Genomic DNA, 144,179 nt, shown 5'->3' with positions numbered 1-144,179 from the left:
CTTACATCTGTAGCCTGAGAGCTGAATTAGTGATGGTGTGATGGTTCAAAATACATTGGGTTTTCTTTGATGAGTAAGTTAGTCTTCACTGCTATACTGAAGAGCTGTGCATAGAAACAGAGAATTGTTCTTAGGAATTGCCTCCAAGCCCTTTTGTAGAATAGGTGCTAAAATTGCTCCAGAAGTTTATAGTGCAGCACCAGGGGAGCACTCCAACAAAAACAGGAGGTGATATTTATGTATTTATTTGATTAACATTATGTATTATTTTAATTATTTTGTTTGCTTTATTTCATGATCTATTGTCTTTCCTTTTTCATTCCTCCCTTTGGAGACATGTTTCTTGTACCCATTAGGAGGCACAACAGCTTAGAAATCTATTTTCCTCTCGGTTTAATCCCACTCTAATCCTTTTGAGCTATAAAGCTAGTAAAATGCCTCTGTTTCCCCCTTTCTACTGTATATATTTACAGCTTCCATTCTAAATAACATTAGTGCTTCAGGATTTGCAATCACCATAAGTCCTGCAAGAGGGGAGGAAAAGAAAGCAAGAGAAAGAGAATGAATCAGTCACCACGAGAGAGAGAGAGAGAAGAGAGAATCAAAGTTTCCAAACCCATGGGGAACAAGCCCATTGAACCTGGCACTCAAATGTCAACTCCATAGAAGAGCAATCAACGCTTTCATCCCTTTGACCATTTGGCTCCGTCACCTTCGCCGCTTGACTTGGTCGCACCTGCCGGTCTCAGGAACGTGGCATGTTGTGTCAGAAATTGCATTGGAAATGTTATTAAATTTGCCCTCCTGCTCATGTTCGGCCTCAGAATGGACTCGGAAAGCTCAGGCTTGCCATCAAAGCAAATTGCTTTCGCAGATTGGTAATTGGCATTAGGATGTTTCCTAACTCTCCCGATATTGTTACAGAATATAATCAGAGGGCAGCCGCAGCTTGTCGGGGACTGATTTATTACATACCAGCATCAGAGGAGAGGCAACTGCAGCTTGCCTTCATGACTTGCTTTCCCTTAGGTTATTAGGCTCCTAGGGCTTTTACCTGAAAATACAATGAAAACCATCATCAGCATCATCATGCAATGTAGTCTTTCAGAGAATTATTCCATCCAAGGCTTGTAGTATGGCAGTCTCTATCCAAGATCTCATGCAGGGAAGGCCATATGTTTTCACGTTCCCATCTCATGCTGTAGCTTCTCACCTAAAAAGTGATTCCAACCCAAAGGTCCCTATAGTAAGACTAGTTACTAGGCCTGGGTAACAACACAAAAATTTGTTTCTAAAATCGATTTGTAATTGGGTTTTTTGTTTTTGTTTCGATATTTAAAATAATTACAAAATTTTCCAAAAAAAAAAGTTCGGTATTTACGAAATTTCGTAAATATTTACAAAACATTTTGTAAAGATGGCGCCCTTTTTTTTTCAATATTTTTGAAATATTTTTTAAATTTAATTATTAATTTAGTAGAATAGGGAGGATAAATTAAAATTATTATTAAGGACGGAAGGCAGGCACTCACTCTGGCGGGCCCTCTCGCTCGCCGCTCGCTTGCCCCTCTCGCTCACCACTCGCTCGCCCCTCTCGCTTGCCGCTCGCTCGCCCCTCTCCCTTCCAAGGAAAAGTAAAAGCTCGCCCTCTCAGCAAGCATCGGCAGGCGGCCATCTTACGTATTTCCGAAATGGACGGAAATACAAAAATTTTTGGCGCCTGCCATTTCGATATTTAAAAACACTTCCAGGTTAAAAAAAAGTTTTGTAATTGTTTCGTAATTCAAAAATTAACAATTTTTTTAATGAATTACGAATTAACGAAACAAATTGCCCAGCCCTACTAGTTACCATACCACTTCTAGTTAACACTTATGTAATAGACTTTTAAAAATCTGCCATTTTGGAAATATTTTTTAACTTCATTAGAATTCTCAAGTACTGAGAGCTAGCACTAGGGTTAGCATTAGGGTAACCAAGTTTAAGGTTAGGATTAGGTTAGGTTAGTGTTCATGAGAGGGTGTGCTGGTACAGCTGTATCAGGAGCTCCCACTTTATTTGCTTTGTATTAAATGTTTGCTTGCAGTTCAAGGTTTCAGGGATTCTGCAGTAAGGTGGCTTCCTTTGATTGCAGTCATAGGACAAGTCACCTGTCTATCATCGTTACGTTTTGGTTCCGTCCCTTACTCAGGGCAATTGGGAAGGGAAGGGAGCCATTTTTAGTTAGTCTCAGCAAGGAAAGCTAATGTACAGGATGTGTGCAAGCTTCCCCTGTACAAAAGCTTCAACCCTTAAGACTTTCTGGGGGAAAACAGTCTTAAGAGCACCAAAGGATCTCCAAAGATTTCCAGGGAAGCCTCCCTAAAGTTTTGAGGACTTTCCGGGGGAAAACAGTCTTAAGAGTCTCCAAAGATTTCCAGGAAAACAGCCCTAAAGACCAAAGTTCTTTAGGTCTGTTTCCAGGAAAACAGCCCTAAAGAACTCCAGCTGGAGAATCTACTAGCCTTACTGGTAGGTCCACTCGGCGTTCGAGACACAATTCAACCCGGTAGTGGAGCCCACATCAGTAAGAAGTAGATTACAGTCAGCCTGGGAGAAGTTAAAAAGGGGATTTTCCTTTAAAGCAAATAATAAGTTTTTGAAGACAGTTGCCTGTCCTTCATGGACAAGATTAGGAAACTACCGGTTGCTTGAAAGCCTGGAATCATTTGTTTAACTTTCTGAAGTCAAGAGAAGTTTTATTTGATTGTTCATTAATAAAGGACGTTGTTATACTTCACAAGCCATCTAAAGACTATTTGTGGTGGAAAACCTCTGAGAACTTCTCTTTGGCCCCCCTGGCTTCCTGCTGGGCAAAGGTCGCACATCCTGTTTAAAGACAATTATTTACAGACCCAGCGTGTGACAGAACAGAGGGATTATAATATATGTCTTGAGTTTCTTGAACCCTCCAAGAATTCAAGTGCATATAAGTTCATGCACATGCGAGCACACACACTTGAACAAGGGACAAAAGCCTCAAAGGCAAAAATAGGAATGGGTTCAATGGGACATTATATGGTCTCAGATGTGTTTTGTCTGCCATTTAAAAGTGGATGACAGGTGTCTGAAACTTGGGGTCATGCTTTACAGCATTTCAGATGACATTGTCCAGAAAATGACTACATAGTAGGCTTAATTGCGTGCAGATTCTGCAACAAATGTTGACTCTAGGGGACTCCAATATCATGGTGCATGATCATTAAAAAATTTGAGCAGCTGTAAATGGGATTTATAACCTTTAGCATGTTAAGGATTATAACCCCTTCAGGGACTTTCGAGCTTCAAATAGGAAGCTCATGATGACCAGAGCTCCAAATCACTACATATCAGAAATAATAAACTTTTGTTCCTCTAAATGTATTGAGCTACAGCTCCCTTCTATTCTGATATGTATGAGCCATGTTCAAGGACAGGAAGAACCTTATTCCAGAACAAATGGATGTTATCAAGTTTCTCATTTCTGGCACAGAAGTTTTCTTTAGGAAAAGAAAGAATTGGAGACCTGCTTAACATCCTACTAGAGAACTGTACAAGCACAGCTCCAACATACGCCTGTATGTGTCTTTCTTTGTTGTTGAGGAGGTTGGTCTTTCCTTCTTCCATTCCCAATGACCTTCCTTCTTTCCATCAGCCATTCAGTGTTGGAATGGCTTGAAATACCACAATGCCTGTTGGAAAAACTTGAAAACTGTGTCAATGCACATTGACAGAAATCAGGCTCCATCAATAAACTTTGGTGGACATTCAAGAGTCCAGCCAGTCTTTCTTGACCCATTGTGCTTATTTAATCTGGTACCTAGTTATTCAAAAATACTTGATAGTTTAGGAGAAACTAGCTATCCCCTGCCATGCGTTGCTGTGGCTCAGTCTCTTGATCTGGAAAATAAAGTAATGAGAAATTGTTGGTTTCTAATATATGTAATTTCTTTATGCTTCTGGGTAAACAGTATTTCTTGTTGTTTCTTTGTCAGTGTTGAAGTGGAGAGTGTCTGGTTTGCCCACCCTGGAACATGCAACATATCATTGTCCTCCTTTAAGGGTCCCTTTCAAATCTATGATACTATATCTCTGTGTGTGAATCATATCTATCTATCATCTATCTATCTATCTATCTATTAGGCTTGGGCGGTTTCGTTCGTTAATTTCGTAATTCGTTATTAATTCGTATTTAAATTAGCTTACGATCCAATATTGAGCCATGCAGGACTACTGTGAGGAGTAATTAAAAATCGAAACAATTTTTCCAATTTATTTCGTATTGTTTCGTAATTGTTTCGCGATTGGTTCAAAATTGTTTCGAAATTGTTTCGTAATTATTTCCGTATGTCTGGTGCAAGTTTTAGAGTTGTTGTTTGTTTTAACAGTGATAAAAATAAATTATCACACCAACAGTCAGCAACAGAGGGAGAGGGAAGCTTCAGAAGTTCCCCCTGTCCCATTTGGAGGGTTTTTTAGCATATTGCGCAATCGTGTCCGCCATTAACGAATCTATTCGTAATTTTACGAAATTTCGTATATTTCAAACTTTTTTAAAGGAAAATTTCGGAATTCTTTAAAAAAACGAAATGCAAGGGCCCCCCTAAAAACGAAACGAGTTTAGAACCAATTTTTTCCATGGTTACCCAAGCCTACTATCTATCTATCTATCTATCTATCTATCTATCTATCTATCTGTATCTCTATGGCTGGAGGACTTTGATTACGTTTTCTTGTCTTGATGAAGGGAGTTGTATTGGATGGCCTTAAGTATTTTCTGATGGTCATGGGGGTTCTGTGTGGGAAGTTTGCCCCGATTCTGTCGTTCGTGAGGTTCAGAATGCTCTTTGAGTGTAGGTGAACTGTGAATCCCAGTGACTACAACTCCCAAATGTCAAGGTCTATTTTCCCCAAACTCCATTTGTGTTGTATTGAGTTCTTGTGCCAAGTTTGGTCCAGATCCATCATTGTTTGAGTCCACAGTGCTCTCTGGATGTAAGTGAACTACAACTCCCAAACTTAAGGTCAATGCCCACCAAACCCTTCCAATATTTTCTGTTAGTCATATACCTCACTACCTCTGAGGATGCTTGCCATAGATGCAGGCAAAATGTCAGGAGAGAATGCCTCTAGACCATGGCCATATAGCCTGAAAAAACCTACAACAACCCAGGGGAAACAGTTTTCTTATTTCAAACACAAGACATTCAGCAACTTCTCCTCCTCATGGCTAGAGAAGGCAGTATTGCAGCCATGTTTTTAGGTCCTCTGAATATGAATGCAGAACATTCTAGATCAGTGGTTCTCAACCTGTGGGTCCCCAGATGTTTTGGTCTTCAACTCCCAGAAATCCTAACACTTGGTAAACCAGCTGGGATTTCTGGGAGTTGTAAGACAAAACATCTGGGGACCCATAGGTTGAGAACCACTGATCTAGACAGATGCTGGGCAACTTTTCATACTTTCAAAAAAAAATCGAATAGGACACATCAAATATTAATATTCTTCTTCTTTTTCTTCTTCTTCAGCTTTTACACAACTTTAGTCATGAAACATGTCAATTTGTGACACCATAGGCACCGGGATTGTGGCACAGCTGGCTGAGTGTCAGCTGCATTAAGATCACTCTGACCAAAAGGTCATGAGTTTGAAGCCAGCCCGGGTTGGAGTGGGTTTCCAACCATTGTGTAGCCTGTTGTCAACCTTTGCAACCCGAAAGACAGTTGCATCTGTCAAGTAGGAAAATTAGGTACCACCTTAAAGTGTGGGGAGGCTAAATTAACTGATTTATGAGGACACAAAGAAGACTCCAGCAAAGCATTCCGGCGGGGAAACATGCGGGGAATGCGGAAGTGCTTCATCAGCATCACAGATGGACGAAAAAAAGCGACAGCTCCCCTGGCGGCCAGAAAAAGTTAAATAGCCTCTGTCTATGTCTGTATCTGTTTGTATGTCAAAATTGGCATTGAATATTTGCCATATATGCGTACACTGTAATCCGCCCTGAGTCCCCTGCGGGGTGAGAATGGCGGAATAGAAAAGCTGTAAATAAATAAATAAATAAATAAATATTCATCTTTAAGGATTTAAGGCAAAAAGTCTTGGTTCTTTTGACACACATAATATAAACCATCCAATGTTTTGATCATGTTTGAAGAGAGTATTATTTGTCCATGCATTGAGATAGCAATAAATGTTCTCACCAGTTACAATGATGCCTACAAATAGTTCACAAAACATCTTCATTCTGTGTATATCTTCCCTCAATGGGTTTGTCATGCATTCAAATCTGATCAAGAATGTGATGTTTAAAAATGTTCACCAAAGGATCCCTGATTGGCTGGCATCATGCTGCAAAAGATAAAGAGGCTCTGTTAAGAAAGAAGAGGGTCAGTTCGCAGGAGAAAAGGGTAAATGGACACACCAAAAAGAACATAGTCCCCTCAACAAAAGGCTATATTTTCTGAAAATTGCAATGAGCAAGTATTCAATGCCTAGTCATTACTTTGCCCACAATCCCTTGTTAAAAAAAACAACCTGGTAGCTTCTTTCTTTTCACTTTAATGGCAACTTGTATATTATCCTCGCATACATTTTAAAAAAATATAAATCCTTTTCCTGCCTCAAGTCTTTATTTCTTTTTTTCTTTCTTCTTTTTCGCACCCTTTTTATTTGCCGTTAGGGAGACTCAGATAGGCTCAGTTTTCTTAATCCTCTTTATAAATTTAAAAAACCCAATTAAGTCTGCATAAAGTCACATTTTTTCCTGATGAAAATGCATCAGGCTTCCTGAAAGAGAATAATACTTTGAGCTTCCAGGGCAACTTTTCTTCTTTCTCCAAGGTTCTCAAATAGCTGTAAAAACAATTAATTGATTGCATTGCATGGGCAATGCACAGGCATACAAGATATATAGGAAAGTGTGGTATACATAGTACCAATGCTGCTGCTCCCTGCATACAAAAATAGAACCAACTGGCAGAGTCTGGGCTTGCATGCAGAAGGCCCAGAGTTTTACTTTTGACATTTTCCATTTCAAAATAAAACAGGTTGCAGGCAATAGAAAGACCTCTGCCCTCTCTCCCACAGAGATATAGTGACTTAGAGTAGATAATACAGGTCTATGTGGGGAAATACTTTGAGCTGCTTGTGGTGTTGCTTTGCATCATATGACTGTTGCATTCATGTGGACTGTCTACAGACGTCACATGCAACTCCTGGAATGATTCCATCAGCGCTGCAAATATCTTGGGAAGACAAGCGGACAAATGTCAGCATGCTGGAAGAAGCAAAGACCACCAGCATTGAAGCGATGGTCCTCCACCATCAACTCTGCTGGACAGGCCATGTTGTCCGGATGCCTGACCACCGTCTCCCAAAGCAGTTGCTCTACTCCAAACTCAAGAATGGAAAATGGAATGTTGGCAGGCAAGAAAAGAGATTGAAAGATGGGCTCAAAGCCAACCTTAAAAACTCTGGCATAGACACTGAGAACTGAGAAGCCCTGGCCCTTGAGCCCTCCAGCTGGAGGTCAGCTGTGACCAGAAGTGCTATAGAATTTGAAGAGGCATGAATAGAGGGCAAAAGACAGAAATGTGCCAAGGGGAAGGCGAGTCAAGCCAACTCCGACCAAGACCGTCTTCCATCTGGAAACCAATGTCCTCAGTGCGAGAGAAGATGCAGATCAAGTATAGGGCTCTACAGTCACTACAGACCCACCAGTACATTGATCTTGGAAGACTATCCTTCTCAGTCAATGATGGATCACCTAAGTAAGTACATCCTGTAGCTTCCAAAACTAAACACAGTGATAGCAGAGCTCCACAAACCCCCAGAGACAATGACAGGAAAAGATGACAAACAATGACAAACAAAAGATTCGGTTGAGATTGCACTTTGGAATGGGAATTGGTTTAAGATGAGCTTTTTGGTCATGATCTTGCATTGCTTTTGGTCCAAAATTAATCCTCAGTTCAGAATATTCAAGGATTCATCTACATTTTAGAATGAATGCAATTTGACACTATTTTATGACTCAATGCTGGAAGCCATGGGAATTGTAGTGTGGTGGCTTGTGTTCATCCTGGAGAGTGGTGATCAATGCAGTGTCACTGGATTTTGTCTAGTGCTATCTTTATCTTTATCACTTATGCCGTCAGGACTGAAGACTGACAGATCACAGGGCCGAATCTGGAGAGAGTGTAGATGAGCTCCCTCTGTCAGCTCCAGCTCCCCATGTGTGGACATGAGAGAAGCCTTCCACAAAGATGGTATTTATTTTATTTATCGTGTCAGTATCAACCAGACAATTGCATTACACTTTTAACAGATTTTTAACAAACAGACAGAACAGAGTTTGCAAGCTTGGTAGTTGATTAAATGTCCTTTGACCAGTATCTGGCCACTTGGAGTGCCTCTGGTGTTGCTGCAAGGAGGTCCTCCATTGTGCATGTGGCAGGGATCAGATTGCATTGCAGCAGATGGTCTGTGGTTTGCTCTTCTCCAAGTTTTCTGTGTGCCCAGGGGGGTGCCTCTCATTTGGTATCAGCCATTGGTTGAGGTTCTGGGTTTGAGCCTGCCACTTTTGGACTCTCACTTGCTGAGGTGTTCCAGCAAGTGTCTCTGTACATCTTAGAAAACTATTTCTTGATTTAAGTCATTGACGTGCCGGCTGATACCCAAACAAGGGATGCGCTGGAGATGTCTCTGCCTTGGTCCTTTCACTATTGGCTGCTACTTCCCAGCCGATGTTGGGTGGTCCAATACCGGCTAAGCCATCTCTCAGGGATTAGCCATAGGAGACAGGCCTCTCTATTTGTGATCATAAAGATTATGGGTGTGAGAGACAAAGGAAGGATATGAGTTTGTAAGTGGGGACAAAATAAAATGCTGCAATCTGGAAACTGGGAGGGGGTCAATAAATCATTATATATATATATATATATATATATATATATATATCCATTTCAAGAGCGACTTGAGAAGCTGCAAGTTGCTTCTGTTGTGAGAGAATTGGCCATCTGCAAGGATGTTGCCCAGGGGACACCCAGATGTTTTGATGTTTTACCATCCTTGTGGGAGGCTTCTCTCATGTCCCCACATGAGGAGCCAGAGCTGACAGAGGGAACTCATCCGTGCTCTCCCCAGATTCAAATCTGTGACCTGTCGGTCTTCAGTGCTGCCGGCACAAGGGTTTAACCCACTGCACCACCATTATTCCATTTAACAGGCTAAATAACAAGTTCAGTAGTATTGTCAGATCTCTGATGATACCTATATAATGAAAGACATTGAGACTGCATATCTTCCTGCTTAGGATCTCAAAATTATGACTCTCAGGGCAAGTGTTGAATGGAAAATGAACATCAGAGTACTGCCAGTAAAATGAGAATAATGATTCAAGACACAGTAAGGTAAGTACTCTAATAAATGGTCACAACTTTGCTGAGAAACTGTCAACAAAACATTTACTTGCACATTTTGTGGAAAGAAAAGAAGAAAGGCACAAAAATGAGATGGTGCTCCTGCTTCTATGACCTTGGATCTCTCTTCAAACAACAGCTACAAAAAAGTGATATGTTTATTGGCATATCCTTACTACAGATGGCTCATTTTTCCCATCCAAGGTAGGAAAGAACCCAGAAATTGAGGTTATTTTCTCCATATACTCATACTGAGAAATGAAGAAATGAAGACATTGGGTTTTAATGGGATCTCCTCCTATTTCCGCTTCTGCTTCTTCTCCTTCTGTTTATATTACATTTTAATCTTAATGGACACAAACTTTTTGTAGACGTTCCCTTTCATAGAATCATAGAGTTGGAAGAGACCCAATGGTCGTTTAGCCAAATTCCGTGCCATACAGGAATCTACAATCAAAACACTCCTGACAGATGGTCATTCAGCCTCTGCTTAAATGTGTAGATGAAGTAAGACAAATAGTTAAAGTAGAGAGAGATGTAAACTTAGGAGTTAAACAGTAGCAGCAGAAAACATAGCTGAAAGCCAGCTTTTGTCTATTTTTAAGACATTGGTAAAGGTAAAGGTTTCGCCTTGATATTAAGTATAGTTGTGTCCGACTCTTGGGCGGCGGGGGAAGGGGGGTGCTCATCTCTATTTCTAAGCTGAGGAGTCAGCATTGTCCGTAGACACCTCCAAGGTCATGTGGCCAGCATGACTGCATGGAGTGCTGTTACCTTCCCACTGAAGCAGTAGCTATTGATCTGCTCTTATTTGCATGTTTACAAACTGCTGGCTTGGCAGAAGCTGGGGATAACAGTAGGAGCTCATCCCACTCCCTGGATTTGAACCACCAGTCTTTCAGTCAGCAAGTTCAGCAGCTCAGCAGTTCAACCCACTGTGGCACCAGGGCTCCATTTTGTAAGACATAGTGTTTGTTATATGCGTAAGGAGCTTAGGTGTATACTGTAAGTGTGTTTCTCTGGGGTTTTTTTTTTTTTGTAGTTTATTGTTTTAATATGTTCCATTTAATTTTAATCTGTCTAGAACAGTGTTTCGCAACCTGGGGGTTGGGACCCCTCTGGGGGTCACAAGGGGGTGTCAGAGGGGTCGCCAAAGACCATCAGAAAACATAGTATTTTCTGTTGGTCATGGGGGTTCTGTGTGGGACGTTTGGTCCAATTCTATTGTTGGTGGGGTTCAGAATGCTATTTAATTGTGGGTGAACTATAAATCTCAACAACTACAACTCCCAAATGGAAAGGTCTATTTTCTCCAAACTCTACCAATGTTCACATTTGTGCATATTGAGTATTTATGCTTTGATCTAGATCCATCATTGCTTGAGTTCACGGTGCTCTCTGGATGTAGGTGAACTACAACTCCAAAAACTCAAGGTCAGTGTTCACCAGACCCTCCCAGTATTTTCTCTTGGTCATGGTAATTCTGTGTGCCAAGTTTGATTCAATTCCCTCATTGGTGGAGATCAGAAGGCTCTTTGATTTTAGGTGAACTATAAATCCCAACAACTCCAACATTCCCAAATGACAAAATCAATCCATCCAACCCCACCAGTATTCAAATTTGGGTGTATCGGGTATTTGTGCTAAATTTGGTCCAGTGAATGAAAATACATCCTGCATATCAGATATTTAGATTATGATTCATAACAGGAGCAAAATTAAAATTATGACGTAGCAACAAAAATAACGTTATGGTTAGGGGTCACCACAACATAAGGAACTGTACTAAAGGGTCGCAGCATTAGGAAGGTTGAGAACCACTGATATCTAGAATATTATTCAATAAAAAGTGTTGATGTAGAGATTGTGTCTGGTTTGTCTACTCTGGAACAGGAGACATATCATAGCCCTTCTTTAGGGGTCCCTTTCAAATCTATGATATTATATCTCTCTCTGTGTGTGTGAATCATATCTATATCTATCTATATTTATGACTGGGTGGCTCTTTGTCAGGAGGGCTCTGATTATATTTTCTTGCCCTGGTGAAGAGAGTTGGACTGGATGGCCTTAAGAATTTTCTCTTGGTCATGGGGGTTCTATGTGGGAAGTTTGCCCCAATTCTGTCATTTGTGAGATTCAGAATGCTCTTTGATTGTAGGTGAACTATAAATCCCAGTAACTACAAATCTCAAATGTCAAGGTCTATTTTCCCCAAACCCCATCTGTGTTCATATTTGGACATATGGAATATTTGTGCCAAGTTTGGTCCAGATTCATCATTGGGTTGTTGTAGGTTTTTTTGGGCTGTATGGCCATGGTCTAGAGGCATTCTAGACCATGGTCATACAGCCCAAAAAAACCTACAACAACCCAGTGATTCTAGCCATGAAAGCCTTCGACAATACATAGATCCATCATTGTTTGAGTCCACAGTGCTCTCTGGATGTAGGTGAACTACAACTCCCAAACTCAAGGACAATACCCACCAAACCCTCCAAACCCTTCTAGTGTTTTCTGTTGGTCATGGGAGTCCTGTGTGCCACGTTTGGTTCAATGCCATAATTGGTGGAGTTCAGAATGCTCTTTGATTGTAGGTGAACTATAAATCCCAGTAACTACAACTCCCAAATGACAAAATCAAAACTTTTTGAGTGAAGGACATACATTGGGTTGTTAGGTGTATGCCGTCCAAATTTGGTGTCAAATGGCCCACTGGTATTCGAGTTCTGTTAATCCCACAAACGAACATTACATTTTTATTTATATAGATGGTTAAAAGATCAACATGCCAAAAAAGAAAAAAAAATCCTTCAACAATAGTCACCAGCAATGCCACAAATGTTTGTTTCAGGATTCTCGTATGCACGTGTATATGGGTGTGTATGCGCTCACACACATGCGCTCATGCGCAGGAAAGCTCTGATTGTTTATGGATCACTGGCCGCCCCACTTTGCCAGTAATTGAAAAGCATGTGGCACATTGCTATTAAAATCCTTCCCCTTCATGAATGTTTAAGCAAATTAATTTGAACAAGAAATGATATGCATATTAAAAACATACACACACGCACAAACTAACCTCCAATTACGAATTAGCTAAGAAGGAATTAAGTCAACTAGAATGGAAGGTTGTTTTGTCCTCTTCTGTTTGTTGTCCTTTCCCTTGTCCTTTTCTTTCTTCTTCCCATTCCCTTCACTTACTTTCAAATGAGATTTCAATACTCTGGATGGTGTTAGAGAATACATGAGTAATAATCAGGATAAAGCTTCTTTGGAGCCTATTGTTTTCCCCAATACAAACCATTATATATAAGGATATAAGATACTTATGCTTGTTTGTTTGGGTTTTGCTTTGTTGTGTGCACTTGACAGCTAGCATCTCCCACTTCCCCTTGAGCCCCGATTTTGCCAAAATAATAGGCTAGAAAATAAATAAATACAATTAAAGCCAGACTATCATACCCACTGATGCTATTTAAATGCTCTCTTTCTAGCTGGAATGTGTCCAGAGGAGGGCGACTAAAATGATGAAGGGTCTGGAGAACAAGCCCTATGAGGAGCGGCTTGAGGAACTGGGCATGTATAGCCTGAAGAAGAGAAGGCTGAGAGGAGATATGATAGTCATGTATAAATATGTGAGAGGACGCCACAAGGAGGAGGGAGCAAACTTGTTTTCTGCTTCCCTGGAGACTAGGACACGGAACAATGGCTTCAAACTACAAGAATTACCTTTCCCCGATCCAAGAGAAGCTGGAGAGGTGAAAGGGCTTTGCCTCTTCCTCCCAGAGAAGTAAACAGCCCAAAGTAGTTCCTACCAGAACTACTTTGGGGGCGGAGCCTGGAGGGAAATAGCCTCCCTCGGGCTCAGTCTTTTCCTGATGGCGACCCACCTCACCCGCCCATTAACAGTATAATTATTGGTTGCTTTAGAGAGCCGGGTAGGAATTTTTTCCCCTTCTATGTTCTAGAAGGTTTTTTCGCCTACCCTATACTGTTGCTAGGAGGCAGATTGGGTTCTGGTGGTTTTTAAATAGGTTTTGCGGAAAAACAGCTAGGAAGAAATACATTTGGTGTTCACCCGAAGCAGCCCCCCCTTTTGGGGAAAGCCATTAACATAAACATCACTGGTTGTTACCTTGACCGAGGTGACTACTGGATAAATGGCTTTCAAATGGGGAGGGTCTTACCTCAATATCCTTGAGGAAGATTCCTCCAACATTGGCTAAAAGGTTACCCTGGTTTATGTCACACGGGAACTGGGTGCTTCACCCTATTTTGGCGAGGGGTAGGCCAGGAAGGTACACCACCTCGGCTTTATTCACTACACGTTCATGCTAGTCTGATTAAGTGATTCTTAATTAGGTTGCCCAGTTTTAAATCCATAACTGTTGTCTGGTGTCTTCTTTTGGGGGATTAGCAGGCAAAGGAGATTCCATCTGAACATGAGGAAGAACTTCCTGACTGTGAGAGCCGTTCAGCAGTGGAACTCTCTGCATCGGAGTATGGTGGAGGCTTTTAAAAAGAGGTTGGACAGCCATCTGTCGGGGTGATTTGAATGCGGCTTTTAAACAGAGGCTGGACGGCCATCTGTCAGGGGTGATTTGAATGCAATATTCCTACTTCTTGGCAGGGGGTTGGACTGGATGGCCCATGAGGTCTCTTCCAACTCTTTGATTCTATGATTCTATGATATTTTGAGAGAGACTCCTCCTAATATAGTTTCTCCCTCATCTTTAGAAGAAGAAAAAAATAAGGGAAAGAGACACACCTCAACGGCAAAACATTGTTATGTAAAAAGCTTGGCCAGTTTCCTCATCACATTGCCTCTCTTGTGTTGATTTTATTTATTTTTCATTTGTTGTTTTCCCTTTACAGCTCAAGATAGCTGGAGCAAATAAATACAGATTTTCATCTATCAACAGGACATGCACCATTTGGATGAACAGGAAACGGGGAAAAAACAATAACTTAAACAGAAGTTGAATCAAAGAGAAGCAGACGTACTCACATGTAGACACAAACACACACACACACACAGAGCTCTTTCATTCCGAAGCAGAAATAATTATAGTGATGGTCAATGGGGAGATTTTGACAATTTTTACAATGGCAAGGCAAGCGAGTTCATATCAACAAGATTTGATATTCAGGGCCAAGCACATAAGCACAGGTCCTGAAGCGTTGCCTATAATCTTTATTTCATTTTCAGATGTTATGCTATAATAAAATGTAAAAAGGGAATATATAAAAAGTTGCTGAGGTGGGGAAGGAGCGGGGGGGGGGGGGGGGAGACATGGTTTGAAGTTGTGCGGCTTCACTTTGACAGGCCATGTTCCTAAGGATATGCAGGGAATAGCAAATGCCATTTGAAATAAGTACAATCAAGATATGGCAGGAGATTGAAAACCCAAGTCAATTTTCCCTAGTGCCATTTGATTAGCTTTCTTATATAGAGCTGACGCTTAAACAATGCCAGGGATTTGGGAGTGCAACTGCAGAGTTGCTTTGGTGCAAGGTTGAGAAATGGGTTACTCATATCAATTCCATTCCACCGGAACTTTTTTTTTTTTTTTGTTTACACCATCATTGCTGAACATTGTTTCACCAGTTTTGCAACAATCCATAAAAGAAGCAGTCTCAGAAGAAATTTGATTGGAAGCTAGGAAACACAAAAGGGAGAAAATGTCATTTTGTATGGTAGTTGGGCTTTTTAAACCCCCCAGCTTCCATTTTGCTCCTTTCTTTTTTATTTTTCCGTTCTTACTTTTGTTCTTTCATTCTTTCTTTTGGCATTTCCAATATTTTGCTTTCTCCACAAAGATCAGTGATGCAGATTTTAATAAGGAATGGAGATGATGCTGGTTGTAATCATCTGTTTGTTTGTTTATATCCCAAAGAAAGATTTCTTTGCGGCCTTTATTGCCGTCCTTAGAAAGGACACAAACCGTGTTCGATTTGGCTGGCTCGGATCCGAACGCCACACGTCTCTAGTTCCCTCTTCCTTCGCTTCATCGCTGCCAACTCCTCGTTGAACCAAGGAGCTGGTTTAGCTCGGCTACTTGAGAGGGGACGTTCTGGAGCAATCGTATCTATTGACCAAGTCATCTCCCCATTCCAGAGAGTGACCAGGGCATCAACAGGATCACCTACCGAAGTGGCGGGAAACTCCCCAAGAGCCATCAGGAATCCATCTCGATCCATAAGCCTCTTGGGGCGGACCAAATTAATGGGTCCCCCACCCCTGCGGAGGTTAGGAGGTGCAGTGAGTCTAAATCTGAACAGGTAGTGGTCGGTCCATGGCAACGGAGAGATGGTCAACTCCTCAACACCACCACAATGCTCCCATCCCTGGCAGAAAACCAAACCCAACGTGTGTCCAGCATTGTGAGTGGGGCCAGATACCCGTTGGGACAGCCCCATGGTTGCCATGGAAGACATGAAGTCCTGAGCCGCTCCTACTAGGATAGCCTCGCCGTGTACATTGAAGTCCTCCAGCACAAGAAGCCGTTGGGACTCCAATGCCAAGCTTGAGACCACCTCTGCTAGCTCATCCTAAACTTTTGACTGATGATTTTAAATGTTTGGCATCATCTGTGTCAAACAACTGAGTCAAACATAGAAATCCTTTTTTAAAGAAAAGAACTGGAAACTACTAAAGAGAACTTATAGACTTGTGATTTTTTTTTTAATGTCAGGAGCGACTTAAGAAACTGGAAGTCACTTCTGGTGTGAGAGATTTGGCCATCTGCAAGGACATTGCCCAGGGGACACCTGGATATCTGATATTCTACCATCCTTGCGGGAGGCTTCTCTCATGCCCCTGCATGGGGAGCTGGACCGGACAGAGGGAGCTCATCCATGCTCTCCCCAGATTCAAACCTCTGACCTGTTGGTCTTGAGTCCTGCTGGCACAAGGGTTTAACCCATTGTGCCTCCAAGGGCTCCTCTGTGAATTGTGTCTGTGTTTGAGATTTAGTAGTGCAATGTTGAGTTTTTGCTCAAAATTGCAGATTCAGGTGGGCTCCAAGGGTAAAGAACATCCAGGCTATCAAATGCGAATCAAGGTGGTCATTTGAAACATTCACACCCAGCTCCAGCAGACAAGAGTCCTTTGTTCAACCCTGGTCATTCCACAGATATATAAACCCATTTTCCTCGTTCCAACATACCTCACTACCTCTGAGGGTGCTTGCCATGGATGCAGGTGAAACGTCAGGAGAGAATGCCTCTAGAATCATAGAATCATAGAATCAAAGAGCTGGAAGAGACCTCATGGGCTATCCAGTCCAACCCCCTGCCAAGAAGCAGGAATATTGCATTCAAATCACCCCTGACAGATGGCCATCCAGAACATGGCCATATAACCAAAAAAGAACCCTACAACAACCCAGTGATTCCGGCCATGAAAGCCTTCGACAATACAAAGAACATCAACTCTCCATTATTTTCTTTCTTTCTTTTCTTTTCTTTTTTGGAGGGGGGAAATGATTGTTAATGACTTTTAAGCCACAGCAGTGGCCTTGGGATGTGCATGAAATCTACTGGCCATAATCTACTCTCCCTCAATAATGCGCAGACTCAAAGAAAGGCATTTCTTTTCAGGAGTGTCCCATAGATGCCAATGCCATGCCTTTAAGGGGAGAACACATTTGAACATAATTGGATTGATCATGTAGAAAAGCTGTAGGAGAAAGGTTGAACAAAACAAGATCAGGGTTTTTAAATATTCTTTGGCTGCATGTTCATCACCTGCTAATCCACATCTTTTTTGAAAAATTGAAAAAAAAGAGTTTTACAAATTATAAAGTACAGTAAATACACATTGTACGCAGGTGAATGCATGTGTTGATCCCTGTTTTATGCAAATGGATTGCCATTATTTATTGAACCTCCTGCCTGCCAAGTTCACTTCAAAGCAACTGTGGCATCCAGGCCTTTGATCTTCACGCCAATGGGCGCTGGGCCACCATTTGTTGGAATGAGGAAAGACTCCTTCCTCGAAGGATGGGCAACCAACTGCTACTGCCAGCCGCACAGGGGCTTACTGGCATCAATCATTGATGAGGTTGGCCAGGACAATGGATCAGTAAAAGGTCATTAATTCCAACCATTTTGCTTTACAGCTTTGCCATCTCTATGGTTAAATGAACCTGAAATAGAATGGGAGTTTCCCGAAGAGAATCTTTGCATTAGCTTCAGATTATCATAAAAAAGAGAGAGAGATGAACCCAATCTCTGTTTCATGACATGTAGGTGAGGAATATCACATACTATCATAAAAATATGTGGTTGTTGTAGGTTTTTTCAGGCTATATGGCCATGGTCTAGAGGCATTCTCTCCTGACATTTCGCCTGCATCTATGGCAAGCATCCTCAGAGGTAGTGAGGTCTGTTGGAACTAGGGAAAAGGGTGAGACAAAGGACTCTTGTCTGCTGGAGCTAGGTGTTTATGTTTCAACTGACCACCTTGATTAGCATATAATGGCCTGACAGTGCCTAGAGCAAACTTTTGTTGAGAGGTGATTAGATGTCCTTGTTTGTTTCCTCTCTGTTGTTGTGCTGTTGTAATTTTAGAGTTTTTTAATACTGGTAGCCAGTATTAAACCTGGACACAGCATTTTATTTGAGAACACAGAAATGCTGGACCACTCTCACAACCACCATGTCAGACTACACAGAGAAGCCATTGAAATCCACAAGCATGTGGACAATTTCAACAGAAAGGAGGAAACCATGAAAATGAACAAAATCTGGCTACCAGTATTAAAAGAACTCTAAGATTACAACAGCTTCTTTTGTTTTTGCATGGAAGATAAAGAGAATAACTTCATTTTCCCTTCAATGGGAAATAGTGGAAGAATAATTGTGAATTTTAATGACTTTTTTCACACTTTAGGATTTTATGCAAAAAAAAAAAAAGGCACAAAATTTTGTGTTTTCTGAGAAAAAACATTTTCTTGCTCCTGAGAAGAAAATTGACTTTTGCTCAGAGACTTTGTTTTCCCAAAGAAGTTGTGAAACACAGAATGTTACACATCAATAAGCACAGGAATGGTATATCAGAAGCCTCTCCACACATCATTGAATAAATAAGCCTATCTCATCTTTCAATAGAATTGTTGTCATCTGTTCTGTTATTGAGCACCACAACATGGTATTTACATTAAACTACTACTTTACTATCAGTAGAACAATAACAAACAGAGGAGGAGGAAAAGGAGGAAGAAGAAGAAATTGGAGGAGCAGGAGGGACATGGCAGTGAGTTGGACTGAATGGCTAATATGGTGTCAGCAATTAACATTAGGGTATTTAATGATGTATTCTAGGAGTTGGAAGTTTGTAGTGTTTAGTATAGAAGTAATCTCTAAGTTTTTTTTGCGAGTGCTTTTCTACATTTGTCTGAAGGACACAGGATGGAGCAAAGAATGGAAGGCTTCATAATGCCATAAAAATAGTCTGGCCTTTCATTCTTCCTTCTGCTTTCTTCTCTTGGAGGTCATAAAAAGAAATCTGAATTCACCTGAAATAGTTAATCAGTCCTATCTTGCTATTAGGTCATGTCAAGGGACAGTACCAATTTGACCAACCTACTGGAAATCTAAAAATGTGTAGGCTAATTTCATGTCACAAACTAGAGGGAATCACACAACTCTTTTTGTTGCCAGTTTGTTTTGGGGCACAATTCAAAGTGCTGGTTATGATCTCTAAAGCCCTGTAGGGTTCAGGTCCAGGCTACTTAGCAAACCACATCTCACTGTATGTGTTGGTCCCAGCTCTGAGGTCCTCAGGAGAAGCCCTTCTATTACTCCCACAGCCATCACATGAACAGTTGGTGAGGACATGAAAGAGGGCCTTATCAGTGGCTACCCTGGGTTGTAGAACTGCCTTCCCAAGGAGAGCAGAATGCCTCCCTCCCTATTGGCCTTTCAACAACAGTCCTAAAAGTTTTGTATTCAGACCGGCTTTTAAAACCCAAATGGGATAGGTGGTATTGCATTGTTTTGCAGTACATGCCTGTGAAACCTGGACTGTCTACAGATGTCACACTCAATTCCTGGAACGATTCCATCAGCGTTGTCTCTGAAAAATCCTGCAAATCTCTTGGGAAGACAGGCAGACAAATGTCAATGTACTTGAAGAATCAAAGATCACCAGCATTGAAGTGATGCTCCTATGCCATCAAGTTTGCTGGACTTGCCATGTTGTCCAAATGCTCAATAACCCTCTCCCCCCCTCGATGGACTGTCACCTTGTCGTGGTGAGGGGGCTTGCGTGTTCCAATGAACCTGTAGGCACAGCAACTGGAGTCGTGCACTCCCAGGAGTGGCCGCGGGGGAGGTTCCAGACCAAGCACAGTCCGAAGACCCAAAGACCTCAATGGCGGAGCAGGCGGAGGATAACATGGCACATGTTACAACGGCTGCGAAGGCGGAAGAAGGCTGCAACAGACTGAGAAGCCACGGTCATTGTGTTAAACTACATCACCAGTGGAACCTCACTCTGTGAAGTCTTTGTGTTGATCAGTTGTGCACTGACCTCCACACATTAAAAAAACCCACGCACAGGCGTCTTCCAAAGAAAATAAAAACAAACCAACCAAAGTCCCATGGCGATCAGCGAGTGGCGACGGGGGCAGGACTGTGAAATCTGGAAGCCCCTAGTCACAGACTGGCACATGGGCGGTGGGTACGGACTCAGTCGTTCTACCTCAAGGACCGAGGCAGTTGAGTAGTTCGGCAGCTGTATCCGCGACTGAGCAGCCCTTTTGAGGACCCACTCTGCTCACCCCACATGGGGAGGGGGCTAGAAAAGGTGCCCTAAACATAGCCTGCCTCACTTATCCCTGACTGGACTGCCGCGTCCAGTGGGGTCACCACCCTGCGGCCAAAAAAGGAAAATGAACTTCGGTACGTGGAACGTACGAACTCTGATGGACAACAGTGGCAGTGAACGCCCCGAACGCAGAACTGCCATCATTGCAAGGGAGCTGGGACGCTTCAACATCGACATAGCAGCCCTTCAGGAGACCCGGAGAGCAGGAGAGGGACAGCTGAAGGAAGAAAAAGGAGGCTACACCTTCTTCTGGAAGGGACTGCCCGAAAAAGACCAAAGAATGCACGGAGTTGGCTTTGCCATCAGGAATGATCTGGTGAAACATCTGTCCGAATCACCCACTGGCATCAACGAACGACTCTCAACCCTCCGAATCGATCTTGCCAAAAACCAACGGGCAACCATCATAAGTGCCTATGCACCAACACTAGATGCTGACGAGGACATCAAGGAGAAATTCTACTGTCAGCTGGATACCGTCCTATCGGGGATACCTAAGGAGGACAAAATCATTCTCCTGGGGGACTTCAATGCAAGAGTCGGGCGAGACTTCGACCTGTGGCCAGGGACCATCGGAAAAGACGGGGTTGGAAACAGCAACTCAAATGGCATCCTGCTTCTCACCAAATGTGCGGAGCACAACCTTGTCATCACCAACACACTCTTCCGCCAGAAAAACAAGTTCAAGACATCATGGAAGCACCCCCGGTCAAAGCATTGGCACCTCTTAGACTATGTAATCACACGCGCCAGAGACCGCCGTGACGTGCTCCTCACAAGAGCCATGACAGGTGCTGACGACTGCTGGACTGACCACAGGCTAATTCGATCTGCGATGGCTCTCAAGATTGCCCCCAAGCGCAGACTCCAAGGAAGGAAGACAAGGCGCAAAATGAACACCCAAGCCCTTCAGGAGCCCTCCAGACGAGCCCATCTCCAAACAGCACTCAAGGACCATCTACCCACAGTACACCCCGAAAATGTCGAGGAACATTGGAACAAACTGAAGACCTCCATCATCCAAGCCTGCGAAGAAACTATTGGATACCAAGCCAAGAAACATCAAGACTGGTTTGATGAAAATGACATCGAGATCCAACAGCTAATTGACAAGAAAAGGAAAGCCTTCCAAGCATGGCAGAGAGACATCAACTGTGCTGCTAAGAAAAAGATCTATGCCAGTGCAAAAGCTGAGGTCCAAAGAAGGACAAGAGAACTCAAGAACATCTGGTGGACAAAGAAGGCTGAAGAAATCCAACACCTGGCAGATACCCATGATGCTCAGGGATTCTTCAAAGCCACAAAGGTCATCTATGGACCAAGAAACCATGGGATACAGCCTCTACGCTCATCAGATGGAACCAAACTCCTGAAGGACCAAAACTCAATTGCACTACGTTGGAAAGAACACTACCAAAGCCTCCTGAACCGCAGCTCCAATGTGGCCGAAGAGGTCCTCTCACAAATCCCGCAACAACAAACCAGGGATGAGCTTGCAGCACTGCCTAGTCTGGAAGAAGTCAGCAATGCCATCAGCCAACAGAAGAATAACAAAGCCAGTGGACCAGATGGGATCCCTGCTGAAATCTTTAAAGAGGGAGGACCTGCGCTGACACACCAACTCCACCAGCTCATAGAAAAAGTGTGGGTGACCGAGAAAATCCCAGCAGATTTCAAGGACGCTACCATCATCACCCTCTTCAAAAAAGGGGAAAGAACAGACTGCGGAAACTATCGAGGTATCTCCCTTCTAACCTCCGCTGGGAAAATCCTCGCAAGAATCCTTGCAAACCGCCTTCTGCCCCTCTCAGAAGACACCCTCCCAGAATCCCAGAATGGCTTCTGCCCCTCCAGAGGAACAGTGGACATGATCTTCACTGCACGACAGCTCCAAGAAAAATGCAGGGAACAAAACCAACCTCTGTACATGGCATTCATTGACCTTGCAAAGGCATTTGACACAGTGAATCGCAGCGCTCTCTGGACCATCCTCCACAAAATCGGGTGCCCTAACAAATTTGTGAACATCCTGCGGCTCCTCCACGATGACATGAAGGCAACAGTCTTGGACAGCAATGGCTCCCAAAGTGACCCATTTAAGGTGGAATCAGGTGTCAAACAGGGATGTGTTATTGCCCCAACTCTATTCTCCATCTTCATCGCTATGATACTTCACCTTGTTGATGGGAAGCTTCCCACCGGAGTGGAAATAATCTATCGGACAGATGGCAAGCTATTCAACCTCAGCAGACTGAAAGCCAAAACTAAGGTTACAACAACAGCTGTTATAGAACTCCAGTATGCTGATGACAATGTTGTCTGTGCGCATTCAGAAGAAGATCTACAAGCCACTCTAAACACCTTCGCAGAAGCATATGAGAAGCTCGGCCTGTCACTGAACATTGAGAAAACCAAGGTGCTGTTCCAGCAGTCGCCAGCCAATCCCTCTCCAATGCCAGTAATACAGCTTAATGGTGTCACATTAGAAAATGTGGACCATTTCCGCTACCTTGGCAGCCACCTCTCCACCAAAGTCAACATCGACGCCGAAATACAACACCGCCTGAGCTCTGCAAGCGCAGCATTTTCCAGAATGAAGCGGAGAGTGTTTGAGGACCGGGACATCCGTAGGGATACCAAGGTGCTTGTTTATAAAGCTATTGTCCTCCCAACCCTGCTCTATGCCTGTGAGACGTGGACTGTCTACAGACGTCACATGCAGCTCCTGGAACGTTTCCATCAGCGCTGCCTCCGGAAAATCCTGCAAATCTCCTGGGAAGTCAAGCGGACAAACGTCAGTGTGCTGGAAGAAGCAAAGACCACCAGCATTGAAGCGATGGTCCTCCAACATCAACTCCGCTGGGCCGGCCACGTTGTCCGGATGCCCGACCACCGTCTCCCAAAGCAGTTGCTCTACTCCGAACTTAAGAACGGAAAACGGAACGTTGGTGGACAGGAAAAGAGATTTAAAGATGGGCTCAAAGCCAACCTCAAAAGCTCTGGCATAGACACTGAGAACTGGGAAGCCCTGGCCCTTGAGCGCTCCAGCTGGAGGACAGCTGTGACCAGCAGTGCTGCAGAATTTGAGGAGGCACGAATGGAGGGTGAAAGAGAGAAACGTGCCAGGAGGAAGGCGCGTCAAGCCAACCCCAACCGGGACCGCCTTCCACCTGGAAACCAATGCCCTCACTGCGGAAGAAGATGCAGAGCAAGAATAGGGCTCCACAGCCACATACGGACCCACAAGGAAACCCATGATGGAAGACCATCTTACTCGTCCAACGAGGGATCGCCTAAGTAAGTAAGTAACCCTCTCCCAAAACAGTTCCTACACTCCCAACTCAAGAATAGGAAACATAATGTTAGTGGACAGGAAAAGTGATATAAAGATGGGCTTAAAACCAACCTTAAAGACTGTGGCATAGACACCTGGCTCTTGAGCGCTCTAACTGGAGGTCAGCTGTGACCAACAGTGCTGCAGAATTCAAAGAGGTACGAATGGAGGGCAAAAGGGAGAAATGTGCCAAGAGGAAGGTGCATCAAGCTAATCTTGATCGGGACTGCCTTCAACCTGGAAACCTACGGGAGAACATGCGGATCAAGAATAGGTCTCCACAGCTACCTACAGACACTACGCTTGCAGGGCCATTATCTTCGATCTATGAGGGATCACCTAATTAAATTGTACTGTTTTTAACAGCTTAAGAAAATAATTTTAGAATTGTATTTAATTGAATTGTTTCAATAAGAGAATTGGTTTAATTCTATTCTAATATTTTCCTTTTATACATTTTATTGCTTTGCTTTTCACATTGTTTGTAGCTTTAGATCCCAGTCATGTGCAAAAGGAAATAATTATAATGATGATGACGACGATGATGATGATGAGAATGCTGAGAGGAGATATGATAGCCATGTATAAATATGTGAGAGGAAGCCACAGGGAGGAAGGGGCAAGCTTGTTTACTGCTTCCATGGAGGAACAATGGCTTCAAACTACAAGAAAGGAGATTCCATCTGAACATGAGGAAGAACCTCCTGACTGTGAGAGCCATTCAGCAGTGGAACTCTCTGCCCTGGAGTGTGGTGGAGGCTCCTTCTTTGGAAGCTTTTAAGCAGAGGCTGGATGGCCATCTGTCAGGGGTGATTTGAATGCAATATTCCTGCTTCTTGGCAGAATGGGGTTCGACTGGATGGCCCACGAGGTCTCTTCCAACTCTTTGATTCTATGATTCTGTGATTCTATGATGATAAGTCTCTTCCAGCAAAACCGACAAGAGAAAAAGAGAAAGGGCATCAAAGTATTGTCGAAGGCTTTCATGGCCGGAATCACTAGGTTCTTGTGGGTTTTTTCGGGCTATAGGGCCATGTTCTAGAGGCATTTCTCCTGACTTTTCGCCTGCATCTATGGCAAGCATCCTCAGAGGTAACAGACCTCACTAGCTCTGAGGATGCTTGCCATAGATGCAGGCGAAACGTCAGGAGAAATGCCTCTAGAACATGGCCCTATAGCCTGAAAAAACCCACAAGAACAAAGTGCATCAAAGTTGGCACATCTTACCTGCCTCCAGACCATGAGACAAAACTGGAGGAAGCAGACGTCACTCTTTAGGTCCCGCATCCACCAAGAAGAGGCAGAGCGTTGTTTACTGAATCAACAGTACCCTGAGCAAAGTCCGCGTGAGGGAACCAAATGCACATTACCGCTGAGGCTAAAGAGCATAAAACCACTGATCCTGCAGTTACAGGGTCATAAAATCCTGCTTTCTATGTGAAAAGCATTTAATAGTGGACATTTTTAATGTCTCCTCTCGGGGAGATGCCAAACGGCGAGGGACCCGGAATAATTACTCAGGATAAAATATTGGGACTAAATGCTTGTCAAGGAAACAGATGGTTCCCTCTCTCCCCACCCCCAAACTGTTTTTTTTCCACCCCCATCTCCCCAACTCCCAGCCCCAAATGTGCACAGTGTGTTCTGACAGTTTGACAGTTGACAAAGAAGAGACATTTGCCATTAACTCTAAATAGAAACACGGAACAGAAAATGAGAATTGGGCCCAGGGACGAACATAAGCAAGGGTTCCAGTCAGCTGATCACAGTCATGCTAGATAAAACAAGGTTATTTTGGCTGCCCCTGTGAATACTGTTTTTGGAAGGAGTGGTTGCTGTCATAAATAGAAACTACCAAACTTCTTTTAAACAGACTGTTTATGCAGCAGCTTATGGAGAGAAAATGTTGGGAAAGAGTTCCATACTATTTCCAGAAAGACTATAGGAATGAGGTTTTTGGCTTACTTCTTTTGAATGAAAGGCTCCAAGTTCTGAATGAATGAATGAATCACTTTTAGAGCCAAACTAAGCGTGCTTCTATACTGCAAAAATAATGCAGTATATCACCATTTTAAGTATCAGGTCTCAATGCTATGGGATTAAATGGAGCTGTAGTTTTGCAAGATCATTTGCCTTGTCTACCCAACTCCTGGTGCCTCCACAAACTACTTGTGCCATGGCAATTAGAGTGGTATCAAACAGCAGTAATTCTACAGTGTAGATTCACCTTTACAGCTATATAGGGGACTAAAATTCAATTGCCAGCAGTAATAATTGGAAACCACAGGGAAACCTCTATCCTTGAGGCAATCCAATGCTATGGGTTGCTCATTCAAGTCAACCATTTATGGGGACAAAAACCTGGAACACTGTCTCCCAAGTCACAGGAGATCCGGTTAGCCCCAAGAGAAGGCTCTTTCGCAACCCCCTGATTCACAAGACATGAAAAGGCAATTTCACAACTCCACCATTCACCAAAAGGGTGCAAAGGTGTACACCAAATACTTATATGCTTCCACCAATTCCTGTAACAGATAATATTTTTATAGATACCACTCATATCCAATCACCAATGTCTCCCAGATACATTATGGGGTAATGTGAAGGGGAATACATTGCTACCCAGCAGTGAAGCAACATGGAAAGCTCACACTGCACTGAGTGTGAGAGAGTGGGATGCAAGCAGAAGCAAAGAGTACTGTGAGCAGGGAGACTGGCCTTATGTATCCCACACTCTGCTCCTTGCACTTAAAGAACAAGATATTTAGAATCATAGAGGCCATCATAGAATTGGAAGGAACCACAAACACCATACCATCCAATCCCCTGCCGAACAATAACACACAACATGCTCCGTTTCCTATAACATAATTTGTCATATGGGTTGGGGAAGAAATTCCAGCCTGGTGAAAATCAGACATTATTTTACACACATCCAGAAGTGTGTCTTGTCTGCAACATGCATGGGTTTCAGTAATTAAACTGCGTCAATTCTATAATGTATATGCACTTCTAGTCCAACACACAGACACCACATCCGTTTAGGTAAAGATAAAGGTTTTCCCCTGACATTAAGTCTAGTAATGTCTGACTCTGCGGGGTGGTGTTCATCTCCATTTGTAAGCAAAAGAGCCAGTGTTGTCCATAGATGCCACCAAGATCATGTGGCTGGCATGGCTGTATGGAGTGCTAAAGCAGTACCTATTGATCTACTCACATTTGCATGTTTTCAAACTGCTAAGTTGGCAGAAACTAAGGCGAACAGCAGGAGCTTATCCTGCTCCCCGGATTCGAACAACCAAACTTTCAGTCAGCAAGTTCAGCAGCTCAGTGGTTTAACCCACTTTGCAGTTACCCAAATAATACTTGTCTCTTTTTATTTCCTACCCACATTTGACCTAACCCCAAAGGAAACTGGCTTTCAGATTGGGTATCTGTTCCTTCTGGTAAAATCTTTTCCCTGATAGTTACTAAGTGGTAAAAGTTGCCTTTCCCAGACATCTTTAGGAGCTTTAAAGCTTGAGAAATTGATGTGTCTTGTAAAACAAGGCAGGCTTGATGATGGTGGTGCTTGCCATGGAGCACCCTGAGAAATTATTTTGGCTGGATACTGATAACAAAATGATGAGGGCATCTATAAATCTCCATTCAAGAAACAGTAAGGCAATACTCTTCTTGGAGCCACAATGCCATAGGTAGGATGTTTTATCTATTCCTCAAGTCACCTGCAGCAATGTCTCCACTGTAGGTGGTACTGTGGGAAGCATTTCTCTACAGCGGGGTATCCAGAGAAGGAAACAAGTGACTGAAAACTGCTGTGATTTCTTCAAAGTAGCTCCTGGATATATATATATATATATATATATATATATATATATATATATATATATCCCAAAGACAGAGATCTTTAATGGCCTAGATGAGTTCCCAGAATACAGTTTGAATCCCCATTTTGGGGAGAAAGGAATAATTTAGACAAGGCAAAGAAAAATGGTAAGACATCCGCTCTGAATTACTTAGTTACATAAAGTGGGAAGGATATATAAAGTCTTTTAGAGGTTGCAACAAAACTCCTAGAACTTCATACAGAAAATTGAATCCATAGACTCGTTTTATACTACAGAATTAATGCCATTGACTACATTGGCTCAATGCTATGGAATTTTGGGAGTTGTAGCTGAGTGGGGCACCTGCATTTGGGGGCAAAGAGAGCTAAAGTTGGGTAAAACTACAATTCTCATGATTCCATAACATTGATAAATAGCAATTAACACAGTGTCAAGCAGCATAAATTCTACAATGTAGATGCATTTGTAGAAATGGGCATAACAGTGTAAATGAGAAGTGATTTGATTTGGATGAGTGTTTGGCATATATGTATACAAGAAAAGTCAACAAGTACTGAAATTCTTATACAACGGGTAGTGGAATTTGGAAGAATATCCTGGATTCCATCTTTAAATATGGTATTATATTTATGTTAGGAATATCTGAGGACTGATCATTTGCTGTGAAGATGTTTGAAAATTCTATCCCTTTATGTTGCCATGCATTACTGAATTCAAATTTCAAATTTAGACCCTCAATCCCTCCATTTGTTGGTGTTCTGATCTCAATATGTAACAGCATATGTTGTTCATATTTTCCCATCCAAAATAGGTGGGCTTATTTTTTTTTCCAAATCTTGTTTACACATTTTTTCCAAAGTGCATTATTTTTGTGCAAAATATTATTTTGCTTGAATATAACTTTTTTGTGCAAATATATATTGGAATAAGGTCATTAATTTGGTGTGACAAGTGGTAGATTCCATCATAGTGGGATGGTGAATTAATTCTACATACTAATCTGCACTTTAAAGACTTTTGTTAGGCTACTGAATCCCATTTGTTCCATTTCTAAAATAAAAATGGATACAGATTTCCAAAGATTGAGAAAAATCAAATTAGAGTGAAGTTCTGACTACAAATGTATGAGAACGTAAAGGTGACTACACCAGTATTGTCACAGTATATAGGTATAGTCTTTTTGTTTTTGTTTTTTTTACCCATTCCTGCCCTAAATATTTTTGTAAAGCTTTTTAGAGGTCTTAAAAAAATCTAATGGCAAAAATATGCTTATTGGAGTTGGAAATAATATTCAGAATGTTCAAATATGTTTTTAAAAAGTGTTTGTTAAGTTTTAAGAACTCTAGCTGACAATCATCCGGGACTAATCAAAATCTTCACAATTTTAGACTTATTCTGTTCAAAATTAACATGTCATACTTTTCTGCACAAAACAGCACTTTTGTAGATACCAGTATTTCTACAAAAAGAAATTATTTTCTGCACAGAAAATCCTAAGAAATTATTCTTTACAATGGTTTCTTTGGCACAGAAAATGTTTCCTCTGCAGAAAATGCTGTTTTTTGTGCACAAATATGTACAAATTTTGCATAGAATGTAACTCAAATTGTGGATAGTTTTCAAAAACTGCACCTCTGTTTTTCTAAAGAGTTTCTTGCAGCAGGAAGACAATCGTTAAGAAATACTTCTTTTAGTTTTCTTTGAGAAGAAAATTACTAAAGAGTTACATCCCTGCCACACACCAATTTAAAATTCAAGAATTTGTTCCATCTCTCTTGACCACTCAAAGCTACACGCCACCAGGTTGTATAATATATACTATTTTCAATCCCTCTATAACTCACTTAATATTCTCAGGGACTCAGAAAATCTCTCATGTATGGCTATCTTATAACTTTAAGCCACTCGTATTCATATTAGAAGGGCCAGGAGTTGAAGGATGTTGATAGTTTTCCACTCCCAATGCAGAGTGAGCAGAAATACTGACCTCACTAGTCTCAGAGGTTCCTTGGCCAATCTCAGCAAAATGAAGCGCAAGGCCACAGTTGCATTTGATATTGCCTTTGTTCTGCAGTAGTAATTATTCACATTGACGGGACATCCAGGATTAAAGGAGAGTAGGGAAAAGAAAGACAGATGTAAAATGTGCCTCATGCAGCATGCTAGTCTCTTTTCACTGATCTCACTGAACCAAATATATTTGCTTGTCTGATATCAAGATGTTCTTCTGAATGGTGGCATATTCTGGAGTAAACTTTTCCTGGAGAAGGTAGGTATAACCTCCCAGGAACAGAAATATGAGAGATGTCCTATGACATTTTGTTCCATTTAGAGCTTCAATAAGCCGTCTTTTTTGTAGGTATATTGTCAAAACAATACAAAAAACACCTCTCTTCCCACTGGCATGACAAGCTCAAGCTCATAGTAAATGAGTTTGAAAAACATTAGTTTAGGAGATGTTGGACAAAACAGACCAACACTGTGAATGCTGGACAAAACAGACTAATATTGCTATCTATATTGATTGATGGATGAAGCGATAAATAGCCTGTGAGTGTGTGAGTGTGTGTATGTGTGTGTCTGTGTACCGGGACCACCTTCCAACTGGAAACCAATATCCTTACTGTGGGAGAACACGTGGATCAAGAATAGGGCTCCACTGCTATCTATGGACTCACTGCCAAGACAACTGTTGAGACTCAGCGTCTGTCTCATGCACCTACTACCAGTAGTAGAAGGAAACGTGGCTTAGAGAATGATGAAGCTCAGCGGCAGCTGAAAAGGATCAGGGACTTGTTTCTAGAGAGTACCGATGAGGAGGATTTTGCAGGTTTTACTCGCGAGGAGATGGAGCTGGACGATTACAGAGGTGTAAAAAGAGCAGCCAGCAGCTCAAATAGCGATGTAGGATCTGTTGCTAAGCGCCCGAGAGATGTAGCAGATTGTGGGGACTTTGACAGCGAAGAGGAAGATCTGGATTGGACTAAAGTGCAGGAAGTCATGGATGTCCTTAATGCCCCCTCCTCAAGTGGTGAATTCCAGGGTTTTCAGGATGATTGGGCTGTAGATGATTCTTTGCAGGATGGAGCACGGAGTGCTGACTGGCAACAATGGCGCAGCCTGGATTCACCTGAGGAATTGGACCCAGCTGACAGTAACTCCAGCGATTCGGATGAGATTTAAGCAGCAGCTTGGGGACAGACGAATCGCAGAGTTCAAAGTGTCGCATGCCGTGTGCCTTGTGTTAACTCCTGCCCTGAGTTCTTGTTGCAGCTTCGTGTTACCTGACCCTGTGAACAACCCTGCTGGTTCCTGACTCGTGAGTTTTCTGTGCCTTGACCCTCGGACTGTCTGACTACGCCTCTGCCTGTTCCTGTTAACTTCATTGGACCGCTCCTCATGAGGATTGCCGTATGCTGTTTCGTTGGCTTTTGGAATGGACTATGTTTCCTTGCTGAATTCAAGCTGTTTGTTTTGGTTTAAAGACTGACTTTCCTTTTCGTCAGTCAAGGCTGACTGAGACTGGTTTGTTTACTTTTCTGCTGACTGCAAGCCTCCTTAGTTTACATCTCTGAAGATAAGAGTCTCCTTTGTTTTGCTAATAGACATTAAACACCTTCCTTTAACTCCAACGGTGCCGTTTGTGTTTCTGCCTTGCCTGGGTCTTGACAACAACACACTTGGAGGACCATCATCATTAGGCTACTAGGGATTGCCTAAGATAGATAGATCTGGGATATTCTTCATAAGTGCAACCATGAAGTCTGCAGGTTAAAATCAATGGTTGGAAAGAAAATGTTATATCTGAGATAGTCAACGTGTGGCCTTGTTGACATACAAATCTGACACTAGCTGAGCATTTTCTTCAAGAGATACCTTGTTGCGTTGAGACACGCTTTTTCATCATGGATGAAAACCTTTGCAAGAGCTCTTTGCCCCTCTCCCTCTGAGTTAGACAAGGAGAAGAGTGCATTGTGAGTCTCAACAGACCTTTTCTTCCTTGTAAATTTTCCCCTTGCTTGTTGGAATCAGTGATGTGATCTAGAAAGAGGTTAACAAATGAACTAAGCAACAACCAATTGTGCGTTTAACCGAGGCAACTCAGTTCCCTGAGCCTATTGTTTCCCTCTCCTCCTTAAGTCTCCAATGCAAATGTAGCAATAACTTTTCCTTAACTCACTTTTTGCTGTTTGTTTGATCTAAATATTTCCCCTCGGGTTTTGAGGCCTCCAGATATGTAAAGCTGCCATCCAACTGCATGCAGTGGTGGTTTTTTAAAGATGCAAATTGAGTTTTCTGTGAAAATTAATGAATCCGAGGTGGCGATATGGTGCACAGCAAGCTGCCCCCAAACTAGAAAATAGAACTGCAATAAAAATGCCAAGGAATGATAAGGTAGTGATTACGTGTGTGAGATTTTATGTTTTCCTTGGCAAGATCGGGGGCGGAGGAAAGAGACAAGCCAACCAACACGAGATGCTTACTGTAAATGCGAGGGTTGGTTTACTAGCACAATATTTCCTTTCCTGACTTTTCTTCCTTGTTGCGTTTGTGTTTTCTCGCTTGACTGCTGAACTGAAACATGTCTGCAAAATGATGGATTAATTAGTAGAAATCTAAAGCAATTATTTCCCCTTTTTCTTCTTCTTTTACCTCCTCCTCCCTTTTCTCAGAAAGAGGGTGGGAGATGGAAGGAGCTTCATCTCGGCAAGATCTTTTCCAAAGTCTTCATTATTACCCCATGGTGGGTTTTGAAAGTAATTTACATAATAGCTAACAAAAATGTACTCAGCGAAACTCCGGGCCCACTAAACACGGGAGATAATTATGCCAGGAGAATGATATCCCTCTGCCAACTCCATTTTCGAGATACATTTATTTGCCCTATACCCGGCTCCCAACAACTAAACAGGAATTAACATATTGTGTAGGTATGCATATTACAATCGACACAGTGGGGGGAAGGAGGGAACTACTCCATCCTATTCTCGGCATATATGTACCACCTGAATGGTATTTTTCATTATCTCCTGCCCTGGGAACATTGTATTATTCCTTTGGGAAAACTCAGGAGAGGATATAATTATCAGCAAAGTAATGGGGAACCTCCCGTTAATGGCCAGCTATTCAAATATCTCCATATAATCGTCGATCCCAATCTCTCCCCATTGCATACTCTTCTGGAAAAACTCATCACTTTTTTTCCACTTACTCTAGCATAATGAATTCATTTTGCATTTTCTTTTGTGAGAAATTAAGAGGGAGAGCAAGGTAATGTGTTGACATTTGAAATGCAGCAGAGAAAAGTTTAGAGAGGCAATTTGACTTAATCGCCCACCAGCAAGGAGGAGCTGCTTATTAAATTAGCTCTCGGCATACGGGACACATGCTACTTCTTTTTGCAATGAACTTTCTTTTTTAATTGGAGCCACAGTCCTCTACCCACGTACCTCGGAGTAAGTGCTGATAAACTCAATTGCCTTTGTTCTGGAAGAACTTCAGCAATAGCAAGAGAAGAGTGGATAAGGCTCCAAGGGGGTGACATGACTGACTTGTTAATATGAAGGACCTCTCCAGTGTACACTTAAGAAAGAAGTGACCAACATGTTTGAACATGAAGAAGGAATTGTATCTCTTGGGCCAATGAAAAATTTTCCATGCATGTATGGCCTCAAAATCCTCCATCATTTCTGACATTTTCCTCTCAAGTGGACTCTGTACCACTGCTGCAGACATAGCGCTATCATTTCTTTAAAACCCTGTTTGGTATCTTTGGTTTTGTGGATCTCTCCTTAGCATGCAATGTCAGACTAATATTTCCAGTGACTCCCTTCTATGCTTTGGAGTCTTCTCAAGGCTGGTTTGTCTTATCTTTGTACCTTGGACCTCTTGGACTATATTTCTGTTCACAATCATGTGTAAACCCTGGGATTGATCTGGATTTCTGTTGCTAATTCCACTTTACCATAATGATGCTGACTTGGGCATTTGCCAGTTTTAAGCCAAACAGTAAGTAATGGAGGCCAAAGTTCTATTTGCCTCCAGCTCTCTTCCCCATGGGCTAGAATTTCCCCATAGCAAGTCCAGATATCTGAGCTTTCTGTCCCTTTTACATTGCCACTAGGAAATGGATTTCTCATAGCATCCAGTGCCCATTTAGCATGGGTAGTATGGGATTCTGGAGTGATTGCTGAGGGATATTTTCATTCACTTCCAGTGGTAAGGTTTGGTTTTGAGATCAAATAGTCAGAAATGAGACTGACTTTTAAAAAATATGTATTGGGGGTTTGGGGTTTGGTGGGACTACCAAAGTCAGATCCAGGAGCTACATGTGGCCCACAAGCTGCACACATGTACGACTTGCTGTATGCCTGCTGAGCATACCAGCTGTTCTTGAAAAATTAGACTAAAACCCAGAGTAAAGTCACAGCCTGACTGTCAAAAAAGTCATGGGCCACTATTTGAACTGTCCCTGGTGCTTAAAAACAATTCGGTATGAAAAATTATATATAAACACCAAACAATATTGTCTAAAAACATTATTTTTAATATTGCTAATTCATGGAATCCATCGTCAAACAAATATGAAAAACAAATATGAAAAATGACTTTCAAAAGCAAAATATAAAGTGATATCATTTTTAAAATCACAATACATCAATTTACCTTCTACCAACCACCTTATCACATTGAGAAATTCCCCCATCATAAAACACTTCAGCCTCTTTTCAAGCATGGAGAGGCACTGAGCTCATCACATGAGTTAAACTACTGCTGGTCATCATGCTTTAGTGGGAGATCATACACTAAGCAAGAGTTTGGACCATGACCCATGAGACCCTTTCAATGCTATGATTCTTTGGCAAAGAAATGCACTAAGCAACAATAAAGAAACAAAACTTTAAATTCTTTCCAAAAAGTCTCAAATTGAACTTGAAGTAAAACAAAATAAAGGGTGGATAACAGGATAGGTTGTAGGGATCCCTGTGAAATTCTACCTCTAGTGGCTGTATCACTCCTGACATGACCCAAGTGATCAATTTCTGTTTTCTTTTTGGGGTGAAAACACAGTGTATTTTTTATATGGGGAGAGTGATTTGGGGGATTATAAGAGCAAAGCAACAGAAATCTCAAATTTGTTATAGGTTTGTTCATTCTGGAATGCTTAAGGTGAAAACCCCAACAGATTATTTCAGTATGGGGAAGGCCAGAGGGGATTGAGGGCAGTCTAATTTGCATTAAAAAAAAATAAAGGAGGTTCTTGGGGTTGTGGGCTTAGCTTTATCATCCTGTTATAGGTCAATATGGATTCTAGATTCCTTTTGTCATTCTCCCCAAACACCAAGGCAAAGCAGAGGTTAGAACGGTGAAGAGGTAATGGAGAAAGGCCTTATTTAATCCTGTGTGTAACTCCAATAAAATATCTTTTTTGTGATTTTTAGCTCCAGCCCACTATCTTTAGAGATAGAATGAATAGGATTTAATTCACTTGGATGCATAGAAGCTGTGTATATCTTGGTTCATCAATGTGCTTAAGAGAACCTGTTTGTTCCCTCTTCCCTCCAAGTTTGGAATGCAATGCAACACAAATTGACTGCAATTTTCACTTCTTCTTTTGGAATCTGACAAAAATCCTACTTACCTTTCCAGGTGTCTGGTTTTTTTCTCCCAGAGACAAATCTCTACTATTCAACTGGTATAAAATAGACCTTAGCTTTTAAAGGCCTTTTTTAAAGCATGTTTCATGTTTTGGCATAGCTAGGCACCTCATTATTATATGCCAGTTCTCTAAATGGAAATTGGAGTGGAAAGTAGTTAGAAAGGGAGGGGGATATCTGGGAAGAAAGCTGATATTTTAGTAGTTTGAAAGCATTTTGCTGCAATCTGTAGCCATTCTTGTTCTTTTTATCACTGATGGTAAGAAAGCAAAATGCAAAGACTCCATTTGTATGTGTGCAAGCCTGTTTGCTCACCTGCATATTAGAAGAAGGAGAAAGGAGATATGGCCATGCTAGTTCAGATGTGCAAGTTACATGGTAGTGGGCTGAAGATACAGCTTGCAACAGTTACTTCTTTATATGGTTGTACACAGGCTTAAATGAGGAACTTTCTCCATCACCTTCTCACCCTACTAACTTCTGGGTTGTCCAGAGGTTTGGGGGGAATGATAATGGTTAAATCTCTTCCAGCATAGCAATTAGGGGTGTGCAATTTGGTTAAACTCCATGCCATTTTCAGTGTCCAGATTTCAGTGCCCCCCCTCCCCCCGATTTTTCAGGAGCCACCTAAATTTGGGCAGGCAAAATTAAGTTTTTTGATTCGCCAACCAAAATATCCGTTTCTGCCCCAGGAAGATCCAGCTCTTTGGTGGCAATGGGGAAGCTTCCAAGGCTCCCCTTTCATGTGTGTGATGTTTTATGTTATGTTTATTTAACGTTTAATTTTCTGGGTTTTTTTGTTACTTTTATAATTTTATATTGAGTTTGTTTTATCTACTGTTTGATTTGTTATTTATTTGTTCTTGGCATTGAATGTTTGCCACTTTGTTACTTTGCTGGAAACCACCCTGAGTCCCCTCAGGGAGACAGGGTGGGTTATAAATAAAGTAATATTATTATTATTATTTTACTGACATAAAAACACAGTATGTCACAGCAAACAAGACCTATATGCTGGATTTCATATCACAAAATCACAAGTCAAACACTTCCCAAGCATCTAGGACTGTGTGATGTATTTTCGAATGATTCACACATATCCAAGGAAGGTGGCCTTTTGCAGTTGGCAGATCATGATTTTGTCAATGTTTATTGTTTCCAAATGCTGGCTGAGATCTTTTCGCATGGCACCCAGTGTGCCAATGACCACTGGGACCACCTGTACTGGTTTATGCCAGAGCCTTTGCAGTTCGATTTTGAGGTCCTGATAACGGCTGAGTTCTTCCCCCCCCCCCCAATGGGGGCCACCTTGTTGTGGTGGGGAGCTTAATTGCTCAAAGGATGTTGAGAGCTATGCTGGCAGTAGTGTAACTACCAGCAGGTCCAAACATGCCAGAGAAGTTTCAGCTGAGGAGTGGAAGCAAGAGCACCTAACCCATTAGTACTATGGAGAAGCAAACCAAAAAAAGTCTATACTGGCTCTGTCGACGCCCAGGATAAAAAGGACTGCGGTGGACGCTGCTGATTCTGGACATCCATTGACAAGTGGGCTACAGAATCAAAATACAAATGAACAATCACAGAAGTGGCAGAAATATACAATGCCAGAAAACCACACTATTATCATCATCATCATCATCATCATCATCATCATCATCATCACTATTGTCAGGGAGACAGGGTGGATTATAAATAAAGTATTGTTATTATTGTTATTATTACTATTGTCAGTGAGACAGGGTGGGTTATAAATAAAGTATTACTATTACTATTACTATTACTATTACTATTGTCTCCTGGGAGCTCCACTTTGGTCCATCCAGCCTCTCAATCATTTTAGAAGGCTTCTTTGTGAAGCACTCACTACAGGCCCGTAGCCAGGATTTCGTTTCGGGGGGGGCTAAAAAATTTTCAGGGGGGGGGTTCGGGGGGGGGCTGAGTTTCGGGGGGGGCTGAGTCTGAGTGAAAGAGGGTCTAGCCTAGCAAACCTTTTGTATCATTACCCCAATACCCCCATGCATATGGGATATATTGAGAATGGTGATCAAATCATGATATTAATAACATAACAGTTTAAATAATGCACCAGTAAGGCCTTTTCGCGAACCACCATGAGAATTTCGGGGGGGGGGGGGCTGAAGCCCCCCGAGCCCCCCCCCCCTGGCTACATGCCTGACTCACTATGTTCAATTTCCATGTTTTTTTCTCCATCTTGTTGACGCACTGAACATTGGGTTGTTGTAGGTTTTTTCGGGCTATATGGCCATGGTCTAGAGGCATTCTTTCCTGACGTTTCACCTGCATCTATGGCAAGCATCCTCAAAGGTAGTGAGGTCTGTTGAAACTAGGAAAAGGGTTTATATATCTGTGGAATGACCAGGGTGGGACAAAGTACTCTTGTTTGCTGGAGTTAGGTGTGAATGTTTCAACTGACCACCTTGATTAGCATATAATGGCCTGACATTGCCTAGAGCAAAGAGGTGATTAGATGTCCTTGTTTGTTTCCTCTCTGTTGTTGTACTGTTGTAATTTTAGAGTTTTTTAATACTGGTAGCCAGATTTTGTTCATTTTCATGGTTTCCTCCTTTCTGTTGAAATTGTCCACATGCTTGTAGATTTCAATGGCTTCTCTGTGTAGTCTGACATGGTGGTTGTGAGAGTGGTCCAGCACTTCTGTGTTCTCAAATCATATGCTGTGTCCAGGCTGGTTCATCAGGTGCTCTGCTATGGCTGATTTCTCTGGTTGGAGTAGTCTGCAGGGCATTTCATGTTCCTTGATTCGTGTTTGGGCAATGCTGCATTTGGTGGTCCCTCTGGAGACTTGTCCACAGATATATAAACCCCTTTTCCTAGTTCCAACAGACCTCACTACCTCTGAGAATGCTTGCCATAGATGCAGGCGAAACGTCAGGAGAGAATGCCTCTAGACCATGGCCATATAGACCGAAAAAACCTACAACAACCCAGTGTTTCCAGCCATGAAAGCCTTCGACAATGCACTGAACACTGTTGATAGGTTTTCTTCTTCCTCTCTTTCCTCCTCTTCCACCTCCTCCTCCCACAAACTTTCCCTGAGCTTCTCCTTTCTGTGATGGGCCTCATGCATAAATGTTCCATCAGTTCTTTCTCCCTTCTCTGTTCTTAAGAAGAACTCATAACATCTAAACGATTCCATACTGAGTTTTATTAGTCAGACTTGCCATTGAAATGTTGCTGCGAGCAAAATTCAAAGTGGATTTGGTGGTTTATTCCTGGGTGAAATTTCAGAGGAGGCCAAAAGAATTTCAGTTAAAATGAGAGAAATGTCTTCAATCTCGCTCTCTCCCCCATTCTCCCTCTCTACAGCTTATCTGCTGTTATGATTGTGGCAATGGTGATGATGATGATGATGATGATGATGACAGATGAAGGTGATTTTATAATTTGCAAATCTCCTCAAATTTATTCAGCACTATGAACGTATGAAAAGCAAGACAATTCATGCCTGCAGGTTTACTGTTTTGAAGTCATGAGACAAAAGAAAAGAAAAGAAATGGGAAGAGAAAAGGAAAACAAGCAAACTCTAATCTAAGGATATAAATCTTTCCTTATTTCATTTCTATGTTCATTCATGTTTCAACAGTTCTCCCCTCATTGCTGGAGAAAATGAGAAAATTAGTTTCTCATGTTTTGGACCTTTTTCAAATGTCACCTTTGCATAGATTTTTGCCCAGTGAAACATGACTTTCCAAATAGGAGACAAAGTTTCAGTACAGATAACTCATTTCTACACACACACACACACACACACACGTTTAATTACATTCCATAATATTCACAATTTCTATGTAGGGTTTGTGAAATCTGCACTCAAATGAAGTCAATTGAAATTTGTTTTAGAGAACAGTTCTACTGTTGGGTTGTTGTAGGTTTTTTTTTTTCGGGCTATAGGGCCATGTTCTAGAGGCATTCTCTCCTGACGTTTCGCCTGTATCTATGGCAAGCATCCTCAGAGATAGTGAAGTATGTTGGAACTAGGAAAATGGGTTTATATATCTGTGAAATGACCAGGGTGGGACAAAGAACTCTTGTCTGCTGGAGCTAGGTGTGAATGTTTCAACTGACCACCTTGATTAGCATTTGATGGCCTGGCAGATAACAGTTCTACTGGGTTGTTGTAGGTTTTTTCAGGCTATATGAAATCCACAAGCATGTGGACAATTTCAACAGAAAGTAGGAAACCCTGAAAATGAACAAAATCTGGCTACCAGTATTAAAAAAACTCTAAAATTAGAACAGCACAACAACAGAGAGGAAACAAACAAGGACATCTAATCACCTCTCAACAAAAGATTGTTCCAGGCACTGCCAGGCAATCACATGCTAATCAAGGTAGTCAGTGGAAACATCCACACCTACCTCCAACAGTCCTTTGTCCCACCCTGGTCATTCCACAGATATATAAACCCACTTTCCTAGTTCCAACAGATCCCACTATCTCTGAGGATACCTGCCATAGATGCAGGTGAAACATCAGGAGAAAATGCCTCTAGAACATGACCATATAGCCCAAAAAAACCTACAACAACCCAGTGATTCCAGCCATGAAAGCCTTCGACAATACATTGAACAGTTCCAGTGTTATCCAAGACTGCTAAAAAGACCAATGAATGGGTCAGAGAGCTAATCACACCTAAATTCCCCCAGACACAAAGATGACTAAAGTGAGGCTGTCACACTTTGACTGCTCAGGGGTGGCACACTTAGCTCCACTCTGCTGAACAGTCAACCTTTACTTCCCTTCCCTTCTTTGTGTCACAGAGGTCAGGTCACATGAATTGGGGGGATGGGGGGATGAGGCAGGAGGTGAAGAGGAACTATCCCTTCCTCTTCCCGTACCTTCACCAATTCCCCCATTGCCCCATTTGATGTCACTCAAAACAACAGCTGACCAGCAGAACCCATGCCATGGCCAAAGACCAACATGGAGAATGTGTTAACATTTAGCGGAAGTTTTGCACAGGCTTGGTAGAAATCATGGACTCTGGAGACTTCTGGTTACAAAGCAGGTTCAATTTACTTAGAGCAGTTCAAAACACATCAATTCCAGTAAGCGACAAGACATGAAGTACACAATAGGCAGAACAAAGGAAGTAGAAAAGTAAAGAATCCTGCAGCTGCTTGGCTGCTTGGCAGATATCAGATACTCCCTAATTTCTCTCACAACTCAGCTCAGAGAGTATCTCAGGGCTACTATCTCACAGCCTCAAACGTAAACATACATCACAGCAATACAATCTTCTGGCATCCATATTACAACTACATGAAATTACATTTAAAACACATTACACGCTTTAACACATTCTGACAGAATGGGAGGGGACAGTAAGCCCAAGAAACATGGGATGTCAATTGAAATAGTTGTGACTGGTTCCATCTTCTGAAATAGCTCAATTGTTTACACAGGTCAAAATTTGATGGGGGGGGGGTAGTCTGAATTCTGGGCCAGAATTTGGATCATGTGATAACTTTGGTTAACACAGGGGAAGTCCATGTTACAGTGACCATGCCCCACATTACTAGGATTAGCTCTGTGTGATGATTAGCTGCTATGGACCTTCTGCATTAAGTGATCAGTGTAGATGTGCTTAAGGAAGCCACAGCCCTTAGTTTTCAAGATCTGAACAAAGAAGCTGGCAATCAAGGCTCTCTTGGAAGACTCTCTTTCATACAGCATCACCATAAGATGAAGTTAGCTCGAGGGCAAGTAAGAATAATAACTAAATAATTTTGGACTGAGAAGATGCACCTCAATTTTCACAACTGCCAATGCACTAATTTTTCATCAAGCATGAAAAACGTTTGTGCATGCTTTTTATATCTCAGTTCACTGGAATTCTTTATACATATTTACAATGCAGGTGCAAATTTCACTGAACTCACTATAGCTTTTTGAGCAAGAAGATGGAGACAAGACCCAGTGCAGAAACACAGAAACAACCTAATATTATAGCTTTATCTCAGCTGACATGATGGAGTAAATCTTCTTGATGTGATTGGATAATGGATTTTTCTCCCATCGTGTTCCACCAACATCACATTTACTTCCACTTGCCAGTAAAACACTAGATAAATAGCAACATTGGTATACTAAAACTTATGTCAAGGTTGCTTTCTCAGTGTTTTAGCTGAACACATAAATGTAGCAGTTAATTGTGGTGAGCAACATTAGAATTATTATTTTGTGAACTACAATTCCCAGAACCATAGGTCAATATGGTCAGTGGTCTGAAAAAGTAGTTTGTTTCGAGCTCTGCCTAGTTCACTCGATGGAATCACGCTATTTCTATTTTTGGGCTTTTAAAAAGTCACATATAGGGGTGTATTAAAGGTTTAAACAAACTATGAATGCATAGTTTGGCCCATCTCTCTTGACAGATTAGAGAGATGGGCCAAAACTAACAAAATGAAGTTCAACGGGGGGGAAAGCAAGATACTTCACTTAGGAAGAAAAAACAAAATGCAAAGATACAGAATGGGGGACAATGCCTAACTTGAAAGCAGTATGTGTGAAAAAGATCTTGGAGTCCTGGCGGACAACAAGTTAAACATGAGCCAACAATGAGATGTGGTGGCAAAAAAAGCCAATGGGATTTTGGCCTGCATCAATAGGAGCATAGTGTCTAGATCTAGGGAAGTCATGCTACCCCTCTATTCTGCTTTGGTTAGACCACACCTGGAATATTGTGTCCAATTCTGGGCACCGCAATTGAAGAGAGATATTGACAAGCTGGAATGTGTCCAGAGGAGGGCGACTAAAATGATCAAGGGTTTGGAGAACAAGCCCTATGAGAAGCGGCTTAAGGAGCTGGGCATGTTTAGCCTGAAGAAGAGAAGGTTGCGAGGAGATATGATAGCCATGTATAAATATGTGAGAGGAAGCCACAGGGAGGAAGGAGAAAGCTTGTTTACTGCTTCCATGGAGATTAGGACAAGGAACAATGGCTTCAACCTACAAGAAAGGAGATTCCATCTGAACATGAGGAAGAACTTCCTGACTGTGAGAGCCGTTCAGCAGTGGAACTCTCTGCCCCGGAGTGTGGTGGAGGCTCCTTCTTTGGAAGCTTTTAAACAGAGGCTGGATGGTCATCTGTCAGGGGTGCTTTGAATGCAATATTCCTGGTTCTTGGCAGGGGGTTGGAATGGATGGCCCATGAGGTCTCTTCCAACTCTTTGATTCTATGATTCTATGATTCTAATGCCTGGTATAACATGTAAATACTTTGTGAAAAATGGAATAATGCCTTTCCACTTCCAAAGCCAAAATAAATGAATGAATGCCTAAAAGGCAGAAGAAAAATGGCAAAGTAGAATTCCAAAGCTTCCCTTGTTAACTTTTAAAGGTTGGTTTTAGCAAATGGCTTTCAGAGACTTTCTGGTGATGAATAGTTAGATTAAAATGCATCTAATTCAATCAATCACTGATGGCACAGATATTAATATCATCAAAACCCAGCAAGGTGCTCTCCTTAAGTACTACAAATCATCAAAGAAAGAGCATGGAACTTGTTGATGGGGAAGAAAACACAACAAAACTATCACAAAAAGAGAAATATCTATTCAGCAGCAAAGGAAATGTGTGAATACAAGGGTTGCTTATGGAACCATATTCACTAATTCTTCTCACATGAAATAACCAAGTAGTCATATGGAAAGACAAACATTTTGGAACAGTTGTAGGCACACTAATACATTTATGAACTATTAATTCTTCCTGAATCTTCCCTTTCTGTGATACGAGATCCAAGACCTTTTTTACCACCTTAATAGTTGCCTCAGCATCATACTATAGTATCTACCATTCAGATCAAAGCTAAAAGCAACAAAGAGAGAATGGAAATGACTAAGGAAATCCACAAATATCAGCAGAAAGGAACAAAAAGGAAACAGAAAGCCAAACACAATTATGAACAATAAGCTCCTGCTTCTGGAGACTAAAACTCAAAAAGGTCAAGGTCATCTCCTAGTGCCTTTGGAAAATAGACACACAGGAGATACTGACCTAAAGGCTTAGAGTCACAAAGACACTGGCAAGATCCAGAAATAGATCATCATCCTCATCCTCATCCTTTCAATGTTCTTTCCCACCATGTGACAAAATTCTTTTTGGAGAGTGCTATCCTTGTGATCTTTTTGGATAGCAGTCAAGGAGACTGTTTAGAAATAAAAGCAGCAGGTTAGGAATTTGGGACAAACATCTGTGGCTGCTGATGGTGGTATAAAAGCCATTCTGTGCTTCAAGGTTTCAAAGCTCTTGGTTAAAAGAAATGGAAGAATGAGTTATTACAGGTCCAAGCAGTGAATGCCTTGGAGGAGAGTTAGAATTTCTGATGGACTTTCAAATGTCCCGTGTACAAGTTTCGGGAATGAAGCTACATTTAAAAATATGGATATGCACATATGGCCCAGATGTCTTTAAGATAGACAGGAGAGGCCCTTTTCTTGATCCCACCACCATCTCAAGCAGAATTGGTGGGGACGAGAGACAGGGCTTTTTCTGTGGTGGCTCCCTGGCTCTGGAATACCCTCCCAAAAGATATTAGTTTAGCCCCCACCCTTGAATCTTATTATTTATTTATTTATTTATTTATTTACTTATATACCGCTGTTCTCAGCCCGAAGGCGAGTCACAGCGGTTCACAACAAATAAGAACAGCAAAAATTCAATGCTACAGTGTAAAAACAATTAACAACCTAACATATTACATAATTAATAAACAATTACTACAATAACCATTCACTATTCACCATCATCTCATCAAAAACATGATCCAGATTCGTCATCCATTATTCCGTTCCAATGTTCATTAACCAATCATTGCACTAATTATTCGAACGCCTGCTCAAATAGCCAGGTCTTCACTTTCCTGCGGAATACCATTAGAGATAGTGCTAGTCTAATGTCCGTAGGAAGGGCGTTCCACAGCCGAGGAGAATCTTCCTGATCCAGCCTAAAAACATGGATTTTTAAACAGGCTTTTGACCTCAAGTAGGTTGAAATGGGCCCATTTGAGGACACTGGCACTTTAGTTGTGAATTGATGGTAGCTAGTTTTATCTACAAATGTTCTGCATTTTTAAAATTGCACTGTTTTATTTTATAAGTGTTGATAGTGGCCATTTTTATAATTTCTATGTGATATTGTTTTATACTCATGTACCCTTTATGTTATATGCTGCACCTTGGAGCGCCTTGTAAGCCACCCTCTGATGGTGGGATGTAAATACAATTTATTGTTGTTGTTGTTGTTGTTTTGGAATATTCTCATCAATCCAATCTTATCAGTTATTCAACACTCAATAAACAACTTTCCCAAACTTGTGTATTTCCAAATATTTTCAAACTTTTTTGTCTATTCCTAATATTGGGACTATTCCGGGAGACACTGTTGGGGTTCAGCCTCCGTGTGAACCAGAACCTGAACCTGATTCTTTAATTGTATTTCCTGATGCAACTGAACAGGCCTCTGAACATGTATCTTTCCCTGATGGTGTTGAAACTGCTGTTGATTATGAGGACAGTGGCAGGGAAAGTGAAACTGAACTTCCTGATGAGAATGTTTTGGAATCAAGCAGTGCTAGCTCTCCAGAGGAACTCACACCTGGGGTTGCTAATGAGCACCGAAGAGAACAGATTTGGAAAAACAGGAGTGAATCACAGTTTCTACAAAGGTCAAATAGATTACGGGAAAGGGAGGCTTCAACGTCTGGAGGCGTTTCAAGAAATAGTTTCTTTAGTTTAAGGGGCCTCTCCCCAGCTGTCTAGCTAGATCAAGCATTGTTTTAGACTGAGGCAGTACCTTGGCAGAATTCCTGTGTTCCATGGCCTGCATTCCCAGAGGCTTCTAATTTTCAAGTACGGTTAGTGATTTGCTAACAGGTTCCTGGTTTTTATCTTGTGGCTTTTGGAATTTTGCTCAAGTTCAGAGAATTTCCTGACTGCTGTGTTTCTACTGTGGCATTTTGACTTTGCATTTACCTTTCTTTTATAACCATTTTTCATCAATAAAGAGGATTGTTTTTTCCCACAGTCCAGTGTGGTGGATTTAATCTTATGGTCTCGTTTCCTGATCTGGGATGCAACAGACACATAGCACAGTTCAAAAGCAGTTCATCCACTGAATAAGCTACTCTCATCATATCACAAAGTATGAACCAGGGTCCAAATACTCTCTAATATTGATCTCATCTGAGTCATGTGTAAGAACCCCATAATAGCATGTGTAAGAACCCCATAATTTCAACAATACAACCCCATAATACTTCCAAATGCTTACATGTGGCCCCTTTGTGTAAGCCTCATCCACATCCAAAGAAAACCCAAATTCCCCCATTTTTCCCTTCTCAAAATGATGACAAAAATGACTTTACATCACTTTCTCTCACCATTTTAAGAGAAAAATGTAAACATTTGAAAGTATTGGAGGTTCTGACATGCCTATAGTAGTGGTGCATTTTGCTTGTTTCCATTTGTAGGAGGGAACTTTCTTCATTGTTTTGGATAGGAAGTTGCCCTAAAAACAGAACTTTTGTTTTAAAAAATACAAAATGGTGGATTGCAAAGCTTTGGACTGACTAAGTTTCGGGAGGGGGAGGGGATGAGTCCAAGGGCCTCCAATGGCCGCATTGACCCCAATATGGAATCCCCACCATGTTTTGCACTTTCTATGCCACAATGAGGGGCAGAATGCCTTGCACCAATCAAAAATCTTATACTTCCAGTGTTCTGAAAAGTCTCAATGTGAAGCTGGGAAAATTCCTGTGCAGACATGCTCTGAGAAGCAACGCCACCCCTTGCAAAGAAAAGCAATTAGCTAATGATACTTTCCCCTCCTAACAAGAGCATACCCCATGCAAAAGCAGGATTAGATCATGCTCTTCAGCTTGCAAAGTCTTCTGTCAACCCTGCTGGGCTCTTGGAGTCTCTCTGTGTTGCTGGAAGAGCGATCACAGAACTTCATGCACTTATCAACTGAATGAACAGCGAGCAAAAGAAAAAAAAAGGTGCCCGTCTGAAGGAATCACTCAAATGAGGACTGCCTGATGTTTCAGCTCATCAGCATTCATCTTTAATTTGACCTGGGAAGAAACGCCCACTGGGAGGAAAAATTACAACAGCGGGGTTACACAGAAGGAAGGGGTGTGGAAGAAGAACACAAGTCACTATGTCAAATGTTGAGATATTCTCATTTCTGTAAGAATATTTGGCCTGTATGCTAGCAGAGTACGGTAAGCTAATACTGAGGCTTGTGGTGGCTGGAGAAAAAAAGTACTGTAAGTGCTTATAGTAGGGTTTTTTTTTTAAAGTAAGGCACATTACTTTAAAAATCAAATTAAAGATCAACTTGGGGTGCATCTACACTGTAGAGGTGATGCAGTTTGGCATCATTATAAGTGCCATGACATGTTTTTATGGAATCCTAGGACTTATAGTTTAGTGATGCATCAGAAATTTGGCATGGTAGAAAGGGTGATAAATGGTGAAGTGTAAGGTCCCTCTCTTTTGGACTAAATGACTTGGAGTGCATCTACATTGCAGAATTAATAGATTGTGTCCAGTTCTGGGTACCACAATTCAAGAGAGATATTGACAAGCTGGAATGTGTCCAGAGGAGGGTGACTAAAATGATCAAGGGTCTGGAGAACAAGCCCTATGAGGAGCAGCTTAAGGAGCTGGGCATGTTTAGCCTGAAGAAGAGAAGGCTGAGAGGAGATATGATAGCCACGTATAAATATGTGAGAGGAAGCCATGGGGAGGAGGGAGCAAGCTTGTTTTCTGCTTCCCTGGAGACTAGGACGTGGAACAATGGCTTCAAACTACAAGGAGATTCCACCTGAACATGAGGAAGAACTTCCTGACTGTGAGAGCCGTTCAGCAGTGGAACTCTCTGCCCCGAAGTGTGGTGGAGGCTTTCTTTGGAAGCTTTTAAACAGAGGCTGGATAGCAATCTGTCAGGGATGATTTAAATGCAATATTCCTGCTTCTTGGCAGAATGGGGTTGGACTGGATGGCCCATGAGGTCTCTTCCAACTCCTTGATTCTATGATTCAAAAGTTTTCCTTTTCCATGGGGACCCTATGTTGCTAACCCTTAAAAACATACCATAGTAATAAGAGAAAGGAAACAAATACTAGTAACTAGCTATTTATAGCTTATGGTTTAGTGTTGTGAAAAATGGGATCCTGTTGGAAATTGTTTACTGAGGATAGAGAAGAATCTTAAGACCTGACAAGTGATCAGAAGGCATCAAGCATATGAGATGAGCAAAAGCAATTAAATGCAACCACGGTATGACATCAACAATAGATATTTTCTCTCTTGAAATGCCATCCACTCCCATTAAGCTTCCTCCCCCCATCTCTATTCTGTAGGACTAAGTACAAAATATAATGACACCGTTAATATTTCTTCCTCCGAGCCGTCCAGTCTGATTTCCTTCTTGCTCCTTTATGGTATTGTTGATTTCTTCTTCTCCTGAACTTGGCTGCCAAAAAATTCAATTGCACACGCAGAACAAGGAACAAAGTGAAAATGAATTATGCATCAGGAAGCCAACTTGCATTGGAGTTAAACAAAAAGAAGTCAGCATTTCCCAATTACAAGATAATTTAGGGAAGAATGTATTTAAAGAGATGGCAATGGAGTGAAATGAAGAAGGGAGGAGGGAAGTCAAGGAAGAAAATTATGGCTTACAGCAGGAGTTTGTAACCTCAGCTCTCATAAAGAGTTTCTAGTTTTATCACAATATTCTCTGAATTCAAGGTAGATTTTGATGGCATTTAAAGACCTAAGTAGCCTGGCATCTTGATAGCTGAATGAGTGTTTCTCCCTATAGCCTGGACTCTTCATAGGCAAAGGGACACCTCGCCCTATGGCAGTGTTTCTCAACCTGGGGGTCGGGACCCCTGTGGGGGTCGCGAGGGGATGTCAGAGGGGTCGCCGAAGACAATCAGAAAATACAGTATTTTCTGTTGATCATGGGGGTTATGTGTAGGAAGTTTGGCTCAATTCTATCATTGGTGGGGTTCAGAATGTTCTTTGATTGTAGATGAACTATAAATCCCAGCAACTACAACTCCCAAATGTCAAAGTCTATTTTCCCCAAATTCCACCAGTGTTCACATTTGGGCATATTGAGTATTGGTGCCAAGTTTGATCCTGATCCGTCACTGTTTGAGTCCACAGTGCTCTCTGGATGTAGGTGAACTACAACTCCCAAACTTAAAGTCAATGCACACCAAATCCTTTCAGTATTTTCTGTTGGTCATGGAAGTGCTGTGTGCCAAGTATGGTTCAATTCCATCATTGGTGGAGTTCAGAATGTTCTTTGATTGTAGGTGAACTATAAAACTACAACTCCCAAATGACAAAATCACACACACACACCCCAAACCCCACCAGTATTCCAATTTGGGCTTATCAGGTATTTGTGCAAAATTTGGTCCAGTGAATGAAAATACATCCTGGATATTTGATATTTACATTATGATTAATAATAGTAGCAAAATGAGAGTTATGAAGTAACAACGAATTTTTTTTTATGGCCGGGGGTCACCACAACATTAGGAACTGTATTAAGGCGTCGCAGCATTAGGAAGGTTGAGAACCACTGCCCTATGAGCATGTCTATACAGGAATTTTCTAGGGTCGGTCCAAAGTAGAAAAGCTCTGGACTGGCCCTAGAGGGGGTCATACACACTGTCTGAAACCTGTGGCAATGGTAGGAGTCTAGACATCAGCTCCTCTGGATTGTCACAGCACTGCTGATCTCCCCACCTCCTTCTGGCCACACCAACACCTATGTTAATGTCAGCACATGGAGATTTGTAGATGTCAGCAAGTTGGGAGTTGCAGATCATTCATAAAATATGGCAGTTTGGTACGACATTGCATGTGTCTGGTCTCTCTGTTCTGAGCAAATTAATCCTCATCCTCACCATCTGATCTTCAAGTTGTCCCAGTGGTATTTTGGGTACCAAAGAAAGGAATAAGTTTTGAAGCTAACATACTGTACTCCAGTTATGGAATATTTTTCCCCACACCATAGAGCAATGGCTTCTTGAAGAGGGAGGCCAGGTGGAAAATCTGTCCTAGCATCAAGTGTCAGGATGAGGTGAGAGGAGGTGGGACTAAGCCAGTATTTAAAAAGTAGCCTCACCCTCCATTATTCCTCTTGGAATTTGTTCATCCACCTATTTACACAGTGTAATAATTTGGTCACTTCAGGACCAGTTAGGGATCCCCCCTTCTTTTTACATAGTGAGGGGGATTTTACCTACCTTACACTGTTATGGAGAATTTGACAATTGGCTAAGGGTGGTTTTTTAGATAGGCTTTCCTAGCAGGCGCTAAAAGAGATGCAGTCTAGTGATAGAATCATAGAATCAAAGAGTTAGAAGAGACCTCATGGGCCATCCAGTCCAACCCCCTGCCAAGAAGCAGGAATATTGCATTCAAATCACCCCTGACAGACGGCCATCCAGCCCCTGTTTAAAAGCTTCCAAAGAAGGAGCCTCCACCACACTCTGGGGCAGAGAGTTCCACCGCTGAACGGCTCTCACAGTCAGGAAGTTCTTCCTCATGTTCAGATGGAATCTCCTCTCTTGTAGCTTGAAGCCATTGTTCCGCGTCCTAGTCTTCCGGGAAGCAGAAAACAAGCTTGCTCCCTCCTCCCTGTGTCTTCCTCTCACATATTTATACATGGCTATCATATCTCCTCTCAGCCTTCTCTTCTTCAGGCTAAACATGCCCAGCTCCTTAAGCCGCTCCTCATAGGGCTTGTTCTCCAAACTTGTGATATAACTACCAGCATTTTTTTGTTTGTAGGATGGGAATTCAACCTTCTCCTGTGTGTCATGTGATCTTGGTGTTGGGGAAAAATATCCTGTCCTTGGGGCTGGTCTCCTGGTCTTTTGCTGTCACCAAGAGACCATGTTGCTTGGGAGCTTGCATCCTCTATCTAGCCTTCCAGTTTATTAGCTGGACCTGGGAGCAGCCATGAGTTTCAGGGATTCCTCTTAGGGGCAATTGTGTTTTCTCCCAGGGGAAGCTAGAGATCTGGTCTGGGGAGATTGGTTGCTCCAGCTGCTCCTGCACCAAAGTGCTCCTCCCATTTAGATTTGCTTAGCAACAAGACACAATTAAACGGAGCCCCAGGTCTCGGCGGTGGTCAGGGGAGCTTTTGCACAATTAAAACTTGTGCACCAGCTGCTCCTGTACCGTGGGAAGTCTGACTTGGCCACGGTGGGCCACGCTTTGGTTACATCCCATTTAGACTACTGCAACGCTCTCTACGTGGGGTTGCCTCTGAAGACTTCCCGGAAGCTGCAGCTAGTCCAATGCTCGGCAGCCAGACTACTAACGGGTGCTGGGTACAGGGAGCACACCACTCCGCTGCTACACTAGCTCTACTGGCTGCCAATTAGCTTCCGAGCACAATTCAAAGTGCTGGTGTTAACCTATAAAACCCTAAACGACTCCGGCCCTGCTTACCTCTTCGAACGTATTCTCCCCTATGAACCATCAAGATTATTAAGATCATCTGGAGGGGCCCTGCTCTCGGTCCCACCGGTCTCGCAAGCACGGCTGGTGGGGACGAGGGACAGGGCCTTCTTGGTGGTGGCCCCTCGACTCTGGAACTCTCTCCCACTGGAGATCAGAACCGTCCCTTCTATCCTGACATTCAGGAAACAGGTAAAGTCGTGGTTATGGAGACAGGCATTCAATGAGTGAACCAACACCCTGAGATATGGGGTAGAGGATGATGAACAATGATTTTAGTGTGACGACTGACCATTGTAGTTATTGAATGTAATTGCTGTTTTAATGTTTTGTTGTAATATGAATTATGATGTTTTATTGACTGTATGTGATATTATGGTTGGAAACCAGTCTGAGTCCCTCAAGAGAGGTGAGAAGGTCGGTATATAAAACTTTTAAATAAATAAATAATAAATAAATAAACAGATAACCATTAATAAAGTTGCCTTTAATTCATTCCATCACTGTTGTTTTGTTTCTTTATTTATCAATTTAGCCATCAAATTAATTTTCTACCCTTGAATTCTCAGGGTTTTTCCCCCCCATAAAGTATAACATCTGAGTTATGCATTAAAACTAGGCCTGGGTAACAACGGAAAAAATTGTTTCTAAAATCGATTTGTATTTGGGGTTTTTTTTTTGTTTCGATATTTAAAATAATTACAAAATTTTCCTTTTAAAAAGTTCGATATTTACGAAATTTCATAAATGGTAAAAAATTAACGAATCGATTTCCGAAACAATAACGAATCGATTCATTAATGGTGGACGCAACCACGAAATATGCTAAAAACCTCCAAAACCTTCTGAAGCTTCCCTCTCCCTCTGTTGTTGATTGTTGGTGTGATATTATAATTTTTTTCACTAATTAAACCATATAACTGGCCCAGACATGCGGAAATAATAATGAAACGACCTCAAAACAATAACGAAACGAATACAATATCGAAATACGAAGCATTTACAAAACGTTTTTGAAAATTCGTTTTTTTAATAATTGCTCCAGAATGGTTCGTTATCGTTTTGTAATTGAAAAAATTAACGAATTATTAACGAATTACAAATTAACGAAACGAAACCGCCCAGCCCTAATTAAAACATCAGTGGATCGAATCTCCTCATCAAATTCTACGATATATCTTTCAATGGATCTCTTTTTCTGTTGCTACCCCATCTGTGAAAACGAATCTCCCCTCATTGTCAAATTCTACAATATGTCTTTCATTGGATCTCTTTTTCTGTTGCCATCCCATCTGTGAAAATATACCAGCCCCTATGGTGTTGTAGCTATTATATACTGTAATGTTAATTTCATACGCTGGTGTGAAGGACTTTGAACCTTTAAAATGTGATATAAAGGCTTATTTTATTAATATTCTTTACTGGAAACAAGTTCTGCTGACAAGAATGGGGGATCAAGGGTGTAAGTTTTGTTTTGACAGATAATGAAATGATAGGCATTTGGAGAGATAAACCTGCTACTTGCACATAGCCCCTTATTTTCCAGATTTTCCCTCAAACAATTCATTGTACACTTTCTTTAAATCGAATCTCTCTTTGATGTTGACATACCTGTCTTCTGCTGATAAGGACAGGGCTATGCAAACTGATGTTATCCTAATTGGGGGCAAAGGCATCTTTGTATGTGTTTTGAAGTCAACATTGTACCACTTACTTTGGCAAGGATGGTCTACAGTATTAGTAAAGAAATTAAAATGTCTTTTTTTTTTTTTTAGAAATGTTCTCCTTCCAAGAATAATTACTTGCCCAGAGCCTACCATCCACTTATGCAGGTTTTTCTCCAGCTGGAAGAAAGGCCATCTGAAACAAAGAGTAATGGCGTGTACTTTAATTTGGCCTAACAGACAATAATTAAGTTCAAAATTTGGAACTTGGAAAAATGTTTTTCCAACTAACTACAACTGCCAGAATCCTCTAGCCAGCATTACAAAAACTGTATTCCAAATTAAGTTCCTGTTGAAGATAAACATGACAGCCAGAATTGTACATCGGCTACTTAGTTAAGCCTACTTTACTAACTATCTGTAACTGTTACAAATGCATGGTAACTATTTAGTCATGATTACAAAACTATTGCCATGATTGTAACTCCAACTCTCCAATATACTTCACTGAACATCAGCTGAATGGTGAGAATGAGCCTGGAACCCCAGGTGTCAGCGGTGACCAGGGGAGCATTTGCACAGTTAAAACTTGTGCGCCAGCTGCGCCTGTACCTTGGGAAGCCTGACTTGGCCATGGTAGTCCACGTTCTTCTCACATCCCGCCTAGACTACTGCAACGCTCGCTACGTGGGGCTGCCCTTGAAGATGGCCCGGAAGCTTCAATTAGTCCAACGTGCGGCAGCCATGATTCTAACAGGAGCAGAGCGCAGGGAGCACACAACCCCCCTGTTGCGCCAGCTCCATTGGCTGCCGATTTGCTACCAGGCTCAATTCAAGGTGTTGGCATTGGCCTATAAAGCCCTAAACGGTTCTGGCCCAAGATACCTTTCCGACCGCATCTCGGCCTATGAACCCACCAGGACTTTGAGATCTTCCGGGGAGGCCCTGTTCTCGATCCCGCCAGCTTCTCAAGCACGGTTGCCGGGGACGAGAGATAGGGCCTTCTCGGTGGTGGCTCCTCGGCTGTGGAACTCCCTTCCTACAGACATTAGGCTGGCGCCATCTCTCATAGCATTCCGAAGAAAGTTGAAGACCTGGATGTTTGTGCAGGTGTTTGAGTAAGTTAGTGCAATCTGGTAATGGAACATAGGAATGGAACAATGGACAACGAACCTGGAGTACGCTTGGATGATGAGAAGATTGGGTACGGTTGTTTTTTGTAATAATTGTGCATTGTAATTGCTTATTGATAATTTATGGATAATGTGTTGTTATATGTTGTATGGAACCACTGCTGTTTCTACTGTTTTTACTGCTTGTGAACCGCTGTGAGTCGCCTTCGGGCTTGAGATACAGCGGTATATAAGCAAAGCAAATAAATAAATAAATGAGGTCAATGTTGCTGGTGATGGAAGCACAGGTTTGGAGGGATCAGACCAGGAGAAGTTACTTAATTAAGTATTTGATGTGAATACCAGCCAGCATCTATTTATTAGACATATCATCCACTTATGTGCCTTCAAGAAACTCAGGACAGTATATTATGTTGATTCTGAGGGTCACTATCTAGATGTACATCTAAACACATGTGTTGTGGTAAACTGGAATATCCCAGAGACTCTGAATATATTTCTGTTCATTGGCTTCCACTATATCTTGCTTTTCTTGAAATTTTTTAGTGGACTCTTTTGGTCAGCGGATTCTTACCTGGAATTCAATGTCCAGTTCTGGGCACTATTATAAACTGTAGTGTATATAAATATATTGACAAGCTGGGAAATATCCAGAGGAGGGAGATCAGAGGTCTGGAAGACAAACCCTACAAGGAGTGGCTTAAGGAGCTGGGTGTGGAGAAGAGAAGGTTATGGAGAGCAACAATAGCCATGTTTAAATATTTGAAAGGATGTCATATTAAAGAAGCTAGACTAGTTTTCTAGTGCTCTAGAAACAAGGACACAGAATAATATATTTAAATTGCAGGAAAAGACATTCCATCTGAATATTAGGAAGAACTTCCTCATAGCAAGACTTATGTGGCAGTGAAATACTGTGCCCCATAGTATGCTGAAATTTGCTTCTCTTGAGGTTTTTAAGCAGATTGCTGGATGGACATTGTTTGGGGTAGTTTGACTGTGTGTTCCTGCATGACAGGGAGTTGGACTTCATGGGTTTTGTGGTATGTTCCAGCCCTAAAATTCTATGATTATTTGCTATGAGTGGCAGCTAATGATTCTCAGACTAGCACAGGTCATGAACTACCATCTTGAGTAATCACAAGCCAGCTATAACCATAAGAGACTGGCTGAAATTATTTATTCCATATTCATGTTCCTGACTTTACCATATTTTCTTTGAAGTAAGTCTTATTGATTTTGATGGAATTAACTTTAAAGTAAGCATGCTTGGGACTAGAGCACTGAATAAATTCTCAACTCATGGTTCAGTGATATTTTGCATGCAAATGCTCCAATTCTTTCAAATAACAACAACCACAGGGTCCCTCTCAGGAATGATGTACTGTTGGTACCGGTGATGTATGCCGGTGTAATGTTATGCCAACAGAAGTACTTTTTCAAGTGTTGTAGAAGAAGGCAGTTTTCATGTTGAGTGCACAAGATCAACTGGTGACTTCCAGAAGCATCTCATCCTGAGCAATGATTGGAGCAACCATACTGAAGAAGTGGAAAGTCAATCACATGTGAATTTTACACAGCACAGTGAGAGCTTTTTTTTCAGATAGCCATATGTACTTTTCATACAAGATGAGGAATGAAAGGGATATTCAAAAATATTCAGAAAATTGTCAAGAACATATTTGTTGGGTGTTGAAAAAGCTTGACAAGTAGGATCTTGTACTGACAAGCATCTCCACATGTTGGATCTTCTTGGAAAATTTGCATGCAGTTGAGCACCATGGAAAATGACATTATCTGTTAGGGCTGGGCGGTTTCATTTCGTAATTTCATAATTCGTTAAAAATTCGTTATTTTTTTTTATAACGAAGCGATAACAAACCATTCAGGAGCAACTAAAAAATGAAACAAATTTTTAAATTTGTTTCGTAATTGTTTCGAATTCGTTTTGTATTTGTTTCGTTATCGTTTTGAAATCGTTTCGTTATTATTTCCGCATGTCTGGGGCAAGTTTTAAAGTTGTTGTTTGTTTAATCAGTGAAAAAAATTATAAATATCACACCAACAGTCAACAACAGAGGGAGAGGGAAGCTTCAGAATTTCCCCCTGTCCCATTTGGAGGTTTTTTAGCGTATTGCGCGGTCGCGTCCGCCATTAACGAATCGATTCGTAATTGTTTCGTAATTGTTTCGTATTGTTTTAAAATTTATGAAATTTCGTAAATATTGAACTTTTTAAAAGAAAAATTTCAGAATTCTTTTAAAAATCGAAACGCAAAAACCCCCAAAAAACGAATTGATTTTAGAAACAAATTTTTCCGTGGTTGCCCAGCCCTATTATCTGTACATTTGTCCTCCCCATTATGAAATAAAGAGACTAGACAAATTTTGGTAAAAAGGGCAAGTTTTTAACCTAATTTAATTATTTAACTGCTGCAAACTGCAGAAAAGAAGAGATTAAATTCATCTGATGGGTATAGTTAAGACTAGGCGTCAATAATGGGACTACCTCTATAGACCACCCTTGGGCCAGCACCAAACCCCAAGTTTAATCCAAATTATCATGGTTACTTCTCTGATCATTGAATGGAAGGTGTGCTGGGGGGGCATTCCCTCCCAAACTACAGAATTTTTCAAAAATAGTTGCCTAAAGGCAAGTACAAAATATAATACAATATGGCTCCTCAATGGCAACCCCAAAGATAAGTGTAAGACTTACACATTATGCTCTTTCTCTCCCCCCAAGGACAAGTGCTAAGGAAGGCACAGTATGGTCTAAGGAACCTACGAAATGACTGCCTTGCAACAAAAATTAAGAAGTATAGGGGAAATGGCACTCTATGGGGTATAGAAAATGACTACCAAGTGCTAAGGAGAATACAGCTCGGACACCAAAGCAAAATGGTAACACAGGCACAAGTGGTCTAAACAGAAATCAGTCTTTAACATGCTAGCTGTCCCATAAATAGTCAGCAAACTTACTGCCAGCAGAATGTTTACCAATTGTATATCAGATTTTATTGACAACAAATGATGTAGTGGTTTGAGCATGGCCTACAATCCTGAAGGAAACTTTTTTTTCCTGTGCAGCAATAGTATTATACAATATAAATATAAATAATATATGCTATTTTCTTCATAGGACAACAGATATGTAATGAAAAATATAACCCAGTGCATACACAATGTGCATGCATCTACAATAAACACTTATTGCACAATAACACCATATATGAAAGTTTTCTGCCACAATTGTGAATTGAATGGAGTAGAAATGAAATGAATATTAAACATATCCATAAATGGTTTTAAAAACCACATTGTTTGAGTACTGATAAATGCCAAAGTGAGGAATCCTGTACAAATGAGGGTCTTTGCTGTTTGGGACTCATTCTGTGCCAAATTCATACTTGTGAGGAAAAATGCATTTTTTTTATCCAGAATTAATATTTCTGTGTAGAAATGCTGTTTTCTGAGCAGAAAATATTGTTTCCCTCATAGAAAATAGGTTTTTTTCCTGCAAATACCACTCATGTGAATTTTGCACAGACTGTAATCCGAATTTCAAATTGTCTTTGAAAATTGTGGCTTTCAAAGATTTTCACGCAGAAGAGGGAAAATTGATGGAACTGCTCTTTGCTATCTTTAAGTAGAAACTCAGCGAAGAATTATACCCCTCAAATGTATCAACTTCATTCAATGAAGAAAGGGATGCATAAAATATGAACAATATTTCCAGCTATATTTCAGAGATATAGACCAAAGACTAATTAATCTTATATCATCTCATCTTCACAGAAGGGAATGTGATGTGGCGGAAAAAAAAGCCAATGGGATTTTGGCCTGCATCAATAGGAGCATAGTGTTCAGATCTAGGGGAGTAATGCTCCCCATGCTCTATTCTGCCTTGGTTAGACCACACCTGGAATTTTGTGTCCAATCCTGGGCACCACAATTCAAGAGAGATATTGACAAGCTGGAATGTGTCCAGAGGAGGGTGACTACAATGATCAAGGGTCTGGAGAACAAGCCCTATGAGAAGTGGCTTAAGGAGCTGGGCATGTTTAGCCTGAAGAAGAGAAGGCTGAGAGGAGATATGATAGACATGTATAAATATGTTAGAGGAAGCCACAGGGAGGAGGAGGGAGCAAGCTTGTTTTCTGATTCCCTGGAGATTAGGACACAATGGAACAATGGCTTCAAACTACAAGAAAGGAGATTCCATCTGAACATGAGGAAGAACTTCCTGACTGTGAGAGCTGTTCAGCAGTGGAACTCTCTGCCCCGGAGTGTGGTGGAGGCTCCTTCTTTGGAAGCTTTTTAACAGAAGCTGGATGGCCATCTGTCAGGGGTGATTTGAATGCAATATTCCTGCTTCTTGGCTGGGGGTTGGACTGAATGGCCCATGAGGTCTCTTCCAACTCTTTGATTCTATGATTCCATGACTTTATGATTCTTATAAAATTAGCCTTGTTCATAGAACATTCCCCACATTTTATAAATACAGCTATTGTGGATTTTTCCGGCTGTACAGTCTCTATGTTTTGGAACCTACCAACATAGACATTGTATAGGATTTTGAATTTATGCAGTCCTGAGTAATCAGACAGCCACAACTGTGCGCGTGAGATGTAGGCTGCAGACTTCATTTGGCATTCAGCCATTTTGCATTCCTTGTAAACTTCGATGAGTTCTGAGAATCCTGAAAAAAAAACTCTTCAGATTTAATGGCCTTTCTCACTTTCTTTCCCCAGGTGACTCTACCCTCTAGGAAGAATTATGCATACCTGTCAAAAGCTGCCAGATTTCCATCTCACTTTCCCTCCTTGCGAGGGCTCTCCTTCATCTTCTCCCTTCACTTTCCCAACCACTTGTCACTCTTTAGCAGTTTATTTTCCATAAATATACAAAGAGCACCTGCCCATTCTCTCCCATACATGGCCCCAGACACCCGAGCATCCGTAGCTTTCATATGCAAATCCATTCGGTCAACATCACAATAGGAACATGTTTCAGCAAGAGCTGCGCTTCCTAATCAATCCTGCTTTCGGCTGTTCAACTTGTATTTGGCCAAGGTGCAAATTTATAGTTGCATGCCCTCCTACATTGCCTGTGTGCTGCAGAGTTCTGGAATAAAGGCCTCACCTGGTATTGGTTTCCTTTGATTGGAGGATCATTGTAGGCTTAAAGGATTTTGCAATATTTGAATTTATTTACCAAACACACAGTTGAGCTAGGCTGAAGGCTGGGAGTTTATGCACTCCAATGGCAAATCCACTGCTCTAAAATAGATCATTTAGATGTCACATTAATGAAAAACACTCTCCATTGCTAGTCACACAAAACTGCAGCTTCACACAGCATATCTGTCTGTCTGTCTTTCCTTCCTTTCACAAACACTGAGCTCACTTGTCTCTTTTTGGGCTGGAATTATTCTTCAACTGGTACTAACAAAAGATAGAAATATATTCTTTTTCAGACTATTAAGGAAGCTTCAGCCATCACTCAAGTCATGCTACTCCTCTTATGTGCAACCTTCAACCGGCTGCAGTAATCAATGGCTGTTGGCCAAGTTCTTCCATTGTCCGGAGGGGTGCCACAGGGTTCTGTCCTGGACCCAGTGCAATTCAATATCTTTATCAATACCCTGGACAATTGAATAGAGCACATTTTTTTATCAAATTTGGAGATGAAAACAAATTGAAAGGGATTGTCAATACACCAGAGGAGAAGATCAGGATTTAAAATGACATTAACAGTTTAGAGAGCTAAGTAAAGCTTAACAAAATGGATTTCAACAGGGAAAATGTAAGGTAAAAATGAATTACAAAGATACAGGATGGGGGATACTTGGCTTGGCAACATGTGAAAGAGATATAGGAGTTTTAAGAGATCGTGTGCTGTCAGCACTCAGCAGTAGCTCAAAGACCAATGTAATTGTAGGCTGCATCTATAAGGGCATGATCCAAGTAATAGTCCCAATCTAGTCTGCTTTGGCTCTCTCATTTGGAGCAAAAATGACAAGTGCCTTGGAAAAAGTCATGTAGGTATCTTTACTATCTGGCACAATAGATGATCCCATACTCCAACAAACAAACAAACACACAAACTTAGTAATTGTTCTCTACATAGAACTATCCTAAACTGCCACCTAGAATAATCTAGTGATAAAGCTGTCTCTGACCCAGATGCCCTTGAGCTTAGCATGTTATAACAACATGAATATGGTTGACTGATGTTCTGAACTGTAATTTTGTCCCCGCTTTTGTGCTTTGAGATTGAATTGGATTGCATTCAGCTTGCTGGTCCCTTTTCGACAAGAACAAATGCTAGGGGGGTTGTAGTAGATGCAACAATATAGCAAAACAGAGCTGTTGTCTTTGCTTACCCTCTTTTCTCACTGGCTTTTCCCACCCCTCAATTCTCAACACAGGCACATGTCATTCCTTGCTGTGGTGCCCCCATCCCATTTCCCTCCATCCTCACCTCCTTTGGTGTTCTTCATTGGCAGAACATCACTCGCCTCAGCTGGTACCACATACAGTTTCCCAACTATCCAAAGCTCTTCAGTTGATCTGCTAACATCCCCATTTTGAGTGCAAATTGTTTGTTCAGAAAACAGACTTAACATGCCCCAGAGCATTGTCTGAAAGCCTAAATAGATCAAATTTTATAGAACAGTTAAAATAATATTTTAAAAGAGAGAGAAGAAGCTTTGAAATTCTCAGCTTGTCCAGCTGTCAAATGTAGGCCTTGGAACACAGCAATGAAGAGCACCACTTTGTTCCAAGGCTTGGAACACAGCCCAATTCTGATTAAAAATGTTCACACAAGATATTTGTAATGAAGACCAATGTTTTACACGTCAGGATTTCCACTCTTCTCTCCACACCCATGAGAAAGTCACTATCATGGTGTGCAGTGCATTTCTAGTTTTAATTGTCAGGTGCCTTAAAGGCCCCTTGAAGGGATTAAGTCTATGGATTATTTTATAAATTTATTATAAAAGTCTTCCTGGTTGTCTCAAAGTTCTTCCAGTATTAAATCCAGGAAAACACTCCTCTTCCCTAATATTCTGCTTTCAGTCTAACTTGAAAATGAAAGAAATCTGATTCCCAGAGTTTGTTTGAGAAAATCCATGAGTTGTGATCAAAACGATTGAAGAATGTTTAAATCCCAGGAGATATTGCTCCATTAAGTGACACTCAATTAATTTCCACTGATTTCCCCTTGGGGCTTTAGACTGGTCTACTTGAGCTGTCTCACTTCAGGCGGTATTCACGGAAATGAATTATGTGCTATAGAACTTTTTTTTCACCTAGAAAAGAAGTACGCCGGGCCAAGCTACAAGTTACCCTCCTCAATTGACGTTTTTACTACACTGAGGAGGCATTGTCTTCTGCCTTCACACATGATAGGGATGTTTGTTGCTTGCCTTCTGGTAATGTCTGAACATATCTCCTGCTATGAACCATTGCAAAGTCTAAGATCGATGGGAGAGGCCCTGCTCTCAGTCTCACCATCCTTGCAAACACGACTGGTGGAGACAAGAGATAGGGCCTTGCAACAATATCGGTTTCAATAGCAAAGAACAATTCAAAACAATAATAATTCCACAATTATTTTAGTCTTGCTTCCCAATTCCAACTGGGTTCTAATTGTGACTCTACTGTAACTCTCGACATGGTCTACATAAATGTTCAAAGGGAATTAGTACGCATGTCAAATAATAGTGGACATAACAAGCACAACAGCACAACAACAAGTGATCCCGGGTACACTATTCTTGTTTCGGGGATCCTTCTTCAGGTTGTGAGTAGTCTATATCAGTCTTCTGGCGTATATTTCCTTCATATACTCCGTGGTCGCAAAGTCTCAGTGTACCCGGGATTACTTGTTGTTGTGCTGTTGTGCTTGTTATGTCCACTATTATTTGACATGTGTACTATTCCCTTTGAACATTTATGTAGACCATGTCGAGAGTTACAGTAGAGTCACAATTAGAACCCAGTTGGAATTGGGAAGCAAGACTAAAATAATTGTGGAATTATTATTGTTTTGAATTGTTCTTTGCTATTGAAACCGATATTGTTGCATTGTTACATAGATATCTGTGCATTATAGAAGAGATAGGGCCTTCTCAGTGGTTACCCCTTACCTGAGGAACTCTCTACCCAGTGACATTAGATTGCCCCCCTTCCTCTTCTCCTTTAGAATGAAACTCAAAACCTGGTTATGGGACCAAGCATTTGAACAGTAGAGGCAGCAATTTAGAATGAGATCCAATTTGTGTGAATGATAATGGACTGATCTGGACTGTGATTTCAAACCTGCATGATTCAAACAATGTTTTAGTAATTTTAAAGCATTAACAAATTGTTTTAATTGCATTTTATGCCTCAGACCATGAGAAGATCCAAATGTCCATACTTCAGGAAATAACGTCCAACTGCTTATTGGAAGGAAGGATATTAGAGACAAAGATGGATTACTTTGGCCACATAATGAGAAGACAAGAAAGCTTAGAGAAGACAATAGAATCATAGAATCAAAGTGTTGGAAGAGATCTCATGGGCCATCCAGTCCAACCCCCTGCCAAGAAGCAGGAATATTGCATTCAAATCACCCCTGACAAATGGCCATCCAGCCTCTGTTTAAAAGCTTCCAAAGAAGGAGCCTCCACCACACTCCGGGGCAGAGAGTTCCACTGCTGAACAGCTCTCACAGTCAGGAAGTTCTTCCTAATGTTCAGATGGAATCTCCTCTCTTGTAGTTTGAAGCCATTGTTCTGTGTTCTAGTCTCCAAGGAAGCGGAAAACAAGCTTGCTCCCTCCTCCCTGTGGCTTCCTCTCACGTATTTATACATGGCTATCATATCACCTCTCAGGCTTCTCTTCTTCAGGCTAAACATGCCTAGCTCCTTAAGCCGCTCCTCATAGGGCTTGTTCTCCAGACCCTTGATCATTTTAGTCGCCCTCTTCTGGACACATTCCAGCTTGTCAATATCTCTCTTGAATTGTAGTACCCAGAATTGGACACAATATTCCAGGTGTGGTCTAACCAAAGCGGAATAGAGGGGTTGCATTACTTCCCTAGGTCTAGACACTATGCTCCTATTGATGCAGGCCAACATCCTATTGGCTTTTTTTGCCACCACATCAATTATGCTTGGGAAAGTGGAAGGAAAAAGGAAGAGGGGCTGACCAAGGGCAAGATGGATGGATGGCATCTTTGAAGTGACTGGCTTGACCCTGAAGAAGCTGGGGGTGGTGACGGCTGACAGGGAGCTCTGGCATGGGCTGGTCCATGAGGTCACGAAGAGTCAGAAGCAACTGAACGAATGAACAACAACAAAAATCATTTATTACTGTTGTTGGCATTGAATGAAGGGCTGTTGTGAAGCCGCCCTGAGTCCCCCTCCGGGGGTGAGAAAGACGGGATACAAATATGTGAAATAAATAAATAAGTAAATTGTGACCTATTGGCTACTACAAACAACGCTATCACAAGATTGTTTTTGCAAGATTCGTCCAGAATACACTTATCATTCCTTTTACCAGAGGCTGAGAGAGAGAGACTGACTTGCCCAGGATCGCCCAGTGGTTCTTATGGATCAGTGTAGAACCACCTTCAGTCCTCCAAAGTCATAGTACAATGTTCAATCCGCATCATCATAATTACTGAAATAAGAGATGGCCACCCAATGGCCAGTCCAGTACGGCATCCTAGTTCTCATTTATCTAAAGCAGAGATAGGAACTAACTAGCTCAAATCAATTAAGTTTCCTTTTATTTCTAACAAAAGGAGCAATTTAATTAAATCTATTTTTAATTAAAGTCACTGACTTAAGTTGGATTTTTAGTGTTAACTTAATTCCACATTTAAGTTATTAATTAGGTAATGCGATTGGTCTAAAGAGCCAAGAAATTCTAAATTTCCCAAGTGCTTCTTTATCCAAGGCCTGTTTCTCATTTATTTATTTACTTGCAAAACTACTTGACTTCTTCTTCTTCTTCTTTTTTGGATGCTTCCAAAATGGGATTTCATAAAATTTCATTAACAAGATCTGGACCACTGACTGAGATGGTCTTCCTGTGTTCTGCACTAGGCGCTATTCCGATACTCCTCATCAGCCCCAGGAAACAGTACACTAAGGATGCACCTACACTATAAAATAAGGCAGTTTAAGAATTGGGTTGTTGTAGGTTTTTTCAGGCTGTATGGCCATGGTCTAGAGGCATTCTCTCCTGACGTTTCGCCTGCATCTATGGCAAGCATCCTCAGAGATAGTGAGGTCTGTTGGAACTAGACAAAAGGGTTTATATATCTGTGGAATGACCAGGGTGAGACAAAGGACTCTTTTCTGCTGGAGCTAGGTGTGACCACCTTGATTAGTATACAATGGGCTGACTGTACCTGGAGCAAACTTTTGTTGAGAGAATGCCTCTAAACCATGGCCATACAGCCCGGAAAAAACCTACAACAACCCAGTGATTCCGGCCATGAAAGCCTTCGACAATACAGTTTAAGAATTCTTTAGAATGGGTCAGAATAACTTTATTGTCATTGTACATTAGACAATGAAATTAAATGTTTTCTCCAGCACACACCACAAAAACAACACGCCCACCCCACCACATTCCAACCACCACCTCACAGCCCTCAATGCCACATCAATGCAAAACCATGAAGTTCAATATAGTTACAGCTCTAGGATAAAAGCTATCTTTGTTTGTTTGTCCTTGTCTTTATCACCTTGTACCATCTAGGTAAAGGTAAAGGTTTTCCCCTGACATTAAATCCAGTCGTGTTCGACTCTGGGGGCTGGTGCTCATCTCCATTTCTAAACCGAAGAGCCGGTGTTGTCCGTAGACGCCTCCAAGGTCATGTGGCCAGCATGACTGCATAGAGCGCCGTTACCTTCCCACCAAAGCGGTACCTATTGATCTACTCACATTCACATGTTTTCAAATTGCTACATTGACAGGAGCTGAGGGTGACAGTGGGGGTTCACCCCGCTCCCCAGATTTGAACCTACGACCTTTCAGTCAACAAGTTTAGCAGCTCAGCGGTTTAACCCACTGTGCCACCGATGGTAATAATTCAATAAAATAATATGCTGGGTGAGATGGATTCTTAAGAATTCTCTGAGCTTTCTTAAGGCTGTGGGGCTTATAAAGTTCTTCCAAAGAGGGGGGAAAGAGGGCAACCAATGATTTTCTAGGCAGTAGAATTGACCCTTTGGATCACCTTCCTATCTGCCATTGTGCATATATGTATGAAAGTGGTTGAAACTTTTGGCCCAATGTGAAATACTCATATTCAGCTCAATATTGTACAAAAAAGTATTGTGTGTAATGGCATCATGTCTACATATTTGGGTTGCACATGGATGCACTTATGCATATGGTTGTGCATTCAGTTGCACATTGACATTCAACACCATGACAATACAATATGGCTTAAAAACTATTGTTAGTCCTAACTGGAGTAGGCCAGCTGAATCAATGGGATATAACTATGTGTTTACTCACCACTGAAAAATTGGTTTAATGGGTTTACCTGAGTTTGGACTAAGCAACAGGATGCCGGCCAAAATATATAATTCCAGATGGGGATATTTGCATAGTAAACAAAGCTTAGAGTTGGTTTTACACAGTAATGCACGAAGTATTTGATGTGTGTTGGAGAATGGACAAACCGAAACACATTAGCCACAGCCTGGTAAGGAAACATCTCTCCTAGCCCTCCTTCTGCTATTGTCAACATGGATGCCTGAAAGCACGCAATGAACCTTAAAGCCATATTTCTGCCAAAGCCCTAAAGCTGCTTCCAAACAAATGCAGATGTGGAATGGAAACAAAACAGCTGCTGAAAGTGCCATGTCAATATCCTAAAGGAACCCATTCCTTATCAGAAAGAAACTTAATTTCCGCTATAAAGAATTTGATTATCTATTGTTATACCAAATGTGATTAATGTTTTGTGGTGATTAATCAACTGCAAAATATATAATTATGCCATCTGTATTTTTCCATCTTCTTCTCACTTAAGAATTCCTCAGGGTAGTAGGAGGTAGGGAAATGGGAACACAGAACACTTACAGAGCTTTGAAAAACACACATGTGGAAAGGCCTGGGGAATCGGAGAATGCAGGAGGAGCCAGGATTGACTTTGACGCAGACACATTTATGATAGACACATTATGTCCACACCAGTTGATTCTGACATGCTTGGATCCCTATGAGCACTACAATGTTAAGGTATCCAAATACATGAAATGCTCAATCTAGTTTAACAATAATTCAATTCTACTGGAAATTGGTAGGTTGTTTTTCTCTTTCTCTCTTAAACAAGATTGTTTACAAAGCAGGCATGTAAGAAAAGAACATGGAAACTTCACAACAAGCCACAATTTCCAAAACTCTTATTATAATAATAATAAACCTTTATTTATACCCTGCTACCATCTCCTGGAGGACTCGGTGTGGCTTACAAGAGGCCGAGCCCAAATACATCAATAAAAGCAACACAGCAATACAGACAATAAATAAACTCATAAACAAAGCAATAAACAATAACAGTAACACCACAATGCATTAAAAACCTATGACAGTACTTGAGTTGCTTGGCACCAAGTCCCAAGATGCAACACGTGTAGGGGCCAGTGCTATGGGCTATTTAAGGTCAGTTACTCTCCCTTATGATCCTCTTTAGATCTAGATAAATCAATAGATAGCAAGATGTGTCCTGATAGGAAACAATATAAAATGACATTAGGTTCTTGTGGGGTTTTTCGGGCTATAGAGCCATGTTCTAGAGGCATTTCTCCTGACATTTCGCCTGCATCTATGGCAAGCATCCTCAGAGGTAGTGAGGGCCTCACTACCTCTGAGGATGCTTGCCATAGATGCAGGCGAAACGTCAGGAGAAAAGCCTCTAGAACATGGCTCTATAGCTCGAAAAACCCCACAAGAACCTAGTGATTCCAGCCATGAAAGCCTTCGACAATACATAAAATGACATTTTTTTAAAAAAAAAAATATATCTGCAATTCTGGTCATCTACTGGCCCCATACAATTGTCTTTCCTTTTCACTCTTTCCCTCTGTTTCTTAAGCCAATGATGTATTACATTTTGGAGTAGTACAAAATCAGATGAACAAATGCATTCTGATCAGCACATTACTTTACGAAATGTGATTCTGATCATTTCTCTTCAAAATGAGGAGTGAATGAAGGTCTTCCATATCCCTAATATGCACAAAGATATCCTTTTCAAATCACTTCTTGTGGACTAATTCAGTCTGCAGGCACCTGAATAATAATCAGTTTCCACAAAAGATTCCAGCAATTCTTACTGGAATTATTTTATCCGTCTTCCCAATTCTTGCTGATGGGATTTCTCAACTCTCTGGAATAGTACCCAAGAAAATGTGCAGTACAAATTTACAGATCTCAAACATGTCACTAACCATTATTTGGTGGCAGGTAAAAAGAAACTCAGGTCTGCCTGCTACTCTATGCAGAAGCCAGGCTCACTAGTAATGGCTTATCTGTACTCAAAAACAAAGAAGGCTGTGATGAAACGATGGAGGAATTAGAGGTTGGAAGTAGGAGAGAATGAGCCAGGGTGTGAGAGAGAAAGGAAGTGAAAGGATGCCTCTGCCGAATCACTGACTGGACATTTTGTGGTTTCTGAGGGTGGCAAAACAAGCAGAGAAAGGCCGTCTTTTCTCCAGTCATCTTCACAGAGACACATATTCAGATGTACACATCTTTATTTGCATGGAATGAAGTCTGGGGTACTATCCAGCATCCACCAGGGAAAGCCTACCCAAATAAACAGATTGATGATCGGCTGATTTTTCATGCAGGCTACATCTACACTAGGCTTGTACATTTTGGGAGAATCACTATCTGTTTCTGCTTGCTGGATACTGGAAGTCCCCCATATCTGTTTTCTCTGAAAACAGGCATGTTGCCAAATTGGTGTTTTTGTTCTGCATCTGAAAAAAGCAGCTCTTTTGGGCCCTTTGGCAGCAATGGGGAACTTATGAGGATCCCCTTTCCCCTGGGAGCCTTTCCTTTCTTCCCTTCAGGAGAGCCTGGGTGTCAGCAACGGGGGTTAAGAAAGTACCTATCCAACCTATTATTGGGGCAGGGGGACTTCCCACATATCCTTTATTAAGACCTGGATTTTAAAAAGAATCAGAGTTAAAATACCTCTCTTTCTGGATCCTTACCTTCTGTTTGTAGGGTTTAATGTTTCTTAAAGCGGTTTCTACTCTAGAGGAGAGGCATGCACGCATGCTTTTTCTCCCACACCATGTAGCTTTCCAAGGCATTTTAATAAGGCCCAGAAAAAAAAGACTGATGACCTGGAGCTCAGTGGAGGTATCCTCCCTAGACTACCTTAAAAATCCCCCCCTGTTTTCTCTACTATCTGCAATCTTCTTCCTACATAGTGCCTCCTTAAAGCTGTTTCTACTTTCTACTCTAGAGGACAGGTAGGCTTCTCTCTTTGTTTGCTGGGATTACTATTAGTAATAATAATAATAATAATAATAATAATAATAATAATAATAATAATAATATTTTCCAAAGAAGAGGAAGGGAAAGAGAAAAAGAAGCTAAAAGAGAGACTCTCCATCTCCAAGGCCTCAAACGCATGTGTGTGCCCCACCCACCATCCCTCAGGTCCCCAACTCCTAAACAGTCCTACTAGACAAAAAGAATCAGGAAAATAAAGGAAAATCAAAAAAATCAACTGTGATGCCAAACAGGGGAGGAGGATCCATGATTGACTTCCATGTGGTTACTTTTCACATAGGAATCTGTGACGGCTGAACGCTTGCCGTTTTGGGTGCCCAGATAAAATAGATAAGCCAAATGTCCAAAGAGCCTGGCTAAAAACTGATCCATGCACATATCTAATCTACACTATAGAATTAATGCACAATTTTAACTTCTATTGCTCAATGATATGGAATCATGGAAGGTGTACTTTGATGAGACAACACTCTTTGGTGAAGAAGTTTAAGGAACTTATGAGACCACAACTCCCATGTTTCCATAGAACTGTGGCATGGTAGTTAAAGTGGTGACAAACTGCATTAATTCTACAGTGTAGCTGTGCCTGTATAGGGTATCAAAGAAATCAGCCAATTCATGATTGGGTTGCCTAGGTGGACACTGGATACTCCAAGCTTTACTCCAATCAAACCCAGAAACCCAGTACAAATCCACGAGACAGGTATCACAGTTTGACTTATCCATGTCCAACAAAAAATGTATTATTTAAGTATTTTCAAGGTCTTCCAGTTTGATTATAATATTCTTGGGTTTGATATCCTTCATTTCAATAGGGTGCACTGTTATTCATAGTTTAGCATATCCCCACAAAATCCAGGAATATATCTCCCATAGATATGGGAGCTCGTACTGTAAACAAGTTGTTTCCCCAGCATCCCTTCTGGCATGTGACATATGATAAAATGGTAGTATTTGTCAACTGTTTAGGCTGTTATTAGGTGTTGTTTATGATGGTGATTAACACTTTGGCTTGAAATAATCAGTCTGAAACCCTCTTTGGATAACAAGGTAACCTGTGTGTGGCACCATGTTGCAGACCCTGTCATCACAAGATAACTGACTACTACGAGTCCTTTGCTTTGGAGTTTCTGACAAGAATCCTTTAGCGTGAGAGAAATATCTATGGAAGACATGAAAAGCATTTCTCCATCTCTGTCTGTTGCTTTGATCACATCCCTTTCATATATTTCTTTTCTTTTTTTTCTTGCCTCCCTCGTTTCCTTTTTTCTTCTTCTTTCAACCTAAGGCATCAGAGGTGAATACTGATGAGACAAATCTTGGCCAAGACATTAGTAGGAAAACAACACTGGGAGATGGAGGATGGCTTTCTCACTAAAGGGACAAGGTAGGGAAGTGATCAGGATAGAGCAGAGGGAAGTATCTGTCATTATGTTAAGTCCTGTCTGCCAGCAAGCAAAAAGACAATGGATATTTGGTACGATGAACTGGATTAAGTCATAATGAGGCCCTATGCTACCTCAGTCAAAATGTTCCCAATTTAGAAGCCATTTATAATCTCAACCCCTGGGCAGGGATGAGACAAGGGGCATAGCTATTTGGGGGGGGGGGGGTTAAAATGAGGGCATTCTGTCCTTCCAAATGAATTTTTCCTTCAGTACCCAAATTTGTTGTTCATTGTTGTTCATTCATTCAGTCGTCTCCGACTCTTCGTGACCTCATGGACCAGCCCACACCAGAGCTCCCTGTCGGCCGTCACCACTCCCAGCTCCTTCAAGGTCAGTCCGGTCACTTCAAGGATGCCATCCATCCATCTTGCCCTTGGTCAGCCCTTCTTCCTTTTGCCTTCCCCTTTCCCCAGCATAATTGTCTTCTCTAGGCTTTCCTGTCTCCTCATGATGTGGCCAAAGGACTTCAACTTTGTCTCTAGTATCCTTCCCTCCAATGAGCAGTCGGGCTTTATTTCCTGGAGGATGGACTGGTTGGATCTTCTCGCAGTCCAAGGCACTCTCAGAACTTTCCTCCAACACCACAGTTCAAAGGCATCTCTCTTCCTTCGCTCAGCCTTCCCTAAGGTCCAGCTCTCACATCCGTAGGTCACTACAGGGAATACCATGGCTTTGACTAGGCGGATCTTTGTTGCCAGTCTGATGTCTCTACTCTTTACTATTTTATCGAGACTGGACATTGCTCTCCTCCCAAGAAGTAAGCGTCTTCTGATTTCCTGGCCATAGTCTGCATCTGTGGTAATCTTTGCACCTAGTCTGTCATGGCCTCCACATTTTCTCCCTCTATTTTCCAGTTGTCAATCATTCTTGTTGCCATAATCCCAAATACACTGTACTAATGTAAAACTTTAGTTGAGCATAGAACAATTGGATGAAATCCTATATCATAACTCACAGTTTGTACTTTTATCAATTCATAGCTATATTGTAAAAACACAATGAAGGCCATCCTGAGTCCCCCTTGTGGGGAGAAGGACAGGATAGAAACGTATGAAATAAATGAAAGTCACTAAATTAATTGTGAAAATGTGACTCCAAACGCTGAGAGTTCTGATGTTCATGGAGGACTTCTGGTGCTCATTGGGCACTCTGATGATGCTCCACCACTTTCCTAGCCAGTTTCTGAATGGGCATTTGGGAACTTTCCATTGGTGCTCATTGCACATCAAGCAATGGCATATCAGTCACCAGCTACCACGGCACAATGGATGTCAATATGTTGTAGAATCACAGCAGCACCTAGTGAGTATGGACACTGGGGAACTGCTCAGTTCAGGTTCAAGCAGCTGCTAGGCCATTTATTTATTTATTATTTATTTACAGCTTTTATATTCCACCCTTCTCACCCCGCAGGGGACTCAGGGCGGATTACAGTGTACACATATATGGCAAACATTCACTGCTAATTTTGACATACAACATATACAGACGTACACAGAGGCTATTTAACTTTTTCTGGCCGCCAGGGGAGCTGTCGCTTTCATCGTCCATCTGCAACTCTGATGAAGTACTTCCGCATTCCCCGCATGCTTTTTGCTGGAGTCTTTTTAATGGCCTCATAAATTAGTTAATTTAGCCTCCCCACACTTTAAGGTGGTACCTAATTTTCCTACTTGACAGATGCAACTGTCTTTCAGGTTGCAATAGTCGACAACAGGCTACACAATTGGTTGGAAACCCACTCCAACCCAGGCTGGCTTTGAACTCATGACCTTTTCGTCAGAGTGATCTTAATGCAGCTAACACTCAGCCAGCTGCGCCACAATCCCGGTGCTCATCACATGCAATTTATCCCTGTTTCCACACACTTCTAAAACAGTTCATACACAAAATAACATGTGTGTAGAAATGGGGGGAAGCAAAGCCAGGAAGAAATTGTCTTCTGACATCCTGGTGCACCTGGAAATGAGAGAAAGTGCTTTAAAACATGTGGGATGGGATCTGTAATATTTGTCTGTGTTGGATCATTTCAGTGAGTGAGATGGAGGAAGGTGTGTTCTTAAGAACAGTGTCTTGGGGCTCCACTAAACAGAAGGTTGAGACAGGAGGAGGCAATCCTTTGTGATGTAAGTTAATTATTCATCTTCTTTAAAGAAAGAATCCCACACAAAGAGGACAATTCTACATGCAAGAAGCTGATTTCCCACACTTTCTTCCATTTTCTCTAGCTCTAGCTGATGAACTTCAAAGTTAGTAATCCAAAGTAGAATGTTAGCCAAAGATAATAGGCTGACAAATTTCCTCTGACAGCAAGAATCTTATCACATGAGACTGTTAAAATACAACTATGGCATTATAAAAGTCCCTGTAGATTGAGCTTACCACATGACATCATACTGTTGTGTAGTCACACTGTGCTTAAATCATTTTTGGATTGCCTCTTAACTGATGGGAAAACCCCATCAGTTAACCCAATATAGCAGTTGTTTTGGATCTCTTCCTTTTATGCTAAGTTCCTTTTACTAGAGTCTCAGTATTGCAAAGCAGAGGAAAGTCTGGTAGGAATGGCAAAAATGTGTGAGACGAAATAGGATTCTTTTTGGAAAAAGAAATCACAATTCCTGTGCACTGTATAGGACATAGAAGGGTAGCAACAGAGGCAATGCAGAAGACCAATTGTGGGAATTGACATCAACAAAGTGCCAGCATTGTGCAATCAACCAAGGTGTGAAAGTGATTGTTCCAATAACAGTATGTTTTAGTTTGCATAAAGTATAGGCTGCTGTTTCAATATGAATGCTTTTCAGTGTTCCACTCTGCAATATGAAAAAAAAAAATATGGGTCTATAGAAAATGTCACCTGGAGTCAGAATTTTTATCAGAGGGGCAGGACCCTCATTTTATCCCATCATAACTACATTCCAGATGGATTTGGGGCCAGGAAGGCTGCGGAAAATGCTGTGTCCCATATTCGCGAAAATTTCCAGTGTTCTCTTCTCACTTCAAAGAACATCCATAGGTAATTTATCCTTTATTTAAGGGGAGGGAATTGAAGGAATCTGGGTACATGTGATTACAAATGATCTTGACAGATTGGAAAGATGGGCCAAATCTAACAAAATGAAGTTCTACAGGGACAAATGCAAGATACTCCACTTTGGCAGGAAAAATGAAATGCAAAGACACAGAATGGGGGACAATGCCTGGCTTGAGAGCAGTACGTGTGAAAAAGATCTTGGAGTCTTCGTGGACAACAAGTTAAACATGAGCCAACAATGTGATGTGGCGGCAAAAAAAGCCAATGGGATTTTGGCTGGTATCAATTGGAGCACAGTGTCTAGATCTAGGGAAGTCATGCTACCCCTCTATTCTGCTTTGGTTAGACCACACCTGGAATATTGTCTCCAATTCTGGGCACCACAATTCAAGAGAGATATTGACAAGCTGGAATGTGTCCAGAGGAGGGCGACTAAAATGATTGAGGTTCTGGAGAACAAGCCCTATGAGGAGTGGCTTCAGGAGCTGGACATGTTTAGCCTGAAGAAGAGAAGGCTGAGAGGAGATATGATAGCCATGTATAAATATGTGAGAGGAAGCCACAGGGAGGAGGGAGCAAGCTTGTTTTCTGCTTCCCTGGAGACTAGGACACGAAACAATGGCTTCAAACTACAAGAACGGAGATTCCATCTGAACATGAGGAAGAACTTCCTGACTGTGAGAGCCGTTCAGCACTGGAACTCTCTGCCCCGGAGTGTGGTGGAGGCTCCTTCTTTGGAAGCTTTTAAACAGAGGCTGGATGGCCATCTGTCAGGGGTGAATTGAATGCAATATTCCTGCTTCTTGGCAGGGTGTTGGACTGGATGGCCCATGAGGTCTCTTCCAACTCTTTGATTCTATGATTCAAAATCAATGTTTTCTACCCCAGCTGTAAGTTTGGCTGGTATGTGTATGAATCCAGGCCAGATAGTGAAAAAAGAATTCTGAACTAGCTGAACGCTTGACCTAGACAGATCGCTTGGTTAAAGATGTCCTCACCCTTTTTTCATTGGAAAGGCTAGCCTCTAGTTTGCCTCTAATTTGAGGGTCGTCTCCACACGTTTGAAAGTTGCAACTTATCTTCTCATGCTGTGTGAAAAATGTCCTCCTCTGAACTCAGTGGGAGAAGTTCCATTCCACTTGGAGAGAATTGGAATTTCACACATGGTGGGACACAACTGTGAACTCTGTAGACTTTTCTTTTTAATTAATTAGTTTAGAATTTACAGCAAGAGGAGGGAATGTGACATTCCTAGTGAGAGTTCTCAGTTCTGAAATCCTCGCAGGCTCTCTGTGTGATGCTGATTCATAGAAACCCATTTCACCCAAACTCTTGTGGCTCTGGGTCATTCTTCTTTTATATAGAACCTGAGAGGAAACCCAGCCCACCAAACAACAAGATTTTAATTGAATTCTGCAGATGTTAAGCCAACAATTAGATATTCTTTTCACTGTGGCATCAACTAACAATGGGCTTTCAGGGTCATCATCATTGCTTCTATGACATAATCAAGTGAATGTCATCTCCGCAATGCAGAAGGAATGTCCCTGGTAGGATTTAGGATTTTGCAAAACTCCTGCGGAGAGAAAATATTTTCGGAATTCTCTTTTACTTTTCTTCAGATTTCTCAGTCATTACATCTGCTTGGATCTATTTAGCTCATTTTGACAAAACAGAAAAACAACCTTATTGTTCGGAAACTGCAAGAGGTCCAATATGTAATGTGATCAGACTGTTGACCAGGGTTGGTTACTGGAAGCATCTAACTCCATATTTAAAACATGTTATCTGGCTAGTGGCCACTAGTGCATTTCTTAACATTTAAAGTGTTGGGTTGTTGTAGGTTTTTTCGAGCTATGTGTCCATGATCTAGAGGCATTTCTCCTGACGTTTCGCCTGCATCTATGGCAAGCATCCTCAGAGGTAGTGAGGTCTGTTGGAACTAGGAAAAAGGGTTTATATTAGGTCTGGGCGGTTTCGTTCGTTAATTTTGTAATTCGTTAAATATTCGTTATATTTAACAATTACAAAATGAATACAAAACATATTTTCAAACCCGGAAGGGTTTTTCAATAACGAAACGGCATCCTCCATCCTTTTTACGAGCTTCCGCCCAGATCGGAAATGGGATGGAGGATGCTGGGTGCCCTGGGAGCCAATCCGGCGCTCCCAAGCACCCAAGCAGTGCATCGTGGCTGATTGTGATTGAGCGAGCAGCCCTTTAAAAGCGGCTCCGCGCGGCCGCATTGCTCATTGTTGCGAAGGCGAGGGAGAAGACGGGAGGTCGGGGAGGGCGGCTTGGATTGCCTTGGCTTGGCTAGCTAAGCTTGGATTGGATTCATTCCTTGGCTGGCTAAGCATTGATTCATTTGCTTTCATTTTTGCATTCCTTAATTCTGTTGTTGGGAGAGCGAGGGCGGTTTTTGTTAATTTGTTAACTTTCCATTTTAAATATTTTTGAAAAATACCTTCCTTTTATTCTTAAAAAAAATATTCTAAAAAAAGAAAAGACCCTTCTGTGGCTGTGTGTTATCGTTTGTCCCTGTCTTGTGGCAGTTTGCTTCACAGCAGGGCGAGCATTTTGTTCATTTTCCATTTTTAAATATTTTTGAAAAATACCTTCCTTTTATTCTTAAAAAAAATCAAAAAATATTCTAAAAAAAGAAAAAAACCCTTCTGTGGCTGTGTGTTATCGTTTGTCATTTGTGTAGTTCCAACCAGTGCACTCCTTTTGCCAACACAAAGTGCTATATAATACAGTGCTCGCTCATTATTTGTGTAGTTCCAACCAGTGCACTCCTTTTGCCAACAGAAAGTGCTATAATACAGTGCTCGCTCGTTATTCGTTATTGGGGTTTTACGAATAACGAAATTTCGTAAATACTTTGCGCATGCGCTGACATGGGCGCCATCTTAACGAATCGATTCGTTATTAGTCCAGCCGCCAACAACGAAATTTCGTAAATACTTTGCGCATGCGCTAACGCGGGCGCCATCTTAACGAATCGATTCGTAAATATTTACGAAATTTCGTAAATACCGAACTGTTTTTAAGGGAAAGTTTTGTAATTATTTTAAATATCAAAACAAAAAACCCGCCCAAATACAAATCGATTTTAGAAACAAATTTTTGCGTTGTTACCCAGGCCTAGTTTATATATCTGTGGAATGCCCAGGGTGAGACAAAGGACATTTGTCTGCTGGAAACATTCACCTAGCTCCAGCAGACAAGAGTCCTTTGTCTCATCCTGGTCGTTCCACAGATGAAACATTCACACCTAGCTCCAACAGACAAGAGTCCTTTCTCCCACCCTGGTCATTCCACAGATATATAAACCCATTTTATATATCTGTGGAATGATAAAAATTGTATATCGTTTGATTGACTTTAAATTGTATATCGTTTGATTGACTTTTTACCCTTGCTGTAAACCGCGTTGAGTCACCTGTTGGGCTGAGAAACTGTGGTATACAAGTAAAGTAAATAAATATAAATAAATAAATAACTTTTCCTAGTTCTAACAGACCTCACTACCTCTGAGGATGCTTGCCATAGACGCAGGCGAAACGTCAGGAGAAATGCCTCTAGACCATGGCCATATAGCCCGAAAAAACGTACAACAACCCAGTGATTCTGGCCATGAAAGCCTTTGACAATACATTTAAAGTTTTTATGACTCATAAAGGTGTTAGCTACTTGTTGTAGGTCTTTAATTCATAGTGTGAGGTGCCTTAGATCTCATATTGGGAACAAGTGGGATATCAATCAATCAATCTTTTTTTTTTTCAGTTTAAGCCCAATATTCCATTCTAATTCTCTAGGCAAGTCATTGTTTTCTTTGTACAGCTATATGATCCAAATGCAGTTGATGTCAATCAATGTTTTAATATGATATGAATGAACTAATTGGGCCTAAAGGCTGAATAGATAAGACTTCCTTTCTCTTGATTCATATAAACCAGTGGTTCTCAACCTGGGGTCCCAGGTGTTTTTGGCCTTCAACTTCCAGAAATCCTAACAACTGGTAAACTGGCTGGGATTTCTGGGAGTTGTAGGCCCAAAACATCTGGGGACCCCTGGTTGAGAACCACCGATATAAGCAGTTTTGGAATCCAACAATCTGAAAATCGTTCTACCTATGTTTGTTTACCTTAAAAACAGATCAAGCCATAGTGGATCTGGCGGAAAGTAAGGACTATCTGTGAGATGAATTCATTTGCAAATAAGTGTCTCAAAAGCAGGTTTAGACAACCTTGTCATTATCGAATGGCCTTTCTTCTCAATCATTTAGAATGCAAAGTTGATAATTACGGCACAATACAATTTATGTGTTCAGGTCTATTTAAATGCCTTGTCTGCTCCAAACTCTCCTGTAAGATGCTGAAAGGGGAATTCTGTGGCATAGCATTCCTTTTTAATAAGCCATTTAACACAGCTAATGGATCATTTTATGACAAGTTTACAGGGCATTTTTTTCCTTTTCTTAAGGTGAAGGTGCTTATCCTCTGAATAGATAACTAATGATTTTGCTTCTTAATCTTCACGTTTTTAGTGGCGTCGTATTAAAAGGGAAGCCATAAAATTCATGAAATTTGTCACAAAAAAAGAGAACAGTTGTAATTTTGTGAGGTCATGAGACTTGTGTGGAGTAGTGAGAGAATATAGAGATGAAAGAAACGCTGCCAAAACTTGATAGATATTTATGAAGCTATAGGATCAAAAGAAGGTGTAGATACTGGAGTGTTTTTTTTTTTCTCACTTGAATTATACTTTTCAAAAAAACTCAGGCACTACATTTATAAAACTGTAGTTGTTATTTTACCAACAGTGATATGGTAGGAATATATAGATAGGATTTTTTTTAGCAGAGAAAGCTAATAGCTTTGACTTTACACTTTGTTGTTCTTTCTGCATCAGTGAAAAGTTAGTTCGTCTTTGCTTGTCTTCCTTTCTATAGTCTACAGTCCTCACCCATTATTTCATGTTTAAAGAGCACATTTATAGAGATGTTATGAAATCCTTAATTTCTATAAGTAACATTACATTTTATGTTTTTCTTGTTTACATTTTAAATTTGTGTATTTAACAGAAAAAAACAACAAAAAAGAACAGCTATATTCATTGTTCAAGAATTACGCTATTTCCCCATTCTGTTTTGATGACTTCCTATACTTTGAGTTGAAGACAATCATATATAATTATATCCTTCCTTCTTAGTGAAATATTTCTACATGCTGCCTTCTAGAATAATAATTATAACTAAAATGTTCCATGTAAAAAAAAACCTCTGACAAATACATATGAAATTGTGAAGCCTTCTGTGAATAAATCTTTTCCTTCTTTCTTTTTTATAAAATTTAGAAATAGTTCACAGTCTTTGATAAAGTTACTTTGTGTGTTTGCTTTGTTCATAATGACCAATTTATCAATTTCTACAATTTTGAAAATTTTGCTATCTATTGTTCTACTTTTGGAAGATCCGATGTTTTCCAATATTGTGCATAAAACACGTAATGCCATGACAAAAAAAAAAAGATGGCAAGGATCTAACAGAAGCTGAAGAGATCAAAAGAAGGTGGCGAGACTATACAGAAGATCAGTATAGGAAGGATAATAATATCAAGGATAGTTTTGACAGTGTGGTGAGTGAATTAGAACCAGACATCCTGAGGAGTGAGGTTGAATGGGCCTTAAGAAGCATTGCTAACAACAAGGCAGCAGGAGACGACGGGATCCCAGGTGAACTGTTTAAAATCTTGAAAGATGATGCTGTCCAGGTGATGTATGCCATATGCCAGCAAATAAGGAGAACACAAGAATGGCCATCAGACTGGAAAAAATCAACTTGTATCCCCATAACAAATAAAAGGGAAATGCGAAAGAATGCTCAAACTTTCGTACGGTGGCCTTTATTTCTCATGCTAGTAAGGTAATGCTCAAGATCCTGCAAGGAAGGCTCCAGCAATACATGGAGCAAGAGTTGCTAGATGTTCAAGCTGGGTTTAGAAAAGGCAGAGGAACAAGAGACCAAATTGCCAATATCTTCTGGATAATGGAGAAAGGCAGGGAGTTTCAGAAAAACATCTATTTCTGCTTCATTGACTATTCTAAAGCCTTTGACTGTGTGGATCATAATAAATTGTGGCAAGTTCTTGGTGCTATAGGGCTACCAAATCACCTTGTCTGTCTCCTGAGGGACACAGAAAGATGCAGGAGGCATCTTGTCACCTATAGGTTTCATGTTAACTTTGGTCTTAGTACTGAAGAAAGCCCATTATGTTCCTTAGCACACTACTAATCTACAAAAAAAAAAAAAAAACCACAATACAATAAAATACAATACTTAATTGAACCTAAACATATCTTCCAACAGCTTCATGGCCATAGAGCTTTTCTTTCTTATACTTTTATTTTGATACTAAAATCAAGTATCTTCTTTAAAACAAATGTTCCAGTTGTGCTATTTAGTATTCCTGGCATTCTGAGAACAGCGGAAAGCGAATGGTGATGCAACCATTGGTTTCTCGGGGATTCAAAATTGCCTTTTTTAAGAGGCTATGAGCTGCAAAGACCATTTGAGGTCACTGCTTCCAACTCAAGTAGGTAAACATTTAAGGGCTAAATACATTCCTGCGATCGGAGCTGCAAGCAAAGAAACAGACCGTGAAAACTCAGGAGAGTCGTCCTGATGTTTTTCACTCTATAACTTTTACAACTCGGTTCGGAGTCCAGTTAAGTCAAAGTACATCAGTTTAAGTCTGTTGCATTCAACGGAAAGCAAGGAGCCAATGTTGGCATGCTGCCGAAGTCTTCCTGCTTAACAGTGTGAGAGAGCCGTTTGTTAGCAGAGTCTTCTGCACCGGTACATTTCTCTCTTCCTCTCTCATACACATTATGGCAAATGTTAGACTATCCAGAAACAACTGTGTTTCTTTTTCTAAGAATGCCTAAGATTTTTAGAGGAGCAATGGGAGACACTAGAAAATTCTATCTTTTGCCCAATAAATGTGAAGAACTTGGCTTTGCCTTCTGCCTCATATCTGTTATGTTATTCTTTAAATGTGACTGCTGGCTTTATCTACAGGGATAGATACAGGGTAAAGACCTGAACATGTTGGCTCTTTGTTGCCGAAGTTACAAAGGCTGCTTGTTTTCCTTCTGATGTTATGGGTGACCTTTCAAGCTCTCCATGGCCACTAAAATGTTTGCAAACAGGAAGACAGAAGGCATTTGGTGAATGGCAATGGAGTGTTTGCTCTAACAGAATGTCAGAAGAGGTTTTGAATATACTAGCAAATCTCCTCCTCCTCCTCCTCCTCCGCCTCCTCCTTCTCCTCATAATAATAATACTAATACTAATACTACTAATAATAATAGTAATGATAATAATAAGAAGAATAAATAATAATTTTATTTTTATACCTTGCCTCCATCTCCCGAAAGGGACTAAGGGTGGCTTACATGGGATTTATCTGGTTGAAGTAGTCTGTAGTGCCTTTGATGTTCCTTGATTCGTGTTTGGGCAATGATGCTGCATTTGGTGGTCCCTATGTAGACTTGTCCACAGCTGCATGGTACACGGTAGACTCCTGCAGAGGTGAGAGGATCCCTCTTGTCCTTTGCTGAACGTAGCATTTGTTGGATTTTCTTGGTGGGTCTGTAGATAGTTTGCAGACTACTTCAACCAGAGAAGTCAGCCATAGCAGAGCACCTGATGAACCAACCTGGACACAGCATTTTATTTGAGGACACAGAAATGCTGGACCACACCATCAACCACCATGTCAGACTACACAGAGAAGCCATTGAAATCCACAAGCATGTGGACAATTTCAACAGAAAGGAAGAAACCATGAAAATGAACAAAATCTGGCTACCAGTATTAAAAAAACTCTAAAATTACAACAACACAACAACAGAGAGGAAACAAACAAGGACATCTAATCACCTCTCAACAAAAGGTTGAGAACCACTGCTGTAGACTGTTGTAGAACAATTGTGATGGAAATAATATTTGTTTTTTTTAATTAAGCGTTTCTTTAGTGGCAGAAATATTTATTCTGCACAGGAAACAGCATTTGCAAGATAGATATATAGAGATAGCTATATAGAACCAATTTTATACAAATAAGTGTAGAACTGCGACCCCTTAAAACAGTTCCTCATGTTGTGGAAACCCCCAACCATAAAATTATTTTTGTTGCTTCTTCATAACTATAATGTTGCTACTGTTATGAATTGTAATGTAAATAGCTGTTATTCAGGATGTATTTTCATTCACTGGACCAAATTTGGCACAAATAGCCAATACACCAAAATTTGAATACTAGTGGAGTTGGGGGGAATTTGTCACTTGGGAGTTGTAGTTGCTGGAATTTATAGTTAACTTACAATCAAAGAGCATTCTGAACTCCACCAGTGATGGAATTGAACCAAACTTGGCACACAGAACTTCCATGACCAGCAGAAAATACTAGAAGAGTTAGGTGGGTTTTGCCTTGAGTTTTGGAGTTGTAGTTCACCTACATCCAAAGAATACTGTAAACTCAAACAATTATGGATCTTGATGTCAAACCTGGCACGAATACTTAACATGCCCAATCATGAACACTATTGGGAGTTTGGGGAAAATAGACCTTGACATTTGGGGGTTGTAGTTGCTGGGATTTATACTTCACCTATAATACAAAAAAAAGCAATTCTGAACCCCACCAACAATAGAATTGGGGCAAATTTCCCACACAAAACCTGCATGATGAATAGAAAATACTGAGTTTTCTGATGGTCTTTGGTGACCCCTCTGACACCCCATGGCAATCCTCCCAGGGGTCCCGACCCCCAGGTTGAGAAACACTGGTCTACAGATTATGCATGAGACCCTAGAAGCAACATATTCTTAGACTTTCTTTAGGCCTCATCTATACTGCCATATAATGCAGTTTCATAATGCAACTAAACTGCATTATATCAGTCTACACTGACCATATAATACAGTTTCAAATTGCTATAAATGGCAGTATAGATGGTTCTCAGTCAATCACATGTTAAAAATGAGTCAGCAATGCGACACATAATAAGGCAAATGCTACTCTAGCTTGCATAAACTCAAATATGAACTGAGTCTTTGCTTTGTGTTTATGTAGCGTAAATGTATCCTCATGTAATTGGGTAGGAATTGTGCTACATTGCCCTTTTGCTGTATATCAACATTGCATAACCAACTGGGTATCTGTAAATGTGTTCACTGTTTCCACAATCCCAGTAAATCAAGTGGTACATTGAAGGCACCGATGAGTACTTAAATGCTATCCAAGAAAGAGCAACTGCATGTGAAATGGTTGCATTTGCTGAATCCTGCTTATGCAGCTGTGAACTGAATACTGATCTCACAGCATAGCCAAAATGTGCATGTAAGTGTCTAAGAAAACTGACATGTGCATAAAGCATCAGTAGAAAGCCAAAAATAGTGTTCAGATTGCAGGAAATAATGCTATGGTCAGCTGCACTTGTGTCCAGTTCTATGGTCATTGAGGGCTATAAATGATACCAACCAGTCTCTTGTTTACTGGAAGGCAGCAAGGAAATCAGAGGACGAAGGGGAAAGGGGACCCAGTCAAAAACGAAAACGTTGATGGAGCTGAGTAGGTTTAGCCTGAAGATGATTAAAGGCAATATAATAGCCATGTTCCACCATTTGAACAGTTGTCACACAAATGATAGAAGGAATTTGTTTTCTGCTGCTCCAGAGGCTAGGAAAGTAGCCAATGGGTTCAAGTGACAAGAAAAAGGATTTAGACTAAGCATTAGAAACAACTTCCTGATGGCACAAGTAAAAGAGTGGAACAGAATGCCCCAGAAACCAGTGAAATGATCTTCATCTGATTTTTAAAGTAGAGATTGGATGACCATCCATTCAGGATGCTTTAGCAACGAGTTTACTCAACAGTCCCAAAAGAGATGGCCAAACTGGGGAGGGAGGCATTTTTGTTTAGGATTTTTATGGAATGTGGGATATATGTTTAATATTTCAAATAGGGTTCATAAGTCATAATACTTTTGGCAAAATTTGTATTTACAACTTGACTTAAAAACCCAGACAAAACCCACCCAGACAGAATGAAAAGCTTGAGGCTCAGGCGTCGGCGGTGTCCGGGAGGGCTTTTGCACAACTGAGACTCGTGCACCATCTGCGACCATAACTCGCAAAGACTGATATGGCCGGGGTGGTCCATGCCTTGGTCACCTCTAGATTGGACTACTGTAATGCACTCTACGTGGGGCTGCCCTTGAAAACGGCTCGGAAATTCCAACTAGTCCAACGGTCAGCGGCCAGGATGTTAACTGGTGCTTCTTACAGGGACAGGTCAACCCTTCTGTTCAAGGAGCTCCACTGGCTGCCATTTATTTTCCGAGCCCAATTTAAGGTGCAGGTGCTTACCTACAAAGCCCTAAACAGTTTGGGACCATCCTACCTGCGTGACCACATCTCCGTTTATGAACCCATGTGCTCACTTTGTTCATCTGGAGAGGCCCTGCTCATGATTCCGCCAGCGTCGCAGGCGCGTTTGGTGGGGACGTGAGACAGGGCCTTTTCTGTGGTGGCCCCCCGACTCTGGAACACCCTCCCCAAAGATCTTAGACAGGCCCCTACATTGGCAGTCTTTAGAAAGAATTTGAAGACCTGGCTGTTACGATGTGCCTTTCCAGAATAGGAAATCTCCAATACCAAGTCCCAGAAGCACTTTATTAGAATTAAGATTGTTGCACACTGCACATGCCCTATAATCCTTACATATCACCTGTCCCACCAGCACTTTTAATTCTGTACCCATTACTCTGGCCCGTCCCAGTTTTATTGTGTCTTGGTGTATTGTTTATTGCTTGTTGTTAATATTGCTTTAATTGTTTTTAATTTGCTTAGGTTATGTATTGTTATGTTGTGCTTTGAGGCCTTGGCCTTTGTAAGCCGCATCGAGTCCTTCGGAAGATGCTAGCGGGGTACAAATAAAGATAATAATAATAATAATAATAATAATAATAATAATAATATCGAATCAGTTGCTGGATCCTTAGTCAACACTTAGGAAAATCCAGTTAATGTAATAACTCTACTCCAGTTGAAACTAAAAGCAAGGTTCATGTCTTTAGTTTTATATTATTTTTAGTATATTTTGTTAACTGACATGACAATATTTGGTCAAAAGTGCAGGTTACTCCCTCCCCCCCCCCCCCCCCCCCCCCCTATATATTCAATCAATCAATCCAATGAATCACAAGTTATTCAGCCTCGGGGCTAGTGTGCTTTTCCTATTTTATTTCTGAAGATGAAATTAAATTTTCAAAAAAAAAATCTCACGTGTTCATTTATACCCCATGACTCCCATTAACGTCAAAGGGAGACTTGAGATTAAAAAATCCCCAGGTGCTGCCTTCAGAACGCAGGGGTTAAAATGATGTATCATTACTCCATTAGAGATGTCATCCTTCTCTCCAGCAACCAGGTCCCCTTTCTCCTCTCCTTCCATCAAGAGGCACCCCCTCCTTCCCCTCTTGCTTTTCTCACTATTCCAGCAGAAGGTAAACAAACAGAAATGTGGAGCACATTTCTGGAGAAGAGGTGATGATTTAACAGCTGATCGTTACTATAAACCCTGCACATAATCCAAATATTTGAATTGCCTGGATATTAAATCTATTTTCTGGTGACTTTGGGGGGGGGGGGGGGGGTCCTGGAGTCCTTCTGATAATTCCAGAGAGAATAAGAAGAGGATTTTGATGGATTATAATCTGCTACCCTATTTGAGATGTAGGCAGCATCTACACTGTTGATTAACTGCAGTTTGGCACCACTATAACAGACATGTTTGAGATGAATTGGTTTTATATGACCTGTGCAAACAAGGGTTGAATCAATAGGAATTGCCTAAATTAGACCTATTTTGTTAACAGAAACCACTGGTGGAAATACTAGGCAAAGATGGGGCAGAGTGAGTTTTTTCCCTATCTACACTGCCATATAATGCAGTTTCACAATGCAGTTTGACTTCATTGAACTGCATTATCTGCATCTTTGTTGTTGTTCATTCGTTCAGTCATCTCCGACTCTTTGTGACCTCATGGACCAGCCCACGCCAGAGCTCCCTGTCGGCCGTCATCACCCCCAGCTCCTTCAAGGTCAGTCCAGTCACTTCAAGGATGCCATCCATCCATCTTGCCCTTGGTCGGCCCCTCTTCCAGCTTCCCGCTGGATCCAAGCCATACATCCTCTCTTAAAGGCACTTCATTTCAGGTCCAGCGGTGACAGAACAGTAGTATTAAACTGCATTAAGTCTACAGTTTAGATGCACCCCTTGTTTTCCTAGAAAAGGAACTCAAAAGCCTCAGAGACACCACCGAGAATGCTCATTTTCATACTTCCATTAAATGGATATGTGAAGTTGATGAAATTGTTCCATCTCTGATTCTATGATTCTATAACTGGTCAGATATGCCTCCTCTTCTTGTGTTTAACCAAAAGATTTCCAATCTTACGGTGCATCTTCATTGCTGAATCATTTTAATTGTCATGGCTCTAGGTCATGAAATACTGGGAGTTCTAGTTTCACACAGTCCTTATCCTTCTCTGCCAAATAGTGCTGGTGCCTCACCAAACTTTAACTCTCAGTATTTCTTAGCATTGAGTGATGGCAGTGAAAGTGATGTCAAACTGAATTCATTTCACAATGCAGATGAAACCTCAATGCTGGGAGGGGCCAAAAGGCACAAAGTAGGAATGCACCACTACAGAACTAAGACCATTTAGGGCACTTCCAGACAACACCAAAATCCATGTTTTAGAACTGAGTGAAAATATCTTGGGACCTGATAGCAGGTCCACACAGACCTGTTAGTACTGGAAGATGGTCCCTCGCCTTCCTCACAGCCTTCCTCTCTAGCAAATCAAGATTGAGGGTGGACTTCTTTTTTAAAAAAAATAATCCCTCCATTATGTGCTGGACTGTATATGCCCCCAATACTTAAATCAACATCTGTTTAAGATTATAAAGTGTGACATAAAGAGTTTGAGAGAGTTCTAATTGCTGTCAATTTGTGCTTCCTTTGAATCACCTGTGTGTTCATTTGAGGGCCTGATCAACTGATCAGCTGTTTCAGGCTTTTAAAAAGCGCATGTGTGCCGGAGTAGTCTCCACAGGAGAGAGGGAAGGAAAGCACGTGTTTTGTATGACTGCAGGGATATACAATGTAATGATTCTTACCTCGTAGGCCAAAGTAGGAGCCTGAGATGTCAGTAAGCAGGCCTCCATTTTGGGAGTGTAAGCATAGGAAACAGACATCTTGGGAGTGTAAGAGAAGAAGAGGGGAGGAGCTGGAGCTCTCTCTGGATTGGTTAGGACAGATGGGAGGAGTTTAGCCCTGAGAGGGAAAAGTGTCAACTTGACAGAAAGGGGATGGGTTTTGGGTTAGGGTTAGGGTTAGGGTTAGAGGTAGATTTTTGGTGAGCTGAGATTTTTCTGTCAGAGAGCATTTGTGACAGGCAATTCTGCATTATTTGGCCAGGAGGGTCAAAGTAGATGCCTGGGTGCTTGTGTGGGTTTTTACACAAGTGTGTTTTCTCTCTGGTTAGGGTATATTAGCTTACAGAGGACTCTGCTTAGAGTGTAACTAATTGCTCTAGGGACAACCTGGTTAGGTTAGTCTGTGGAACTCACTGCTACTGGGTTTATTGTAGAGTGAGGAGTTTTACTCATATCTAAGCCAAGTAACCTGTTTGAAGTAACCATTAAGATTATTGTACCTCAGTAACCAATTCAGCTTGTGTGCCTCATTGAAGAAGATAGTTGTTTGTTCTTATCAATAAATCTGTTATCTATTTCAACTTTTAAAGAAGCCCCAGTAGTGATTCATTCTCAGCTGTTTTAACATCTTTACTTTACAGTCATCTCAGGGAGCTAAATGAGAGCTGGTGGGCAGGAAGAAGATTACCTCAGGGAACCATTCTTTAATATTCCCAAATTGAGTGGTGGCAGCAACTCTACCAGAGTAAACACATTATCTCAACAAACATATAAACGCTCCATGCCACAATTATATTCCATCATAGTGGTATCCAATTGGGGGATTAGTAATCAAGATCCATTATACTGATTCTTTTATAGTCTTGCCAGCAGGAGGGATATATTAGAAAATATAATCCCCAGGATCCTGACTTTTGTTAAATTGGTGGCAGCGGCATGATTTGTATTCTGGAATTATAATCATACACCCTGATTTTGTTATATACAGCCATGTAAAAGTGCCCTTTTTACAGACTGAATCGGGATATAAATGCACCTTTTTAACACATGCTTTCTAGCTCTTAATCTGTCTCTCCCACACTTTGGCTACATGTCATTTAGTCATACCTCCTTTTAACTCAGTTACTTCTGGGTTTTAATGCATGTGTAGAAGGCCCTTAATTGCATTTTTTTATTTTAACTTAATACTGGGTTTCAGTGATGTGGTTTAACGTGAGTTTTTGGGGTTTTTTAGCAGGGAAGAAGATATTTATTATAATTCTTGTATTTAGACAACTTTGAACTGGATACAAGTGCTGCACCATGTCTTAATGAGTACAACTGCACATTGAAGGAACTTGTCTCTATGTATAAAACACCAACCAGGTGGCATTTAACTTCTCTTAGATGAAGTGATGCAATGTTTGAGCTTGATATGCACCATTTTTAAAGGTATCATAGAATCATGGCAAGGCCCATCCCACCCAAGCTTCTGTCATACAGAAACACACAAATAGTTGCTCCTATTGTTGTTATTTATTTAATTGGCCACAATTCTACATGATCCACTGAAGAGAAATCATTGGAACGGGTGGAAATAGCAGTTCTCTTTTCTGTGCCCTCATGGATAGGAGCTCAAATGCACATGTTTTACTATTGTTGCACTATATTAGAACTGCTGGCCTTTCACATCCCCTACGTATTCCCTACACTATTGAATATGTAGGGATCAATGATATGAATCTTTCTCACATGTGTAACACTAAGATTAAGCCTACTGTGACAGTTAAATCTGGTGTAAATGGGTCCCAAAGCAGCCCTAGATCTGGCACATTTGTGCAGAATCTGGGTTCATTATTCACACATTTGTAGCTTCTTTCGTGTATTCCTGATCTTGTTGAAAGTGTAGTTATTAGTCCAATATGTCATTACTAATGTGTTTTGACTTCCAGACCTCATTGTGTGTATAGTTAAAATTTCAGAAGTTTGGTGGATTTGGATCCATGTTGCTATTAATATTCCCGGCACGGGGTGAATAAAAACGGAGCATTCTTCTTTGGAACGATTCACTTTGCAGTGTTCATTATATGCCCTAGTCTTGTTTTTTCCCTTTGTCATCAAAGTGGGGACTAGAGAAGGGGAGGAGATGTTGGGGTGGGGAAATGTAGGGAGTGCGTTTTCATTACAGCTAGTTTATCTCCAAAGACAGGAGGCTACCAAGAATGGAATAGAGAGTGTGCTTCATCTCGTCGGTGGGCCGATAAAAGCCTTGTCATTCGCAGTTTTCCTTACAGGATTTTTCTTATTTGGAAGCATTTCATCTAAATCATCGCTCTTTGGGCAGTCCTGTGTGAATCATAATCTTCTCTGATACCGCTATCAGTGGAAATGGCGTTGTCAACATTTATGTCAATGCTGAGGTTGTAATTTCTTGACAGTAATGTTCCTTGCTTGATAAAACACTCTCTGTTCAACTTGACAGAGGCTCCCATTCAGTTTCTTCTTGTACTCAAAGTCCCAGGCGGGGAGTGATTTCATATCTGCCAAGTCTGGAAAGCCCAACAGAAGCATGTTGGGGGGTGCAACACGTACTCCTCCCCTGAACTATGTGACCCATGATGACAGTAAATCCACAAAAATGTGAATAGTTTTGAGACTATTATTTATGTTACTTTTGTGGGTCAGGCAAAAACTCTACACTATGGATGTGGAATTTAGTATCTACAAGTACATTAATTACCATTAATTATTTCTGACTTGAAATAGTGGACTGACCTTGAAGGAGCTGGGGGTGGTGACGGCTGACAGGGAGCTCTGGCGTGGGCTGGTCCATGAGGTCACAAAGAGTCGGAGACGACTGAACGAATGAACAACAACAGCAGTGGAGTAGATTGATCATTGAGCTATGGGTGCACCTCTACTGTAGAATTAATGCAGTTCAACCCCACTTTAGCAGCCATTGCTCAATGCTAAGGAATCGTAGTTTTAAAAGGTCTTTTGGTATCTCTGCCAAAGAATCTGGATGCCTCAAGAAATGCAACTCCCAGGATTGCATAACACTGAGCCATTGTAGTTAAAGTGGTGTCAATTCTACAGTGTAAATACACTTGTGACTCTGGAGGGCAGAGTTTAAATAGTTGCTCAGCCATGGAAATTCCTTGCTAATGTTGGGCATGTCACTTAGATGAAGGCAGGGCCAAACTCTGCCAGGATGACCTTTTGGGAGCTTTGTCTTATAGTCATGATAAGTTGAAGGATTTGAAGGCACACAACAACAATAGTAATAGAACAATTGATCACATTTTTTTCCCTAGGGAGGGGGTCTTTGCCATCCACCCCATCCCACCATGGGTACCAACATCCATGGACTATCAAGTCCTATTATATAAAAAGATGTAGTAATATGATCTCCCTTACATAGCATGGTTTACTTTTGGGATATATATATATATATATATATATATATATATATATATGCACTAGCCGTCCCCTGCCACGCGTTGCTGTGGATCAGTCTGGTGACCTGGAAATAAAGTAATGGTTTCTTATTCCAGTAATTTCTTTATGCTTGTGGGTAAACAGTATTTCTTGTTGTCTCTTTGTCAGTGTTGATGTGGAGAGTGTCTGGTTTGCCTACTCTGGAATATGCAATGTATCATTGTCCTTCTTTAGGGGTCCCTTTCAAATCTATGATATTATATCTCTCTGTGTGTGTGAATCATATCTATCTACCTATGAACCACCAAGGCTATTAACATCTTCCGGGGGGGGGGGTGCTGCTCTCGGTCCCACCACCCTCACAATCACGGTTGGTGGGGACGAGAGACAGGGCCTTCTCGGTGGTGGCTCCCCGGCTTTGGAACTCCCTCCCACTAGAGGTTAGATCTGCCTCCTCCCTCCTGACGTTCAGGAAATCACTAAAAACCTGGCTCTGGAATGCGGCATTCGAGGACTGAACCTAGAACCTTCCCTGTGATGAATTATGATGAACTGTGACTACGAACATGACTATGACTGACTGGATTGACGATTTGGCGTAGGAAACTGTAATGATGTAATGATGATGTTTTTATTGTACTGTGTTGTACTATTTTAATATGTAATGATTTGTATTTGCTGTTCTTTCATATGATTGTATTTGATATGTGCTGTAAACCGACCTGAGTCCCTCGTTGAGGTTGAGAAGGCCGGTATAGAAAACCTATATTTATTTATTTTATTTATGTATATCTATGGCTGGATGGCTCTTTGTCAGGAGGGCTTTGATTAGATTTTCTTGCCCTGGTGAAGAGAGTTGGACTGGATGGCCTTAAGTATTTTCTGTTGGTCATCGGGTTCAGTTTGGAAAATTTGCCACAATTTTGTCGTTTGTGGGGTTCAGAATGCTCTTTGATTGTAGGTGAACTATAAATCCCAGTAACTACAAATTCCAAATGTCAAGGTCTATTTCCCACCAAACTTCACCTGTGTAAACATTTGGGCATATATATGGAATATTTGTGCCAAGTTTGGACCAGATCCATCATTGTTTGAGTCCACAGTGGTCTCTGGATGTAGATGAACTACAACTCCCAAATTCAAGGTCAATGCCCACCAAACCCTTCTAGTCTTTTCTGTTGGTCATGGGAGTCCTGTGTGCCATGTTTGGTTCAATGCCATAATTGGTGGAGTTCAGAATGCTCTTTGATTGTAGGTGAACTATAAATCCCAGCAACTACAACTCCCAAATGACAAAATCATAATTTTTTGAGTGAAGGACATACATTGGGTTGTTAGGTGTATGTCAGGAGAGAATGCCTCTAGACCATGGCCATATAGCTCGAAAAAACCTACAACAACCCAGTGATTCCAGTCATGAAAGCCTTCGACAATATAGCAATTTAGTCACTTTACCATCTGAGAAGAATTTAGGCTTCATTTGCTTTAGAGCTTATTTTTTTCCCTTTTTAGCAGTCCACAGTCTCTAGAGTTGATTTTCTTCATATACTTTATTGAGCATTCAAATGACCATCCATTCTAGTCCTCAGTGTCCCTTTATATCATATGGGCTTCGGCATGAGATAAAAAGGAAGTCATTTATGTCTAGAAATTCTTCAGTAAATATAGTATCATTTACAACTGCCCTTTTAGCATTCCTCTTCTAAGCTCACATTTAAATTTTTGTCAAAACCTCCAAAAACATCAAGGCTCTCACACCTCTGCCTTTGTCCTTTGCAAGCATCTCATAAGTATTTATTTTTATTTATTTACAGTATTTCTATATTGCTTTTCTCACCCCTGGGGGGACTCAAAACGGTTTGCACATAACTGGCAAAACTTCAATGCCATACATTGGACACTGATGCAATGCCAAACCATAACAACCACAATAATAAAACCACAATTAAACATAAATCATAATTAGACAGCACATAAGCAATCATTAAAACAATTAATAATAATAACAGTCTCGCCAATCGTATTGTCATTCTAGTCCATGTCCTTTAAATTCTACAAACATCTACTGTCCGAAGGCCTGATCCCAAAGCCATGATTTTTAATTTCTTTCTAAAAACCAGGAGGGAGGGAGCAGATCTTACCTCATTTAGGAGTGTGTTCCATAGGCGAGGGGCCACCGCTGAGAAGGCCCTGTCTCTTGTCCCTGCCAGACGCATTTGTGCAATTGACAGGAGCGAGAGCAGGGCCTCCCCAGATGATCTTAGATTACGAGATGGGATGTAGGGATGGATACGTTTGGACAAGTAGGCTGGGCCAGAACCGTATAGAGCTTTATAGATCAAAACCAGCACTTTGAATTGGACTCGGAGATGGACTGGCAGCCAGTGGAGCTGGCACAACAGGGGGGTGGTATGCTCCCTGTATGTCGCCCCAGTTAGTAATCTGGCTGCCACCCGTTGGACTAGCTGAAGTTTCTGAACCGTCTTCAAGGGCAGCCCCACGTAGAGCGCATTGCAGTAATCTATTCGGGATATAACCAGAGTGTGGACGACCGTGGCCAGATCAGACTTCCCAAGGTACGGGCGCAGCTGGTATGGGAAAATAATTCTTAAAGAACTATTTAATAGGCATCATCTACACTTGCATGTTAAGCATGGTATAAATCTGCCTAGAGTGATCGCAGATCCAGCATAAGAAGACATGGTAATAACACTTCAGATGACATGATCAACTCTAATGGCCATCACTGAGCCTATTGCATCAATCCTTGCTCTGCTGTCAATGCCTTCTCTCCAGGACACTTGCTCCTTTATCTACTTGCCACTCCCTCTCATTCTGCACCATTTGAGCTATAGAGTTCACTCTTCTTAAAAAGGATTTGTCTTGCCGCCTTACTTTTTGTCTGATTCTGGCCTTTCTGCTCTTTCTTTGTATTTTTGTCTTCAAGGTTCCAACAGAGAAATGCCTTTCATGCCAAAAGTAGATGGGGCAAATAGTCAGATTAGGATCCACTTGTTTCTTTTCATATGAATGTGGAAGAAAGGCAAAGGGATATGTGCACAATCTAGAGGGAATATGGTACATTCAAGTCTTCCCTTTTACCATTATACATAAACTGAAGGTAATTTTAAACACAGTATTTGAAATCATTTTGTGCACAAAACAAAATGTGTGTACACGGGACCATCAAAAAGCAAAGATGTCACTATCTTAGCTACTTAAGTGAGCAATTTTGGATTTTGGAGTTTTTCAGTATTATTATTATTATTATTATTATTATTATTATTATTATTAGGGACCCCCGGTGGCGCAGTGGGTTAAAGCACTGAGCTGCTGAGCTTGTTGACCAAAAGGTCGCAGGTTTGATTCCAGGGAGCGGCGTGAGCTTCCGCTGTCAGCCCTAGCTTCTGCCAACCTAGCAGTTTGAAAACATGCAAATGTGAGTAGATCAATAGGTACCGCTCTAGCGGGAAGGTAACAGCACTCCATGAAGTCATGCTGGCCACATGACCTTGGAGGTGTCTATGGACAACTCCAAGGTCATGTGGCCAGCATGACGCTGGCTCTTCGGCTTAGAAATGGAGATGAGCACCGCACCCCAGAGTCAGACATGACTGGACTTAATGTCAGGGGACTACCTTTACCTTTACCTTACCATCTCCCCAAGGGACTCAGTGAGGCTTACATGAGGCTGAGCCCACAATACAACAATAAGCAATAACAACAATAATACAAAGCAATAAATAAACTTATAAGCAAAAATAAGCAATAAACATTAACAATAACACGGCGCGTTTCAAAACCTATGGCTGAATTATTATTATTATTATTAGAAACACAACAAGATTAATACACAGCAAACAAGATCACTCTGCTGGCTGTTGTATTGGATTATATGTCGGACATTTCCCAAGTTTCTAGGACTATGTGATGTATTGGCAAATAATTTGTGCAGATCCCAGTAAGGTGGCCTTTTGCAGCTGACAGATGGTAATTTTGTCAGTACCAATTGTGTTTAAATGCAGGCCAAGGTCTTTAGGCACTGCACCCAATGCCACTCCCCGATCACCACTGGGACCACCTTGACTGGCTTGTGCCAGAGTCTTTGCAGTTTGATCTTTAAATCCTCGTATCATGTCAGCTTTTCCAGTTGTTTCTCTTCAATCCTGCTGTCACCTGGGATTGCAACATCGGCAATCCATACTTGGTTTTTTAACACAGTTGTGAGGTCAGGAGTCTTGTGCTCCAAAACTCTGTCAGTCTGGATTTGGAAGTTCCAGAGTAGTTTGATGTATTCATGTTCTGTAACTTTTTCAGGTTTGTGATCCCACCAGTTCTTTGTTGCAGGCAGATGGTATTTTTTGGCACAAGTTCCAATGAATCATCTGAGCAACAGTGTTGTGCCTCTACTTGTGGTCTGTCTGTGCGATCTTCTTGCAGCAGCTGAGGATGTGATCTATTGTTTCATCTACTTCCTTGCAGAGTCTACACTTGGGATCTGTCATCGACTTTTCAATTTTGGCTTTGAAGGCATTTGTTGTTGTTGTTGTTATTATTATTATTATTATTTCAGATTTTGGAATTCTAGATAAGGTATTCATAAATTCAAATACAAAGAAAGAACTGCAGTAGCTTCTGTCATTTCCGATTCGGCTGATAGTTCAAGTTTAAGGGCACCATGATTCAAAATTGCTTCAATCACAATTCTGCAAAGCATGAACCCAGTTTGGACATCCATGCCTGCATAAAGTAGGATCAGGTATTCAGTTGTTTGAAGAATACAAGGATCTCCTCCCACTTGGAACTTAAATCAGCCTTGTTGGACTAGAGAGCAGGGTGCCAGGAATAGAGAGAAAGAGAGAAAGAGTCCTCCATCTATAATATCAAAAATGCACTTTTATTGTGTAAAAGGTCCCTAGGAAGGAATATTGTCTGGACACGTACTGTACATCAGCTGTCTCCTGGTCTGAGACAGGTAGAGATGTCATGCCCTGGGGGGAATCACTCTGCAGGAGTCATTGTATTAATTGAGGAAATTAAATACCTTAAAAGATTTTTTTTCTTTTCCCCTCCATTCTTTTCCATGTTTGGCACTTAAACTGCAGGAGGGTGCAGAGAAGGAGGAAGAAATCCCTTCCTTTTGACTTTTTCAGGTTATAATTAACCATGATGGGACTAAAAGGATCCTGAAGCAATGGAAAGGGCGCAGAACATTGACAAGGTCAATTATCTGCTGATAAGTCCTTAACTGGCAAGTATTAATAATATGACTAATATTAATTGAATGTGAGTACATCGAGTTTTATTCCTTCTTTTAAAGTTCTTTAAGGCTATGTCAAATACCGGACTGGAAGGCAGAAGAGTGATTTATGGGAGGAAGAGAACAGGTAATAATAATTGGATCGCTCTCTTTAGAGGCCACCTACAGACGTTTCATGAGATATCAGATAAAATAATGTTAATTCTCCATTGGAAAATGACTCTTCTGGAAGAGGAGGGCCATTAGACTAGGTGAAATATAGTGATGCTCCTTACACCCATAGCCAAAGACCTGCTTATCTAAAGTCTGGGGTTAAAACTGAATGATGGTGAAAAAGATCTTGGAGTCCTCATGGACAACAAGTTAAACATGAGCCAACAATGTGATGTGGCGGCAAAAAAAGCCAATGGGATTTTGGCCTGCATTAATAGGAGCATAGTGTCTAGATCTAGGGAAGTCATTCTGCTTTAGTTAGACCACATCTGGAATATTGTGTCCAATTCTGGGCACCACAATTCAAGAGAGATATTGGCAAGCTGGAATGTGTCCAGAGGAGAGCGACTAAAATGATAAAAGGTCTGGAGAACAAGCCCTATGAGGAGTGGCTTAAGGAGCTGGGCATGTTTAGCCTGAAGAAGAGAAGGCTGAGAGGGGATATGATAGCCAGCCATGTATAAATATGTGAGAAGAAGCCACAGGGAGGAGGGAGCACACTTGTTTTCTGCTTCCCTGGAGACTAGGACGCGGAACAATGGCTTCAAACTACAAGAAAGGAGATTCCATCTGAACATGAGGAAGAACTTCCTGACTGTGAGAGCCGTTAAGCAGTGGAACTCTCTGCTCCGGAGTGTGGTAGAGGCTCCTTCTTTGGAAGCTTTTAAACAGAGGCTGGATGGCCATCTGTCAGGGGTGATTTGAATGCAATATTCCTGCTTCTTGGCAGAAGGGGGTTGGACTGGATGGCCCATGAGGTCTCTTCCAACTCTTTGATTCTATGATTCTATGATTCTATGGGTAACAATCCTAGCTGTCGTAAGATTTTCCAGAGGAATCTTAGTTAAAATCTTCACTGGTCTACATGAACAAGAAAATGTGGAGTCACCTCAAATCCCCAAAACATACACAGATTGGGTGAGTATTCTGGATTTTATGTTCTTCATCTGACTTTGTTCCACTATAGTCAAAGTAGGAGGGATTCTGGAGTATCCCAGCTCTACACAGTTGGATTGGGTCCCATTCAGCCTGATCCCCTATCCAAATGGACACTATTGCCATCACTCTTTCCCTCAATTTGTTTGTGCAAAGGAAGAGGATTGGTTGTCCCCATATCACCATCACCATTCCTCATTGACCATGGAGTTTTGTGTGAATTCCAGCCACCATGGTCATATCTGTGATATTAGAATTGGTTGTGCTTGTGATCAGCAACAAGAAGGTTGTCAATCTATTCCCCCTTGCTGGTCATCCCATTATGATAGCAGAAACATGACAGGCATTGGCCAGGTGGTCGAGTGCAGCTCCATGGATGGCAAGGACCTGTGGCAGTAACATGGAAGATAAAATGATAGTCCAGTGGGGCCAATGTAGTCTTGACATGATTGGACTGTCTGGATGCCAATGTGGCACCACAACAATTTCAGGTGTGTGCATGTGTCCACAATGAATGCTCTGGACTGGCCCCTATTTAAACAATCAATGTAGACTTCCCTTCAGTTAGGGACAAAGTTTCATAAAATGTTAGCATGCCCTATATAGGTTTTCTCAGGTTTTCTCATGCTTTATTGTTTTGATTATGGAGTCATCATGACCTATTCCTCATTCCTATTTCTTCCTATTTTCCATTATGTGTTCCAGTCTTATAGAATCATAGAATCAAAGAGTTGGAAGAGACCTCATGGGCCATCCAGTCCAACCCCATTCTGCCAATATTGGCAGAATATTCCAAGCAGGAATATTGCATTCAAATCACCCCTGACAGATGGCCATCCAGCCTCTGTTTAAAAGCTTCCAAAGAAGGAGCCTCCACCACACTCCGGGGCAGAGAGTTCCACTGCTGAACGGCTCTCACAGTCAGGAAGTTCTTCCTCATATTCAGATGGAATCTCCTCTCTTGTAGTTTGAAGCCATTGTTCCGCATCCTAGTCTCCAAGGAAGCAGAAAAAAAGCTTGCTCCCTCCTCCCTGTAGCTTATCTTGGTGGCCCTTTCAGAAGAAACTCACTGTCTATTTTTCCCTTTCTTAAATCTACTAATTTTATTTGATTGTCATCTAGAGGACATTTTGTCATGGTCAGTTTTTTTTTTGCATGTTTTAAGATGTATAATTCTATTTCATTATGACTAATGAATATAGAAAGGTGATGGAAGAGAAAGAAGTACACCAAAAATTAGCAGGAGGTTATATAAGTCATGTCACTATATTAGAAGTTGGATATAAGTCTACATGGTAAGCAAAAAAACCAAAAAAAAAAATGAATACAATTTTGTTCTTTCAGAATAGAACTATTGAATTCAGATCAAATAAATTAATAGTACTACTCTTCTTTTCATTATTCAGACCTTACCTGCACTACTGTGTGTAGCTCTTGATACTACAATTTAAGGAAGATATCAACAAACTTGGTGAGAAATGGGTAAAGGCTGTTCATAATAGGATATGTCATTTTCCACATCATTTATGAAGCTGCTTTCTATAGAGCAGTGATTCCCAAGAAGTATTTCTCCAGATGTTCTGGACTTCCAGAAGCCTCAGCTGCTTTGACCAATGAGAAAACATTCTGAAAGTCCACAATACATGGAAGACGAGAGTTTGGGAAACACAATGTAGAATCAAAACAATGTTCCCTGAAGTCTGGCAACAGCACTAGACTTTCTACAACTGTGGCCTCACTGTCTGAGTCCTCCCAAGAAGATAAGAGGACTCTACCAAGTTTAGCCTACTTTGAACATCTGAGAAAATATGGTAAAAGTAGAATGGAAAGAAAGAATGGGAAAAAGAAAATCCCATAATATGTGGGCAGGTTCAATAAAGAAAGTAACAGGGCTGTTGGTGTTAACTTGATGGCGAATAACTGCAACAAACAGTTCTTGCTGTGTAATTATAGCAGTCTGCTCTCAGTTTATTTGCCATGGTTTTATCATTGGAACTCTGGGTTCTGTAATTTGTTCAGGTAGTTAGAATTTTACAGTCTAGTCTACTTCATTTCAAGATTGGGCGATGTTTGTTTATTTATTTACCATATTTATATACCGACTTTCTCAGCCCGAATGCGACTCAGGGCGGTTTACAAATGGCACAATTCAATGCCTCCAACAACACAAAATCCAATTAAAACATTTAGCATGAATATAAAAACCACACGAATCAATAAAAACCAATAAAAACATGAATCCTCAGCATCTCATTACTAAAATCATTGTCCAATCAAAAAGTGGGTGCTAGAAACAATATCACACGAAAGCTGACTGGCACAACCTGGGGATCACAACCAGACACAGTGAAGACATCTGTCCTTGCGCTATGCTACTCTGCTGCTGAGTATGCATGCCCGGTGTGGAACACATCTCACCAGACTAAAACAGTGGATGTGGCTCTTAATGAGACATGCCGCATTATTACGGGTGTCTGCGCCCTACACCACTGGAGAAATTACACTGTCTAGCCGGTATCGCACCACCTGACATCCACCGGGAAGTAGCACCCAATAGTGAAAGGACCAAGGCAGAGACATCTCCAGCTCATCCCCTGTTTGGGTATCAGCTAGCACGTCAACAACTTAAATCAAGAAATAGTTTTCTAAGATCTACAGAGACACTTGCTGGAACACCTCAGCAAGCAAGAGTCCAAAAGTGGCAGGCTCAAACCCAGAACCTCAATCAATGGCTGATACCAAATGAGAGACTCCCCCCTGGGCACACAGAAAACTGGGTCACTTGGACGGCGCTGAACAGACTGTGCTCTGGCACGATGAGATGCAGAGCCAACCTCAAGAAATGGGGCTACAAAGTGGAATCTATGACATGCGAGGGTGGAGAAGAGCAAACCACTGACCACCTGCTGCAATGCAACTTGAGCCCTGATACATGCATACTGGAGGACCTCCTTGCGGCAACACCAGTGGCACTCCAAGTGGCCAGATACTGGTCAAAGGACATTTAATCAACTATTGTCCCATCGCATTGTCCAGTCATTCCGTAGATCTAAATTTATCTGTTTCACTGCATTTGTGAATGCTTGCTCAAAAAAGCCAGATTTTAACTTTTTTGTGAAACATCAGGAGGTAGGAGGCCAATCTGATATCCCTAGGAAGGGCGTTCCATGGCTGAGGGGCCACCACTGAGAAGGCCCTGTCCCTCGTTCCCACCAGCCAAATCTGTGACGAAGACGGGATCGAGAGCAGGGCTTCCCCAGACGATCTAAGAGTCCTAGATGGTTTATAAGAAGTTGTTGTGGATAATATGTCTTTATCCCACATTTTTCCAAATTCAGGATTTAAAGTATCTTAAAGTTGGATCTAATTATATTGATAGATTAATTAGCTGACTTTTTTTTTCATGTTAGGAACGACTTGAGAAACTGCAAGTCACTTCTGGTATGAGAGAATTGGCCATCTGAAAGGACTTTGCCCAGGGGATGATGATGATGATAAACTTTATTTGTACCCCGCTACCATCTCTCCAAGAGACTCGGTGCGGCTTACATGAGGCCAAGCCCACAGCACATCAATAAACAAATAGTCAATACAAAACAGTTAAAATAAACTCAAAAACAGAAAATACACAGTGAGCAATAAACAATAACAGTAACAATAACATACAGCATTTTAAACCTATGGCCAGGCCAAATGTAATAATTAAAATTTAAAATTTAAAATGCCGGGCATGAACAAGGTAGGGTAAACTAAGATAGGGTTTTCAGAGAAAGATGAGGGCACACAGACAATCCTAAATCAATATTAAAGTGTGTTTGAGGACATATTGCTAAGAGATGTGGGACGCCCAGATGTGTTATGTGGGAGGCTTCTCTCATGTCCCTGCATGAGAAGCTGGAGCTGACAGATAGGAGCTCACTCCACTTCCGGATATAAACAGCTGACCTTTTGGTCAGCAGTCTTGCTGGCACAAATGTTTAACCCATTGTGCCACTGAGGGCTCCTTTAAAAAACACTTTTCATGAATGTGTGACTTTTGGCATGATAAGATTAGGCTTTCTCAATCAGCTATACTATTTTTTCATGTTCTTGAAATATATTTGGTGTCAGTAAGTTTTCGCACCTCCATTGATTAACCAAAAATTGCAGTTAAGCAGGATTTGTAGATTATTTTCAGTCGAAGCATGGCAGTCAAAGTGTTAAAACCAAAAACCCCAAATCTTTATTTACAAAAGTCAACAACATTTGCACATCTTTTATGCATTTAAGTGAGAAAACAAGAAGTGGAAAAAAGATGCTGTCAGGTTGCATTTTGGAGAGATGTGCTTGATGAAACATTTCAACATGTTCAATTGTGACCCCTAGGTTCTTCTTTTCTTCCCCCCTCCTTATTTGTTTTTGAAACGCCATCGAGGAAAAAAAATGTGTTGGAGAATTGTAAAGGTTTCATCTCCCTTGATGTATTTTTATTGAACGGCATCAAAGTTTAATATACTGTCCCCGGTTGCTTGTCACTCACTGTGTGATTTTCTTTCATGGTTCCAGACACGTTAGGTTAGGATGTTAGGAGTGAGGTAGGAAATACAGTGGAAACATCATCATTTGGATGCATTGTTTAACGGAGAGCTTCTAGTATTGGAGGGTGAATATATATATATATATATTACAGCTCCCTTGGGGAATGAGAAAGATGGCATTTAAGATGGGGGGAGGTGGATATCCATAAACGAAAATTACCATTTCTGCTAGGTTTTATCAGAAAAACAGAACACTTTCTGATTATATTTCCTAAGCACTTGCCTCTCCTGTTTTTTTGAACTTTCTCATCAGTATTTCAGAATAATTTCATGCTTTCCTTTCCAACCCCCACCCCGCCTGTAAACCATCAAACGTGTAAATTTGCAGATGGCACGGTCCTTCGCAAAACATCATTTTCATTGCTAGTAACTTCTGTGCCTCTGGAGGAGGCTGGCTTATGGCACTCTTCTGCCACTAATGAATCTCCCATCTCCTTCGCAGTAAACACTCTTTTAAACACGTTAATATTTGAGCTACACGGCACATACTGTGCCGTACTAAACTTGCACCCCCTCCAGAGCATCTTTTTTTTTTTTTAATGGCACTCAAAAGTTTCTATGCCTGTTACTGCAAATTTGGTTCGAGCACACTCCTAGACTTTGTGCACTCTTATCGTGAAGTTTCCTTGCAATGCATAGCATACTCAAAACCTCTAGTTAGGGGTTATATGTTTTTCAAGGTGATGGTGCATTTCATCTTGCACTGAAGATGCAGGTGTTTTGTAAGTGGGAAAGACTCCTCAGGTTTCCTAGGATGACAACTATTTATTGCCAATGTAAGAAGGGAACAGAGCTATATATGCAGATGCACCCATTGGCCACAATGATTTTGCATTTCCTTGAAACATGCCAGAGCCTGGCAGCAAATAGCTCAGGGACCTTTTCTGCTCCACAGGTCATATTTTGCTTTCATTGTGTATTCCTTCATAATAGAATGGGGCTGTACCAAATGACCCTTAAGTTCTCTTCCAAAACTCTGTGTCTATTTTCACAATAAACATAACAATACATTCTATTCCATGTCAAAATGAAAACAGTGCAATTTGGCTATTGGTATCAAACTGATTTCTGAACAGAAACCCAGTAGTACCACCATCACATATGTGTTCATTAGGGACATGGGACACAGCCTTCTATGGGTACAACCAGGGGTGGCTCAACCCATTACGCAAAGTAAGAATTTGCAGTATAGTTGATTTTGCCCAGGGGTGCTCTTGAGGCGCTCTTGGGGGAAAATAGACCTTGACATATGCAAGTTGTAGTTACTGGGATGTATAGTTCACCTACAATCAAAGAGCATTCTGAACTCCACCAATGATGAAATTGAACCAAATATGGCACACAGAACTCCCACGATGAACAGAAAATATATATCAATGATTGGGGGGGGGGGGGGGGGGCAAAATACTACTTGCTTACCATTGAAAATTACCTAGGGCCGCCTCTGGGTGCAACTGCACTATAGAATGTATGGAGTTCAATGATAGGGAACCATTATGATTGAAGTTTGAAAGGGCCTTTCTATTCTAAAGTCTAGATACAGTCTGGATTGTGACTCTCAGTCAGGACAAATTTCCTCCCTTGGTAGGTTTAAGTGGCTCCCTCATTGTGTTCCTTCAACTAGTATGCAAATATATTCTTGTTCCCTCTACTCCTTCTTTTCTTCTTTTGGCAGGACTTTGGCTCACATACCAGAAAGGTCTTACTGTAGACACAGACTGCAGCCAGGAAATCAGAAGATGTTTACTTCTTGGGAGGAAAGCAATGACCAATCTCGATAAAATGATGAAGAGTAGAAACATCACACTGGCAACAAAGATCTGCATAGTTAAAGCAATGATATTCCCCATAGCAACTAGGCTTGGGCGGTTTCATTCATTAATTTCGTAATTCGTTATTAATTTGTATTTAAATTAGCTTACGATCCAATATTGAGCCATGCAGGAATAGTGTGAGGAGTAAATTAGATTTGAAACATTTTTTTTCAATTTATTTCATAATTATTTCGTAATTATTTCATAATTATTTCGTAATTATTTTTGCATGTCTGGTGCAAGTTTTATAGTTGTTGTTTGTTTTATCACACCAACAGTCAACAACAGAGGGAGAGGGAAGCTTCAGAAGTTCCCCCTGTCCCATTTGGAGGTTTTTTTAGCATATTGCGCAATTGCATCCTCCATTAACGAATCGATTCGTAATTTTACAAAATTACGTATATTTCAAAAATTTTAAAAGGAGAATTTCGGAATTATTAAAAAAAACGAAACGCAAGGGCCCCCTAAAAACAAAACGAGTTTAGAACCAAATTTTTCCGTGGTTACCCAAGCCTAATAGCAACCTATGGATGTGAGAGCTGAACCATAAGGAAGGCTGAGTGAAGGAAGTTAGATGCTTTTGAACTGTGTTGGTGGAAGAAAATTCTGAGAGTGCCTTGGACCACAAGAAGATCCAACCAGTCCATCCTCCAGGAAATAATGCTTGACTGCTCATTGGAAGGAAGGATATTAGAGGCAAAGATGAATTCCTTTGGCCACATAATGAGAAGACAGGAAAGCTTGGAGAAGATAATGATGCTTGGGAAAAAAGAAGGGAAAAGGAAGAGGGGCTGACTAAGGGCAAGATGGATGGAAGGTATTCTTGAAGTGACTGGCTTGACTTTGAAGGAGCTGGGGGTGGTCATGGCTGACAGGGAGCTCTGGCGTGGGCTGGTCCAAGACGTCACAAAGAGTCGAAAGCAACTGAACAAATAAACAACAATAACACCAGAAGGGTCTCTTCATCTGGTATGCTGTACTTTACTCATTTTGTTTGGTCTATTTTAAGTTTGCTTTCGAATGTTTGAACATTACATTTTGAACTGAATTATTTATTTTGTTGTGTCCTTTTAAACTTAATTTGTTGTAACACCCTTCTTCCACCCATGTTGTATGTCAGGAGAAAAGTGAATATAAATTAAAGTTAATAAATACATCTCTAGTTATTGAATGAGCTAGCTCTGGTTTAATTGAGCAATTGATGTTGCTTCCTCCATATCCATCGTCTTTCCACCCATATTTCATATGGAGACTTCTTTCGTTTCCTTCTAAGAGTCTGGGAAAAAAGCAAGAATGGTTTCTTACATCTTCACCTTAGTGAGCCAGGGTTAGGGATTCTCTTATCTTTCTTGTCTCAATATATTCTCTTTAATAAATGCTAGCTTTCTTATATTCATAAGCAAAGGAATCTCAGCATGATCACACTCCGGGGAAAGATTGATCCACCAACCATTCTGATATTTCAAGGGACTGCCTCGTTCCACTCTGCATACAAAATGAACATATAAAACAGGGTTATGCAAATGGATTTCTACTAAGAGGGGGAGAAATTATGTGCATTTGATACAACTGCATCAGCCAATCCTAAGCCTGGGATATACATTCAGGGTTGAAGTTACAATACAAATGTGTAGATTTACTCCTCCCCCCTCCCAAATTATCTCCCTATACATTATTTTGGCAGATTTCCCAAAATATGATGATGATTCAAAATGATCTTGACAGATTAGAGAGATGGGCCAAAACTAACAAAATGAAGTTCAACAGTGACAAATGCAAGATACTCCACTTAGGCAGAAAAAAACAAAATGCAAAGATACAGTATGGGGGAGAATGCCTGGCTCGAGAGCAGTACGTGTGAAAAAGATCTTGTGGACAACAAGTTAAACATGAGCCAACAATGTGATGTGGCAGCAAAAAAACCAATGGGATTTTGGCCTGCATCAATAGGAGCATAGTGTCTAGATCAAGGGAAGTAATGCTACCCGCTATTCCGTCTTTACTCTAATACTGATTCGATTTCTTCTTTTATATTAGCTGGGACGTTCTGTGTTCTGTTTAACCTTTGTACAGGCACTGAAACACACTTCTGTATAACAAAGTAACACAGTTTATTTATAACTTCTGGCTCCAACGCTTGAGGTTACATTTATGTTTTGTTGCAATCTTGAGGCTTACAGACAGTATAATATACTTGGTTTACTTTTCTGAAATAGACTTTCAATGTTTCACATTCACAAACATGTTACTTGTTTTACGCACTCTTGACTGGAATTATTTTCTGACTAAAGCACCACTGGCTTTCTTTATGTTCCTAAAACTTGAGCTCTGTTTAACTAACTGCTTCTATATATCGGAAGCCTTTAACACATCTTCATAACTGCTTATTTCTAACAGGAGTTCTTAACTCTTTTCTCTCACAGAAGTTCCTAACTGTCTCTCACAAACAGGAATCCCTAACTCATCTCACAAACAGCAATTCCTAACTCACTCTTTTGACTCTGTAAGTGCCTATTTTTAAACTTTGGCTCCACCCTTTTGGAATGTTTAGCCCTCTTTTCCCAACTGTCATTTTGGCCTAGCAACCACTTCAAATCCTGGGCCTACGCTAATCTGCATATGACCAATAGCCTTCCATATGCAAATGAATCCTATATCTGCTGTTGCTACCCTGTCTGTGCCTATTCTTCCCTATCTGCCATATGTAAACATAGAGCTATACACCAAAAATTTAACATAGAGTAGCAATTTCGCTACATCTGTATTAACCAATGGAATTTTGCACAACTTACTAAAATGATCAAATGACTGGAAAACATAAAATCCTCAGAGAGGCAGTCTTAAGGGTTTGTTTAGCCTGCAGAAGAAAAGGCGAGGAGGCATGAGAACCATGTATGAATTTAAAAGGGTGTCATAAGGAAGACGGAGCTGGCTTGATTTTTGCTACCTTGGAGACTAGGACACAATGGAGCAGTGCATTCAAATTACAGGTAAGAGATTCCACCTGAACATTAGGAAGAACTTCCTTCTCATAAGAAGAATTGATCAACAGTGGAACTCTCTGCCTCATAATGTAGGGGAGGCTCCTTCTTTGAAGGTTTCTAAGCAGAGACTGAATAATAATAATAATAATAATAATAATAATAATAATAATAATTTTACTGACACAAAAACACAATATGTCACAGCAAACAAGATCTATATGCTGAATTTTGTAACACAAAATCATAAGTCAAACACTTCCCAAGCATCTACGATTGTGTGATGTATTTTCGAATGATGCACACAGATCCAAGTAAGGTGGTCTTTTGCAGTTGACAGATCATGATTTTGTCAATGTTTATTGTTTCCAAATGCACACTGAGATCTTTTGGCACAGCACCCAGTGTGCCGATCACCACTGGGACCACCTGTACTGGTTTGTGTCAGAGCCTTTGCAGTTTGATTTTGAGGTCCTGATAATAGCTGAGTTTTTCCTGTTGTTTTTCCTCAATTTGGCTGTCACCTGGTTTGGCGACATCAATAGTCCAAACTTTTTTTATTTCCCACAATCATGACGTGTGGTTTATTGCGTTCCAAAACTTTATCAGTCTGGATCCGAAAGACCCACAGTATTTTTGCATGTTCATTTTCCACGACCTTTGCAGGTTATGATCCCACCAGTTCTTTACTAGTTCCAATGAATCATTTGGGCCACAGAGTTGTGCCTCTGTTTGTAGTCTGTGTGTGTGATTTTCTTGAAGGAGCTGAGGATATGATCCATGGTTTCATCAGTTTCCTTGCACAGTCTGCATTTTGGGTCATCAGCTGATTTTTCAATCCAGGCCTTAATTGCATTTGTTCTGATGTCTTGCTCCTGGGCTGCAAGAATCAGGCCTTCAGTCTCCTTCTTCATTCCATTCGTGAGCCATTACCAGGTCTTCTCTTTATCAACTTTTCCTTCAGTTTTGTCAAGGAACTGTCCATGCAATGCTTTGTTGTGCCAGTTTTCAGCTCTGCTTCGCAGTGCAGTTTTCTTGTACTGATTCTTTGTCTGCTGTGCTTTGAGAAGTTTCCAATTATTGACTTCAACCAAAGCAGGTTCTTTGCTTTCCTTTATATATTCTGCCAGTGTGTGTTTTTCTTCTTCAATATTTTTTTTTTATTGAGTTTCTTAAGTTTGTGACATCGAAAGAGGGGGAACAATACATGGATAGGAAAGCTTGGAAATTTCGGGCATTAGAATCCCTAGGGTCTTTAAGGGGGTAAAACAAGAGGAGGGGAGGGAAATGGGGAAGAGAGGGGGGAAGAGGTGTGTTGGATAGATGTTGGGTAGAGGAAATGGGGGGAAGAAAAATACTGGACACTTCCGTTTGGTCCACAGATGGATTGCAAATTGTTAAGTATTTAAATGGTCGTTCATTCCTTTTTTTATATTTTTTTGTTGTTTTTTTGATCTATATATATATATATATATTTTTAATTGGCTTGATTATTGCTTGTCCTTTATTTCTGGATGTTCTTTAGGTATTCTTTACAGTGGTCCCAATTGATCCGTCTCTCTTTGTTCTGGTTTTCCATCAGGCTCGATAATCTTTCCAGATCCATAAATTCAATAATCTTTTTAGTCCATTCCTCCTCCGATGGAATTTCTTTTGTTTTCCACTTTTGGGCTATTAATATCCTTGCCGCGGACGCGAGGTAAAAGAAGATTTTTTCCTCATTTTTCTTCCAAGCTAAATCTGTCATATTTAGTAGGTAGTATTCTGGCTTCTTTTCCAATTTTGTTTTGGATATCTTTTGTACATGTTTGTGAATAATGGACCAAAATTGTTGTATTCCTTTACATTCCCAGAACATATGGTAATAAGTTCCTGTTTCTTTCCTGCACTTCCAGCATAGATTGCTGTGGTTTTTATTGATTCTCGCTAGTAGGGCTGGCGTTAGGTGCCACCTGTAGAACATCTTGTGGCAGTTTTCTATGATGGGTATGGCTTTTGTAAATTTAGTTTTCTTTTTCCAAGTTTGTTCCCATTCTCTGAGCCATATAGTCCTGCCTATGTCTCTTGCCCATTTATTCATGCTTTCTTTTATCAAGTCCTTTTCATTGTTCCATTCTAATAGGCTTTTGTATAATGTCGCGATCACTTTTTTTTCTTTTTTCATTATCTTGTCCCAGATTGTCTCCGTCTCTGAGAATCCTTTTTTGCAGTCTTCTTTGAAACAATCTCTTGCCTGCAGATAATGGAACCAGCCCAGTTCTTCTTCTGTGTCTCTAAGTTCATTCATTGATTTGAGGCGCCATTGGGTATTTTCTTTAGTTAGAAGATGGTTATAGTTGAGCCATTTTTTCCTGGGTAGTTCTTTCTTATGGAAGGCTTCCGAAGGCGATACCCATCTGGGCGTTTTGGTGTAAAAGTAACCTTTGTACTTTTTCCACACTTTTAAGAGGACTGATCTTATATAATGATTGTTAAATGATTTTTCTATTTGGTCTTTTTCATACCAGAGGTATGCATGCCATCCTCTTCTTATATTCCACCCTTCTATAATTAGCATCCTTCTGGGTTCAAGATTCGCCCACGCCACAGTCCAAGACAGTGCGCATGCCTCGAAGTAGAGTTGTAGGTCCGGCAATGCCAGGCCTCCTCTGTCTTTCGCGTCCGTTAGGTCTTTGAATTTGACCCTGGGTTTTTTCCCATCCCAAACAAACCTCAAGATGTCCTTATTCCATTTTCTAAAACATGTGCTGTTCTTAATTATTGGTATTGTTTGGAATAAAAAGATCATCTTGGGTAATATGCTCATTTTAATAGCAGAGATTCTTCCGAGCCAGGATAGGTTAAGGTGTTTCCAGTCTTTGAGTTTCTTCTGAATTAATTCCCACGTTCGTTCGTAATTATCTTTAAACAGATTTGCGTTTGAGCCCGAGATGGTAATACCCAAATATTTTACCTTTTTGACTATTTCCAGTCCTGTCTCCTCGGTAATCCTGGTTTTCTTCTCTGTGTTGACATTTTTGGTAAGTATTTTCGACTTGCTTCTATTTATCTTTAGACCAGCTAGCTTCCCAAACTTTTCAATCTTTGTTAGCCATTTTGTGGTTAACTCCGCCGGGTTTTCTACAATGCAAACGACATCGTCTGCGAAGGCCTGGACTTTGTATTCTTCCGAGGCGATCTTTGTTCCTTTTAGAGAGTCGTCCATCCTTAGATCTTCTAGGAGTATCTCCAATATCATTATAAACAATAATGGAGACAGAGGGCATCCCTGTCTGACTCCTTTTTGTATATTAATTTCCTCGGTAAGCTGGTCGTTTACAATTATTTTCGCCGATTGTTTAGAATATATAGATTGTATTACATTTATTATCTGATAACCTGCATCTATTTCTTTTAGCGTGGATATTAAGAAGTCCCAGCTCGCATTGTCGAAGGCCTTCTCGGCATCTACGAAGAGAAGGCCGACTTCCTTTTGTCTATTTTGTTCGTAATATTCAATTACGTTTAGAATGCATCTTATGTTGTCCTTCATTTGCCTTTTCGGTAAAAACCCTCTTTGGTCCTCCTTAATCCTTGTCTTAAGCACTTCTTTAAATCTATTAGCGATGACTGCTGCGAAGATCTTATAGTCGCAGTTCAGTAACGAAATAGGGCGGTAGTTTTGTACATTCGCTGGGTCGGTATTTTCTTTGTGAAGTAACGTTATATATGCTTCTTTCCATGATTTCGGCATATCTCTCCCTTCTCTTATGTTGTTCATGATTTCGTTTAGGTAGATTACCAATTCTTCTTTGTGGAGTTTGTAATATTGGGCTGGGAAACCATCAGGCCCTGGTGCTTTATTGCCTGGTGTATCATTTATAGCTTTATTTATTTCCTCCACTCTGATCGGGGCATTTAGAGATTCTCTCTCGTCGTCGTTAACTCGTGGAATTTTTTGATCTGATATATATGCAATTATGTCTTCTTTCTTGGTCAGATCTTTCTTGTAGAGTTTTTTGTAAAATTCACTAAATTGCCCAACGATGTCTCTTTCCATGGTATAGTTTTTTCCTTCTTGTATTATCTGTGTTATTATTCTTCGCTGCTTCTTCTTGGCCAGTTTTCTTGCGAGGAATTTCCCTGGTTTGTTCGCTTCTGTGAAGTAGTGTGCTTTTAGATATTTCAGGTTTCGGGCCATTAACTCTATCTGCGCTGCGTTTACTTCTTTTCTTAATAAATCTACTTCCAGGAGGATTTTTTTGTTTTTTGGCTGCTTCTTTAGTTGGTTTTCTTTTTCTTGGAGTTTAGTTTCCAGTTTAGTCCTTTCTTCTCTTCTTTTCTTGTTTTTAATAGCTCCTTGTTGGATGTAGTGACCACGCATGACTGCCTTGCTGGCATCCCATACTATCTCCAACTTGGTACCTTTATCTTTGTTCTCTTCAAAAAAAGTTTTTATTGTTTTTTTACTGAGCTCTATATCTTCTTTTTGTCTAATCAAAGCTTCGTTCAGTTTCCACCTCCTATTACGTGTGCCAATTTTTATTTCTATTTTTAACGGACAGTGGTCTGTAATGGTCCTTGTGAGTATTTTAACTTTTCTTACTTTGGTTGATAGCAAATTGGTAGCCCAGCACATGTCAATGCGTGTCCACGTGTGGTGTCTTGCTGAGTAGTAGGTAAAGTCTTTGGACTCTGGATTTTTAAGGCGCCAAATGTCATGTAGTCCCAGGTCTTTTTTCAATTGTAGGAAGTTTTGTGGGAGTATCCCGCACTTTACTTTTTTCCAAGATTTATCTATCCTGCCATCCAGCACCCCATTAAAATCACCTAGTATCACCAAGTTGTCGCACCTATGTTCAGCTATTTTCCCTCTCAATTGTTTGACGAAAGCGCTTTTTGCTCCATTGGGGGCGTAGATGTTACATAACAGTATATTCAGATCGTTGACTTTAATTTTAACTCCTATCATTCGCCCCTCGTTATCTTTAAATGCTAAATCGGGATTCAAGTTCTCCTTTATATATAGTGCTACTCCTCTCTTTTTTTCATTAGAAGAGGAGTAGTATAATTTCCCTAAGTATTTATTCTCTAAGTAAGAGCTGTGTTTTTGTGCTATGTGCGTCTCTTGGATCGCAATAATATCACACTTGAGACTTTTAAGTTGGTTGAAAGTGGATTTTCTTTTATTGGGCGTGTTCAATCCGTTTACATTATTAGACACTATCTTCAGCTCCATCTTTAAGATTTAAGTCTATCAAGTCTTCGTGGTTTGGTTTCTATGGTATTGCTTGGTGTATTCCTTTTGCAGTTGACAGATCATGATTTTGTCAATGTTTATTGTTTCCAAATGCACACTGAGATCTTTTGGCACAGCACCCAGTGTGCCGATCACCACTGGGACCACCTGTACTGGTTTGTGTCAGAGCCTTTGCAGTTTGATTTTGAGGTCCTGATAATAGCTGAGTTTTTCCTGTTGTTTTTCCTCAATTTGGCTGTCACCTGGTTTGGCGACATCAATAGTCCAAACTTTTTTTATTTCCCACAATCATGACGTGTGGTTTATTGCGTTCCAAAACTTTATCAGTCTGGATCCGAAAGACCCACAGTATTTTTGCATGTTCATTTTCCACGACCTTTGCAGGTTATGATCCCACCAGTTCTTTACTAGTTCCAATGAATCATTTGGGCCACAGAGTTGTGCCTCTGTTTGTAGTCTGTGTGTGTGATTTTCTTGAAGGAGCTGAGGATATGATCCATGGTTTCATCAGTTTCCTTGCACAGTCTGCATTTTGGGTCATCAGCTGATTTTTCAATCCAGGCCTTAATTGCATTTGTTCTGATGTCTTGCTCCTGGGCTGCAAGAATCAGGCCTTCAGTCTCCTTCTTCATTCCATTCGTGAGCCATTACCAGGTCTTCTCTTTATCAACTTTTCCTTCAGTTTTGTCAAGGAACTGTCCATGCAATGCTTTGTTGTGCCAGTTTTCAGCTCTGCTTCGCAGTGCAGTTTTCTTGTACTGATTCTTTGTCTGCTGTGCTTTGAGAAGTTTCCAATTATTGACTTCAACCAAAGCAGGTTCTTTGCTTTCCTTTATATATTCTGCCAGTGTGTGTTTTTCTTCTTCAACTGCTTCTTTTTAGGGGAATTTTTCTATGGTTGTTGTTGTTTTTGTTGTTGTTTACCTCTGATTTATGTTATCATGGAATTTTTGAGAGGAAGATTTATTCAGAGGAGGTTTGTCTTTGGTTCTCTCTATGTAAAGAAACAAAAAAAAAATAGTTTCTCAATGCCATGTCTATTCTATATATCTCTTTCACTCCCTCACCTTTTTCTCTAAGCTAAGAAGCCTAGAACCACTGGGGATGTACTAGGTTCTTCTAGTGATTCTATGGTATATTTACCTTGGGAGTTGCCATGGAGTTGGAAAACCTATCAAATTCCTAGAGATGATATTTCTCTAGAAATATTAAATCCTCAAATGCAACTGTATGGTATGTTGGAATTGTAAGTGAAATGGTCTAATGTCATTCAGTCCACTCTGTGATTTCTCATTACTGGGAATATATCTTCCAGGGTTGCAGGGGTCTTACTGTAATGTCACCTGAAGCCCATGAAGGACAAGAACCTCAAATGCTCTGGGCGACTGACATCTTAGACCACGTAGAGAGCAAGTGCTATCCATTTTAAAAACTTGCTGCACTTGCTGCTGAAATATTCCAATAAAAAACAAACCTGTTTTTTTCACCCCTGCTTATATTTCCAGAAAGACTTGGCAATTCCCATGGGAACAATGTGAACATCTGGATCCCAGTGTCTGCATCTGATTTCTTTTCTCCTTAGAGACCGATCTGAATTGCATGTAAAGATGTCCCCAGAGGGGAGAAATGTGTTACCTTTTAGCACAATATCTGCAACTCTCCCCCTTCAATTTAAACAGAATGCAGCGTTGCTGTAACTTTGCTGTCTAAATTACATGAGTGGGGAGCTGGCATCTCTCTCATTTGGTTCCTTCTAATTACAATTGCCCTGTCACTGAGATGCCAAGCTGACTAGGAGCAAATCAGGTACCATCTCCCCAGGGCCTTCTTTGTAACAGGAAGCCTGTCTCCAATGGCTTCAACATGACAATTTCCTCTCTCTTACTTCAAAGCGGAGTGTGTTTCCCCCTGGACAAATTTGGATTTGATTATTTTCATCAGCTTCTTGGTCTCAAGCTGCTTGATTAGCATCTCACTCACCTAAGAAATTAGAATGCTGGGTGGAAATAGACAGCCACTGATAACCATGCAGTTGCTGAGAAAATATGAATGGTGTAGCATGTGTAAGAAAACTATCCTTCTGTTGTCTTTGGATGGAGGATATACTTTTTTTAAGCTCCAAACTTTCAGACACACTGGAGGCCTCATTGCACTAGAGAATGAATAGGCTTTAAATCCAGTTGTTGCTTCCTGCAAACATCTGGGGTTTGTAGTTTAGGGATGAGTGTGCTGGTACAGCTGTACCAGGAGCTCTAACTTCCCTTTCTTTCTTTGAGTGTTTGCATGTATTCCAACATTCCATGCACTTTGCAATAAGGTGGCTTCCCTTGGTTTGCAACTACCCGCCTATCATCGTTGGTATTTTTTAGTTCCACCCCTTTCCCCAGTGTTCAGGAAGGAAAGGGAGCCATTTTAGCTCAGTCTTACAGTTGAAAGCTTAGCTACAGGACGTGAATCAGCTCCACCTGTAGGAAAGCTTTGTTTCACCAGAAGTTCCGGGGGAAAACAATTCAAAGGACTCCAGCTGGAGAATCTACAAAGCCTTGACTGGTAGGTCTACTCAGGACCCAAGAAGCAGTTTGGAACCGGGAGTAGAGCCCACATCAGCAAAGTTTAGAAAGTAGATCGCCCAAGTGGGGGTTAAAAAGGGTTTTCCTCTTAAGGGACTCTCTACACCAGCGAAGTTGGTGGGGGGAGCAATTTGCCTCTCCCCCCGAATGAAGAGAATGGATGGTTGCAGCCAGCCTCCTTCCTCATTCTGCCATGAGATTTCAATCCACCACGCCCGCCCACTGACAGTATAATTATTGGGTTGCCATCTGGAACCGAGTAGGAATTTTTTGCCCCCTATATTCTGGGTTGTTTTTTTCTCGCCTACCCTATACTGTTATTAGAGGCTAGCTGGGATGTTGTGTTTTAATTAGGCTAGCATAAATAGCATAGGAAAACACAGATATTGATATATACACAAGGCACCCCTTAAGGGTTGGGGTCATTACACAACAAACACTCACCTAGAGGTCATCAAATGGGTGAGGGGACATCACATGGCACAGAAACAGGAGAGTCTGAGATCAATAATTTGATACAGGCTTCTCCAGACCTTTACCTTTGAGGTTGCCCAGTTTGGGTTCCAGGGGACACAGATATTACACACTGAATAGCCGAGGACGCTGCCTCGGTTTGGACACCAAGTTCCTAGACACATAGTTTAGTTCAGTTAAAGTTAAATAGGTAACACTTAATAAAGTTGCCCAAATTTGAATCCAAACTATTGTTGTCCAGTCTCGTTATTTCGGGGGTTAAGGGGCAAAGAAAAGAAACAGTTAAAGAAACAGTTCACGAAGCCAGTTGCCTGTCTCTTGTGGACAAGATTAAGAAAGCCACCAGTTGATTCAAAGCCTTTAAGTATTAGTTTGACCGGTTGAAGATCTGAGAAGTATTTGATTGTTTTGTTGAAGACCTAATCAATAATAAAGGACTTTGTTAAACTTTTCAAGCTTCTAAAGACATTTGTATAGGAAAATCCTTACAGCCTCTCAGCTGAGGCACCCGGCTTCCTGCTGGGCACAAACAGCACGTCCTGTTAAAAAGCCATTTGCTGTAGGCCCAGCGCATGACAGCATAATGAGTCTTTAACAGCCTCGCTAAACTACAAACCTCAGAATTCTGCATGAGGCAGAAACCATATTTAAAGTGGATTCATGCTCTGGTGTGATGAAGTTATAGGAATCATGAGGATTGCATTATGGAGACATCCAGAGATGCAGGACATGACAGGAAGCTCCAGAGATTCATCTCCTCTTGTTGGATAGGACTGAAATATCAGCCCTTCTCTATCCTCCCAGGTGGGACACAGAGCTGGAATGAGGCCTGAAACTAAGCAGGAAGACAAGTAGATAACAAAAATAATTTCCTTTAAAGAATCAGCATTGCTTTCAGTTCAACTTACAGCACATGTTGAGAAGTTGTTGTTGTTTATTTGTTCAGTCACTTCCGACTCTTCATGACCTCATGGACCACCCACGCTAGAGCTCCCTGTTGGCCATGACCACCCCCAGTTCCTTCAGAGTCAAGCCAATTACTTCAAGGATACCATTCATCCATCTTGCCCTTGGTTGGCCCTTCTTGCTTTTTCCTTTCCCCAGCATCATTGTCTTCTCTAACCTTTCCTGTCTTCTCATTCTGTGGCCAAAGTACTTCATCTTTGCCTCTAATATCCTTCTCTCCAGTGAGCAGTTGGGCTTTATTTCCTGAAGTATGGATGGGTTGGATCTTTTCGCAGTCCAAGGCACTCTCAGTACTTTCCTCCAACACCACAATTCAAAAGCATCGATCTTCCTTCGCTCAGCCTTCCTTATGGTCCAGCTCTCAAATCCGTAGGTTACTACGGGGAATACCATTGCTTTAACTATGCGGATCTTGGTTGCCAGTGTGATGTGAAATCTGGCATCCCATCATGGAGGCCAGCAAAGACATCTCACTCCACTGCTGCCGCACTAAGTGGAGGATATTTAATATTAATCCGGAGTATTTGTAATAATTGTAAAATGAAATATTTCTAACACAGTATCTCAGTAGCAACAGAATCACTACAGAAGAGGGGGGATTAAACATAAGTTTTGGCCTGCATCAATAGGAGCCTAGTGTCTAGATCTTGGGAAGTAATGCTACCCATGCTCTATTCCACTTTGGTTAGACCACACCTGGAATATTGTGTCCAATTCTGGGCACCACAATTCAAGAGAGATATTGACAAGCTGGAATGTGTCCAGAGGAGGGCGACTAAAATGATCAAGGGTCTGGAGAACAAGCCCTATGAGGAGCGGCTTAAGGAGCTGGGCATGTTTAGCTTGAAGAAGAGGAGGCTGAGAGGAGATATGATAGCCATGTATAAATATGTGAGAGGAAGCCACAGGGAGGAGGGAGCAAGCTTGTTTTCTGCTTCCTTGGAGACTAGGACGCGGAACAATGGCTTCAAACTACAAGAGAGGAGATTCCATCTGAACATTAGGAAGAACTTCCTGACTGTGAGAGCCGTTCAGCGGTGTAACTCTCTGCCCCAGAGTGTGGTGGAGGCTCCTTCTTTGGAAGCTTTTAAACAGAAGCTGGATGGCCATATGTCAGGGGTGATTTGAATGCAATATTCCTGCTTCTTGGCAGGGGGTTGGACTGGATGGCGCATGAGGTCTCTTCCAACTCTTTGATTCTATGATTCTATGATTCATGACACAAGGAAAATCTCTTGGGTGTGTGAGGTAGCAGTGAGCAGTGTACATCTATAGAAAAGATTCAGATTTGTCAAGCAATAACAAGTTGGAGTTTGACTGCTGTTTTCCATTGAACAATGAGAAGAAACTAAAAAGATACAACTTGCCAACAAAATATCTCTTTCATTGGGCAACTTGTGGGACATCTAGTTTTTCTGAGTCCCCATCAAGAGATGGACAGGAGCTTTGATTCAGTTTCATATTTCATGGGGGTTTCCCCAAATTCACAGATTTCTTCATGTTTAGAATAGAAAGAACTTGTGAGGTTTTGTTATTGATTTGATGGATGCAGATGAATGGCAAAGGCATCAGAATCATCCAACCAGACTAAAAAGCCTCAGTTGTTAACTTTTCAAAGTATGGATACATACCTGTGCATTCAACCATATTTTTTTCCTGACAGGTGCCAGATCTTTGACAATATGGTCTTATAGCTATATCTTCTGCATGTGACTACTGAGGATGAACATTTTCAACTTCCCTAAACTTAAATGAGGGAGGAATCAAAGCTGTCTGATTTCTCTATCCTTTAACCCAATGTCACGTTAGAGCTTTTGCTGCTGTTCAGTAGTGAAGGGAATTGTTGGAATATCTCCTTTGGGGATGTCATGCCTTCTAACAGTCATTGCTTAGATATACTGGAATTTTCACATACTTTGCATGGGGATTTTTACCACTCTTTTCTCTCTTGAGGTATGGTAGAGGTTTATTTTATTTGTTGTGTCAGGGCAACCAGTCAATTATGTTACATTTCTAACAGAACAAAGCAAACAAACAGACAAAATACAAAATTTGCAAATTTGGTAGTTGATTAAATGTCCTTTGACCAGTATCTGGCCACTTGGGAGTGTCTCTGGTGTTGCCGCAAGAAGGTCCTCCATCGTGCATGTGGCAGGGCTCAGGTTGCATTGCAGCAGGTGGTCAGTAGTTTGCTCCTCTCTACACTCGCATGTCGAGGATTCCACTTTGTAGCCCCATTTCTTGAGGTTGGCTCTGCATTTCATGGTACCAGAGCGCAGTCTGTTCAGCGCCTTCCAAGTCGCCCAGTCCTCTGTGTGCCCAGGGGAAGTCTCTCATTGGGTATCAGCCATGGATTGAGGTTCTGGGTTTGAGCGTGCCACTTTTGGACTCTCGCTTGCTGAGGTGTTCCAGCGAGTGTCTTCATAGATCTTAGAAAGCTATTTCTAAATTTAAGTCGTTGACATGCTGGCTGCTACCCAAACAGGGGGTGAGCTGGAGATGTCTCTGCCTTGGTCCTTTCACTATTGGCTGCTACTTCCCAGCGGATGTCAGGTGGTGCGATACTGGCTAAGCAGTGTAATTTCTCCAGTGGTGTAGGGTGCAGACACCCCGTGATAATGCGGCATGTCTAATTAAGAGCCACATCCACTGTTTTATCGTGGTGAGATGTGTTCCACACTGGGCATGCGTACTCAGCAGCAGAGTAGCACAGCGCAAGGGCAAATGTCTTCACTGTGTCTGGTTGTGATCCCCAGGTTGTGCCAGTCAGCTTTCGAAGAAAAATGGTAGAGGTGTGGTGGTACTACTTTCCTTTGATCTTCACTATTCCCTCAATGAAAGCAAGACCTTCCCCTCCATATGCTCCTTCCCTAGTTTTCATGTTCTACATCTCAGGTCATGGCTTACATTCTCTTCCCCATTTATGAGATTATAAACTGGACAGACATCCTTTATCGCATGAAGAAGACAAATTGAAGCAGTAGTCTCTGTTCCACAATGCCATCCACTTCCCATTGCAACTATGCCTTATTTCTGCAATCAATCCTTCCTCAGCTATTGACAGGCAAAACCATCAATAGATGCCAATAAATACATGTTCCCATTACCTACCTAGCACAAAGCAGCTGTTTTGCTTCTTTGTCAGGATGACAGCACTGAAGGATGTAACTGTGAGAGCTGTTCAGCAGTGGAACTCTCTGCCCAGAAGTGTGGGCACCTCCAAAAAAGTGTTCTTTTTTGGAGGTTTTTAAGCAGAGGCTGGATGGTCATCTGTCGGTGGTTCTTTGAATGTAATTTCCTGCTTCTTGGCAGGGGGTTGGAGTGGATGGCCCATGAGGTCTCTTCCAACTCTATGATTCTATTATTCTAAGGGGATTATATTCCCCTACTCTTGTTCCATCTTCCTCGCTATGCCTCAGGCAGTATTTTATTTAGTTTTAGTTCTATTTATAAAGCATACCTATACATATGACATTGCATTAAAATATTTATGTATATGGAGTAACAGAGATGCAGGAGGGTGTGGTTACAAGTGTACATAAAAGTATGAGTTTTGGACTATGGATCATAGTATAAATAGATATAAATAACATATAAATAAAGTTTTATTATTGTCAGTGAATTGGCAGAATTGCACAAACAAAGAGGCATGTGATAGGAAGGATGCTCAGATGGAATCTCCTCTCTTGTAGTTTGAAGCCATTGTTCCGCGTCCTAGTCTCCAGGGATGCAGAAAACAAGCTTGCTCCCTCCTCCCTGTGGCTTCCTCTCACATATTTATACATGGCTATCATATCTCCTCTCAGCCTTCTCTTCTTCAGGCTAAACATGCCCAGCTCCTTAAGCCGCTCCTCATAGGGCTTGTTCTCCAGATCCTTGATCATTTTAGTCGCCCTCCTCTGGACACATTCCAGCTTGTCAATATCTCTCTTGAACTCTGGTGCACAGAATTGGACACAATATTCCAGGTGTGGTCTAACCAAAGTGGAATAGAGCATGGGTAGCATGACTTCCCTAGATCTAGACACTATGCTCCTATTGATGCAGGCCAAAATCCCATTGGCTTTTTTTGCTGCCACATCACATTGTTGGCTCATGTTTAACTTGTTGTCCACGAGGACTCCAAGATCTTTTTCACACGTCCTGCTCTCGAGCCAGGCATTGTCCCCCATTCTGTATCTTTGCATTTCGTTTTTTCTGCCAAAGTGGAGTATCTTGCATTTGTCCCTGTTGAACTTCATTTTCTTAGTTTTGGCCAATCATCTCTCTAATCTGTCAAGATCGTTTTGAATCCTGCTCCTGTCCTCTGGAATATTGGCTATCCCTCCCAATTTGGTATTGTCTGCAAACTTGATGATCCTGCCTTCTAGCCCGTCATCTAAGTCATTAATAAAGATGTTGAACAGGACCGGGCCCATGACGTTAACCACGTGTTTATGTATTTGCTAACATGTTATAAGTATCTGAATCTTGAAGATTTGAGTAGGGCTTCTGATGCTAGGGTGTCTTGCAGGTCCTCCATTCATAGGGCCACCATATGTCCAAGCCAACATGGCAATAAAATTAACAACGAACTACAGTTTTCACTTTCTTTTCTAGCATTCACTGTAAACAGGTCAAAAACTCTCAGCTTTGTTTCTTCTCACATTTAAATTTTGGAGAGTTTGATAAACTAAGTAATATGTTATCCCTAGGAAACACTCCTAATGTCTATAGATACAAACACCTGATAGTTTCTTCTTGAGAGGTCTATAGCTAATGTGTGCTTTTGCATCTTGTTTTTTTTTTGTGCTTTTAATACTTTCTTTTCTTTCCTTCTTTTCCGTATTTGGCATTTGATGTTACATAAAGGGGAAAGGGTTTGGGGATTCTCATTATGCTTCAGTAAGCAAAGAGGCTGCTTGCATAAATGTCAGACAGGACGGCACTTTGCAGCCCCAACTGATTTCAGTGGGAGTTTTCTCAGATACCCCTTCTTTGTCCCACATGTGGCAATCCCCGAGTTCAAAATGTTGTTTTCAATGAAGCTCGGTTAAAAATGATGCAAGCCAAGTGGAAATATTTCTTCCTCTTTTTCTTACTCCTTTCAAACAATCATCCATAATCCACAAGCTTGCTGTTGGATCTTATTTAGTGACAAGATGACAAGTTGGCCTTTGAGAAGCCACTCTGTTTCTTTCTCTCCCCCCACTTCCGTGTGAGAGGAGTAACAATCCTGGCCTTCTTACAAGGCTTACAGAGATAATGTATGCAAAGTACTTTGTGCACGAGGAATGTATTGAATAAAAGCTGACAGTCAATTCTACATTTAAGGGTCTAGGAGATCCCTAGTTTAGCCATAGCTGGATTGAAAGCCTTCCCCACTTAGAAAATGAGGAGGCTTTTCCCAATCACCCTCCATTTCTTCTAACTATTGGCCACAATTGGATGGAATTAAGAACACCAGCTCCAAAGCTGATATTTTGTACTTCTTTTTTTTTTCCTTTTCAGGGGATGAAAAGGAAACTTTGGTTCCAAGATGGTCACAGTATGTCTCATTACTGTCCTCATCTGGCTGTAGACCATTGAGAGTCAGCAATCACAGTAGGGAGGCTCTTACCAAAAATCTGCAGGATCCATATGGATCTCCTTCTGGGGAATATGCAGGGCTTGTTATCTTTCTTTGAGCTCATCCACAATGACCATTTAATGCAATTAAAAGCTTGCTTCAAACTGTGGTGGCAAGACAACAAATTCCCACAAAAGGAAATAAAGGAAAGATCTTGCAGGGCTGTTCTACCTGAATGCTTTAATTGAGGGCCAATCTGGAAGGTTAAATTCTGGATCAACTTTGGGATGACTTTTACTACCAGTCCCCAGCTCATTAAAGAGACAGAAAGGGGTCCTGATCATCCAGTAGTGCTGAACTCAGTTTGGCATCACTGGACTGCCACCCTTATCATCCCCATCCTGTTCTCATCATAGCAGCTATGTCCATCATTTGTCACATGGAGTGACATCTACTGAGGCACCAGAACAATGCAAAATTGGGGAGTGAATCCCTTTTTAACTTCTCCCAGGCTGACTGAAATCCAACCCTCGCTGATGTGGGCTCCGCTACTGGGCTGAACTGCTTCTTGGACGCCGAGTGGACCTACCAGCAAGGCAGTGGATATTCTCCAGCTGGAGTTCTTTAGTCTTTAAGGTTGTTTTCCTGGAAATTCCCAAAGCTTCCCAAAAATTAAAAAAAAAACACCACTATGCTAAATAACGTAAAAGAGAGAAGTGAGGGATAATAAGGTTTCTGGATAGTCTTTAAGCATTGACTCCAAAGTATCTTATAATAGCATAGATAAGCAGTATTTGCCGGGGGGGGGGGGGGGCATTGGCTTATCCTAAGATTCTTCGCCTTATCCTGAAACTTAAATCGAGGCCCTGAGTCTTGAGTTCTTAGTATTGATTCATTGGGTGAGATGGGTAAGAAATACCTCCTCTCCTCCTCATTGTTTGTTTGTTTGTTTGATTATTTTCTTAATTATTTTGCATGAACAATCCGCACAGACGTTGCACCTGTGGTTTTATTCAGTGACCACTTTGCAATACGTAGAACTGTCTCAGCTTTTTTGTTTGTTTGTTTTGGTATCCTGGCTTTAATTCTTTTGTTTATTTCTGTTTACCAAGTCTAAGATGTTTTACTCTTTCCAAATGTATCTCAGCTTTTCACTAGCTGCGATTCTAGTAAGTCATTTCCACATCTTCATAGATCAGTGTTTCTCAACCTGGGGGTTGGGACCCCTGAGGGGGTCATGAGAGGGTGTCAGAGGGGTCACCAATGACCATCAGAAAACACAGTATTTTCTGTTGGGAATTGGGGTTCTGTGTGAGAAGTTTGACCCAATTCTATCATTTCTGGGGTTCAGAATGCTCTTTGATTGTAGGTGAATGCTAAATCCCAGCAACTACAACTCCCAAAAGTCAAGGACTATTTCCCCCAAACTCCACCTGTGTTCACATTTGGGCATATTGAGTATTCGTGCCAAGTTTGGTTCAGATCTGTCATTGTTTGAGTCCAGAGTGCTCTCTAGATGTAGATGAACTACAACTCCAAAACTGATGATCAATGCCCACCAAACTCTTCCAGTATTTTTCTGTTGGTCATGGGAGTTCTGGGTACCAAGTTTGGTTCAATTCCATCGCTGGTGGAGTTCAGAATGCTCTTTGATTGCAGGTTAACTATAAATCCCAGCAACTATAACTCCCAAATGACAAAATCAATCCCCTCCATCAATCCCACCAGTATTCAAATTAGGATGTATCAGGTATTTATGCCAAATTTTGTCCAGTGAATGAAAATACATCCTATAAATCAGATATTTACATTATGATTCATAACAGTAGCAAACTTACAGTTATGAAGTAGCAATGAAAATAATTTTATGTTCGGGGGTCACCACAACATGGAGAACTGTATTAAGGGGTCACAACATTAAGAAGGTTGAGAACCACTGATCTAGATGAACTACAACTCCCAAACTCAAGGCCAATGCCCATCAAACCCTTCCATTATTTTCTGTTGGTCACAGGAGTTATGTGTGCCCAGTTTGGTTCAATTCCATCATTGGTGGAGTTCAGAATGCTCTCTGATTTTAGGTGAACAATAAATCCCAGCAACTACAACTCCCAAATCAATTCAACAAAATGAATCCTCCCCCCAACCCCACCAGTATTTAAATATTTATGCCAAATTTGGTCCATTGAATGAAAATATATCTTGCATATCAGATACTTACATTACGATTCAGAACAGTAGCAAGATTATAGTTATGAAGTAACAATGAAAATAATTTTATGGTTGGGGGTCACCACAACAGGAGGAACTGTATTAAGGGGTCACGGCATTAGGAAGGTTGAGAAACACTGTCATAGATGATGGGAGATACTGTAATACTGCCCATTGTAAAAGAAGAAACAGATATCGAGACATTTCAATGCCAGGTTCCCCCCAAACCTTGAGTGTGAGCTGGCAAACAAAAACATAATCATAATTTCCAGTGTCCAGTCAGGGAGCTAATGAAATGATGAATGCCGATCCATGCACATTCTGAATCCCTGCCACTTTTTTCCTAATTCCTCCAAAATTTTTGCCATTTCAGTCAAACTAGAATTTATTACCATGATTTACTCGTGGAATGATTTGCATGACTTCTGTCATTGCTATTTGCATGCCATTATTATGAAAGCCGCTTATTTGGGGAGCAGAGATGATGTATGAGCATTTATAACAAGCATGCCTTGTTAATTAGACTTGATTTTTGATATGCAAAGGGAGGAGGGAGGGGGAGGCTGAGAAGAATGTCACCCTATCTCTTTTTCTCATGGTTAAGCAATTTTTGTATCTCGATAGAGAAAATGGCCAGTTATGTCCCATCCCGGCAAAATTTCTTTCTTTCTCATTCTCCTTCTCTTTCTTTTTTTTCACCTCCTTTGTTTTTGTTGTAGCTGGAATCCTTCTCAAATGCAAATAATTATAGGCTTGGACAGATGTTGATAAGAAATCACAATCAATCTTTCTCACTTGCCTCAGATGAAAATGACAGGCAAGTTATTATTATTCTTTTTTTTTTCTATCCTTCTTTTTTAACAAGGAGAAAGCAGTTGATGAAAGCTAAATGTTTGGATAGGGCAAGGCCACTTCACATCACGTACCCATCAACCATATAAGCAGGTGCACATTTTTCAATCCCAAATAATGAGTAGGCTTTAGTGTGTGCATGTGCGAGGGCTCAAGTTTTATCCATTTTTGTCAAGAGAACTGTCTTTAGAGGAGAATTGGATCCCTTGAACATCTGTGATAAGTCCACCCTGTACCTAGTTGAAGAAGGTCTGCCAAATGAACTAGACTAGAGGGATGCTATGTGAAACTAAGCACATTGGTCATCTCATAGAATCCTGGAGTTGGAAGAGACCATAAGAACCAGCCAGTTCAACTGTTGTACCATTCAGTAATACACAACCCAGGCATTCCTGACAAATTGCCCTCCAATAAAGCTTCTAACCTTCTCTGCCAAAGAGTGCTAGTCCCATCATAGAGTCATAGAATCATAGAATCAAAGAGTTGGATGAGAGTTCATGGGTCATCCAGTCCAACCCCCTGCCAAGAAGCAGAAATATTGCATTCAAATCACCCCTGACAGATGGCCATTCAGCCTCTGTTTAAAAGCTTCCAAAGAAGGAGCCTCCACCACACCCTGGGACAGAGCGTTCCACTGCTGAACAGCTCTCACAGTCAGGAAGTTCTTCCTCATGTTCAGATGGAATCTCCTCTCTTGTAGTTTGAAGCCATTGTTCCGTGTCCTAGTCTCCAAGGAAGCAGAAAACAAGCTTGCTCCCTCCTCCCTGTGGCTTCCTCTCACATATTTATACATGGCTATCATATCTCCTCTCAGCCTTCTCTTCTTCAGGCTAAACATGCCCAGCTCCTTAAGCCGCTCCTCATAGGGCTTGTTCTCCAGACCCTTGATCATTTTAGTCACTCTGAATTCTATTTATTTATTTATTTATTTATTTATTTCGAGCATTTCTACCCCGCCCTTCTCAACCCCCGAAGGGGGACTCAGGGCGGCTTACAAAAGGCACAATTCAATGCCAGCAATACACATAGTAAGATAAAATGCATAGCATCAACAATTATAAAATAATTAAAACAATCCAGTTATACAATATAACGAATAAAACCAATCTAGTGATCAACATTCTCCAAGCTCAAAATCCGTAAGTTCATTCCGCATTGTCATAATCCTATCCAATTCTAGTCGTCATTGTCCTTTGTTTGTCTGCCAGATTACTCAAAGGCCTGGTCCCATATCCATGTTTTTAGTTTCCTTCTAAAATAGAGGAGGGATGTCGATGACCTAATTTCCCCGGGAAACGAATTCCACAGGCGAGGGGCCACCACCGAGAAGGCCCTGTCCCTCGTCCCCCACCAGCCTCACTTGTGATAGAGGTGGGGCCGAGAGCAGGGCCTCCCCAGAAGATCTTAAACTCTGAGGCGGGACGTAGAAGGAGATGTGTTCAGACAGGTATGCTGGGCCGGAGCCATATAGGGTTTTGTAAGTCAAAACCAGCACTTTGTATTGTGCTCAGAACTGGATCGGCAGCCAGTGGAGGTGACATAACAGAGGGGTGATATGTTCCCTGTATGACGCTCCGGTGAGTAATCTGGCCGCCGCCCGTTGGACTAATTGAAGTTTCCAAACAGTCTTCAAAGGCAACCCCACATAGAGTGCATTGCAGTAATCTATTCGAGATGTAACAAGAGCATGGACCACTGTGGCCAAATCTGACTTCCCAAGGTACGGGCGCAACTGGCGCAGAAGTTTTAATTCTACAGTGCAGATACACCCAAAGAGCCAAGGAGACAGGTTTTAGATCTTCACTCAGGTGTTTATTTATCGACACAATAGAATAAATGTACTTTGACAACAACTACCACAGCTCAATGCTATGGAATCCTGGGAGTTGTAATTTGATTAGGCACCAGCACTCTTTGGCAGAGAAGGTGAAAGACCTTGTAAAAATTCAACTCTGCTGATTCCACAGAATTAAGCTATGGGAATTAAAGTGGTGTAAGACAGCATTAGTTCTACAGTGTAGGTGCATCCTCAGAAACTGACTAGCTGGCTGCATGCATGTCAAACTCTCAGAAATCCTGCCAAGAGAACCCTAAACCATCTGTCATTGTTGTCTTGAAAGCACAAAACAACACAATTCAAGAGAGATATTGGCAAGATGGAATGGGTCCAGAGGAGGGCGACAAAAATGATCAAGGGTCTGGAGAACAAGCCCTATGAGGAGCGGCTTAAGGAGCTGGGCATGTTTAGCCTGAAGAAGAGAAGGATGAGGGGAGATATGATAGCCATGTATAAATATGTGAGAGGAAGCCACAGGGAGGAGGGAGCAAGCTTGTTTTCTGCTTCCTTGGAGATTAGGACACGGAACAACGGCTTCAAACTACAAGAGAGGAGATTCCATCTGAACATTAGGAAGAACTTCCTGACTGTGAGAGCCGTTCAGCAGTGGAACTCTCTGCCCCGGAGTGTGGTGGAGGCTCCTTCCTTGGAGGTTTTTAAACAGAGGCTAGATGGCCATCTGTCAGGGGTGATTTGAATGCAACATTCCTGCTTCTTGGCAGGGGGTTGGACTGGATGGCCCATGAGGTCTCTTCCAACTCTTTGATTCTATGATTCTACATATCTTGATTTTGCAGAGAAATGTACCTGTATCTTCTTTTTTATAATGTAGCAACTTAGAAGACACAGATCTGTTGTTTTTGTGGAAAGACAAAAATGTGTGTGTGTGTGTGTGTTTATTTTTGGTGAGAATCTTAAGTTAATCCTATATTTCAACCAGATGAATGCAGCATGTAGAAAGCAAGGTCAAGATGACTGGTACAAAATGTGTAACGAAAGATTCCTCTGGAGTGTCTATTATTAATTAGTTAATTAGCCACCAGGGCAACCTGCTTCTATCACTTGATGAGAACAATCTGTGAGATCCTGAACTCATTGACCCTCAATGGGAGGTTTGACACCAGGTCAATAGACTGTTTGCTCCAAGGCTTGAAGCCATCTATAACTATTTCTGACAGATGAGCTTTCCAACTGCAATCAAGAGCAACTATTACACATACCCCCGATGTTGAGACCATGGTTGAACCACCTATTAATCATCAGCCAAAACTGTAGAAACAATGTACATAAAGAATTTTGTGGTTTCATCCCAAGACTCATGGCTTGATCACATATTTGTAAGTACTCTGATGACTGGAACTACTTCCTGCTGTACTTCTGTAATTCTACATCATATGTCTTACATAGTAATTCTGAGAACTATCTGCAGTTCCTGTCTTATATACATGAAAAACTGGTTCCCCAGAAGAGGGTGTCATTTGGAAATAATCGAGTCATAGGATCATAGAATTGGAAGAGACCTCCATGACCATCCACTCCAACTCCATTCCACAGTGCAAGTACTTCCAAAAATGGTCATCCAGCTTCTGTTTAAAACCTTCAAAAAAGGAACTCCAACATACTTCAAAGCAGTATACACTTGGATCAATGCTGTCTTCCTATAGATCAGTGCTTCTCAACCTTCCCAATGCCATGACCCCTTAATACAGTTCTTCATGTTATGGTGACCCCCAACCATAACATTATTTGTGTTCCTACTTCATAGCTGTAATTTTGCTACTGTTAGGAATTGTGATGTAAATATCTGATGTAAATATCAGGATGCATTTTCATTCACTGGATTTAATTTGGTACAAATATCTGATGTGCCCAAATATGAATACTGGTGGGGTTGGAAGGATTTATTTTGTCATTTGGGAGTCATAGTTGCTGGGATTTATAGTTCACCTACAATCAAAGAGCATTCCGAACTTCACCGATGGTGGAATTGAACCAAACTTGACACACAGAACTCCCAAGACGAAGAGAAAATACTGGAAGAGTCTGGTGGACATTGACCTTGAGTTTTGGAGCTGTAGTTTACCTACATCCAGAGAGCACTGTGGACTCAAACAATGATGGATCTGAACCAAAGAAATACTCAATATGCCCAAATGTATACACTGATGGAATTTGGGGGAAATAGACTTGACATTTGGGACTTGTAGTTTCTGGGATTTTTAGTTCACCTACAATCAAAGAGCATTCTGAACCTCACCAATGACAGAATTGAGTCAAACTTTCCACACAGAACCCCCATGACCAACAGAAAATGCTGTGTTTTCCGATGGTCTTTGGTGACCCTTCTGACACCCCCTCGTGACCCCTCTAGGAGTCCTGACCCTCAGGTTGAGAAATGCTGCTATAGATCAAGTAGCAATTTTTAGCTATGTACACAATTTTGCATGTTTCTTTGAGTTGCTTGGTAACAATACCTTCTGACCTAGAGAGCAAAAAAATATATCAACTCTCATACATGATGGGACACTTTTCTCTTCCAATTTTTGCTCCAAAATCCACAATGATAAAGGCTCAAGATAGCCCCTATATTTTCATCCATTTGCCATGTTTAATTTTGAATTATTTATAACTATAAAAGAGATGGGACAAAAAATATCCCAGAAGACCTATTGCTTTTCTCCCTAGCTATTAAAGTACTTTCTGCTGAGCATGAGGTACAAAGGAACTCAATAAAATAATCAAGAGTAAAGATATTTAATTAAATTACTGGACTGTGCGATGGATAAAATAAATGTTTCAAAACTCATTCCAAAATTAAGGGCACTGGTGTTTTGTTTCTAAAGTGGTTCTAATGTGATATTAGTGAAAATTTTGTTACTATAACAAGAGTAACAAAATGCCATTGGTTTTTCGTTATAGTAATTGCGCAGGTGGGAAAACTTCAAGGGCCCCTTTCTCCCTTGTTTTTCAAACTTGCTACAATGGTAGAACACGTTTACTACTTATCACTTGATTGTTAGCCCATCAAATTTCAGAATGTTTCACTTATCCATGGAATTTGAGGGAATTTTCAAAGATTTTATAACAATGAAAATTCTCTACAATTTTCATTGTATAGAAAATTCAAGCTATCTCCTTGAATTTTCTATACAATGACACACAATAACAGGGGAACATTCCCTTCAACTTTCAGAAATATCCATACATCTATTGGTTTTAGGATTTTCTTGTTTTGCCAAAAAAAATTTAAAAAAAAATCACAACAGCTATCTTATTCTATGTCTCTCATATTAAGCAAGATGCAGAGCCAATCTTAAGAAATGGGGCTACAAAGTTGAATCCACGACATGCGAGTGTGGAGAAGAGCAAACCACTGACCACCTGCTGCAATGCAACCTGAGCCCTGCCACATGCACAATGGAGGACCTCCTTGCAGCAACACCAGAGGCACTCCAAGTGGCCAGATGCTGGTCAAAGGACATTTAATCAGCTACCAAGTTTGCAAAATGTGTGTGTTTTTTTATCTATTTGTTTGTTTTGTTCTGTTAGAAATGTAATACAATGTTCTGCTTGTGGATGACACGATAAATAAAATATTAAGCAATAGAACTTCCATTTAGGGATTTTGTCTTAGTCCTGTTCAGAGAGTTACTTACTAGAAGTATCACTCAGTCCTCCTCTTTGCATATTCAACCATTAATTGGAACTCTGGCTGGCTGCTGCTATGAAAGGACAAACTCTTCCCTCTTCTTCTGAGAATGCTTGCCATAGATGCAGGAGAAACCTCAGGAGAGAATGCTTCTAGAACATGGCTATATATCCCGAAAAACCTACAACAACCCAGTGATTCTAGCCATCAAAGCCTTCAACAATACAGCAATTTTTCTACTCACATTTCTGTTTTTGACCAGCTAGGTGGGCAGGTGAGCTGGGGCTAACAGCAAGTGCTCTACCCCAACCTGGGCTCAAACTACTGACCTTTCGATGGGAAGATTTTACTGCAGCACAGCACAGTGGTTTAACCTGTTGTGCTAAGCATGCCCCTTCTTCATAGCAGTATGGGAAGTCTTCACTTTAGATGTTGCTCAAGGTCTTCTGCTGCAGCTGCCTGGACATTCTCAATGGTGCAAAAATGATGTCCTTGGAGGTGGGTTTGGATTCTGGGGAATAAATAGCACAGAGGTATGTCAGGGCTAGGGAAGCATTCAAACAGTCTTCACATGAGCCACATTAATCTCAGTTCTTGGTGCTAAAAGACTCTGCTGCAGACTCCTCTGCATTTTTGCCCATGACAAGACACAAAAAATGAGTGTGTGCTTTGCTAATGTACCAACTGGTACAACAATGTAGACTCAACTGAGGAAGGACAAACTGTATACCTGGGTTACCCCTCCACTTGCCTTAACACCCACTTTTCTTTGTTGGCCCTTCTGTGTTGCAAAATAAATAAAAAAATCATTCCCACTGCTTTTGGACCAAACCAGAAAGTTTGCTAGCCCCAGCCTGATGGAGGGGTACATGCAATCCATGTTAATGTGCATCTCACTTTTGGCTGAATTGTAATGCACACCTTACTCTTGGATCAATTGTAATGCACACGTCACTTTTGGTTATGTAATTTAGTAGAAAAAGATGTGCATTATACTAAATACACACAGTCCTGTAGGATAATGCCAAAGTTGGGCTCTATTGAGGTTCAGTTCTTGTGGGTTTTTTCGGGCTATATGGCCATGTTCTAGAGGCATTTCTCCTGACGTTTCGCCTGCATCTATGGCAAGCATCCTCAGAGGGTGACCTCACCCTCTGAGGATGCTTGCCATAGATGCAGGCGAAACGTCAGGAGAAATGCCTCTAGAACATGGCCATATAGCCCGAAAAAACCCACAAGAACTGAGTGATTCCGGCCATGAAAGCCTTCGACAATCTATTGAGGTTGTTGTTATAGTTAGTGGATTGTACCATAGTTCAACCTATGTTGACTTATCACTTGATTGTAGATGAGTTCACAATTTCTGAGGCTTTCTTCATTTGATTGCCCAGTAGATAAACAATGTTCATTAATCAAGCAGTAAACAATTGGTACAGAATATTTTGCATGCAAAAGTGTTGCAGTGAGTCGAAAAGAAAAACAGACAATAAGCTTTCGATTAACCTGAGATCTTTTTTTCATGTTTCATCTCCTTCCCATTAACCTCACTGTTAGTTGGATAGATAGTTATGCAAATGTAGGATGACCCTTATAGGTACCAGGTATGTGAGCAGTGCTACTTCAAATCGTTTTCCAGAGCAGCAGTAGTACATAACTCTCTCTCATCCAATCACCTCTCACATTCAGCCCTCCCCACCACCTCCAGGGATATCTAACATCTTATATGGAGTTGTTTCTTGATAAGGCTGGTGAGGAATCTAGTCATTGAGTTTCTTATCCTTCATACACTACTGATATGTTTTGTTTTGTTTTGTTTGTTTTTTTGTCGTGTCAGGAGCGACCTGAGAAACCGCAAGTCGCTTCTGGTGTGAGAGAATTAGCTGTCTGCAAGGATGTTGCCCAGGGGATGCCCAGATGATTTGATGCTTTATCATCCTTGTGGGAGGCTTCTCTCATGTTCCCGCATGAGGAGCTGGAGCTGAGAGAGGGAGCTCATCCGCCTCTCCCCAGATTCGAACCTGCGACCTGTCAGTCTTCAGGCCTGCCGGCACAGGGGTTTAACCCACTGTGCCACTGGGGGCTCTTACTGATATGGTGCATAAAGATGATGATGATGATGATGATGATGACAACGATGAGCATGATGATAGATCCAGTCCAACTCCTTGCTATGCAGGAACACCCAACCAAAATTATCTCAAGAAATAGCCTTTCAGCCTCTGCGTAATAATTTCCAGGGGAGGTTACTTCACCATATAAACAGACAGACAGACAACTTTTTTTATTTGTGTTCAACTAAACGTTAACTTGTGCTCACCCTATGAATGGGAGACCACTCCCCAGAGACCACTCTCCAGAACTCTAGGAATTCATTATACCCTTCTAGCATGGCTTATGGTGGTCTTAGGTCCATTTTATTCTTATCACATGATTGTGTCTACATCTGTCTATAACAGTGGTTCTCAACCTGGGGTCCCCAGATGTTTTTGGCCTTCAACTCCCAGAAATCCTAACAGCTGGTAAACTGGCTGGGATTTCTGGGAGTTGTAGGCCAAAAACATCTGGGGACCCCAGGTTGAGAACCACTGGTCTATAACCAGACCACGCATGTTGGGATATTTCACCATGTCGGAATGGGTGACCCTGGAAGGTGTATGGAGTGATGACATAAGGACCCAGTGTTTCAGACACTTAAATATATGGCTTATCACAAAAAGATAAGCAGAGAAAGTAAACGGGAAGCATTTAGATGAAGCCATCAGTTATCAGGTTAAATTTACAGAGACAGGAGACATTAGGGGAAATTGGGTGAAAAGAAATAGAAAACAGGAGTTCTCTATAGTGAAACAAAAACAACACAATCACTACCTGGGAAAGAGGAATTATGCTTTTGCCTCTGTTCATGGTGAGGCCAAAGAATATGTTGCAGATTTTATCTTTGCTCAAAGGAAAGTGAAATATCCACATATGGGAAGAAGAATTTTAGGAGGAGCTCTGTATACACAAGCATAGCAGAAACCACTTCTTTTATCTATGTCAGTAAATGAGCTCTTATCTATATTTATAGGTTAATTCACCCTGTGTTGCCAGTTCTATATCATTTTATAGGCAAAATCTGAATGTCTTTTTCAGAGTCAAGGTGTAAGGAAAGTGTTTAGAAATGATAATTCAACTGGCTTTCTTGATATTACCACTGTTCAAAACTATATTTACTCAACCTGAATGAAAATCAGCCTCATTGAAATGAATGGGATGTTTTTCTTTCTGTCTCCTTCAATTTACAACCCTAATGGACTATCAGCCTGACTTCACCTTGAACCTTCTTCGAAGACCCCCTGTCACCATTTCTGAAAACTATGCATAGTAAAATCCAGAGTGTCACCATTTAACTGTCATTCAGTGTAATTTGTGTAAAAGAGGAAAAATGCAACTCGTATGGTGTTTTCTAAGTTCACTTCTTTTTTATTGTTAAGGATCAAATATTGTGGTTGAGTACTGGAGTTGAAATTAGATTTTCATGTTAACTTACTGTTTTTCCAAAACTACTTGTAATTCCAGCGGGACAACAGACTGGGCGCCAGACTATGACTCTTCTGCTACACACAGGCATATGGACAGTGGGCACATATGAATATCAATATCTGGTCTATTTTATTGTCATTTTATGTTGAAGTAGAATACTAAGAAGCAGAATGCATACAATTGCCATTGTCCTCCTTCTTCCTCTTTCCTCTTCTTCATTCCACTTAGGCAGAAAAAAACGAAATGCAAAGATACAGAATGGGGGACAATGCCTGGCTTGAGAGCAGTACGTGTGAAAAAGATCTTGGAGTCCTCGTGGACAACAAGTTAAACATGAGCCAACAATGTGATGTGGCAGCAAAAAAAAGCCAATGGGATTTTGGCCTGCATCAAGAGGAGCATAGTGTCTAGATCTAGGGAAGTCATGCTTCCCATGCTCTATTCTGCTTTGGTTAGACCACACCTGGAATATTGTGTCCAATTCTGGGCACCACAATCCAAGAGAGATATTGACAAGCTGGAATGTGTCCAGAAGAGGGCGACTAAAATGATCAAGGGTCTGGAGAACAAGCCCTATGAGGAGCGGCTTAAGGAGCTGGGCATGTTTATCCTGAAGAAGCGAAGGCTGAAAGGAGATATGATAGTCTTGTATAAATATGTGAGAGGAAGCCACAGGGAGGAGGGAGCAAGCTTGTTGGAGACTAGGACGTGGAACAATGGCTTCAAACGACAAGAGAGGAAATTCCATCTGAACATGAGGAAGAACTTCCTGACTGTGAGAGCCGTTCAGCAGTGGAACTCTCTGCCCCGAAGTGTGGTGGAGGCTCCTTCTTTGGAAGCTTTTAAACAGAGGTTGGATGGCCATCTGTCAGGGGTGATGTGAATGCAATATTCCTGCTTCTTGGCAGAATGGGGTTGGACTGGATGGCCCATGAGGTCTCTTCCAACTCTTGGATTCTATGATTCTTCTGAATTTGGCTTCAAACCCTGAATATCAATAACAGAATTGCTCAGGTCTCGCAAACTCAGGATCATGACAAATGACATCTGTTATTAAATTAATGTTTGTCTATCATCATCTTCCTTTGCAAGTGCAATTTTTCCTTTACCAAATATTATAGTCTTTTGCAGTGGGTCATATCATCTCATGATGTGTCACAAGTATGTCTCAAATTAGTCATTTTGGCTTCTAGGAAGAGTTCAAACCGGTTTTGCTCTCTTCAGTTCATTTATGAGTATTTTGGTGGTCTACTTGCCCAATATTTTTTCATTTGAATTTTTCAAATCTCGGAAGCCTCTCAAAGTCAGCTTAATTATCAATGCAAGCAAGCAAAGCAAAGACAAAAAGGCTACCTATCCTCTTTAAATTAATGGTCTCTCACCATTAGGAGAGGGAAGCAGCAGGAAGAAAGTAGAGTTTGCAGGAAAAGAGACTGAGAAAGTACAGGATTCTGAGAAAAGTAGTTTGGGAAGGTGAGGAGCCCTATATGCAGGATGCGTCTTCATTCACTGGACCAAATTTGGCACAAATACCCGATACACCCAAATTTGAATACTGGCAAGGTGGAGGGGGATTCATTTTGTCATTTGGGAGTTGTAGCTGCTGTCATTTATAGTTCACCTACAATCAAAGAACATTCTGAACTCCACCAATGATTGAATTGAACCAAACTTGGCACACAGAACTCCCATGACCAACAAACAAGACTGGAAGCGTTTGGTGGCCTTTGACCTTGAGTTTTGGAGTTGTAGTTCCCCTACATCCAGAGAGAACAGTGGACTCAAACAATGATGGATCTGGACCAAACTTGGCACAAATACTCAATATGGCCAAATGTGAACACTGGTGAAATTTGGGGAAAATGGACTTGACATTTGGGAGTTGTAGTTGTTGGAATTTATAGTTCACCTACACTCAAATAGTATTTTGAACCCCATCAATGATAGAATTGAGCCAAGCTTCCCACACAGAACCCACATGACAAACAGTGTCCTCTGACATCTCCTCGTGACCCCCCCCCCAGGCGTGCTGACCCCTAGGTTGAGAAATACTGGTCTAGACCAACACTCGAACCACTACACCTCCCTCTCCCCATCCTTAGTAATACTACCCTATATCTCCCAACTTATGCAGTCTTGCTGGGTATTTCTTTCTTTCACTTTTACTTTATCCTGCATTTTCAGAAGAAGTAAGCTATAAATCAAAACAGATTAACATTACAAAGAGAGCAAAACTTGTGTGGTGTGTCTTCAAATGAGAATGGCTACTTCCAAAAGAGGGGCAACATCACATCTTCTCACTTTTTAAAAAATGTTTGAACCAAATAGTACTTCAAAGGAGCGAATGGCTTTCCATTATTAATTCAAAACCCCTTTTCTTCTTCTCTGCCCCCACCGCCACCCCTCACACGTCCAACCTTTGCATGCGGCCTGTTTTGAAAAGCATCTCTGTTCTTGTGTGTCTCAAGGCAGGTGTCCCTGCTGTGGCAGCTTTGCGATACTGCTGGAGATATATATATATATATATATATATATATATATATATATATAAGAGAGAGAAACACCAGGCAGAGCTTTCTGTCAGGAAATGGTTGACACACATTCTCATTCCATCTGCAAGGTCATTTATCTGAAGAACACTTCCCCACATCTGCAATGACGGTTTCTTTCCCTCCCGTCAAGAAGATAGCTGTGAGTTCACAGCTGGAAATCCCAGACACAAAAACCAGCAACCATGCCTGTGAAGAAGGTTTCCCTCGCAGCAAATAACTTTCATGAGGTCAAGCTCTACACCCCATTTTGGAAGCAAAAATTGTGTTCCTTCACCACTATACCCCCCTGGGTGCCTTTTACCCACACCTGTCCTGCAAACTCCTGCAGAGACAAGGCAGGAACAGATGGGGATGCATGGCTGAAATGCCACCACAAAAGTTTTCAAATCATAAAAATTGTACCACATGTTCTTAATATGCCAGGCTGTAAAGTCACTCAAAGTTGAACTCCTAGCCCTGTCACTCAACTGAATTAAATTATCAATAATATCTACTCTTTGTTTTGCCATGCCTAAGTCCTATACTGGGGGCCCTTCCACACAGCCCTATATTGTAGAATATTGTGACGGCGCGAGTGGCACCACCTATGTGTAGAACTGTTAGTTGCAAGATTTAAACTGTTGTATCATGCTTAATCCTGCCTTTTTACACTGCTTATGTATAGTTGGATTGATTGGTTATTTATAGAAGTCAATCAGTGTTGTTTGCTCCAGTTGAATTGCTTTCTCAAACTCAAATGTTTGGCTCCACCTCTTCCTGGAGGAGGGTAGTGCTTTCCTTTTTCATTCTGCCATCAGAGTGTCTATCAGATGGATGTGAGTAAGAGACTTGACTCTAAAAGACCCTGATTAAATTACCTCTCAGCACCAATTCTGAGGTTTTTTTACCCTTGAGACCAACCTGAACGACGTTGGAAGTCTCAAGCGCCTTCAAACCGGTTCTTTTGGCACCAGAGGAAGATCCTGAGTCTTCAAACATAGGCCATTTGAACTGGGGTTGTGGTTTGCTCTGGCATTCACAGCCATTGAGGAAAGAGGAAAATTGGAAAGGCTTCTCAGCTTCAAACACCTTGGATCCACGACGAACTGAGACTGTAACGTATATTTTCCTTCACTCCTCTAAAGTTTCCAGCTCATTGCTTTAAAGAAATAACTCTTTGTGAACAATAAATCTTATTTTGAGTTATTTACAGTGTTTTGGGTCTTTAGGAGTTCCAGTTTCCTAAAGGAGGGCAAGAAGCAATCCCCTGGGGAAAGATGTCACGTCCATGCCTCTTTCACTAAGAACTATAGCCCCCAGGCACGACGGCACAAATATCAAGGCAGAAAATCCCAATATCCCACAATATCTGCTTTGTACAGAGTCCACACTCAGATAATGTGGGATTTTCTGTCTTGATATTCTGGGATATAGGGCTGTGTGGAAGGGCCCCAAGAGAGAGAGAACCTCTCCCCTAAGAAGAGTCTACCTTGCCTCGCACCGTTCTTTGAGTAATGTTTTCTAGTTGCTAAATAATCCTGAAATATCTTAAATTTGCCTTAAAGTAGTGTTTCTCAACCTGGGGGTCGGGACCCCTAGAGGGGTTGCAAGGGGGTGTCAGAGGGATCGCCAAAGACCATCAGAAAACACAGTATTTTCTCTTGGTCATGGGGGTTCTGTGTGGAAAGTTTGACTCAATTCTGTCATTGGTGAGGTTCGGAATGCTTTTTGATTGTAGGTGAACTAAAAATCCCAGCAACTACAACTCCCAAAAGTCAAGTCTATTTCCCCCAAATTCCACCAGTGTATACATTTGGGCATATTGAGTATTTGTTTGGTCCAGATCCATCATTGTTTGAGTCCACAGTGCTCTCTGGATGTAAGTGAACTACAGATCTAAAACTCAAGATCAATGTCCACCAGACTCTTCCAATATTTTCTGTTCGTCTTGGGAGTTCTGTGTGTCAAGTTTTGTTCAATTCCACTATCGGTGACGTTCAGAATGCTCTTTGATTGTAGGTGAACTATAAATCCCAGCAACTACAACTGCCAAATGACAAAATAAATCCCTCCAACCCCACCAGTATTCATATTTGGGCATATTGGGTATTTGTGCCAGATTAGATCCAGTGAATGAAAATGTATCCTGCATATCAGATATTTACATCACGATTCCTAACAGTAGCAAAATTATAGTTATGAAGTAGGAACAAAAATAATGTTATGGTTGGGGGGTCACCATAACATGAGGAACTGTATTAAGGGGTTGCAGCATTAGGAAGGTTGAGAAGCACTGCCTTAAAGAGATGTTTGTCTTAAAGGTGTCACAATACTTCTTTTTAAAACTATCTTTCCCTTTTTGTATACTCAGAAATCCTATTCTGATACTATTTTGTCATGTACACTGCTGTTGTTTGTTCTTTCTTTTACAGCAAAGTACATCCATGTCTAGTGTAGTGTGGTAGCTATGCTGTTGAACAAAGACTAGGGAGACCTTGCTTCAAAATTTATCTAGCCATGAAACTCATTGCATGGATCCCAGAATGAGGTACAGGTGGACTTAGTGTCTCATCACACTATAGCATGGATCCACTTTTAATCTGATTGCTACCTCCTGCAGAATTATGAGGTTTGTAGTTTAGGGAGGCCCAGGACCTGTCTGGCTGATACATTTAAAGGTCAATCCCTAAACTATTTATTTATTTATTTATTTAATTAATTGCAGCATTTTTACCCCACCCTTCTCAACCCTCGGGGGGGGGGGGGAGGACTCAGAGCAGCTAACAAAGGCAATAATTCGATGCCACAATCAATAACACAGTATAAAACCATAAATACATATGCCAGCTGCGCCACCATGATTGTGGCACAGCTGGCTGAGTGTCAGCTGCATTAAGATCACTCTGACCAAAAGGTCATGAGTTTGAAGCCAGCCCGGATTGGAGTGGGTTTCCAACGAATTGTGTAGCCTGTTGTCGACCTTTGCAACCCAAAAGACAGTTGCATCTGTCAAGTAGGAAAACTAGGTACCACCTTAAAGTGTGGGGAGGCTAAATTAACTGATTTATGAGGCCATAAAGGAGACTCCAACAAAGCATTCCAGCGGGGAGGCATGCGGGGAATGTGGAAATGCTTCACCAGCGTTGCAGATGGACGATGAAAGCGACAGCTCCCCTGGCGGCCAGAAAAAGTTAAATAGCCTCTGTCTATGTCTGTATATGTTGTATGTCAAAATTGGCATTGAATGTTTGCCATATATGTGTACACTGTAATCCGCCCTGAGTCCCCTGCAGGGTGAGAAGGGCGGAATATAAAAGCTGTAAATAAATAAATAATAAATACATACAGAGTTAAAACAATAGCAATTAAGTATAACCAATCATCATAACAATCATTAAACTATAAACTCCAGAATTCTGCAGGAGGTAGCAACTGGATTTAAAGTAGATTCATGTTTTAGTGTGATGATGTCCTAAGGTTAAGCTCACCCTATAATGATCAAGCAAAATTGAATCACCAAGATTCAATTTTGCTTTCATGCATGGAATGACTGGGTTGCTGTTAGTTCTCTGGTCTGTATGACCATGTTTCAGAAGTATTCTCTCCTAACATTTCACCCACATCTATGGCAGGCATTATCAGAGGTTGTGAGGTCTCTTGGAAACTAAGCCTGGTTTCCAACAGATCTCACAACCTCTGAGGGTGCCTGCCATAGATGTGGGTGAAATGTCAGGAGAGGATGAAATAAATCATAAATGATATGACTGCTGGCTACTAAAGTAGGTTGTGGGGGTGGGGGGGGGGCATATATGACCATGACTGTGCCCGTCCCTTGAGAAGTCTGACTTGGCCACAGTAGTCCACACTCTGGTTACATCCTGTATAGACTACTGCAATGCGCTCTATGTGGGGTTGCCTTTGAAGGCTGTTTGGAAGCTTCAATTGGTCCAACGGATGGCCGCCAGATTACTAACAGGAGCAGCACTCAGGGAGCCTACAACTCCACTGTTGCACCAGCTCCACTGGCTGCCAGTTTGCTACCGGGCACAATTCAAAGTGCTGGCTTTAGCCTATAAAGCCCTAAACAGTTCTGGCCCAACTTACCTGTCCAAACGCATCTCCCCTTTTCCCATTTTCCTACTTCCAACAGACCTCGCTACCTCTGAGGATGCTTGCCATAGATGCAGGCAAAAGGTCAGGAGAAAATGCCTCTAGAACATGGCCATATAGCCCAAATAAACCTACAACAACCCAAATGCAACAATATTCATTCTGAAAAATTTCTCCATCCTGATAATTGCACACTGATTTTGGCTTACAATGGTGGGAATGTGATTCATCCATCTTTACCTTGACACAGGGCTGCTCCAGCCGTCAATGGAGTTCCCCAAACTATCCTTGATCATTAAAGTCCTGCTTGAGAAACTATATAAAGACAACTAAAAGTGTGTGTGCGGTTTGTGATTACTCGAATGCTCTGAAGAGATAGAGAAGCCTGAAGAAGAACAGATGTGTTAGAAGTGTGAAATGGATTAGCATCAAAGCCCCTGGGGGGGGGGGGGGTCTGAAACATGAAATGAAAGATCCTGAATGACAAGAATGATTCTGAATGCATTAGAAGATTCACTGTATGGTTTGGCACTGCCTGTGTCAGCTGTGCAGGGCTCGGCACACTCAAAAGAGAGAGATGGTGATAACAAAACCTCTGTGACCCATAGGGAAATATCAGTCTGAAACCAGGAATTCACCTGGATGCAAGAGTCGCTTTTGATCATCCCATCTTCTTGACTGCATTTTGTAAAATGCATGAAAAATAATAAGCGGGAAGGCACATCTTTGTAATTCCTAAGCGATCAGATGCATGTTCTATCACAGAACCAATTTCTTTACTTGCCTCTTAAAAAGGAATTGCTATCTGCTACCAATTTTTTCTCCTAATGCTACATTTGAAACAAATTAGAATGGAAGAACATGAGAAGAGTCAAGTTGGGTAAGTTTACATAGACAGCTAGTTGTAATTTTTGGTTGCAGCACAACAGAGTCACCAGTTTAACCATTTCATTATTTTTGTGCATGACTATTACATCTTGTTTATTATTTGGCTACTTGAAAACACACAATAACAACAACAATCCTTTCTCATCTTCAACCTCAGAAAGATGGAGTGGATGAGGGATTAGAGGACATCCAACCCCAAATTGGGAAACAAGTCGTCCAGGAATACCTGGCCACTCTAAATGAGTTCAAGTCCCCAGGGCCAGATCAACTACACCCAAGAGTACTGAAGGAACTAGCGGAAGTCATTTCGGAACCATTGGCAACCATCTTTGAGAGTTCTTAGAGAACGGGAGAAGTTCCAGCAGATTGGAGGAGGGCCAATGTGGTCCCAATCTTCAAGAAGGGAAAAAAGGATGACCCAAACAACTACCGTCCGGTCAGCCTCACGTCAATACCAGGCAAGATTCTGGAAAAGATTGTTAAGGAAGTGGTCTGCAAACACTTAGAAACAAAAGCGGTCATTGCTAGTAGTCAACATGGATTTATAAAAAACAAGTCATGCCAGACTAATCTGATCTCTTTTTTCGATAGAGTTACAAGCTGGGTAGATGCGGGGAATGCCATGGATGTAGCGTACCTGGATTTCAGGAAGGCCTTCAACAAGGTCCCCCATGACCTTCTGGCAAGGAAACTAGTCCAATGTGGGCTAGGCAAAACTACGGTGAGGTGGATCTGTAATTGGTTAAGTGGACGAACCCAGAGGGTGCTCACTAATGCTTCCTCTTCATCTTGGAAAGAAATGACAAGTGGAGTGCCGCAGGGTTCGTCCTGGGCCTGGTCCTGTTCAACATCTTTATTAATGACTTAGATGAAGGGCTAGAAGGCATGATCATCAAGTTTGCAGACGACACCAAATTGGGAGGGATAGCCAATACTCCAGAGGACAGGAGCAGGATTCAAAACGATCTTGACAGATTAGAGAGATGGGCCAAAACTAACAAAATGAAGTTCAACAGTGACAAATGCAAGATACTCCACTTTGGCAGGAAAAACGAAATGCAAAGATACAAAATGGGGGATGCCTGGCTCGAGAGCAGTACGTGTGAAAAAAATCTTGGAGTCCTCGTGGACAACAATGTGATGTGGTGGCAAAAAAAGCCAATGGGATTTTGGCCTGCATCAATAGGAGCATAGTATCTAGATCCAGGGAAGTCATGCTATCCCTCTATTCCGCTTTGGTTAGACCACACCTGGAATATTGTGTCCAATTCTGGGCACCACAATTCAAGAGAGATATTGACAAGCTTGAATGTGTCCAGAGGAGAGCGACTAAAATGATCAAGGGTCTGGAGAACAAGCCCTATGAGGAGTGGCTTAAGGAGCTGGGCATGTTTAGCCTGAAGAAGAGAAGGCTGAGAGGAGATATGATAGCCATGTATAAATATGTGAGAGGAAGCCACAGGGAGGAGGGAGCAAGCTTGTTTTCTGCTTCCCTGGAGACTAGGACGTGGAACAATGGCTTCAAACTACAAGAGAGGAGATTCCATCTGAACATGAGGAAGAACTTCCTGACTGTGAGAGCCGTTCAGCAGTGGAACTCTCTGCCCCGGAGTGTGGTGGAGGCTCCTTCTTTGGAAGCTTTTAAACAGAGGCTGGATGGCCATTTGTCAGGGGTGATTTGAATGCAACATTCCTGCTTCTTGACAGAATGGGGTTGGACTGGATGGCCCATGAGGTCTCTTCCAACTCTTTGATTCTATGATTCCATGATTCATCAGCCAAAATCAGGCCCACACTTTCCATTGAAATAGTAATAATATTTGTTAGAATTGTTCTTAATTTTAATTATTGTATTGTTTTTAAATATTTTTTGCACTGCAAATAAGATATGTGCAGTGTGCATAGGAATTCATTCGTGTTTGTTTTTATTATTATTATTATTATTATTATTATTATTATTATTATCCAGCCCTCCAACAGTTTGAGGGACTGTGACCTGGCCCTCTGTTTAAAAAGTTTGAGGACCCCTGATCTAGAGAGTCACATTTACAGTTACTCCCCAAACTGACCTTTTTTTAGCCAGGTAGTGCCTTTGCTGAAGGGTTTCTTGGGCACTGCAGATTGGAAAACATTCTTCATATTTATTATTTATTTATTTTCAATATTTATATCCCGCCTTTCTCTACTCTGAGGGGGACTCAAAGTATCTTCAAAGTAGTAGTCCTCTCATAGAAATATGGGTGAAGATGAGAGAAGAAAAAAGAAAAAAAACTCTAGAGCTTTCTCAAGTGAAGACAAACCCAAGTGTTACAGCAAATGTTGACATTTGTTCCAGCAAATGTCAGCTTTCAAGATGGAAATAAATCTTGTAGAATTTTGTAAAGAGATAGGTATGTCTGAAAATCTATATTTGTTACAAAATGTCCTTCACAGAAAAAGTTGCCTCAAATTCTGGAGTTTTTTCTATGCCTCAAAGAAGTCAAAGAAGGTAATTCAAGAGAAGCCAAACACACTTTAAAGGTTAACAAATCTTTTTGAAATCACTTCTGTATTTCATCCATACGATGATGTAATCTCAACCTGTTTATATTAAAATTCACTTTTACATTTGAGAAAATTATTTTCTCCTAAATGTGAATTTATATATTGGTTTGTTGTTCATTGTTCATTCGTTCAGTCGTCTCCGGCTCTTCGTGACCTCATGGACCAGCCCACGCCAGAGCTCCCTGTCGGCCGTCACCACCCCCAGCTCCTTCAAGGCCAGTCCAGTCACTTCCAGGATGCCATACATCCATCTTGTCCTTGGTCGGCCCCTCTTCCTTTTACCTTCCATTTTCCCCAGCATAATTGTCTTCTCTAGGCTTTGCTGTCTCCTCATGATGTGGCCAAAGTACTTCAACTTTGTCTCTAGTCTCCTTCCCTCCAATGAGCAGTCGGGCATTATTTCCTGGAGGATGGACTGGTTGGATCTTCTCGCAGTCCAAGGCACTCTCAGCACTTTCCTCCAACACCACAGTTCAAAAGCATCGATCTTCCTTCGCTCAGCCTTCCCTAAGGTCCAGCTCTCACATCCGTAGGTGACTACAGGGAATATCATGGCTTTGACTAGGCGGATCTTTGTTGCCAGTGTGATGTCTCTACTCTTTACTATTTTATCGAGATTGGACATTGCTCTCCTCCCAAGAAGGAAGCGTCTTCTGATTTCCTGGCCACAGTCTGCATCTGCAGTAATCTTTGCGCCTAGAAATACAAAGTCTGTCACGGCCTCTACATTTTCTTCCTCTATTTCCCAATTGTCAATCATTCTTGTTGCAATGATCTTGGTTTTTTTGATGTTTAGCTGCAACCCAGCTTTTGCGCTGGGTTTGTTAATTTATTGGTTTGTTAATTTATCAAAATAGAATGTAAAATCAAAGGAATAGATTTTACACTTCTAAAAAAATGCTGTGTATTTCTCTATTTACACAAGTGGATTGCCTGCTTGAAATGCTTTGCTGAAATAAAGCATTTTATCCCAAAATATGGCACAAAACAGCTCCTTAAAAAAGTAGGACTAGACAATCAGTTTAGGAGACTTCATGGAATAAAGTTCATAGTTAAATGATTTCTATTGTGGTTGTGTTTGGATCTGATTTAAAAAATGGTATTTGGCTTATTCGGATGTCCATAATGGCAAGGGCTCCACAACTATGGTATATTTTCAGCCACAACAGAACAGTGGCTGCCAAAAAATGACTGCTTTGGATTTTTTTGGCTATAAGTAGAATACGGGAAGGGAAGCAGCCACTAGAAGGGAAAGAATCCCAGAAAAGATGGTTACTTAAGCCCGTGCCTTAAATCCAAGTCTCCTAGAAAGACAGAAGGGAAAGGAACTCAGGAAGGGTGTTTTCTTAATTCCTTGTCATAAAGCCAGGACCCCTTGAAAAACAGAAGGGAAAGGATCACAGGAAGGTGAGTTTTTAAGTTCAGCCACAGAAAAGGGAGTCTCGTAAATTCCCCATTGCTACAAATGGACCAGATCTTCCTGGATCTTTCAGTTGCCAAGATAAAAATGGCTTTTTTCCATTTGCTGATCCCAAGAGGCTCCTGGTACTCACCAAATTTCAGATATTGAAAACGGATTGCAGTTCAGTTGAATTGCACAACCCTAGTAGTACCACATATTTTTTATTACCAACATTATACTACCAACTGTGTATTTAGGGTGTTTCTAAAGTTTTATTTATTTATTTATTTAGTTACAACATTTCTACCCCGCCCTTCTCAACACTTGGGGGGGGGGGGGAATTAGAGTGGCTAACAATGGCAACAATTCGATGCTGCAAATATCACTGTAAACAACAATATAAAACCATAAATACACAATAGATTAAAAACAATAACAGTTATACAAGTTAGTCAGGGGGTACATTGAAGGCACTAGTAAAAATGAATGATCCAAGGGTTCGAAATTGCCTATGGATCAGTTACATTGTGCCACATGCACAATGGAGGACCTTCTGGCGGCAACACCAGAGGCACTCCAAGTGGCCAGATACTGGTCAAAGGACATTTAATCAACTACCAAGCTTGCAAATTTTGTTTTGTGTCTGTTTGTTTGTTTTGTTCTGTTAGAAATGTAATACAATTGCCTGGTTGCCCCTGACATGATAAATAAAATAAATAAAGTTACACTTGTACAATTCTGCTTCTGCAGCTGTGAACAGAACATAGATGCAACAACAAAAACAAACAATAGTACAGCCTTATGCATAAAGAAATATTACATGTGCACAAAACTCCAAAAGAAAGCCTGCATGTT

The sequence above is a fragment of the Anolis sagrei genome, chromosome 2 (assembly GCF_037176765.1).
Source record: "Anolis sagrei isolate rAnoSag1 chromosome 2, rAnoSag1.mat, whole genome shotgun sequence".
In the NCBI taxonomy this organism is placed as follows: Eukaryota; Metazoa; Chordata; class Lepidosauria; order Squamata; family Dactyloidae; genus Anolis; species Anolis sagrei.
This window is presented reverse-complemented; position numbering follows the sequence as displayed.